Source organism: Triticum aestivum, chromosome 7A, assembly GCF_018294505.1.
Source record: "Triticum aestivum cultivar Chinese Spring chromosome 7A, IWGSC CS RefSeq v2.1, whole genome shotgun sequence".
Lineage (NCBI taxonomy): Eukaryota > Viridiplantae > Streptophyta > Magnoliopsida > Poales > Poaceae > Triticum > Triticum aestivum.
Genome location: NC_057812.1, coordinates 270,745,686 through 270,889,864, shown reverse-complemented (window position 1 = coordinate 270,889,864; position 144,179 = coordinate 270,745,686).

The following is a 144,179-nucleotide window of genomic DNA, read 5'->3' as shown; positions in this document are numbered from 1 at the left end:
CGAGATTCATCTTAAGGGGGGGGGGGGTAGGTTTGTAACATCCCAAATTTCCAATTTGGAATGTTATACATAGATCATTCTTGAATATCATATTTTATTGCATTTAGTCTCGCGATCCTTGAAATCCTAAGCAACTCAAGGACCCTCAGAGAGAGTTGGGGATTTCCCCGGTTTTCAAAATTGATTTTATCAAATTTTGAAACGAGGATTTTGGTTTTAATTATTTTTCTCTCCAAAAATATTTCATATTACAATATATGAGAGGAGATAATATGACTTCTCCAAAATAAATGAAATATTCGAGGAAAAATATTAAAATTAATATTTGTTTTTATTTGGATTTTATTTGCAATTTTGTTTGCATTAGAAAATTGCACGTTTTCAAAATTGCATTTTAGGGCCAAGAAAATGTTCATCTCGTTCTAAATATTTCATTTAGACTGTGAAAATTTGTTTTGGCATTTTTAGATTTTTATTTTATTTTCTAGGTTTTTTTAGTTTCGGCGGAATTATTTTAAAAAAAAGTTCCCGGACCAAGCTGGGCCGAAGTCCAGCCGGCCCGTTCTGCCGCCGTCACCCTCGCGCGCGCCGCCGTGCGCAGCACGGACGCCGAGCGGAGTCCGAGCCGGACTCCTCCCCGGGCGCCCCCTCGCCCCCTTTAAATAGTGCCGCCCCGCCCCGGCTCACCACCACCACCGCCCGCCAGCCCCGCCGCTGCCTCGTGCCGCCACCGCCGAGCCGCCTCGCCGCCGCCGCCTGAGCCCCACCGTCCGCCAGCCCCGCCGAAGCCGCACCCCGCCGGATCCGACAAGGTAACGCGCCGTCGTCGTCGGTTTTTTTAGAAAACCGATTTGGTTTTTTTAGAAAACCCCTAACTCGTTTTTTTCGGTTTTCCAGTTTTTCCCGGTTTTTTCTTTTTAGCGGACGTTCATGCGGACGTTCGTTTTAATGAACGGTTTTCGCTCGTTAGTTACAGATAACGAACGCTAGTTCGTTAGCCTGTTCATCAGTTTTCTTTTATCGGATTTTTCCGCGGTTATTTCTGATTGTGATTTATGATCCAATTTTCGTTCTAGTCTATCTTTTCACTCGTTAGTCGGAATCAGGTGATTCAAGCGCCTAGATCTTCATCTCGAGACCCTATTTCCTCTTAACCAAGTTGCACAAGTTTTTGCTACTGTAAAATTTGACCTAGGTCCAGATTAGTAAATGGATCTTGTTTCTTTCACCGTTTGAGTTTCGTTGCTCCGTTTGGTTTGATTCTTTTTGCAAACCGGAGTTCTTAAGTTAAACTTTCTGGTTAGATCTTCTTATTTGAGTTTTACCTGTGCTTCTTTGCTTGATTGCTTATGTATGCTATTGTTTGTTTGCGATACAATTCATGGAGTGTGAAGCATGTTATTTGGAGTCTCTAGGTTACGCGGATTGTCAGCAAGGAAAGTAACACTTTGATCATATCCCTTCATCACCCAGTTTTTATGCATTACTTCCAATCCTCAAACATTGCATGGTTAGGATGTCATTAACATGTGGGTTGGGAAGTAGTTGATGAGGTAGAACCTATTACCCTGTTACATTCAAACCCTTGGGAGTTACTTCTACACGTTGCTTATATTACTATGCTATGCTCGTAGACGTGGTTTGGGAGAGTGAAATCCATGACAGATGTGAGATTGTTAATTAATGGTTCAACTTAAGGTGGCAACTTAAATACACATCTGGATGGATTGAGGCACCTGGAGTACCTAGTGTTGCCTGTATTTTTTTGGAAATCCCGGAGTACCCGTGTGATCTTCCTATAAACTTCGGTGTGCAGCCACAAGCTAATATGGGCTCTATCATAGTTGAGTAAGTTACGTGAGGCTCTTGAAGAGGTGGATCAGCAGGTAGTGGGATTGTAGGTTTGGTATGGTCTGCTCGGAGTAGAGAGTTAATGTTTCTGAAAGACTGTGTCTCGGTCATCCGTTTCTCAAACATCATGTAGTGCGAGAAATCCAACGGAGGAGATCGAGTCTTGTGGGGAAAAGTGCGCAAACCTCTGCAGAGTGTACAAACTAATCATGGTTAGCCGTGTCCCCGGTTATGGACATCTTGAGTATCTAGTGCTTGGAGTATCTTAAGTATCTCATCACTCTAAATTAATACTGTTGGGTTGTTAATTACCTTAAGTGGGATTGAGTTGGAGGAAGCTTCTCAATGATGTTTCAACTACCATGATAGTTAAATTAAAATCTATTCCTTTGTTGTAGGGAAAAATTGGCTTTTCGCAAAAACTGTAACCATAGAGCTTTCCACCAGCCAAATATGCATGTAGTGATAGCCTTATTCTGTTCTTGCTCTACTGCGTTACTTTGCCAGCATATTCCATGTGCTGACCCATTTTCGAGCTGCAACGTATTATGTTGCAGACTTTTCAGACGAGGAGTAAGGTTCGTTAGGTCGTTGCCGTGCAGCTCAGCTATGCCGTTGGAGTTGATGGACTCACTTTATCTTCCAAGCCTTCCGCTCTTATCGTATTAGGTGGCCTTAAGCCTTATTTATTGTAATAAGTTCTCTTTGGAGACATTCAGTGTAATAAGTGTGTGATCGCTACTCTGTTATAAATCCTCGAGTATCGTGTGTGTCAGCATTACCGATCCAAGGATGACACTGAAGCACAGAGACTTGACCATTCGAGGTCGGGTCGCTACAGTGATTGACCCTTGCAGGAGTAATCCCATGTGTAAAAACTAATGATATCTCAAGAATTTTATCGGAAAAATGGTATCTTTGGAACAATTTTTCTCTCCTACTACTCATTGCAGTGAGCGGCATGGAATGCATGTGTCAGCAGACATGACAGCTTGTCCATGGAAGTTGAATCACGATAACCATCACGTTTCTACCACTGCTACACGTGATTCCCACGACACCGCGCCAACCCATGGCACGACATTCCCCGACGTGCGCCTCATCCCTCTCAGCCCCACCGATCCTTTGCCTTTGTGTGCATGACATGCGGGCCAGCTGAACTGCGATGACCATCAAGTTTCTACCACAACCACAACCGATTGGACGCAGTTTGCCTGCTCCGCTTCTGTGCTCCGGTCCATACTCCCGCACCATCGAATTTTCATCCAGCGGTTGTGACACATTTCGTCCTAGGCATCAATCCTCAGTTGGAGTACTTCTATACTACATGTAGTACCCGCCGGTGTGGCCATCTATGCCCCGACGCCCAGCTATGGCACCCTCGCCACGGCCACGCCACCACCGGTTGGTTCATCTTGAATGAGTGAGTCACGAACATGCCACCACCACGAGAATGACATGTGGGCCAACCGCATTTAAGGTCCACATGTCATCGACTGACAGGCCGATGCACTAAGCCACTGAAGCTCGGTCCCGTGGACCTCGAGAGGGAAATGTAACTCCTGCAGCAGGCCTTGTGGTGCTCCCGCAATATGAACTCGTGCCAAACCCGGAATTTGTTTCTTACTACTACAAATGTGTCGGCCGGTGCATTGCAATGGATCCAAAGTATATCTATTTAGTGGGGTGCACTCTAAACACATTATCTATTTATGTTTCTCTAGCCTTTCCTAGCCATGCAACCAAGCCACATAAGCTTCATGGGTGCCCCCCACATCATATTATTCATACTACGTTGACTGAAAAAAAGAGAAATCACCCAAAACAAGATCTTCCCGCTTTTTGTTCCTACGATGTTGTGTCGTGCACGTACCTAGTTGTATAGTGGTAGTACTAGTTATAGTACAAACTTCGTACTAGTAGGATTAGTAGTACGGAATGCTCCTACTCTATCAAGAGCCCCATTTGACACCAAATTTCTTGGCTTCCGTGCTACAGCTAGATCTTCCCCTCCTTGTTTCTGTTTTCCAACGCAGCCGGCAGGGTGCGGTTTGCCAATAGTCGGTTTGCTCAACTGCGGTCCCACGTGAAAGTGAAAATGCTAGGCAACACGCCTTCCCTAGCTATTTGGCGTGCCGGAAGGGCCATGGAGTACTCCCGATTCCTAGGCGTGTGGGGGTGCGACGTGAATGCGGCAGGCCTTTTCCTTTTACTAGCAATGTGCCCGTGCATTGCGAGCGATCCAGAGTAGTAGAATAGTAGTACTTGTTCACAAGCTTGAAAGAAAACACTTGTGTTTTGATATACATATATACCACTAAAAATATATTACTTTTCACTTAAAATATATTTCTCAGGCTATTTTGATGAGGTGAGGGAGGGATGTGGTTGCTTTCATGATAATAAGGGGTTTTCTACAAATTGGAGCAGAGAAGTGGGCTAGTGTTGCAAAAATGCCATAACTGTTAGGGAACGTAGCAGAAATTCAAAATTTTCTACACATCACCAAGATCAATCTATGGAGTAATCTAGCAACGAGGGGAAGGAGAATGCATCTACATACCCTTGTAGATCGCTAAGCGGAAGCGTTCAAGTGAACGAGGTTGATGGAGTCGTACTCGTCGTGATCCAAATCACCGATGATCCTAGTGTCGAACGGACGGCACCTCCGTGTTCAACACACATACAGCCCGGTGACGTCTCCTACGCCTTGATCCAGCAAGGGGAGAAGGAGAGGTTGGGGAAGACTCCATACATCAGCAGCACGATGGCGTGGTGGTGGTGGAGGAGCGCTGGACTCCAGCAGGGCTTTGCCAAGCACTACGAGAGACGAGGAGGGGGAGAGGTAGGGCTGCGCCAACAGGGAGAGCAAATCACACGTGTTGGGCAGCCCCATACCTCAAGTATATATAGGGGGAGGGGAGGGGCTGCGCCCCCACCTAGGTTTCCACCCCTAGGGGTGGCGGCCAGCCCTAGATCCCATCTAGGGGGGCGGCCAAGGGGGGAGAGGGGGGCGCACCACTAGGTGGGCCTTAGGCCCATCTGAGCCTAGGGTTTCCCCCTTTTCCCTTCTCTCTTCGCCTTGGGCCCTGGTGGGGGGCGCACCAGCCCACCTGGGGCTGGGCCCCTCTCACACTTGGCCCACACAGCCCCCTGGGGCAGGTAGCCCCACCTGGTGGACCCCCGGGACCCTCCCGGTGGTCCCGGTACGTTACTGATAGCACCCGAAACTTTTCCGGTGATCAAAACAGGACTTCCCATATATAAATCTTTACATCCAGACCATTCTGGAACTCCTCGTGATGTCCGGGATCTCATCCGGGACTCCGAACAACATTCGGTAACCGCGTACATACTTTCCCTATGACCCTAGCGTCATCGAACCTTAAGTGTGTAGACCCTACGGCTTCGGGAACCATGCAGACATGACCGAGACACCTCTCCGGCCAATAACCAACAGTGGGATCTGGATACCCATGTTGTCTCCCACATGTTCCACGATGATCTCATCTGATGAACCACGATGTCGAGGATTCAATCAATCCCGTATTCAATTCCCTTTGTCCAGCGGTATTGTACTTGCCCGAGATTCGATCGTCGGTATCCCGATACCTTGTTCAATCTCGTTACCGGCAAGTCTCTTTACTCATTCCGTAACACATCATCCCGTGATCAACTCCTTGGTCACATTGTGCACATTATGATGATGTCCTACCGAGTGGGCCCAGAGATACCTCTCCGTTTACACCGAGTGAAAAATGCCAGTCTCGATTCGTGCCAACCCAACAGACACTTTTGGAGATACCTGTAGTGTACCTTTATAGCCACCCAGTTACGTTGTGACGTTTGGCACACCCAAAGCACTCCTACAGTATCCAGGAGTTGCACAATCTCATGGTCTAAGGAAATGATACTTGACATTAGAAAAGCTTTAGCATACGAACTACACGATCTTGTGCTAGGCTTAGGATTGGGTCTTGTCCATCACATCATTCTCCTAATGATGTGATCCCGTTATCAACGACATCCAATGTCCATGGTCAGGAAACCGTAACCATCTATTGATCAACGAGCTAGTCAACTAGAGGCTTACTAGGGACATGGTGTTGTCTATGTATCCACACATGTATCTGAGTTTCCTATCAATACAATTCTAGCATGGATAATAAACGATTATCATGAACAAGGAAATATAATAATAACCAATTTATTATTGCCTCTAGGGCATATTTCCAACAGTCTCCCACTTGCACTAGAGTCAATAATCTAGTTCACATCGCCATGTGATTAACACTCACAGGTCACATTGCCATGTGACCAACATCCAAGAGTCTACTAGACTCAATGATCTAGTTCACATCACTATGTGATTAACACTCAAAGAGTTCTGGGTTTGATCATGTTATGCTTGTGAGAGAGGTTGTAGTCAACGGGTCTTTCCATATTCAGATCCCTATGTATTTCGCAAAACTTTATGTCATATCATAGATGCTGCTACCACGTTCCACTTGGAGCTATTCCAAATTGTTGCTCCAGTATACGTATTCGGTATCTCTACTCAGAGCTATCCGGATAGGTGTTAAGCTTGCATCGACGTAACTCTTTACGTCGAACTCTTTATCACCTCCATAACCGAGAAACGTTTCCTTATTCCTCTAAGGATAATTTTGACCGCTATCTGGTGATCTACTCCTAGATCACCTTTGTACCCTCTTGCCAGACATGTGGCAAGTCACACATCTGGTGCGGTACTCAGCATGGCATACCGTATAGAGCCTATGACAAAAGCATAGGGGATGACCTTCATCCTTCCTCTTTCTTCTGCCGTGGTCAATCTTCGAGTCTTACTCAACTTCACACCTTACAACTCAGGTGAGAACCCCTTCTTTGACAGATCTATTTTGAACTCTTTCAAAAACATGTCAAGGTGTGCATTCTTTGAAAGTATCATCAGGCGTCTTGATCTATTTCTATAGATCTTGATGCCCAATATGTAAGCAGCTTTATCCAGGTATTCCTTTGAAAATCACTCTTCAAACAACCGTTTATGCTTTCCAGAAATTCTACATTATTTCAGATCAACAATATGTCATCCACATATACTTATCAGAAATATTGTAGTGCTCCCACTCACTTTCTTGTAAATACATGTTTCTAGCAAACATTGTATAAACCTAAAAGCTTTGATCACTCCATCAAAACATATATTCCGATTCCGAGATGCTTGCTCTAGTCCATAGAAGGATTGCTGGAGCCAGCATACCTTTTAGCATCCTTAGGATCGACAAAACCTTTTATTGTATCACATACAACTTTTCTTACGAAAACTGGTAAGAAAACTTGTTTTGACATCCATCTGTAAGATTTCATAATCGAAAAATATAGCTAATGCTATCATGATTCCGACAGACTTAAGCATCGCTACGGGTGAGAAATTCTCATCGTAGTCAACTCCTTGAACTTGTGAAAAGACTCTTTCCCACAAGTCGAGCTTCATGGACGGTAACATTACCGCCACGTCCGTCTTCTTCTTAAAGATCCATTTATCTCAATGGCTTGCCGATCAACAAGCAAGTCCACCAAAGTCCATACTTTGTTCTGATACATGGATCCTATCTCGGATTTCATGGCTTCTAACCATCTGTCGAAATACGGGCCCACCATCGCTTCTCCATAGCTCGTAGGTTCATTGTTGTCCAACAACATGATATCTGAGACAGGATTACCGTACCACTCAGGAGTAGTATATATCCTTGTCGACCTACGAGGTTCGATAGCAACTTGATTCGAAGCTTCATGATCACTATCATTAACTTCCTATTCAACAGACGTAGGCGCCGCAGAAAACATCTTTCTGTGTTGCATCACTCTCTGGTTGAAGTAAAGGTTTGACAACCTCATCAAGTTCTATCTTCCTCCCACTCAATTCTTTTGAGAGAAACTCCTTTTAGAGAAAGGACCCGTTCTTAGCGACAAACAATTTGCCCTCGGATCTGAGATAGAAGGTGTACCCAACTATCACCTTTGGGTATCCTATGAAGATGTGTTTGTCCGCTTTGGGTTCGAGCTTCTCCGGCTGAAGCCTTAAGCATCGCAGCCCCAAACATTAAGAAGTGACAACTTTGGTTTCTTGCCAAACCAATGTTCACACAACGTCGTTTCAACGGACTTAGATGGTGTCCTATCGAAAGTGAATGCAGCTGTCTCTAACGCATAACCTCAAAATGAAAACGGTAGATTGGTAAGAGACATTATAGATCGCACCATATCTCATAGGGTTCGATTACGATGTCCGGACACACCATTACCTTGTGGTGTTCCAGGTGGCTTCAACTGTGAAACAATTCCACAATGTCTTAAGTGATTGCCAAACTCATAACTCAGAAAATCCCCTTTTGATCAGATCGTAGGAACATGATCTTATTGTTATGATGATTCTTAACTTCACTCTGAAATCGCTTGAACTTTTCAAACGTTTCAGACTTGTGCTTCATTAAGTAAATATACCTATATCTACTCAAATCGTTAGTGAAGATGAGAAAATAGCGATATCCACCACACGCTTCAATTCTCATTGGATCACACGCATCAGCATGTATGATTTCCAACAAGTCACTTGCCCGTTTCATTGTACCTGAAAACGGGGTCTTGGTCATCCTGCCCATGAGGCATGGCTCGCATGTGTCAAGCGATTCAAAATCAAGTGACTCCAAACATCCATCGACATGGAGTTTCTTCATGCATCTTACACCAATATGACCTAAGCGGTAGTGCCACAAGAAAGTGGTACTATCTACATCTTTTGGCGTGAACATGTGTATTACCACGACCGAGATTCAATGAACCATTCACATAGGGTGCATGACCATGAAAGGTATTATTCATGTAAACAGAATAACCATTATTCTCTAATTTAAATGAATAACCGTATTGTAATGAACATGATCTAATCATATTCATGCTCAATGTAGACACCTGATATCATTTATCTAGGTTCAATACTAATCCCGAAGGCAGATGGAGCGTGCGATGGTGATCTCATAAACTTTGGAAACACTTCCAACACACATCGTACCTCGCCCTTAGCTAGTCTCTGTTTAGTCCGTAGCTTTTGCTTCATGTCACCAATAATAGCAACTGAACCGGTATCCAATACCCAGGTGCTACTAGGAGTACTAGTGAGGTACACGTTAATAACACGTATATACTTTGTTGAAGTTGCCAGCCTTCTTATCTACCATACATTTAGGGTAATTCCACTACCAGTGACTGTTCCCCTTACAATAGAAGCACTCAGTCTCGGGTTTGGGTTCAACCTTGGGTTCCTTCACTAGAGCGGCAACTGGTTTGCCATCCATGAAGTTTCCCTTCTAGCCCTTCTTGAAACCAGTGGTCTTGTTAAACCATCAACACTTGATGCTCCTTCTTTGATTTCTACCTTTTGCGGTCTTAAGCACCGCGAACAGCTCCGGGATCAACTCCATCCCTTGCATGTCATAGTTCATCACGAAGATCTAGTAGCTTAGTGATAGTGGCTAGAGAACTCTATCAATCACTATCTTATCTGGAAGTTTAACTCCCACTTGATTTAAGTGATTGTAGCACCCAGACATTCTGAGCACATGCTCACTAGCTGAGCTATTCTCCTCCATCTTGTTGGCAAAAGAACTTGTCAGAGGTCTCATACCTCTCAACACGGGCATGAGCCTGAAATCCCAATTTCAGCTCTTGGAACATCTCACATGTCTTATGGCATTCAAAACGTCATTGGAATCCCGATTCTAAGCCGTAAAGTATGGTGCACTAAACTATCAAGTAGTCATCAGGATGTGTCTGTCAGGTGTTCACAACATCCACAGACGACGTTGTAGGGGTTTGCACATCGAGCGGTGCATCAAAGACATAAGCCTTCTGTGTGGCAGTGAGGACACTCCTAGGACTATGGACCTAGTCCGCATCATTGCTTACAATATCTTTCAACTTGGTCTTTCTCTAGGAACGTAATGAAACAGGGAGCTACAACGTGAGCTATTTATATACAACATATTTGCAAAGACAATTTAGACTATGTTTATGATAATTGAGTTCATCTAATCAAATTATTTAATGAACTCCCACTCAGATAGACATCCATCTAGTCATCTAAGTGAAACATGATCCGAGTCAACTAGGCCGTGTCCGATCATCACGTGAGACGGACTAGTCAACATCGGTGAACATCTTCATGTTGATCGTATCTTCTATACGACTCATGCTCGACCTTTCGGTCTTCCGTGTTCCAAGGCCACGTCTGTACATGCTAGGCTCGTCAAGTCAACCTAAGTGTTTTTGCTGTGTAAATCTGGCTTACACCCGTTGTATTCGAATGTTAGAATCTATCACACCCGATCATCATGTGGTGCTTCGAAACAACGAACCTTCGCAACGGTGCACAGTTAGGGGGAACACCTTTCTTGAAATTTTAGTGAGGGATCATCTTATTTAAGCTACCATCGTTCTAAGCAAATAAGATGTAAAACATGATAAACATCACATGCAATCAAATAGTGACATGATATGGCCAATATCATTTTGCTCCTCTCGATCTCCATCGTCGGGGCTCCATGATCATCGTTGTCACCGGCATGACACCATGATCTCCATCATCATGATCTCCATCATCGTGTCTTCTTGAAGTTGTCTCGTCATCTATTACTTCTACTACTATGGCTAACGCTTTAGCAATAAAGTAAAGTAATTACATGACTTTATGTTGACACGCAGGTCATAAATAAATAAAGACAACTCTTATGGCTCCTGCCGGTTGTCATACTCATCGACATGCAAGTCGTGATTCCTATTACAAGAACATGATCAATCTCATACATCACATATATCATTCATCACATCCTTTTGGCCATATCACATCACAAGGCATATGCTGCAAAAACAAGTTAGACGTCCTCTAATTGTTGTTGCAAGTTTTTACGTGGCTGCTATAGGTTTCTAGCAAGAACGTTTCTTACCTACACGAAAACTACAACGTGATATGCCAATTTCTATTAACCCTTCATAAGGACCCTTTTCATCGAATCCGATCCGACTAAAGTGGGAGAGACAGACACCTGCTAGCCACCTTATGCAACTAGTGCATGTCAGTCGGTGGAACCAGTCTCACGTAAGAGTACGTGTAAGGTCGGTCCGGGCCGCTTCATCCCATGATGCCGCCGAATCAAGATAAGACTGGTAATGGCAAGCAAATTGACAAAATCGATGCCCACAACAACTTGTGTTCTACTCGTGCATAGAAACTACGCATAGACCTAGCTCATGATGCAACTGTTGGGGAACGTTGCAGAAATTCAAAATTTTCTACGCATCACCAAGATCAATCTATGGAGTAATCTAGCAACGAGGGGAAGGAGAGTGCATCTACATACCCTTGTAGATCGCTAAGCGGAAGCGTTCAAGTGAACGGGGTTGATGGAGTCGTACTCGTCGTGATCCAAATCACCGATGATCCTAGTGCCGAACGGACGGCACCTCCGTGTTCAACACACGTACAGCCCGGTGACGTCTCCTACGCCTTGATCCAGCAAGGGGAGAAGGAGAGGTTGGGGAAGACTCCATGCAGCAGCAGCACGACGGCGTGTGGTGGTGGAGGAGTGCGGGACTCCAGCAGGGCTTCGCCAAGCACTACGAGAGACGAGGAGGGGGAGAGGTAGGGCTGCGCCAACAGGGAGAGCAAATCACACGTGTTGGGTAGCCCCATACCTCAAGTATATATAGGGGGAGGGGAGGGGCTGCGCCCCCACCTAGGTTTCCACCCCTAGGGGTGGCGGCCAGCCCTAGATCCCATCTAGGGGGGCGGCCAAGGGTGAGAGAGGGGGGCGCACCACTAGGTGGGCCTTAGGCCCATCTGAGCCTAGGGTTTCCCCCTTTTCCCTTCTCTCTTCACCTTGGGCCCTGTTGGGGGGGGCGCACCAGCCCACCTGGGGCTGGTCCCCTCTCACACTTGGCCCACGCAGCCCTCTGGGGCAGGTAGCCCCACCTGGTGGACCCCCGGGACCCTCCCGGTGGTCCCGGTACGTTACCGATAGCACCCGAAACTTTTCCGGTGACCAAAACAGGACTTCCCATATATAAATCTTTACCTCCAGACCATTCCGGAACTCCTCGTGATGTTCGGGATCTCATCCGGGACTCAGAACAACATTCGGTAACCGCGTACATACTTTCCCTATAACCCTAGCGTCATCGAACCTTAAGTGTGTAGACCCTACGGGTTCGGGAACCATGTAGACATGAACGAGACACCTCTCTGGCCAATAACCAACAGCGGGATCTGGATACCCATGTTGGCTCCCACATGTTCCATGATGATCTCATCGGATGAACCATGATGTCGAGGGTTCAATCAATCCCGTATTCAATTCCCTTTGTCGAGCGGTATTGTACTTGCCCGAGATTCAATCGTTGGTATCCCGATACCTTGTTCAATCTCGTTATCGGCAAGTCTCTTTACTTGTTCCGTAACACATCATCCCGTGATCAACTCCTTGGTCACATTGTGCACATTATGATGATGTCCTACCGAGTGGGCCAGGAGATACCTCTTCGTTTACACGGAGTGACAAATCCCAGTCTCGATTCGTGCCAACCCAATAGACACTTTCGGAGATACCTGTAGTGTACCTTTATAGCCACCCAGTTACGTTGTGACGTTTGGCACACCCAAAGCACTCCTACGGTATCCGGGAGTTGCACAATCTCATGGTCTAAGGAAATGATACTTGACATTAGAAAAGCTTTAGCATACGAACTACACGATCTTGTGCTAGGCTTAGGATTGGGTCTTGTCCATCACATCATTCTCCTAATGATGTGATCCCGTTATCAACGACATCCAGTGTCCATGGTCAGGAAACCGTAACCATTTATTGATCAACGAGCTAGTCAACTAGAGGCTTACTAGGGACATGGTGTTGTCTATGCATCCACACATGTATCTGAGTTTCCTATCAATACAATTCTAGCATGGATAATAAACGATTATCATGAACAAGGAAATATAATAATAACCAATTTATTATTGCCTCTAGGGCATATTTCCAACAATAACTTACCTCAGAGACGTTAGATGCAGATCTAATGCTGAGAAACGACAGATGGCAGACACACCACCATCACCAACTTAGTCTTTTATAGGAGTAGGGGTAGAGAAACATGTATAAATTGTAACATTTGGTTCTGCTCCATGGCACGATCGATAGATAGAAATAAAGATTGGAAATGCTAGGGCGGGGCTTTTCCACCAGATAAGCAGGGTAGTAGCTAGGTTGGCGCATCTTCGATTTGGTCACATGCGGTCCGACATGTTCTAATGTTTCTAGAAATATGCCCATGCGTTGCACGAAGTTGATGGAAAAGGTAACCACAACTTATAAATTGACGGATGGAGTACTGATATGTCTCCAACATATCTATAATTTTTGATTGTTCCATGCTATTATATTATCAATCCTGGATGTTTTATAATCATTTTATAGTCATTTTATACCATTTTTTGGTACTAACATATTGACATAGTGCCAGTTGCTGTTTTTCCATGTTTTTTACATCGCGGAAAATCAATATCAAACGGAGTCCAAACGCCACGAAACTTTACGAAGATTTTTTATGGAGCATAAGGAACATAATGGGCCCTGGCTATGCCTAGGGGTGCTCCGAGGAGAGCACAACCCACCAGGGCGAGCCAGGAGGCCCAGGCGAGCCCTGGTGGGTTGCGCCCACCTCGGGTGCCCCCGGACCACCTCCTTGCTCTATAAATACCCCAATATTCCCAAAACTTTAGGGGAATTGACGAAATATTGATCCAGCCGCCGCAGAGTCGAGAACCACCAGATCCAATAGACACCATCTCGGATGGGGTTCACCACCTCCATTGGTGCCTCTTCGATGATGCGTGAGTTGTTCTTTGTAGACCTTCCGGTCTGTAGTTAGTAGCTAGATGGCTTCCTCTCTCTCTCTCTCTCTCTCTCTCTCTCTCTCTCTCTCTCTCTCTTGATTCTCAATACAATGGTCTCTTGGAGATCCATATGATGTAACTCTTTTGTGGTGTGTTTGTTGGGATCTGATGAACTTTGAGTTTATGATCAGATCTATCTTTTTATATCCATGAAAGTATTTGAGTTTCTTTGATCTCTTTTATGCATGATTGCTTATAACCTCGTATTTATTCATCGATAATTGGGTTTTGTTTGTCCAACTTGATCTATTTATCGTGCAACCGGAAGAGGTGCTTTGTAGTGGGTTTGATCTTATGGTGCTTGATCCCAGTGACAGAAGGTGAACCGACATGTATGTATCGTTGCTACTAAGGATAAAACGATGGGGTCTATCTCTACATAGATAGATCTTGTCTACATCATGTCATCGTTCTTATTGCATTACTCAATTTCTCCATGAACTTAATACACTAGATGCGTGCTGGATAGCGGTTGATGTGTGGAGTAATAGTAGTAGACGCAGGCAGGGGTCGGTCTACTAATCTTGGACATGATGCCTATGTAATGATCATTGCCTGGATATCGTCATGATTATTTGAAGCCACTAGTGAAACCTATGGCCCCCGGGTCTCTTTCTCATATTATTTACCTTTGCGATATACTTTTCCTTTGCATTTATTTTCAGATCTACTAAACCAAAAATACCTTGCTGCAATTTATTCTTATTCATTTTATTTGGCGTTCGATCTATCAATCTACTACAAATTTACCTCACATCCATTTGCCTATCTTGAGGCGCCGCCCCGGAAGGGATTGACAACCCCTTTAACACATCGGGTTGCGAGAAGTTGTTATTTGTGTGCAGGTGTTGTTTACGTTGTGTTGCTTGGTTCTCCTACTGTTTCGATAACCTTGGTTTCATATCTGAGGGAAATACCTACCACCGTTGTGCTGCATCATCCCTTCCTCTTTGGGAAATACCGACATAGCTTCAAGCGACAACAAAAGGAATTTCTGGCGACGTTGCTGGGGAGGATCTTCAACATATACAAGGTTCCTAATCACAAATCTCATCTCCTCACAATTTACATTATTTTCCATTTGCCTCTCATTTTCCTCTCCACCACTTCACAAAAAATTGCCATTTTATTCGCCTCTCTTTTTCGTTCGCCGATTTCTTGTTGGATCTGTTTTTGTGTGCGTTCTTGTTTGCGTAGTCATGATGCCTCAAAGAAAATATTATGATGTTCCTTACCCCAATATTTTGCTTGAAATTGAGAAAAGTACTAAGGAATACATGACTACACAATTTGAGAATAATAAGTATTTTACCGAAGAACTTAAGGAACACTCCATTGTGCTTGATGCTATAACAAAACAACTTGATGGTATTAGTAGAGAAGTTTGCAATCTCCAACTAAGTATGCTTTTGCTGAAAGTTTGCTATGAAAAATATCCGATGCACAAGCTACTCTAGTTAATCAAATGGCCGCTAAACCAATCTCACTAGAGGATAAAAGTGATGAAGATCGTAAAATTATTTGTGTTTCTTCTATGGATTCCTTGTTTAGTAAAGTTAAGATTGATGAAAAAGGGACTGGAGAAGAGTCAGCTTAAGGTATAAGGCGTCCCAATGATTCGGAGGGTGAAAATCTTGTTGAGAAAATTGAGAAAAGTGGGTTTGGAGAGGTCAAAACTTTAGCTAGTGATGTGCCCACTCTTTTGGATTACAAAGACTTTAATTATGATAGTTGCTCTTTGATTGATTGTATTTATTTGTTGCAATACATGATAAATTCAACCCATGCTTATGAACAAAATAAAGCTTTTACTAAACATATTGTTGATGCTATGATGAAAGCTTTTGAAGAAAAATTGGAATTAGAAGTTTCAATTCCTAGAAAATTGCATGATGAATGGGAACCTACTATCAAAGTCAAGATTAAAAATTATGAGTGTTTTGCTTTGTGTGATTTGGGTGCTACTGTTTCTACTATTCTGAAATCTTTATGTGATGTGCTTGGTCTTACCGATCTTGAAGAATGTTCTTTAAATTTGCACTTGGCGGATTCTAATACTAAAAAAACCTATGGGAAGAATTACTGATGTTCTTATTCTTGCAAATAGGAATTATGTGCCCATAGATTTTATTGTTCTTGATATTGATTGCAATCAGTCTTGTCCTATTATTCTCGGTAGACCGTTTTTATGCACTATTGGTGCCGTGATTGATATGAAAGAAGGAAATATCAAGTTCCAATTTCCTTTGTGGAACGGTATGGAACACTTTCCTAGAACAATAATTAGTCCATCATATGAATTAATCAAGAGGGCATCTTATGGATCTCGAACCAAAGATGACAAAATTTAGATCCTTGCTTTATGCCTAGCTAAGGGCGTAAAACTATAGCTCTTGTTGGGAGGCAACCCACTGAATAAAATTTATTTTTTATTTTTTCTTCCGGTTTTTGAGTGTTAGCACAATTATTCTACTGTTATGATTGTGTTTTTTATGTTTTAATTAGTGTTTGTGCCAAGTAAAGCCTTTAGGATCTTCTTGGGTGATAGTAGTTTGATCTTGCTGAAAAAACAGAAACTTTTTTGCTCGCGAAAATAATTCTCGTTTTTAACCTAAGAGTGATAAAATACCCATTCCACTTGCAGTAGATCAATATACAAATTTCTAAGGTCGTCCTAATTTTTGAGAGTTTTTGGAGTTACATAAGTATTCGAAATAGTCAGATTGCTACAAACTGTTATGTTTTGACAGATTCTGTTTTCTTTGCGATGTGTGCTTATTTTGATGACTCTATGGTTTTCTTTGATGAGTTTTTGCCATAGAAAAGTTGGAATACAGTAGACATAATGCAAGAACAAAATATGAATTGGTTTGATACAGCACTTATAGTAGTGATTTATTTTCTTATACTAACAGATCTCATGAAGGTTTTGTTGAGTTTTGTGTGATTGAAGTTTTCAAGTTTTGGGTTATCTTACGATGGATGAAGGAATAAGGCGTAGAAGAGCCTAAGCTTGGGGATGCCCCGACATCCCAAGCTATTATCCAAAAATGAGCAACCAACTAAGCTTGGGGATGCGCCCGAGTGGCATCCCCTCTTTCTTCTAACGACCGTCGGTATTTTACTGGAAGCTATATTTTTATTCGTCACATACTATGTGTTTTGCTTGGAGCGTCTTGTATGGTATGAGTCTTTACTTGTTTTATCTTATGTTTTAAGTCTTGATCCTTTTCTGGACACACCTATTTGAGAGAGCCAAAATTATGTCATGACTTGTTAGAATTTCTCTCTATGCTTCACTTAAATTTTTATGAGCTATGGACTTGCTCTAGTGCTCCACTTATATCTTTTTGAGCATGGTGTGCTTTAGTATTTTTGAAGAAATACTCTCTTGCTTCACTTAGATTTATTTGAGAGTTAGTAAAATTTTCAAGAAATTCTCTCTTGCTTCACTTAAATTAATTTGAGAGAAAGAAAGAAATATTATGCTCATGATCTTCACTTATATTTGTTTGAGCTTATGAAAAGCAACACATGAAAATTAGTCCCAAAGTGATAGGTATCCAAGAAGGATATAGTAAAAACTTTCATGAAGATCATTGGACAAAATAAACTTGATTCTTAGTAATAGTTTTGAGATATGATGATGTGATATGTGAGTCATCTTGATGAGTAATTATGCTTTAGTAAGAATATTGGTGTTAAGGTTTGTGATTCCCTATGCAAGCACGAAAGTCAATAGTCATGCAATGAAACTATATCCTACTTATGGTGCATTATTCGGTGTTAACTATGCTTAATGCTTGCTTATGAGATTATTTGTTTCTTGGTTGGTCGCTTCTCAATCTTTTGCTAGCCTTCATTTTGCACTAAGTATGATCTCTACTTGTGCATCCAAAAACCTTTATACCAGTTTTGCCACATGAGTCCAATATATCTACCTATATGCGGTATTCTTTTTCCATTCTAAGCAAATTTGCATGTGCCATCTCTAATTTTCAAACTAAACTTCTCTTTTGTGTGTTTGTTTCGCTCGTGGAGCAGTGAGGGGTGGCTAATATTTTCCATGTTAGATGTGTTATTCTCATGATGAGTGTTTATTCACTTGTCATTGCACGAGAGTAAGGCAAAGGTATTTGGGATGCCCAGTCCAGAAATAAAAAATGAATTTACTTTATGTTGTCAAATAATAAATTCCTTGGAAAGTGTTGGTATGGAGGGCAACCGTGGATACGCCTAGCCATGGAAAGTGAAAGTATGGTGGAAAAAGGAATAAACTTTATTTTCTGTTTGGGAACCGCCTATGATATATCTAAGCATGGAAAGTATTGGGAACTCTAAGTTGTTTTCGTTGGTGGGAAGGACACACCTCCCAAAATGTTTTTTCTCTAAGTTTTTCGCTTTGAGCTCTGGCACCTCTACAAATCCCTACTTCCCTCTGCGTAGGGCCTTTCTTTTACTTTATGCAAATTTTTATTTTTGAATTTGAGTCTCCATCCTCTCTTATAAAAGCACCAGCTAGGAGGCAATATGATCGTACTTGAGTATTGAATGTAGCTAATATGTGACTGTGTTTCATGAATGGATCAATGATTGAGCATGATGGGCTAGGGATGACTTATTTTAGCATTGATATTTTGAAAGACATGTTTGCTTGTTGATATGCTTGAGTATTTAAATTATCATGTCAAAACTAGACTATTTCTTTGAACAATATAAAAGTCCAAATGTCCATGCTATAAAGAAAAGAATATGATATGACATGTTAGGCAACTTTCCACATCAAAAATTCTATTTTTATCACTTCCCTACTCGAGGACGAGTAGGAGTTAAGCTTGGGGATGTTGATACGTCTCCAACCTACTATAATTTTTTATTGTTCCATGTTGTTATATTATCAATCTTGGATGTTTTATAACCATTTTATAGTCATTTTATATCTTTTTTTGGGTACTAACATATTGACATAGTGCCAAGTGCGAGTTGTTGTTTTTTCCATGTTTTTTCCATCGTAGAAAATCAATATCAAATGGAGTCCAAATGCCATGAAACTTTACGGAGATTTATTATGGACCAGAAGGAAAATAATGGGCCCTGGCTGCCCCTAGGGGGTGCTCCGAGGAGAGCACAACCCACCAGGGCGCGCCAGGAGGCCCAAGCGCGCCCTAGTGGGTTGTGCCCACCTTGGGTGCCCTCCCGGACCGCCTCTTTGCTCTATAAATGCCCCAATATTCCCAAAACCCTAGGGGAATCAACAAAATATTGATCCAGCTGCCGCAAAGTCCAGAACCACCAGATCCAATCTAGACACCATCTCGGATGGGGTTCACCACCTCCATTGGTGCCTCTCCGATGATGCGTGAGTAGTTCTTTGTTGACCTTCCGGTCCGTAGTTAGTTGCTAGATGGCTTCCTCTCTCTCTCTCTCTCTTGATTCTCAATACAATGGTCTCTTGGAGATCCATATGATGTAACTCTTTTGTGGTGTGTTTGTTGGGATCCGATGAACTTTGAGTTTATGATCATATCTATCTTTTTATATCCATGAAAGTATTTGAGTTTCTTTGATCTCTTTTATGCATGATTACTTATAGCCTCATATTTCTTCTCCGACATTTAGGTTTTGTTTGGCCAACTTGATCTATTTATCTTGCAATCGGAAGAGGTGCTTTGTAGTGGGTTCGATCTTATGGTGCTTGATCCCAATGACAGAAGGGGAACCGACACATACGTATAGTTTCTACTAAGGATAAAATGATGGGGTCTATCTCTACATAGATAGATCTTGTCTACATCATGTCATCATTCTTATTGCATTACTCCATTTCTCCATGAACTTAATACACTAGATGCATGCTGGATAGCAGTCGATGTGTGGAGTAATAGTAGTAGATGCAGGCAGGAGTTGGTCTACTAATCTTGGACGCGATGCCTGTGTAAGGATCATTACCTGGATATATTCATGAGTATTTGAAGTTCTATCAATTGCCCAATAGTAATTTGTTCACCCACCGTTTGCTATTTTTCTCGAGAGAAGCCACTAGTGAAACCTACGGCCTCCGGGTCTCTTTCTCATATTATTTGCCTTTGCGATCTACTTTTCCTTTGCATTTATTTTCAGATCTACTAAACCAAAAATACAAAAATACCTTGCTTCAATTTATTCTTATTTATTTTATTTGGCATTCGATCTATCAATGTACTACAAATTTACCTCACGTCCGTTTGCCTATCTTGAGGCGTCGTACCCCGAAAGGGATTGACAACCCCTTTAACACGTCGGGTTGCGAGAAGTTGTTATTTGTGTGCAAGTGCTATTTACGTTGTGTTGCTTGGTTCTCCTACTGGTTCGATAACCTTGGTTTCATATCTGAGGGAAATACCTATCGCCGCTATGCTGCATCATCCCTTCCTCTTTGGGGAAATACCGGCATTGCTTCAAGTGACATCAAGTACTAGTTAAAGTGATGCATAATTGCATATAATTAAGCAAAGGGATCGCACATGTGTGTATTGACTGGAACAAGAATGCAATAGCACAATAAGACTTAAGGCCACAATGATGCGATCGCAGTGGTGGTTATAGGAGGCAAGAAGAAAGATGCATCCATCAACGTACGACCTCCTCCTCCTCAACTCAGTGCGCCGGGCCACCAACCGGCGGCTAAGGACCGGCGGCTTTTGTGCCGAGGTCAAGGTGATTCTCAACAAAGGCATCCAAAGCTTCCAGCCGGTTGAGGAAGTCCAACATTGTATCCTCATCATTGGCCTTGTAGATACCTATGTACACGATTTGCTCGTACACGTGGATGTGTAGGTCGACGAATTCTTGTAGGGCAAGGCGCCTCGCGGCGAGCGCGACCTCCAGGTGGACATTCTTCGTGGCATCGGTGGGCAGTCGCGCGGCCACCAGTGCTTGAAAGAGGTTCCGACCATGGAGGCCGATTAGGGTGGCAGGCAACGAGGAGCCCGGACATGCGGGCTGGAGGAGTACGGCGATGTCGTCCGCGAACTTCTTAACAATGGTGAACTTGTTGGTGGTGGCAACGACCATCTGGTCCAACTGGGAGTCGTAGTTGGCATCGACGATGGCCATCCACCAGCCGGTCACCAACACCGTCTGGAGACGATTCTCGGCACCATGCCACAGGCCGACGTCGTGGACCATCTGGCACAGCCGCTCGCGTGCATCGCTACTATGGGTTTGGAGTGAGCACTTCTACGCTTAGTGTAGGTGCTTAGGCAAATGCTTAGGTGCATACGATGTGGTAGATGCATTGGAATGGAGGGGTGCCTTTATATGAGTGCAAAATACGTTGCATTCACATCGTGCTACCTCTTTTTTCGGTCCTCTTCCCATTACTTCCCTCATGCATTCACGATGCTAATTGAAGGAGGGTGCATCATTGGCCGTTCAACATTTCGGGAACCGCTACCCTCTCCGTCGTCTGCATTAAAGCCGTATAGAGAACTACGCTGCCTGCTGTCAAATCGAATAGTACTGCGCCGCCTGTTGCATGCCCGGCTGAACACGCCTCCTCGCCTCCATCAAACGCCTCCGTTAAAACCGCATGCAAATCGAGAAACCTACTCCGGCCACACGTCCGTTCATGAGCGGACCGGAATTAAATGCAATGCCAGCCGACCTCCTCCCGTCCGCCCCCAGTTTAAACGAGGCCAGACGCCAGCCAAGCACCTACCATCTGCCCTCTATTTAAACGAGGCCAGACAGACATTGGGCAAGAATCGCACCCCTCCGCCGCTCCCCCATCTCCTCCTTCACCATTTTCTCCACTCTTTTGATGGCTTCCGAGGAGCCATTCTCTGGCATACTACCCGACTGGGTGGCCCGCCGAGCGCTCCGGATATGGGCGAGGCTGCTCGGTGCTTCACCAACCTCGCTTGGCCCAACAGAGCCAGTTGCTGTCCCAAGCTGGCACGTGGTTCAGCAACTCGCTGCTCCAGTTCAGCTCGATGAGGAGTGGCAAGTTGCTCCACACCGGCACGGCGACACGGGCGTCGTCGTTGCCGCGTCGTACCACGCCACCAGTGTCTGCGGTGACTGCGCCTCCCGTGTCTGTGGGCGCACCTCCCGTGCCGGCGGCAGTGCCATGCAGCCAGAGACAAAAGCCGAGTGCATGGAGAGCGACGAGTCGGTGGCCAGCTTCTCCATGTCCGCTGCCATCATCGAGGAGAAGTAGAACATGGGAGACCGCCACCACTTGGGTCCCATGAAGGCCACCGTTGTCAGATTTCAGGTTCCGGCTAACCCTTGAGGTTCGAACTCTAGGGTGCGCACGAAGAACACTCTCTCACTAGCTCGCTCGCTTAACGATCTCATGGACTAGCTCGACGAACCCAAGGAACAAGAGACACAAGGGTTTATACTGGTTTGGGCCACCTTGCGGTGTAATACCTTACTCCAATGTGATGTTGGCGGATTGCCTCACGGGCTAAGGATGAACTAGTACAAAGGGTGAATAGCCTTAGGAGGATAGGTATTCTTGAGCTCGGCGAGCTGGTGGATGTGAGGATGGAATGGATCCGATCCTAGATGAGTTGATCCGAAGATGAGCCTCCCTAGATCCGTCCCCTTTCCTATGGTTGTGGCTAGTCCTATTTATAGAGGCCCTGGTCCTCTTCCCAAGTGTTAGGTGGGAAGGCATCCCATAACGGGCAAGTTTGAAGGGAGACAACTAGTACAAGCTGCCCTGACAAAGGTGGTCTTCACCTGCCAAAGGCTCTGGTGGTGACGCTGTTGTGGGCTCTGTGGTGACCTCCGTCCTGCCGTCCTGCTGGTCTTCATCTTGTTGCACCGATACGGAAACCTTTTCCTGCTGCCTCGGGACTCCTCGCCTGTGCCTGCCTCTTTAGCATGAAAGAGGAAACTGGTACACTGCGCCCGTTGGCGCCCGCCTGGCCTTGGTCGTCATGGCTCACGTCACGTGAACCTCGCGAGGTGCCCCTTGCATAGAGATCTCCGCTCCTCGGGAGCCAGCCTAGCAAGGCCGCCTCCATGGAGGTCTTGGTGTCGTCCACCTCGCGAGCCTTGGCCCCTCGTGAGTGTCTTGCGTGGTTGCTGCTGGAGATAGGCCGTACCAGGCCGTTGGTGGAGCCACGCACAAGCCCGCAGGCAGGCAAGTCTGGGCACCCCCGGGCCCAGAACACGGATAGTAGCCCTGGGGCCCAAGGCGCGCTCGGACTTGGCTTCGAGACAAAGCCAAAGTAAGTGCGGAGTGCTGCATGCCCCAACCGCCTGCGGCCTTGATTGACGCGTGGCAATCGAGGGTACGTGGGTGCCTCCACTCCCCCACGCTACCTTGATATCTGCTAGGCCAGGCGGCCTCCATTGCCTACACTCGTTCGCCCCCATTGCTGGCAGCGTGGGTTCACAACTCCTCCATCTCCCAGAAATTGCAGTTTCTTCCCCTAGCCTGACCTAGCTCCAATCCCCTCTGCTGCCATGGCACTGAGCCAGAAGAAGAAGGGGAAGAAGAAGACCCATACCTCGGCGCAGGCGCCAACGGTCTTCTAGCCTGCCATCGAGCGGTCGGTGGTGCTTAACATGGAAGTGATGGGCAAGGTTCTCCCCGCGCTTGCTTCAGATTTTAATGAATGGAAGGCGATGGTGGCCTGGCCTGCTTCCCGCGCCACGATTGACAGGACAGCCACCGAGATTCCCATTCATCTTCACGCCCTTTGGGATGTCTTGATTCCTCCCTTCTCCGATTTCTTCAATGTTGTGCTCTCACATTACCGAGTTAATGCGTTGCACCTGGATCCTGAGTCCATCCTCCTCCTTGTCGACTTCGCCTTCGTCTACGAGGCCATGGTGGGCATTGCCCCTTCTATGGCCTTGCTTTGCCATTTCTTCTCGTTGCATCTGACCGACGCTCGCCAGCGCTCGGGGTGCATGACCTTCCAAGTCATTGCGGCTACGGCCGGCTCGGGGATCGACTTCGAGCTATCACCAGTTGTGGACGTATTACGGAAGCGATGGGTATTCGTGGATGCCGGCATGCTCAGGCCCTTGCTCCCACGAGCTGCAGCTATCCCTAGTTCCGGCTGGGGGCACGTGAAGCTTGTCGATTGGCGGCTCGCCCACATCTGGCATCGTCTATCCAGGCTGAAGGACCTCGGCGTGACGGCTCCTATGGTGGTGAAGGAGTTCATTCGGTGCCGCACTGCTCGGCTTCAATGTCACCCCAGCCGATGTGGGCCTTCTCCGGCCACGGGGACCCCATGAGGCTTCATGCATCTGCTCTTCCTCCCGAGGCGCGACATACAGTCCTTGAGCTTCTGATAGGCGACCAGGAGCCAGCCAATCTGCCGGAGGAGAGCTGCCTCTTGTATTGCTGCTCGAACTAGGTGGAGTTCATGAGGAAGATGCCCCCTTGTGATGAATGGGGATTGCGCCCGGTCGACCTTGAAGGGCCCCGCGAAAGCCCCGTCTTCGTGCTCCCCCTGTCTGCGGCCACCTCGACGCTCACCCCGTAAGTTGGCGCAGGGGGACGAGCATCATGGAATGCCAGTGAAGCGGCTGCCGAGGAAGTGGCATCGGTCGTGGTCTCCGAGGTGGCGGCTCCTGGGGCTCAGGTGAGCCACCCCGAGGCGGTGGCCGTGGGGCCGGTGCGGTCCGAGGCTTCTGGGTTGGAAGCCCCTGAGGCTCAGGCGAGCTGTCCTAAGGCGGAGACCGAGGGGTCGATGCAGCCTGACGGTCCCGAGGTCGTCCCCTCAAGAGCTCCGCTAACTGCCCCAGGCGGCAGAGATCCCGCCCAAGGCTTCGGTCAGCTATGCCTGAATTTCGGAGCACTATGCAAGAGGGAGGTGCTCCCAAGCAGCGATGGTGGTGCCTACCGGCCATTAAAGCAGATCAAATAATTGCCAAAGATGAGTAAGTGATACGTCTCCGTCGTATCTACTTTTCGAAACTCTTTTGCCCTTGTTTTGGACTCTAACTTGCATGATTTGAATGGAGCTAACCCGGACTGGCGTTGTATTCAGCAGAATTGGTGTTATTTTTGTGCAGAAATAAAAGTTTTTGGAATGACCTGAAAATCAATGGAGATTATTTTTGGAATATATAAAAAATACTGGCGAAAGAATCAAGGCCAGGGGGCCCACACCCTGTCCATGAGGGTGGGGGCGCGCCCCCTGCCTTGTGGGCCCCCTGGTGCTCCACCGACCTCAACTCCAACTCCATATATTCGTGTTCGGGGAAAAAATGACGGAGAAGGATTCATCGCGTTTTACAATACGGAGCCACCGCCAAGCCCTATACTCTCTCGGGAGGGATGATCTGGAGTCTGTTCGGGGCTCCGAAGAGGGGAATCCGTCGCCATCATCATCATCAACCTTCCTCCATCACCAATTTCATGATGCTCACCGCCGTGTGTGAGTAATTACATCGTAGGCTTGCTGGAAGGTGATGAGTTGTATGAGATTTATCAATTAATCGAGTTAGTTTTGTTAGGGTTTGATCCCTAGTATCCACTATGTTCTGAGATTGACGTTGCTATGACTTTGCTATGCTTAATGCTTGTCACTAGGGCCCGAGTGCCATGATTTCAAATCTGAACCTATTATGTTTTCATGAATATATGTGAGTCCTTGATCCTATCTTGCAAGTCTATAGTCACCTATTATGTGTTATGATCCACTAACCCCGAAGTGACAATAATCGATACTTACCGGTGATGACCGTAGTTTGAGGAGTTCATGTATTCACTGCATATTAATGCTTTGGTCTTGTACTCTATTAAAAGGATGCCTTAATATCCCTTAGTTTCCAATAGGACCTCACTGCCACGGGAGGGAGGACAAAAGTTGTCATGCAAGTTCTTTTCCATAAGCACGTATGACTATATTCGGAATACATGCCTACATTACATTGATGAACTGGAGTTAGTTATGTGTCACCCTATGTTATAACTGTTGCATGATTGATCGCATCCGACATAATTATCCATCACTGATCCATTGCCTACGAGCTTTTCATATATTGTTATTCGCTTATTTACTTTTCCGTTGCTACTATTACAATCACTATAAAACCAAAAATATTACTTTTGCTACCGTTACCACTACTATCATATTACTTTGCTACTAAATACTTTGCTGCAGGTATTAAGTTATCCATGTGTGGTTGAATTGACAACTTAGCTGCTAATACTTGAGAATATTCTTTGGCTCCCCTTGTGTCGAATCAATAAATTTGGGTTGAATACTCTACCCTCAAAAACTATTGCGATCCCCTATACTTGTGGGTTATCAAGACTATTTTTTGGTACCATTGCCGGGGAGCATAGCTTTATTCTTTGAGTCACTTGGGATTTATATCTGCTGATCACTATGAAGAACTTGAAAGATAAAAGAACCAGGATTTTTCCATCAACTACGAGGGGAGGTAAGGAACTGCCATCTAGCTCTGCACTTGATTCACCTTCTGTTTTGAGTAAACTTGCGACACCTACTCCTGCTATTCATTCTGATATGTCGCATGTTATTGATGATGCCACTTCTGCTATGCATGATGCTTATGATGAAACTACTTCTATGCTTGATACTACTGTGCCACTAGGTGAATTTCTTGATGAACAACTTGCTAGGGCTAGAGAGAATGAAATTATTGAAACTGATAATATTGATCAAAGTGATGATGAAGATTCTCCCCTAGATATGAATTGCCTGTTGTTCCTGAGGGTTATTTATGGATGAAGAAACTGCTAGAGACTTCTTAGCTTGCAATGATAGATCTGATCTTAAGAAATTATTAGTTAAGCTTAAAGAAAAGTCTTTGAATGCTAGAATGAAATATGACCCTGCTTTTGCTACTTCACCTATCTTTATTACTGATAAGGATCATGATTTCTCTGTCGATGCTGAGTTAATTACTTTGGATGAATCCGACCCTTTTTATAGCTATGAATCCGAAACTATTGTGGCACATCTTACTAAATTAAATGATATAGCCACCCTATTTACTCATGACAAGAAAAATCTATATTACTTTATCCTCAAGTTGTTTCCATTCTCATTAAAGGGTGATGCTAAAACATGGTTTAATTCTCTTGATCCTGGTTGTGTGTGTAGTCCCCAGGATATGATTTATTACTTCTATGCTAAATATTTCCCCGCTCATAAGAAACAAGCTGCCTTAAGGGAAATATATAATTTTGTGCAAATTGAAGAAGAGAGTCTCCCACAAGCTTGGGGGAGGCTTCTCTGATTACTTAATGCTTTGCCTGATCATTCTCTCAAGAAAAATGAAATACTTGATATCTTTTATAATGGACTAACCGATGCTTCCAGAGACTACCTGGATAGTTGTGTTGGTTGTGTTTTCAGGGAAAGAACTATTGATCAAGCTGAATTGCTATTGAATAATATGTTGACTAATGAAAATAATTGGACACTTCCTGAACCAACTCCTAAGCCAACTCCGAAGAAAAGGGGTATTCTATTTCTCAGTCCTGAAGATATGCAAGAGGCAAAGAAATCTATGAAAGAAAAAGGTATTAAAGCTGAAGATGTTAAGAATTTACCACCTATTGAAGAAATACATGGTCTTGATAACCCGACACAGGTAGTAAAGGTAAATTCTCTCTATAGATTCGATAAATGCGAAATCCCGTTTACTAAGTTTGCTAGCCAATGCTTGGATGAGTTTGATGACTTTATGGTTAAGCAAGAAAACTTCAATGCTTATGTTGGTAAACAATTGAAACACAATGCCGATATGCTTGAACACTTGAGTGATTATATGTCTAGAGTTAAAGGTGAACTTAAACTTATTAGTAAACATGCTTCTATGGTTACCACTCAAGTAGAACAAGTGCTTAAAGCTTAGAATGATTTGATCAATGAATTAAATAATAATAAGAATGATAATGTTGTTAGAGTTATGACTAGAGGGGGTAAAATGACTCAGGAACCTTTGTATCCCGAGGGCCACCCTAAGAGAATTGAGCAAGATTCTCAGAGAACTAATGTTGATGCACCTAGTTCTTCTAAGAAGAAGAAAAAGAAAAATGATAGGACTTTGCATGCTTCTAGTGAACCTGTTGTTGACACACCTGAGAATCCCAATGATATTTCTATTTCTGATGCTGAAACACAATCTAGTAAGGAACATGAACCTAGTGATAATGTTAATGATGATGTTCATTTTGATGCTCAACCTAGAAATGACAATGATGTAGAGATTGAACCTGTTGTTGATCTTGATAACCCACAATCAAAGAATCAATGTTATGATAAGAGAGACTTTGTTGCTAGGACGCACCGTAAAGAAAGAGAACCATGGGTTCAAAAACCCATGCCTTTTCCTCCTAAACCATCCAAGAAAAAAGATGATGATGATTTTGAGCACTTTGCTGAAATGATTAGACCTATCTTTTTGCGTATGCGTTAGACTGATATTCTTAAAATGAACCCTTATGCTAAATACATGAAGGATATTGTTACAAATAAAAGAAAGATACCGGAGGCTGAAATTTCCACCATGCTTGCTAATTATACTTTTAAGGGTGGAATACCAAAGAAACTAGGAGATCTCGGAGTACCAACTATACCATGATGCATTAAAAGAAACTATGTTAAAACTGCTTTATGTGATCTTGGAGCCGGTGTTAGTGTTATGCCTCTCTCTTTATATCGTAGACTCGATTTAAATAAGTTGACACCTACTGAAATATCTTTGCAAATGGCCAATAAATCAACTGCTATACCTGTCGGTATTTGCGAGGATGTGCCTGTTGTGGTTGCAAATGTTACTATTTTAACGGACTTTGTTATTCTTGATATTCCCGAGGACGATGGTATGTCGATTATCCTTGGTAGACCCTTTTTGAATACTGCAGGGGCTGTTATTGATTGCAACAAATGCAATGTCACTTTTCATGTTAATGGTAATGAGCATACGGTACACTCTCCGAGGAAACAACCTCAAGTCCACAGTATCAATTCTATTGGAAAATTTTCAACGATTATTATTGGAGGTTTTGAATTTCCTCTTCCTACTTTCAAGAAGAAATATGATATTCTTATTGTTGGGGATGTTCATATCCCCATTGAGGTAACCTAGTGTTATTCGAAAATTCTCCGGTTTTATGTTATTCAAAATGAGTTTGTTAACAAGACCTGATCAACCTTGTTAGTGGATTCCTTTTGATGAGCATGAGATGGATGAATTTAGAAAGCACAACTTTCTGTACCCTCCTTTTACTTTCAGTTATTTATACTAAATAAAGTGAAAATAGTATTTTTTTTGTCTGTTTTCGGAATTATCCATGCAATAAAAAATACCCCAAAAATAAAAGTTCTCCAAATGCCCTGAAAATTTAATACGATTTTTTCTAGAATATTTGAGAATATTTGGCACTGAGAACACACCAGGGGGGCCCACCACATTCCCATGAGGGTGGACGGCGCGCCCACCCCCCTGGGCGCGCCCCCTACCTCATGGACCCCACATGGGTCCCCTCCACTTATTCCTGCACCCACACACTTCGTCTTACTCCAGAAAAAAATCACCCACCAGCTCAAACTCGTGTTCTAGCTCATCTTGCTGCCATTTTCGATCTCCTTGCTCAAAGCTCATCTCACAAACTGCTTTGGGTGATTGTTCTTTGGTATGTGACTCCTCTAATGGTCCAATTAGTTTTTTTCTAGTGCTTTATTTATTGCAAATTTTTGCTGCTTAGGTGACCCTGTTCTTGAGCTTGCATGTCAAATTTATGTGCTTAAAAGTAGTTTTAATGCATGATATAGCCTCTAGGCACTTGTAGGAGTAGTTCCTATCAATCTTGTTGAGTTTGGTTCACTTTTATTTTAAGTTACTAAAAATTTCAGAAATTTTCAGAAAAAGATGAAGATATTTTTGAGGGGCTCATCGAGCCGAAGCTCGAAGGATAAGCAAAGTGAAGAGAACAAGAAGCCCAAGTATAATCTCCCTAGTACTGCGGATGTTCGGCCCTGTGAATGGCCTTGTGATGAGTTCTTGAGAGAAGCTGAGATTTATGAGGATTTTTATCATTTGGCTGAGAATGCAGGCCTCACCGCCGTCCTCCACGACCAGCGTGAACAGTATCTCTTACTCACCAATATCTTTGTGCAAAATTTTCATTTCCTTGCTAGGAGATCACCACCTTCGGTGGATATATGATGAGCATAAGGAGATGTCACTTTATGATTTTTGTCAGGTCTCTTTGATACCCTTTGCGGGCAGCGTAGAGGAACCGCATTGTAACGACATGGAATGGTTTATTGATACGATTGTTGTAGGGGAAAATAGAAAGGTTTCCGATGCAAGAATCACTAGCATACATTTTCCTGTTCGGCGTTACTTCGCAATATTTGCTAGTAGATGTTTAATTGGTTGTGGGAACTGCGGAAACCTTATTGCCCCCCGATATTGTTATTTTGTGCCATGCCATGTTTCGTGATACTACTTTCACTTTAGGCGCTATTATTGCTAAACGGTTAAATTTGAACCGTACAAAGGGCCCCGTCCTCGGAGGTATCTTTGCCTCGCGCCTTGCTGCACACTTTAACATACCTATTAGGCATTATAAGAAAGAGGAAAAGTTGTTGCCTCCTATTGTTCTAGATTATAAGAGCATGGTAGCACATGAGTTTATTGCTAAGGATAAGAATAGGATACTTAAGTACAAATTAATATTTGGTAAAAATTATTGTGAGATTATTACCTTGCCTGCGCCCTCATTTTTAACATATTTTCAGGCACGCACCTCATTTTGCCTGATGCCATTCATGCGTACCGGGGCCAGATGTCAGCTGTAGAGCCTGAGCCGGAGCCACCACTTGATCCTCACCGTCAGTCTGTTTACCAGTGGAATCCAGAGGAGATCGCCAACTAGTGGCAACCTGAGGACCCTTCTCAATACGACTCCAGCTACAACTTTTAACATATTACATTCATGTTCACACACTCATGCCAATTGTCCATGCTCATACTTTTTCATTGTATCATCCATGCTAGTTTATTTTATTTTTTGTGCGCTTGGAAAACCTTAAGAAAAACCAAAAAATTAGTTGTAGATTTTAGCTAGTTTATTTTCCATGCCTGTAGTAGTAGTAATTAAAAATAAAACCCAAAAAGATTTCTTGTTCTTCTTTTGTTTGTTGGGAGCTTTCCCATGTAAATAGTTTTGTTTCTTTTCTTTCCTTTGAGGTCGAGAGGAGAAGACCATAATGAAAATGTTAAGTGGCTCTCATATGCATTATTGTTGATCTAACAGAGAGCCCATATTACCTTGTCTTCTCCCTTGAATTGAATGCTTGTAGATTCCAGCTTAATCCAATGCACGTGCACTATTATTATTATCCACACCGTTCGGCCGTGCAAGTGAAAAGCAATAATGATGATATATGATGAACTGATTGAGATGAGAAAAGCTGGTATGAACTCGGCCTCTCTTGTTTTTGTACATATGATTAGTTCATCGTTCCTGATTCAGCCTATTATGAATGAAACATGTTTGCAATGACAATTAGAGATTATAGTTGCTTATGCCATGCTTAATTTGCTAGGAGTTTATAATGGTTTGCCTTGCGTGCCAACATGCTATTAAAATGGTGGTGATGTGGTATGATAGGGTGGTATCCTGCTTTGAACAATTCGAGTGGCTTGACTTGGCACATGTTCACGCATGTAGTTGAAACAAAATCAACATAGCCGCTACGATATTTATGTTCATGGTGAATTATATCCTACTCATGCTTGCATTCGGTGTTGATTAATTTTAATGCATGTTCGTGATTGTTGTCTCTCTCTAGCTGGTCGCTTCCCAGTCTCTTTCTAGCCTTCACTTGTACTAAGAGGGAATACTGCTTGTGCATCCAATTCCATAAACCCCAAAGTTATTCCATATGATTCCACCATACCTTCCTATATACGGTATCTACCTGCCATTCCAAGTAAATTTGTATGTGCCAAACTCCAAACCTTCAAATAAACATTCTGTTTTGTATGCTCAAATAGCTCATGTATCAACTAGGGATGTCTGTATCTTCCATGCTAGGCGGGTTATTCTCAAGAGGAGTGGACTCTGCTCCTCACTCCCGAGAAAATGGCTGGTCACCGGGATGCCCAGTCCCATGCTCAAATCAAATCAAAATAATTGCAAACAAAACTCCCCCTGGATTGTTGTTAGTTGGAGGCACTCGTTGTTTCGGGAAAGCCATGGATTGATGCTTGTTGGTGGTGCGGGAGTATAAACTTTACCATTCTGCTTGGGAACAGCCTATAATGTGTGTAGCATGGAAGATATCGAGATCTCTCAGTTGTTATCTTGATAATGAAAGTATACCGCTCAAAATATTATTCATCTCTATTTCAAAATCGAGCTCTGGCACCTCTACAAATCCCCGCTTCCCTCTGCGAAGGGCCTATCTATTTACTTTTATGTTGAGTCAACATCCTCTTATTAAAAAGCACCAGTTGGAGAGCACCATTGTCATTTGCATGTATTATCGTTAGTTTACATTGAGTATGACTTGATTGGATCTCTTTTACCATGAATTACAATGTCTAGTCAGTTTACAATGTCTAGTCAGTCCTTGATCTTTAAAGGTGCTCTGCATTTATGTTTTGCGGTCTCAGCAAGGGCTAGCGAGATACCATCGTGTTACATCATATTATGATTGTTTTGAGAAAGTGTAGTCATCTGAGATTTATTATTATTGCTCGCTAGTTGATTATGCCATTGATATGAGTAAACATGAGACCTAAATGTTATTGTGAATATGGTTAGTTCATAATCTTTGCTGAAAACTTGAATGCTAGCTTTACATATTTACAACAACAAGAGCAAACCGAGTTTGTAAAAGTTTTTCTTTATCACTTTCAGTTTATCAACTGAATTGCTTGAGGACAAGCAAATGTTTAAGCTTGGGGGAGTTGATATGTCTCCGTCGTATCTACTTTTCCAAACACTTTTGCCCTTGTTTTGGACTCTAACTTGCATGATTCGAATAGAAATACCCGGACTGACGTTGTTTTTAGCAGAATTGCCATGGTGTTATTTTTGTGCAGAAATAAAAGGTCTTGGAATGACCTGAAATTCAACAGAGATTATTTTTGGAATATATAAAAAATACTGGCGAAAGAATCAAGGCTAGGAGGCCCACACCCTGTCCACGAGGGTGGGGGCGCGCCTACCCCCCGAGGCGCGCCCCCTGCCTCGTGGTCCCCTTGGTGCTCCACCGACCTCAACTCCAACTCGATATATTTGTGTTCCGGGAGAAAAAAATGAGGGAGAAGGATTCATCACGTTTTACGATATGGAGCCGCCGCCAAGCCCTAAACTCTCTCGGGAGGGCCGATCTGGAGTCCGTTCGGGGCTCCAGAGAGGGGAATCCGTTGCCATCATCATCAACAACCTTCCTCCATCACCAATTTCACGATGCTCACCGCCGTGCGTGAGTAATTACATCATAGGCTTGTGATGTCTACTACACAAACTTTTTCTTGTAGACGTTGTTGGGCCTCCAAGTGCAGAGGTTTGTAGGACAGTAGCAACCCTCAAGTGAATGACCTAAGGTTTATCAATCCGTAGGAGGCGTAGGATGAAGATGGTCTCTCTCAAGCAATCCTGCAACCAAATAACAAAGAGTCTCTTGTGTCCCCAACACACCCAATACAATGGTAAATTGTATAGGTGCACTAGTTCGGTGAAGAGATGGTGATACAAGTGCAATATGGATGGTATATAAAGGTATTTTTAATCTGAAATTATAAAAACAGCAAGGTAACTAATGATAAAAGTGAGCATAAACGGTATTGTAATGCTAGGAAACAAGGCCTAGGGTTCTTACTTTCGCTAGTGTAAATTCCCTCAACAATGATAACATAATTGGATCACATAACTATCCCTCAACATGCAACAAAGAGTCACTCCAAAGTCACTAATAGCAGAGAACAAACGAAGAGATTATGGTAGGGTACAAAACCACCTCAAAGTTATTCCTTCCAATCAACCCGTTGGGCTATTACTATAAGTGTCACAAACAGCCCTAGAGTTCATACTAGAATAACACCTTAAGACACAAATCTACCAAAACCCTAATGTCACCTAGATACTCCAATGTCACCTCAAGTATCCGTGGGTATGATTATATGATATGCATCACACAATCTCAGATTCATCTATTCAACCAACACATAGAACCTCAAAGAGTGCCCCAAAGTTTCTACCGGAGAATCACGATGAAAATGTGTGCCAACCCCTATGCATAGGTTCATGGGCGGAACCCGCAAGTTGATCACCAAAACATACATCAAGTGAATCACGTGATATCCCATTGTCACCATAGATATCCACGGCAAGACATACATCAAGTGTTCTCAAATCTTTAAAGACTCAATCCGATAAGATAACTTCAAAGGGGAAACTCAATCCATTACAAGAGAGTAGAGGGGGGAGAAACATCATAGGATCCAAATATAATAGCAAAGCTCGTGATACATCAAGATCGTGCCAAATCAAGAACACGAGAGAGAGAGAGATCAAACACATAGCTACTGGTACATACCCTCGGCTCGAGGGAGAACTACTCCCTCCTTGTCATGGAGAGCACCGGGATGATGAAGATGGCCACCGGAGAAGGATTGCCCCCTCCGGCAGGGTGCCAGAATGGGTCTAGATTGGTTTTCGGTGTCTACAGAGGCTTTTGGTGGTGGAACTCCCGATCTAATCTCCGTTCTGGAAGTTTTATGATACGTAGGTATATATGGGTACAAGGGGTACGTCGGTGGACCGAAGGGGGCGACGAGGCAGGGGCGCACCCCAGGGGGGTGGGTGCGCCCCCTACCCTCGTGAGCACCTCCTTCATCTTCTGATGTAGGGTCCAAGTCTATCCGGTAGGTTTCCTTCCAAAAATAACTTCTCTAGTTGATTTCATTCCGTTTTGACTCCGTTTGATATTCCTTTTCCTCGAAACACTGAAATAGGCATAAAATAGCAAATCTGGGCTGGGCCTCCGGTTAATAGGTTAGTCCCAAAAATAATATAAAAGTGGAAAATAAAGCCCAATATTGCCCAAAACAGTAGATAATATAGCATGGAGCAATCAAAAATTATAGATACATTGGAGACGTATCAAGCATCCCCAAGCTTAATTCCTGCTCGTCCTCGAGTAGGTAAATGATAAAAACAGAATTTTTGATGCGGAGTGCTACTTGGCATAATTTCATTGTAATTCTTCTTAATTGTGGTATGAATATTCAGATCCATAAGATTCAAGACAAAAGTTCATATTGACATAAAAATGATAATACTTCAAGCATACTAACTAAGTAATCATGTCTTCTCAAAATAACATGGCCAAAGAAAGCTATCCCTACAAAATCATATAGTCTGGCTATGCTCCATCTTCACCACACAAAATATTTAAATCATGAACAACCCCGATGACAAGCCAAGCAATTATTTCATACTTTTAATGTTCTCAAACCTTTTCAATCTTCAGGCAATACATGGGCGTGAGCCATGGACATAGCACTGTAGGTGGAATAGAATGGTGGTTGTGGAGAAGACAAAAAGGGACAAGATAGTCTCACATCAACTAGGCGTATCAATGGGCTATGGAGATGCCCATCGATTGATGTTAATGCGAGGAGTAGGGATTGCCATGCAACGGATGCACTAGAGCTATAAGTGTATGAAAGCTCAACAAAAGAAACTAGTGGGTGTGCATCCAACTTGCTTGCTCACAAAGACCTAGGGCTTTTGAGGAAGCCCATCATTGGAATATACAAGCCAAGTTCTATAATGAAAGGTTCCCACTAGTATATGACAGTGACAACATAGGAGACTCTCTATCATGAATATCATGGTGCTACTTTGAAGCATAAGTGTGGTAAAAGGATAGTAGCATCGCCCCTTCTCTGTTTTTCTCTCATTTTTTATTTTTTTATTCGGGCCTTTTCTCTTTTTTATGGCCTCTTTTCTCTTTTTTTTATTTGGGCTTCTTTGGCCTCTTTTATTTATTTTCGTCCGGAGTCTCATCCCAACTTATGGGGGAATCATAGTCTCCATCATCCTTTCCTCACTGGGACAATGCTCTAATAATGATGATCATCACACTTTTATTTACTTACAACTCGATACTTAGAACAAGATATTACTCTACATGAATGCCTCCGGCGGTGTACCGGGATGTGCAATGACTCATGAGTGACATGTATGAAAGAATTATGAATGGTGGCTTTGCAACAAATACGATGTCAACTACATGATCATGCTAAGCAATATGACAATGATGGAGTGTGTATAATAAACGGAACGGTGGAAAGTTGCATGGCAATATATCTCGGAATGGCTATGGAAATGCCATAATAGGTAGGTATGGTGGCTGTTTTGAGGGAGGTATATGGTGGGTGTATGATACCGGCGAAAGTTGCGCGGTACTAGAGAGGCTAGCAAAGGGGGAAGGGTGAGAGTGCGTATAATCCATGGACTCAACATTAGTCATAAAGAACTCACATACTTATTGCAAAAATCTATTAGTTATCGAAACAAAGTACTACACGCATGCTCCTAGGGGGGTAGATTGGTAGGAAAAGACCATCGCTCGTCCCCGACCGCCACTCATAAGGAGGACAATCAAAAAATAAATCATGCTCCGACTTCATCACATAATGGTTCACCATACGTGCATGCTACGGGAATCACAAACTTCAACACAAGTATTTCTCAAATTCACAACTACTCAACTAGCATGACTCTAATATCACCATCTCCATATCTCAAAACAATTACCAAGTATCAAACTTCTCATAGTATTCAACACACTCATAAGAAAGTTTTATTATTAATCTTGTATACCAAGCATATTAGGATTTTAAGCAAATTACCATGCTATTTAAGACTCTCAAAATAATCTAAGTGAAGCATGAGAGTTCATCTATTTCTATAAAATAAAACCACCACCGTGCTCTAAAAGGATATAAGTGAAGCACTAGAGCAAAATGACAAACTACTCCGAAAGATATAAGTGAAGATCAATGAGTAGTCGAATAATTATGCAACTATGTGAAGACTCTCTAACATTTAATAATTTCAGATCTTGGTAATTTATTCAAACATCAAGCAAAGCAAAATAAAATGACATCTATGAATAGCAAACATCATGTGAAGAAACAAAAACTTAGGATCAACCGATACTAACCGATAGTTGTTGAAGAAGAAAGGTGGGATGCCAACCGGGGCATCCCCAAGCTTAGATGCTTGAGACTTCTTGAAATATTATCTTGGGGTGCCTTGGGCATCCCCAAGCTTGAGATTTTGTGTCTCCTTAATTCCTCTCATATGATGGTCTCCCTAAATCTCAAAAGCTTCATCCACACAAAACTCAACAAGGACTCGTGAGATAAGTTAGTATAAACCATTGCAAAAACCTTATCATGCTCTACTGTAGCAAATCACTAAAATTATTATTCAACATTGCATACTAAATGCCTCTGCATATTTAATAGTTCTATCCTCAAATAGAATCATTAAATAAGCAAACACATGCAAACAATGCAAACATAACAGCAATCTGCCTAAACAGGATGGTCTGTAAAGAATGCTGCAACATCCATACTTCCCTAGCTCCAAGAATTATGAAAGAAAATTCCCACTGTAGTAAATTCATCAGAGCTTAATATGCAAAAGGTTTCAACATTTTATCACATTCTGACTTCTCTAGGGAATTATTGCAACAGCGGTAAACTTTCTGTTTTCAAACAGCAACATGTGGACTTCTAAAATAGGCATAGTAAAGGCTATCAATGCCACTTTTATTGAAATAAAAGATGCAAAACATTGTTCTAACAGCAAGCAAATCCTAGCAAAATAAATTGACGCTCCAAGCAAAACACATATTATGTGGCGAATAAAAATATAGCTCCAAGTAATGTTACCGATGAACGAAGACGAAAGAGGGGATGCCTTCCGGGGCATCCCCAAGCTTAGGCTCTTGGTTGTCCTTGAATATTTCCTTGGGGTGCCTTGGGCATCCTCAAGATTAGGCTCTTGCCACTCCTTATTCCATAGTCCATCGAATCCTTACCCAAAACTTGAAAACTTCACAACACAAAACTTAACAGAAAACTCGTAAGCTCCGTTAGTATAAGAAAATAAATCACCACTTCAAGGTACTATAATGAACTAATTCTCTATTTATATTGGTGTTAAACCTACTTTATTCCAACTTCTCTATGGTTAATAAACTCTTTTACTAGCCATAGATTCATCAAAATAAGTAAACAACACACGAAAAACAGAATCTGTCAAAAACAGAACAGTCTGTAGTAATCTGGATCAAACGTATACTTCTGGAACTCATAAAATTCTCAAATAAATTTATAGACCTGAGGAATTTATCAATTAATCATCTTCAAAAATAGTTAAATAAATAGCACTCTTCAAGTAAAAATGGCAGCAAGTCTCGTGAGCGCTAAAGTTTCTGTTTTTACAGCGTGATCAACAAGACTCTCCCCAAGTCTTCCCAAAGGTTCTACTTGGCACAAACACTAATTAAAGACATAAAACCACATCTAAACAGAGGCTAGATGAATTATTTATTACTAAACAGTAGCAAAAAGCAAGGAACAAAAATAAAGTTGGGTTGCCTCCCAACAAGCGCTATCGTTTAACGCCCCTAGCTAGGCATGATGATTTCAATGATGCTCACATAAAGGATAAGAATTGAAACATAAAGAGAGCATCATGAAGAATATGACTATCACATTTAAGTCTAACATGCTTCCTATGCATAGGGATTTTGTGAGCAAACAACTTGTGGGAACAAGAATCAACTTGCATAGGAAGGTAAAACAAGCATAGCTTTAAAACTTTAAGCACATAGAGAGGAAACTTGATATTATTGCAACCTACAAGCATATGTTCCTCCCTCATAATAATTTTCAGTAGCATCATGAATGAATTCAACAATATAACCAGCACCTAAAGCATTCTTTTCATGATCTACGAGCATAGAAATATTATTACTCTCCACATAAGCAAACTTCTTCTCATGAATAGTAGTGGGAGCAAACTCAACAAAATAATTAGCATGTGAGGCATAATCCAATTGAAAAATAAAATCATGATGACAAGTTTCATGGATATCATTATTCTTTATAGGATACAAGTCATCACAATAATCATCATAGATAGCAACTTTGTTCTCATAATCAATTGGAACCTCTTCCGAAATAGTGGATTCATCACAAAATAAAGTCATGACCTCTCCAAATCCACTTTCATCAATATAATCATCATAAATAGGAGGCATGCTTTCATCATAATAAATTTGCTCATCAAAGCTTGGGGGACAAAAATATCATCTTCATCAAACATAGCTTCCCCAAGCTTGTGGCTTTGCATATCATTAGCATCATGGATATTCAAGGAATTCATACTAACAACATTGCAATCATGCTCATCATTCAAATATTTAGTGCCAAACATTTTGTAGATTTCTTCTTCTAGCCCTTGAGCACAATTATCATTTCCATCATACTCATGACAGATATTAAAAAGGTGAAGTGTATGAGACAAACTCAATTCCATTTTTTACAGTTTTCTTATATAAACTAAACTAGTGATAAGACAAGAAACTAAAAGACTCGATTGCAAGATCTAAAGATATACCTTCAAGCACTCACCTCCCTGGCAACGTCGACAGAAAAGAGCTTGATGTCTACTACACAACCTTCTTCTTGTAGACGTTGTTGGGCCTCCAAGTGCAGAGGTTTGTAGGGCAGTAGCAAATTTCCCTCAAGTGGATGACCTAAGGTTTATCAATCCGTAGGAGGCGTAGGATGAAGATGGTCTCTCTCAAGCAAACCTGCAACCAAATAACAAAGAGTCTCTTGTGTCCCCAACACACCCAATACAATGGTAAATTGTATAGGTGCACTAGTTCGGTGAAGAGATGGTGATACAAGTGCAATATGGACGGTAGATAAAGGTATTTGTAATCTGAAATTATAAAAACAGCAAGGTAACTAATAATAAAAGTGAGCGTAAACGGTATTGCAATGCTAGGAAACAAGGCCTAGGGTTCATACTTTTGCTAGTGTAAATTCCCTCAACAATCATAACATAACTGGATCACATAACTATCCCTCAACATGCAACAAAGAGTCACTCCAAAGTCACTAATAGTGGAGAACAAACGAAGAGATTATGGTAGGGTATGAAACCACCTCAAAGTTATTCTTTCCAATCAATCCGTTGGGCTATTCCTATAAGTGTCACAAATAGCCCTAGAGTTCATACTAGAATAACACCTTAAGACACAAATCAACCAAAACCCTAATGTCACCTAGATACTCCAATGTCACCTCAAGTATCCGTGGGTATGATTATACGATATGCATCACACAATCTCAGATTCATCTATTCAACCAACACATAGAACCTCAAAGAGTGCCCCAAAGTTTCTACTAGAGAATCACGACGAAAACGTGTGCCAACCCCTATGCATAGGTTCATGGGCGGAACCCGCAAGTTGATCACCAAAACATACATCAAGTGAATCATGTGATATCCAATTGTCACCACAGATATCCACGGCAAGACATACATCAAGTGTTCACAAATCTTTAAAGAGTCAATCGGATAAGATAACTTCAAAGGGGAAACTCAATCCATTACAAGAGAGTAGAGGGGGGGACATCATAGGATCCAAATATAATAGCAAAGCTCGCGATACATCAAGATCGTGCCAAATCAAGAACACGAGAGAGAGAGAGAGATCAAACACATAGCTACTGGTACATACCCTCATCCCCGAGGGAGAACTACTCCCTCCTCGTCATGGAGAGCACCGGGATGATGAAGATGGCCACCGGAGAAGGATTCCCCCTCCGGCAGGGTGTTGGAACGGGTCTAGATTGGTTTTCGATGTCTACGGAGGCTTCTGGCGGCGGAACTCCCGATTTAATCTCCGTTTTGGATGTTTTATGATACGTAGGTATATATGGGTACAAGGGGTACGTCGGTGGACCGAAGGGGGGCCACGAGGCAGGGGGCGCGCCCCAGGGGGGTGGGCGCGCCCTACCCTCATGAGAACCTCCTTCATCTTCTGACGTAGGGTCCAAGTCTATCCGGTAGGTTTCTTTCCAAAAATAACTTCTCTAGTTGATTTCGTTCCGTTTTGACTCCGTTTGATATTCCTTTTCCTCGAAACACTGAAATAGGCATAAAACACTAAATCTGGGTTGGGCCTCCGGTTAATAGGTTAGTCCCAAAAATAATATAAAAGTGGAAAATAAAGCACATTATTGCCCAAAACAGTAGATAATATAGCATGGAGCAATCAAAAATTATAGATACGTTGGAGACGTATTAGCTTGCTGGACGGTGATGGGTTGGATGAGATTTGTCATGTAATCGAGTTAGTTTTGTTAGGGTTTGATCCCTAGTATCCACTATGTTCTGAGATTGATGTTGCTATGACTTTGCTATGCTTAATTCTTGTCACTAGGGCCTGAGTGCCATGATTTTAGATCTCAACCTATTATGTTTTCATGAATATATGTGAGTTCTTGATCCTATCTTGCAAGTCTATAGTCACCTATTATGTGTTATGATCTGCTTACCCCGAAGTGACAATAATCGGGATACTTACCGATGATGACCGTAGTTTGAGGAGTTCATGTATTCACTATGTGTTAATGCTTTGGTCTGGTACTCTATTAAAAAGAGGCCTTAATATCCCTTAGTTTCCAATAGGACCTCACTGCCACGGGAGGGTAGGACAAAATATGTCATGCAAGTTCTTTTCCATAAGCATGTATGACTATATTCGGAATACATGCCTACATTACATTGATGAACTGGAGCTAGTTCTGTGTCACCCTATGTTATAATTGTTGCATGATTGATTGCATCCGACATAATTATCCATAACTGATCCATTGCCTACGAGATTTTCATATATTGTTCTTCGCTTATTTACTAGTCCGTTGCTACTGTTACAAGCACTATAAAACCAAAAATATTACTTTTGCTACCGGTACCACTACTATCATATTACTTTGCTACTAAATACTTTGTTGCAGATATTAAGTTATACAGGTGTGGTTGAATTGACAACTCGGCCGCTAATACTTGAGAATATTCTTTGGCTCCCCTTGTGTCAAATCAATAAATTTGGGTTGAATACTCTACCCTCGAAAACTGTTGTGATCCCCTATACTTGTGGGTTATCAGTAAGTACCTCATTTGCGTGATTTCCTGAATGTTGCATCCTCTTCTGACCAAGGCTCTTCAGGGTCCCCTCGGCTGGAGCGGCGAGATCTCCTGAGACACGGATCTCAAAGGCCAATGGCTCGGCATTGACCCTGTGCTCCGCTGACCGGACCACTGCGCACGGCCTGAGGCCCGCTCTAGAGGCGGATGCGCCAACCTAGGGCCTTGATCCGGTTTTACTGGCGTCACTTCTTCGTGCTCTGGCCTGGGGCGCAGCTGGCATGCCGAGGAATCCCCCGTTGGTTATTACACGCGGGTGGGCTACCCTGGCTCCAGTCTAGTCTTCAGGTGCTGAAGCCGCGTCGCCCAGCAGCTTTACCAAGGACTACGATGCGGCAGAGAAGGCGCTGGCCTTGAGCTCCCTACCGGGAGCAAGCAGGCTAGCTTGAACCTCCGCAGCAACCCTGGACACGGAGGACGGACTCGGCCACGCCCTGGAGCTTGTGCGTTGATACGTCTCCATTGTATCTACTTTTCCAAACACTTTTGCCCTTGTTTTGGACTCTAACTTGCATGATTTGAATGGAACTAACTCGGACTGACATTGTTTTCAGCAGAATTGCCATGGTGTTATTTATGTGCAGAAACAGAAGTTCTCGGAATGACCTGAAACTCCACAGAGCGTATTTTTGGAAATAATAAAAAAAATACTGGCAAAAGATCAAGGTCAGGGGCCCACACCCTAGCCACGAGGGTGGGGGCGCGCCTGCCCCTCTAGGTGCGCCCCCTACCTCGTGGGCCCCCTGGAGCTCCTCCGACCTCAACTCCAACTCTATATATTCACTTTCGGGGAGAAAAAAATCAGAGAGAAGGATTCATCGCGTTTTACAATACGGAGCCGCCGCCAAGCCCTAAAACCTCTCGGGAGGGCTGATCTGGAGTCCGTTCGGGGCTCCGGAGAGGGGAATCCGTCGCCGTCGTCATCATCAACCATCCTCCATCACCAATTTCATGATTCTCACTGCCGTGCGTGAGTAATTCCATCATAGGCTTGCTGGAGGGTGATGGGTTGGATGAGATTTATCATGTAATCGAGTTAGTTTTGTTAGGGTTTGATCCCTAGTATCCACTATGTTTTGAGATTGATGTTGCTATGACTTTGCTATGCTTAATGCTTGTCACTTGGGCCTGAGTTCCATGATTTCAGATCTGAACCTATTATGTTTTCATGAATATATGTGAGTTCTTGATCCTATCTTGCAAGTCTGTAGTCACCTACTATGTGTTATGATCCGGCAACCCCGAAGTGACAATAATTGGGACCACTCCTGGTGATGACCGTAGTTTGAGGAGTTCATGTATTCACTATGTGTTAATGCTTTGGTCCGGTACTCTATTAAAAGGAGGCCATAATATCCCTTAGTTTCCGCTAGGACCTCGCTGCCATAGGAGGGTAGGACAAAAGATGTCATGCAAGTTCTTTTCCATAAGCACGTATGACTATATTCGGAATACATGCCTACATTACATTGATGAATTGGAGCTAGTTCTGTGTCACCCTAGGTTATGATTGTTACATGATGAACCGCATCCGGCATAATTCTCTATTACCGATCCATTCCCTATGAGCTTTCCATATATTGTTCCTCGCTTATTTACTTTTCCGTTGCTATTGTTACCATCACTACAAAATACCAAAAACATTACTTTTGTTATCATTACCTTTTGCTACTATTACCATTACTATCATATTACTTTGCTACTAAGTACTTTGCTGCAGATATTAAGTTTTCAGTTGTGGTTGAATTGACAACTCAGCTGCTAATACTTGAGAATATCCATTGGCTCCCCTTGTGTCGAATCAATAAATATGGGTTGAATACTCTACCCTCGAAAACTGTTGCGATCCCCTATACTTGTGGGTTATCAAGACTATTTTCTGGCGCCGTTGACGGGGAGCATAGCTCTATTCTTTGAATCACTTGGGATTTATATCTGCTTATCATTATGAAGAACTTGAAAGATCCAAGAACCAAGATTTATCCCTCAACTACGAGGGGAGGTAAGGAACTGCCATCTAGCTCTACACTTGATTCACCTACTGTTTTGAGTAAGCTTGCGACACCTAAACCTGCTTCTGCTATTCATTCTGATATGTCGCATGTTATTGATGATGCCACTTCTGTTATGCATGATACTTATGATGAAACTACTTCTATGCTTGATACTACTGTGCCACTTGGTGAATTTCTTGATGAACAACTTGCTAGGGTTAGAGAGAATGAAATTATTGAAACTGATAATATTGATGAAAATGATGATGAAAACTCTCCCCCTAATAAATATGAATTGCCTATTGTTCCTGAGGGTTATGTTATGGATGAAGAAGCTACTAGAGCTATTTTAGCTTGCAATGATAGATATGATCTAAAGAGGTTGTTAGCTAAATGGAAGCAGCAATCCCTTAATGCTAGAATGAAACCTGAACCTGCTTTTGCTACTTCACCTACCTGTGTTACTGGTAAGGATTATGAATTCTCTATTGATCCTGATATAATTACTTTGGTTGAATCTGATCCTTTTTATGGCTATGAATCTGAAACCGTTGTGGCACATCTTACTAAATTAAATGATATAGCCACCCTGTTCACTAATGATGAGAGAACTCGCTACTTTTACATTCTTAAAATATTTCTGTTCTCATTAAAGGGTGATGCTAAGATATGGTTTAATTCTCTTGATCCTGGTTGTGTGCGTAGTCCCAAGGATATGATTTATTACTTCTCTGCTAAATATTTCCCTGCTCATAAGAAACAAGCTGCCTTAAGGGATATATATAATTTTGTGCAAAATGAAGAAGAGAGTATCCCACAAGCTTGGGGGAGGCTTCTCCAATTACTTAATGCTTTGCCTAATCACCCTCTTAAGAAAAATGAAATACTTGATATCTTTTATAATGGACTAACCGATGCTTCCAGAGATTACCTGGATAGTTGTGCTAGTTCTGTTTTCAAGGAGAGAACACCAGATGAAGCTGAAATTCTATTGAATATTATGTTGACAAATGAAAATAATTGGACACTTCCTGAGCCAACTCCTGAGCCTATTCCTAAACCAACTCCGAAGAAAAGGGGTGTTCTATTTCTCAGTCCTGAAGATATGCTAGAGGCAAAGAAATCTATGAAAGAAAAGGGTATTAAAGTTGAAGATGTTAAGAATTTACCTCCTATTGAAGAAATACATGGTCTTAATTTACCGCCGGTTGAAGAAATATATGGTTTTAATCCATCACCTATTGAAGAAACACATGGTCTTGATAACCCGACACAGGTAGTAAAGGTAAATTCTCTCTATAGATATGATAAAGTTGAAATCCCATTTACTAAGTTTGCTAGCCCATGCTTAGATGAGTTCGATAAATTTATGGTTAAGCAAGAAGACTTCAATGCTTATTTTGGTAGAGAATTAAAACGCAGTGCTGATATGCTTGAACACTTGGGTGATTATATGGCTAATGTTAAAGGTGAACTTAAACTTATTAGTAAACATGATTTTATGGTTACCACTCAAGTAGAACGAGTACTTAAAGCTCAAAATGATTTGCTTAATGAATTGAATAGTAAGAATAATGACTATGCAGTTAGAGTGGCTACTAGAATTGGTAAAATGACTCAGGAACCTTTGTATCCTGAAGGCCACCCTAAGAGAATTGAGCAAGATTCTGAGAGAAAATATTGATGCGCCTAGTCCTTCTAAAAGGAAGAAAAAGAAGAATGATAGGACTTTGCATGCTTCTAGTGAACCTATTACTGAAACACCCGAGAATCCAAATGATATTTCAATTTCTGATGCTGAAACACAATCTGGTAAAGAACATGAAACTAGTGATAATGTAAATGATAATGTTCATGTTGATGCTCAACCTAGTAATGATAATGATATAGAAACTGAACCTGCTGTTGATCTTGATAACCCACAATCAAAGAATCAACATTATGATAAGAAAGACTTTGTTGCTAGGAAACATGGTAAAGAAAGAGAACCATGGGTTCAAAAAAAACCCATGCCCTTTCCTCCCAAACCATTCAAGAAAAAGGATGATGAGGATTTTGAGCGCTTTGCTAAAATGATTAGACCTATCTTTTTGCGTATGCGATTAACTGATATGCTTAAAATGAATCCTTATGCTAAGTACATGAAAGAAATTGTCACTAATAAAAGAAAGATACCAGAAGTTGAGATTTCCACCATGCTTACTAATTACACTTTTAAAGGTGAATACCAAAGAAACTTGGAGATCCAGGAATACCCACTATGTCATGCTCTATTAAAAGAAACTATGTTAAAACTACTTTATGTGATCTTGGAGCCGGTGTTAGTGTTATGCCTCTCTCTTTATATCGTAGACTTGATTTGAATAAGTTGACACCTACTGAAATATCTTTACAAATGGCTGATAAATCAACTGCTATACCTGTCGGTATTTGTGTGGATGTGCCTGTTGTGGTTGGATGTTACTATTTTAACGAACTTTGTTATTCTTGATATTCCCGAGGATGATAGTATGTCTATTATTCTTGGAAGACCCTTTTTAAATACTGCAGGGGCTGTTATTGATTGCAATAAAGGCAATGTCACTTTTCATGTTATTGGTAACGAGCATACGGTACACTTCCCGAGGAAACAACCTCAAGTTCATAGTATCAATTCTATTGGAAAAATTCCATCGATTATTTTTGGAGGTTTTGAATTTCCTCTTCCTACTATCAAGAAGAAATATGATATTCTTATTGTTGGGGATGTGCATATTCCCGTTGAGGTAACCTAGTGTTATTAGAAAATTCTCCGGTTCCATGCTATTCGGAATGAGTTTGTTAACAAGACTTGATCAACCTTGTTAATAGATTCCTTTTGATGATCATGAGATGGATGAATTTAGAAAACACAACTCTCTGTACCCTCTTTCCACTTTCTGTTATTTATATTAAATAAAATAAAAATAGTATTTTCTGTCTGTTATCTGAATTATCCGTGCAATATAAAAATACCCCGAAAATAAATGTTCTCCAAATACCCTGAAATTTAAATATGATTTTTCTGGAATATTTGAGAATATATGGCACTGAGAACACAGCAAGGGGGGCATCCACCTGGCCACGAGGGTGGAGGGCTCGCCCTACCCCCTCGGCGCGCCCCCCTGCCTCGTGGGCCCACGGTGGCCCTCCTCCACTTATTCCTGCACCCACACACTCCTTCTTCCTTCCACAAACACCATTATCCAGCTCAAGCACGAGTTCTAGCTCATTTTGCTGCAATTTTCGATCTCCTTGCTCAAAGCACCTCTCACAAAACTACTTTGGGGGATTGTTCCTTGGTATGTGACTCCTCCATTGGTCCAATTAGTTTTTGTTCTAGTGCTTTATTCATTGCAAATTTGTGCTGCCTAGGTGACCATGTTCTTGAGATTGCATGTCAAATTTATGTGGTTCCAAGTAGTTTGATGCATGATAGAGGCTCTAGGCACTTGTAGGAGTAGTTGCTATCAATTTTGTTGAGTTTGGTTCACTTTTATTTGAAGTTACTAAAAATTTCAGAAATTTTTCAGCGGAAGAAATATGTTTAGGAAAATGTACCAAGGTGGTTCTTCAAGGAAACAAGGACCCAGGCTTGCAATGCGTGAAGCTGATGATGAGCCACCAAGGGACGCTCTAGTGCGGCCTTGTGAATGGCCTTCAGAGGACTTCATGGATCGAGCGAGAATTAAGGAAGAATTTAATGCATATTTGCGTAATGCTGATCTTGTGAGCTCCGAGGCAGAAAAATGCCGCAAAAGGGAGATATTTTATAACCAGAGAGGAGGTGGAAGAGTATAAGAGGAGAGCTGAGATAGCTCGCCTCCAAGCTGCAGCCCACGATGCAATGACTGCTGCATCTCATTACGACCCCAACTACAACTTTGAATATCTGCTAGGCCATCCGTGGCATTAGACCAACTTAGGCCAAAAGCCTAAGCTTGGGGGAGTACATATTTCCCACCGACATTACATTCATGTTCACACACTCATTGCTAGATGTCGGTGCTCATACTTTTTCACTGTATTATCCATGCTAGTTTATTTCCTTTTTATTGCTTTCTTCTTGTGTGTTTGATAAACCTTAAGAAAAAACAAAAAATTAGTTGTAGCTTTTAGCTAGCTTTAATTTCTATGCTTGTAGTAGTAATTAAAAAGAAAACCCAAAAAGATTTCCTGTTCTTCTTTTGCTTGTTGGGAGCTTTCCCATGTAAATAGTTTTATTTCTTTTCTTTTCTTTGGGGGTCGATAGGAGAAGATCATGATTAAATTGTTGAAGTGGCTCTTATATGCATTATTGTTGGTCTGACAAAAGAGCCCATATTGCCTTGTCTTCTCCTGTTTATTGAATGCTTGCAGATTCCAGCATAGTCCAATGCACGTGCACTATTATTATTATTATCCACATCGTTCGGTCGTGCAAGTGAAAGGCAATAATGATGATTATATGATGAACTTATTGAGATGAGAAAAGCTGGTATGAACTCGACCTCTCTAGTTTTTGTAAATATGATTAGTTCATCATTCCTGATTCAACCTATTATGAATAAACATGTTTGCAATGATAATTAGAGATCATAGTTTCTTATGCCATGCTTAATCAGCTAGGAGCTTATAATGGTTTACCTTGTGTGCCAACATGCTATTAAAATGGTTGTGATGTGGTATGATAGGGTGGTATCCTGCTTTGAACAATTCGAGTGGCTTGACTTGGCACATGTTCACGCATGTAGTTGAAACAAAATCAACATAGCCTCTATGATATTTATGTTCATGGTGCATTATATCCTACTCATCTTGCATTCAGTGTTGATTAATTTTAATGCATGTTCATTACTGTTGTCGCTCTCTAGCTGGTCGCTTCCCAGTCTTTTTCCAGCCTTCACCTGTACTAAGCGGGAATACTTCTTGTGCATCCAATCCCATAAACCCCAAAGTTGTTCGATATGAGTCCACCATACCTACCTATATACAGTATCTACCCGGCGTTCCAAGTAAATTTGTATGTGCCAAACTCTAAACCTTCAAATAAATATCCCATTTGGTATGCTCGAATAGCTCATGTATCAACTAGGGCTGTCCGTATCTTCCATGTTAGGTGGGTTATTCTCAAGAGGAGTGGACTCCGCTACTCACTCATGAGAAAATGGCTGGTCACCGGGATGCCCAGTCCCATGCTTTATGCAAACTAAATCAAAATAATTGCAAACAAAACTCCCCCTGGGACTCTTGTTAGTTGGAGGCACTCGGTGTTTCGAGCAAGCCATGGATTGATGCTTGTTGGTGGAGGGGGAGTATAAACTTTACCATTCTGTTTGGGAACCGCCTATAATGTGCGTAGCATGGAAGATATCGCCATCTCTTGGTTGTTATGTTGACAATGAAAGTATACAACTCAAAATATTATTCATCTCTATTTCAAAACCGAGCTCTGGCACCTCTACAAATCCCTGCTTCCCTCCGCGAAGGGCCTATCTATTTACTTTTATGTTGAGTCATCATCCTCTTATTAAAAAGCACCAGTTGGAGAGCACCTCTGTCATTTGCATTCACTACTGTTAGTTTACATTGAGAATGAATTGACTGGATCTCTTTTACCTTGAATTACAATGTCTAGTCAGTCCTTGATCTTTAAAGGTTCTCTGCATTTATGTTTTGCGGCCTCAGAAAGGGCTAGCGAGATACCATCTTGTTATATCATATTATGATTGTTTTGAGAAAGTGTTGTCATCCGAGATATATTATTATTGCTCGCTAGTTGATTATGCCATTGATATGAGTAAACATGAGACCAAAGCGTTATTGTGAATATGGTTAGTTTATAATCTTTGCTGGGAACTTGTATGTTGGCTTTACATATTTACAACAACATGAGCAAACAGAGTTTGTAAAAGTTTTTCTTTATCACTTTCAGTTTGTCAACTGAATTGCTTGAGGACAAGCAAAGGTTTAAGCTTGGGGGAGTTGATACGTCTTTGTCGTATCTACTTTTCCAAACACTTTTGCCCTTGTTTTGGACTCTAACTTGCATGATTTGAATGGAACTAACCCGGACTGACGCTGTTTTCAGCAGAATTGCCATGGTGTTATTTATGTGCAGAAACAAAAGTTCTCAGAATGACTTGAAACTCCACGGAGCATATTTTTGGAAATAATAAAAAAACTGGCAAAAGATTAAGGCCAGGGGGCCCACACCCTAGCCACTAGGGTGGGGGGCGCGCCTGCCCCCCTGGGTGTGCCCCCTACCTCATGGGCCCCTTGGAGCTCCTCCAACCTCAACTCCAACTCTATGTATTCACTTTCGGGGAGAAAAAATCAGGGAGAAGGATTCATCGCGTTTACGATATGGAGCCGCCACCAAGCCCTAAAACCTCTCAGGAGGGCTGATCTGGAGTCCGTTCGGGGCTCCGGAGAGGGGAATCCATCGCCGTCGTCATCATCAACCATCCTCCATCACCAATTTCATGATGCTCACCGCCGTGCATGAGTAATTCCATCATAGGCTTGCGGGACGGTGATGGGTTGGATGAGATTTATCATGTAATCGAGTTAGTTTTGTTAGGGTTTGATCACTAGTATCCACTATGTTCTGAGATTAATGTTGCTATGACTTTGCTATGCTTAATGCTTGTCACTAGGGCCCGAGTGCCATGATTGCAGATCTGAACCTATTATGTTTTCATGAATATATGTGAGTTCTTGATCCTATCTTGCAAGTCTATAGTCACCTACTATGTGTTATGATCCGGGAACCCCGAAGTGACAATAATCGGGACCACTCCCGGTGATGACCGTAGTTTGAGGAGTTCATGTATTCACTATGTGTTAATGCTTTGGTCTGGTACTCTATTAAAAGGAGGCTTTAATATCCCTTAGTTTCCGCTAGGACCCCGCTGCCACAGGAGGGTAGGACAAAAGTTGTCATGCAAGTTCTTTTCCATAAGCACATATGATTATATTTGGAATACATGCCTACATTACATTGATGAATTGGAGCTAGTTCTGTGTCACCCTAGGTTATGACTGTTACATGGTGAACCGCATCCGGCATAATTCTCTATCACCTATCCATTGCCTACTAGCTTTCCATATATTGTTCTTCGCTTATTTACTTTTCCGTTGCTATTGTTACCATCACTACAAAATACCAAAAACATTACTTTTGTTATCATTACTTTTTGCTACCATTACCACTACTATCATATTACTTTGCTACTAAATACTTTGCTGCAGATATTCAGTTTTCAGGTGTGGTTGAATTGACAACTTAGCTGCTAATACTTGAGAATATTCTTTGGCTCCCCTTGTGTCGAATCAATAAATTTGGGTTGAATACTCTACCCTCGAAAACTGTTGCGATCCCCTATACTTGTGGGTTATGACACGCGGACGTGGTGCCGTGCGCCATGAGGTCTTGCAGGAACCGATGGTTGTGCTGAGCCGCCTTGGAGGGGAACTCCTGGCGGTCGACACTCGCCTCGAGACGGAGGACCTTTGCCTGGCTCGTGAGTGGCACCAGCTGAAAGTCGCCATCAACCTCAGGCAGCTTCAGCACGAGCGCGACAAGGCAAAGTCCACAATGGAACTTGCGGCCTCCCACGAAGCCAGCGCTTGGGCCTTGGAGGAGGCGAAGGAGGCCGACCGCCGTCGTGAGGGCGCCGAGAAGCGGGAACGCGAGCTCCTGGCTTTGAACGCTGCCTTGGAGCATGTCACATCCCTAGTTCTGGTATGCTCAAGGCTAGCTAGTCATGTGGGCATCATGTTCAAATTCCATTTAAATTTGAAATGGGGATTTGTGAAACCCTCAGAATCATTTCTGGAAATGACCCAGATAAAAATTGCTCCAAAAAGGTCCAAGAAAATGTTCATGTTGCTCTCTGAAAATATTGGACAGAGATAAAAATCAAACCAATATTTTCATGAGCTCATAAATATTTATTTTGGCCATTTGGAATTAATGCAATAATTATTTGCATTGGATATATATATGATATATTTATTTATATATGTCCAATAATTCTGATTTTTATGTGAGGGGCTCTGGAATATTTCAACTAGCTCCTACAATAAATTTCAGAAGAAAATAAATTGATTTAGTATTTTACTAAATCAGAAAAGAAATTACAGAAATAGAAAAGAAAAACAAAAAGGAGGAACTACCTAGACTTACCTGGGCCACTTGCTGGCCTGGCACTATGCAGCCAACCGGCCCAGCTGGCCCAGCTGGCCTAGCTCGCCTCCTCCTCTGTCTTCTTTGTCGCACCTACTGGCACTGTGCGTGTCGCGCGCGCACTCACCCGCAGCCACGTCTCCCGCCACCTCCTGCTTCTCCCTCTCGTCACCCTGGATGCCCTGGATGTCGCATCGACACCTCGCACCTCTCTCCCTCTCTCTCGTTTCTCCCCCCTTCCCTGGTCTCTCTCCCACGCACGGCCGAACGCTGCCGTCGCCGCCACTCGCCATTGCCGTAGCCACCGCCTCCCCCTTGCCTCTCCGACACACGCAGGAGCTCCGCCTCCTCGCTCTAAGCTCTCCGCCGAGCCACGCAAGCCGGAGCGCCCCGTGGAGCCGTCGCCGTCGCCATCTTCGCCTCCGGCCGCCGTGGATCCCCATCGCTGCCTCGCCGACTCCAGCCTCCCCCGAGCTCTCCGACGACGTCCCCGAGCCTGCCGTGAGCCCCTGCATCGGTCTCCCCTTCTCCCCTGCCTCCCCGCGCTCTGTAGCCATGCGTCGCTCGAGCCGAGCTCTGGCGAGCTCCGCCGCCCCCGCAGCCTCCCGTCTGCTCCCCTGGATGCGCGCGAGCACCAGCTCCTCGGGGATGGTCTCCGCGGCCCATTTGGTCGCCGAAGACGCAATCCCGAGCCCCTCCACCGCGTTCGGCCTCGCCGGCGGCTAAACGCTGGTGGGGTTTGACCCTTTGACATCACCGGCCCGTCAGGTGGGCCCCATGGGTCAAGTGATTAGCTTAAGGCTAATCTCCATTTAACTAAACCTGACACTGACAGTGGGCCCCAGCGCCACTAACCCTATAATCAGGATAAACTAACCCCCTGCTTAACCTGTTACACTGACGCGTGGAGCCCACACGTCAGGTTTGACCCCAGCCAGCGTTGTTGACTTGCTGACGCAAGCATGACGCAGTGCTGACGCAATTATTTCTTCTCTGGTTTTAAATTAAATCAGGAAATTCCAGAAAAGGCAATAAACTTCAAAAATTCATAGAAATTCAATAGTAGCTCAGATTGAAATAATTTATATATGAAAAATTATCAGAAAAATGCAATCTATCCATCTGTACCATTTTCATGCATGACAAACCAACCTATACATTCTGTATATATGAAAACACATATATGGCATTTATAAGAGCTTATTTTGGAGATGCATTTGAATCTTGGTTCAAATGGACTTCAACCAAATGAATTCTAGTTGCGTTAGTATAAACAACATCACATCTACATGCCATGTTCATGCATCATATTGGTGCATATGATGGTGTATTGATTGTCGACATCATTCCTTCTCGATAGGTCTTGCTCCGGAGAGTGCTCCAGAGTACCTGTCTGATGAGCAGTGCCCCCTGTTGATCTACCAGCAAACCCCCTTGTTTATTTCGATACAATCCTACCCTCTCGCTCCTACTCTCTTTTATTGCATTAGGACAACAATGATTCAACTGCTACTTTATGTTGCGGTAGTTGAACCCATTCCTCTGCATGACCTGTCATTGCCATAGTAAATAGTTAAAACCCACTAGCATGTGTAGGAGTTGATTGAGCCATGTTGTGATTCCTACCATGCCATGCCTACTATTGCTTAGAGTTGTGTCAGGTCTGATTCATCGAGAATGAATTGGAGTGTTATGATATGTTCTGGTGCTAAGAATTAAGCATGTGAACACGATTTGGTAAAGGTAGCGGTGAGAGGCCATGTAGGAGTACATGGTGGGTTGTCTCATTGGGACCATCCTTAAGAACTGAGTTCTGTGTAAGTTGTCCAATGACTAGTTACTACCACACATTGGGCTCCGGGCGCTCCAAGCTCTCTCGACTTATTAGCCAACTTGATCTCTGTCTAGGAGTTGCAAATAGTTTCTGGTGTTTGTAGGTAGTGTTAGTAGTCTAACAAGTGGCACCCGGCCAGGTGGGCTTGGGACAGACTAGGCACAGTGGCACGATGTACCAAGTGGCACCCGGATGGTGGGCTTGGGAACCCTGCTCACATCGTTTGGGGCCGTGAGCGACACCCCGGCCGGATCTCCTTGCGGATGGAACCCGAATAGGCGATAAACCTGGATGATAGACTTGCATGGTTAGTCAGGTCATGGCCGACACCCTCGCTGGGCTTCCACTTGAAGGTTGCCGAGTACACGTCGTGTAAACGGCGATAAGTGGTGAGAGCATGTGTGAAGAAGTACACCCCTGCAGGGTTATCATGATCTATTCGAATAGCCGTGTCCTCGGTTATGGACTTCTTGGATGCTTACGTGGTACATAGACAACTTGAAATGGATACTCTAAAATGCTCAAGACAAGTGTGAGTGCTATGGATGGCCTTCTCGTAGGGAGACGGGAATGAATCCATAGTAGTGTATTGATGTGGTGATTAGTGGACTCGTGTGTGCTGCCTCACCTCAAAGAAGTTTCTCGTAGTCATAGAATAGGATAGCCACTAAGTCAAAGTTGGCTTGCTGCAACTAAACCCCACATTACCTTCTTGATACAAATGCATGTATGATAGGATCTGATGTAAGTCTTGCTGAGTACCTTTGTACTCACGTTTGCTTTATTTATGTTTTGCAGGTGAGACATCTGTCTCACTAGTAGTACCACTTGGACTTTGACGAGTAGCTTGTTACCTCAGCTACGATCTTGTACCCTGGGAAGGGATTTGTAGTTAGTCAGGCTTCTCAGCCTTTTCCTTTTGTAGTTGTCTGTACTCAGACATGTAATGCTTTCGTTGCTTGTATGCTCTGAATGATGGGTCATGTGACCCCTATTTGTATTTAATGCTATGTGGCTCTTTTGGGCCTTTATCTATATGAGTTCGCGTTATGTTGTGATGCCATGTTGTACATCACATACTTGCATGTTATGCGTACGTGTAACGTGTATTGCTATGTGTGGGATCCGACAATCTAGTTGTCTATCCTTGGTAGCCTCTCTTATGGGGAAATGTAGTCTAGTGCTTCCACCGAGCCATGGTAGTCTGCTACAGCCCGGTTTACCGGAGTCCTGCTAGCCCAGCACTACTGCTCCGGAACACTTTGACTGGCGGACATGTGATTCACTTTGTTGCTGTGTCTGTCCCTTCGGGGAAATGTCACGCGGTGACATCTGGAGTCCTGCCTAGCCTGCTACAGCCCGGGTTCCCGGAGTCCTGTTATCCCAGTTGCTACAGCCCGGATTCACATGCTGCTGACCGACATGCTCGATGTTGTTTCATGTATGCCTACCCCTGTAAGTTAGTGCCACTTTGGGTTCACGACTAGTCATGTCGGCTCGGGTTCTCTGTCATATGGATGCTAGCGATACTATCATATACGTGAGCCAAAAGGCGCAAACGGTCCCGGGCCATGGTAAGGCGACACCCGTGGGAATGCCGTGCGTGAGGCCGCAAAGTGATATGAGGTGTTACATGCTAGATCGGTGTGACTTAGAATTGGGGTCCCGACAGAGCAGCAAATCGAGGCGCGTTGGGCCGCCTTGGCGTCGATGAAGGGAGTGTCTGCCGAAGAGGAGGAGGTCTTGATGTGAGAGGAGGCACTGCTGTTGGTGGCCTCGGAGCGCAGCCTCGAGCTCGAACAGTTGGAGATGAGGGAGCGCCAGGTGGCCCTGGCTGAGGACGCCATCACCGTGCGCCAAGCCAGGATCCAGGAGGAGGTCGACCGTAGGGTGGCGAAGGCTCATGCAGATCTTGCCAATGAGCACGACCTGAAGTTGATGATCCTGGAGGCCAAAGCTGATGGCCGGACCACCGACCTCATGTCAAGGCTCGACAAGGCGAAGCAGAGCGAGAGGATAGCGGCGGCGGCCCTGACCTCTACCCAGGCAGACCTGGCCTCTGCTCGTGCTGAAGTGCTCTCGCTTCAGTAGCAGGTTGAAGCCACCGCGTCCCTCGCGCAGCGGAATAGGGAAGAGGCGTGTCATCGGCAGACGTTGCAGCATGAGCACGGTCCCATGCTCCAGGCCCTCAGGGTGAGGCCCTCATCCCCACGCGGAAGATTATGCCAGCCATCTCCGCTTCTTCACCGAAGTTGTGATGTTCCTGGAGGGCCAGGCCACCAGGGCTCGTGAGCTCATTAAGGAAAGGAGCCGAAGTCTCCTCGGGCGCGCATTCTCCCGTGTCTTTAGTCATCTCCAGAACCTCGACCCCAACTTCACTTTTGATGCTGCTATCGCCCCTGTGCCCGGGGTTATTCAAGACAACCTGGCGCGCTGGGTGGACGATAACGTGGATGCCCTAGTTAGGGCATTCGCCTCCGAGGATGACCCAGTGGTGGTCGTGGTGGACGAAGACGGCGCGGTTGATGATGGTAAAGGCGGCGCCAGCGACAACGTCAGTACTACATATGAGAGCGACCAGGACGGCGCTGTGAGCGACATGTCCAATTAAGCCCGCGTCCTTCGCTTGATTCTACGTGCAAAGACTTGGGTACGGCCACGCAGGGTGTAAGAGCATTTTGGAGGGGGAACTCTGCTACCTCTTGAGCACTGCGTTGGATTTCCTTGAAGAGGAAAGGATGATGCAGCAAAGTAACATAAGTATTTCCCTCAGTTTTTTAGAACCAAGGTATCAATCCAGTAGGAGGCTACGCGCGAGTCCCTCGTACCTGCACAAAACAAATAACTCCTGGCAACCAATGCGATAAGGAGTTGTCAATCCCTTCACGGTCACTTACGATAGTGAGATCTGATAGATATGATAGGATAATATTTTTTGGTATTTTTGTGATAAAGATGCAAAGTAAAATAAAAGCAAAGTAAAAACAAAGGAAATAACTAGGTATTGGAAGATTAATATGATGAAGGTAGACCCGGGGGCCATATGTTTCACTAGTGGCTTCTCTCAAGAGCATAAGTATTTTTACGGTGGGTGAACGAATTACTGTTGAGCAATTGACAGAATTGAGCATAGTTATGACAATATCTAGGTACGATCATGTATATAGGCATCACATCCGAGACAAGTAGACCGACTCCTGCCTACATCTACTACTATTACTCCACTCATCGACCGCTATCCACCATGCATCTAGAGTATTAAGTTCATAAAACAGAGTAACGCCTTAAGCAAGATGACATGATGTAGAGGGATAAATTCATGCAATATGATAAAAAAACCATCTTGTTATCCTCGATGGCAAAAATACAATACGTGCCTTGCTGCCCCTACTGTCACTAGGAAAGGACACCACAAGCTTGGACCCAAAGCAAAGCACTTCTCCCATTGCAAGAAAGATCAATCTAGTAGGCCAAACCAAACTAATAATTCGTAGAGACTTGCAAAGATAACCAATCATACATAAAATAATTCAGAGAAGATTCAAATATTGTTCATAGATAATCTTGATCATAAACCCACAATTCATCGGTCTCAACAAACACACCGCAAAAAGAAGATTACATCGACTAGATCTCCACAAGAGAGGGGGAGAACATTGTATTGAGATCCAAAAAGAGAGAAGAAGACATCTAGATAATAACTATGGACCCGAAGGTCTGAGGTAAACTACTCACACTTCATCGGAGATGCTATGGTGTTGATGTAGAAGCCCTCCGTGATGGATGCCCCCTCCGGCGGAGCTCCGAAACAGGCCCCAAGATGGGATCTCATGGATACAGAAAGTTACAGCGGTGGAATTAGGGTTTTGGCTCCGTCTTTGATCATTTGGGGGTACATAGATATATATAGGAGGAAGGAGTACGTCGGTGGAGCAACAGGGGGCCCACGAGGGTGGAGGGCGTGCTTGGGGAGGGGTAGGCGCGCCCCCTACCTCGTGGCCTCCCTGTTGGTTGCTTGACGTAGGGTCCAAGTCTCTTGGGTCTTGTTCGTTCCAAAAATCACGTTCCCGAAGGTTTCATTCCATTTGGACTCCGTTTGATATTCCTTTTCTTCGAAACCCTAAAATGGGCAAAAAAACAACAATTCTGGGCTGGGCCTCCTGTTAATAGGTTAGTCCCAAAAATAATATAAAAGTGGATAATAAAGCCCAATAATGTCCAAAACAGTAGATAATATAGCATGGAGCAATCAAAAATTATAGATACGTTGGAGATGTTTCAAGCATCCCCAAGCTTAATTCTTGCTCGTCCTCGAGTAGGTAAATGATAAAAAAAGACAATTTTTGATGTGAAGTGCTACTTGGCATAATTTCAATGTAATTCTTTTAATTGTGGTATGAATATTCAGATCCGAAAGATTCAAGACAAAAGTTTAATATTGACTTAAAAATAATAATACTTCAAGCATACTAACAAAGCAATCATGTCTTCTCAAAATAACATGGCCAAAGAAAGTTATCCCTACAAAATCATATAGTCTGGCTATGCTCTATTTCACCACACAAAGTATTTAAATCATGCACAACCCTGATGACAAGCCAAGCAATTGTTTCATACTTTTGACATTCTCAAACTTTTTCAATCTTCACGCAATACATGAGTGTGAGCCATGGATATAGCACTATATGTGGAATAGAGTGGTGGTTGTGGAGAAGACAAAAAGGGAGAAGATAGTCTCACATCAACTAGGCGTATCAACAGGCTATGGAGATGCCCATAAATAGATATCAATGTGCGTGAGTAGGGATTGCCATGTGAAAGTGCAACTATTCCTGGGTGGTTTTGGTAATTCCTAACAACATATAGCTCATTGAGCTAACATTATTCCAAGATTAATATTTCAGGAAAAGCTCAATGAATGGCATGGCATGGATGAGGAAAGTGGATCCCTCAAAATTCTAAGGACAAAAAGTTTGGCTCAAGCTTGAAGCTCAAGACTCTACATTTTATATTTTAGTGATCCAAGATCACATTGAGTCTATAGGAAAAGCCAATACTATCAAGGAGGGATGAGGTGTTGCTTAATGGCTTGCTTGCTCAAAATGCTTAGTGATATGCTCCAAAATCCTCAACTACCTTCCCACATCCACATATGACCTAAACCAAAAGTCAAACTCGGCCCCACCGATTCTTTCTATCCGGCGCCACCGAGTTTCAAATGTCATAGCCACTGCCACAAACCCTAGGCAAATCGGTCTCACCGATAGGGATCTCGGTCTCACCGAGATGGGATTGTAATCTCTCTGTTTCCCTTCGTAACGTTTCGGTCTTACCGAGATGAGCGATCGGTCCCACCGAGATTGCAATGTAAACTCTCTGTTTCCCTTTTGTAACATTTCGGTCTCACCGAGATGAGCGAATCGGTCCCACGAGTTTACCTGACCAACTCTCTGGTTAGCTTATTACCAAAATCGGTCCCACCGAGTTTGTGTAATCGGTCACACCGAGATTACGTTATGCCCTAACCCTAACCATATCGGTCCTACCGAGTTGCATCTCAGTCCCACCGAAAATCCTAACGGTCACTAGGTTTGCTGAATCGGTCCGACCGAGTTTAACCATTCGGTCCCACCGAGTTTGGCAAATTGTGTGTAACGGTTAGATTTTGTGTGGAGGCTATATATACCCCTCCACCCACTCTTCATTCGTGGAGAGAGCCATCAGAACATACCTACACTTCCAATACACATTTTCTGAGAGAGAACCACCTACACTTGTGTTGAGGTCAAGATATTCCATTCCAACCATATGAATCTTGATCTCTAGCCTTCCCCAAGTTGCTTTCCACTCAAATCTTCTTTCCACCAAATCCAAATCCTGTGAGAGAGAGTTGAGTGTTGGGGAGACTATCATTTGAAGCACAAGAGCAAGGAGTTCATCATCAACACACCATTTGTTACTTCTTGGAGAGTGGTGTCTCCTAGATTGGCTAGGTGTCACTTGGGAGCCTCCGACAAGATTGTGGAGTTGAACCAAGGAGTTTGTAAGGGCAAGGAGATCGCCTACTTCATGAAGATCTACCGCTAGTGAGGCAAGTCCTTCGTGGGCGACGGCCGTGATGGAATAGACAAGGTTGCTTCTTCGTGGACCCTTCGTGGGTGGAGCCCTCCGTGGACTCGCGCAACCGTTACCCTCCGTGGGTTGAAGTCTCCATCAACGTGGATGTACGATAGCACCACCTATCGGAACCACGACAAAAACATCCGTGTCTCCAATTGCGTTTGAATCCTCCAAACCCTTCCCTTTACATTCTTGCAAGTTGCATGCTTTACTTTCCGCTGCTCATGTACTCTTTTGCATGCTTGCTTGAATTTTGTGGAGATTGCTTGACTTGTGCTAAGATAGCTAAAATCTGCCAAGAACTAAAATTGGGAAAAGGCTAGATTTTTATTTGGTCAAGTAGTCTAATCACCCCCCCTCTAGACATACTTTCGATCCTACAAGTGGTATCAGAGCTTTGGTCTCCATTTGCTTTGATTTCCATAGCTTTTGGCGGTCATAGCCTTGGTTTCACAACCTAGGAGAGTATGGCATCTAGCGAGGGAAATTATCACCGTAGAGGTCCTTACTTTGATGGCACTAATTTTGCTAGTTGGAAGCATAAGATGAAAATGCATATTCTTGGACATAACCCCGCCGTTTGGGCTATTGTGTGTATTGGCTTGCAAGGTGAATTCTTTGACGGGAAAGAACCGAACCGTGAAGCCACCGCGGAAGAGTTGAAAATGCTGCAATACAATGCTCAAGCTTGTGATATCCTCTTCAACGGATTGTGCCCCGAAGAATTCAACAAAATCAGCCGTCTTGAGAATGCAAAGGAAATTTGGGATACTTTGATTGATATGCACGAAGGTACCGACTCCGTCAAGGAATCCAAATTGGATGTGCTTCAAAGTCAACTTGACAAGTTCAAAATGAAGGATGGTGAAGGTGTTGCTGAAATGTACTCTAGGCTTGCTCTTATCACAAATGAGATTGCCGGCTTAGGGAGTGAAGAGATGACCGATAGATTCATCATCAAGAAGATCCTAAGAGCCTTGGATGGAAAATATGATACCGTGTGCACATTGATCCAAATGATGCCAAATTACAAAGATCTCAAGCCAACGGAAGTCATCGGAAGAATTGTTGCTCATGAGATGTCACTCAAGGATAAAGAGGAACTTCACAACAAATCAAGTGGTGCTTACAAAGCCTCATGTGAAGCCCCCACATCATCGAGTGAGAAACAAACCTTCAATGAAGAATTGAGCTTAATGGTGAAGAACTTCAACAAGTTCTACAAGAGTAGAAGCAAAGAGAGAAGCTCCAAGTCAAGGTCCTACAATGACAAAAGATCTTCTAGTCGAGAGCGAAACTGCTACAATTGTGGAAGGCCCGGACACTATTCCAATGAGTGTACGCCCCCTACAAGAGAAGAGAAGATTCTCCCAAGAGAAGAAGTAGAAGAGAAGAATCACCATCTAGAGAAAGAAGGAGTAGAGATGATCGTTATGAACGAAGACCCTCACGGAGAAGCAAGGATTCGGAAAGAAAGGACAAGTCATCAAGGAGCTACACAAAACGAAGACATCAAGCTCATGTTGGTGAATGGGTATCCGGCTCCGACTCCGACAACCACTCCGAGAGAAGCTATCACTCCGACTCCGAATATACTCAAGATGAAGGTGTTGCCGGTCTAGCACTTGTGACAACCAACTCCTACGACATATTTGACTCACCAAATGAAGGAGTTGGAACATGCTTCATGGCTAAAGGCCCAAAGGTATCACACCCCGAGTATGTTGATTTCAATAGTGATGAAGATGACTTGTTAGGTGATGATGATTTACTTGTTGACAACTCTAGTGATGAATACTGTGATGAAACGTCAATTAATCATGCTAATCAAGATAAAACGAATGACAATGATAAGGAGAAGATTGAGTCTCTAACTAAAGAACTAAACACTCTTAAGTTAGCTCATGAAACTATCTTAGGAGATCATCGAGAACTTTTAAGGACTCATGAGAAATTACGCTTTGAAAAGCTCAACCTTGAGCAAGAGCATGAGTTCTTAAAAGCAATCAATGATGATCTTCGTAAGAAAAGTTCTTCTTACATTGCCAAGCGTTTACTCTTATCCACTTACATGCCTCAAGTCAAGTCTAGTAACAAGAACAAGAAAGATTCTTCCTCTAGTAGTAACAATAATCATGCTAAATCCAATATTGTTGCTTCTAGTAGTTCTCTTGATTCCACTAATGATTCTCTTAGCCAAGTTACACTTGAGCAAGAAAATAGCTTATTGAAGGGAATTATAGAGAAAGGTGTTTACAAGAGCCTTGCCGGAAGTAAGCAATTCGAGGAAATTGTACGCAAGCAAGGAAGGCACCGGAAGAATCAAGGTGTTGGTTTTGAACGAAAGTTCAATGCCAATGGAGTTGAGTGGGAAGAAGATCAATACCCCAAGACGAAGTTTGTTCCTCAACAAGAGAAGTATGATCCTACTTCTTTCAAAGGGACACAAGCTCAAGATGATCTTCCACCACAAGACCACAAGCAAAAAGGCAAGGACAAGCTTCAAGAGGAAATTGATGCATTTGAAGAAGCTCCTAAGGCCTTGGTCAAGTGGGTTCCCAAGACTACTTCAAGTTCCACTTCATCAAGTACAACTACAACACCGAGGATTCCCATCAAGATGGTGTGGATCCCGAAGAAGAAGAACTAGAGAGTTCTTGAGGGTGACTCCGCCAACATACTTCACTCTTATCATCTTGGCAAGAACAAGTGCAATCAACTTCCACATCTTGCACTAGTTCAAGGAGTCACAAACCCTCTTGTTGGTAAGACAAGGGACAAGGTAACCTAAAAGCTTTCATAGACATCATCTTGTGTGTGCATCACTTTATGTCTATGGATATCCTTGTTTGTTCCTTGTGGGACTAACCCGTGTAGGTATTGAAAGTGCAACTCACTCCAATGGATAGCTTCAAATGATCTACATCAACATTGAGCATCCACATCTTCAACATCTACATGAAGTCATCATCGACAAAACCCAAGGTTAGTTCATCCCTCTTAGGGGGGATCTCACATCTAGGGGGAGCTTTACTCTAAGAATTGAGCTAAAGCAACTCTAATGGTGTGAACACAACAATGCTTTATGTAAAAGTGGTAACCCCACTTGTGCTTAAACGATGAGTATGACCTATGATCAAATGTTCTCATTTGACTCCTAAGTCAATATACTCATATATAGATGACCTAGTCATCGCAAATTGTTTGATAGATGCTAGAATTGGTTGTGCATGCTTTGCCACATATTTCAATTGCCATTTTATTGTGTGAGCATGTTGATTGCATATTTTACTCATTCGAGGACATCCACTTGTTGTTTTGATTGATTGGTTTTCTTTTCTTTTGCCAAGTGGATGGACAAGAATGCCTAAGAACCCTCTCTAGCTATCTATGCTTTTCTCGTCTCAAACTCTATTCATGCTACATCACAAAATTTGATCAAGTCAGATTCGAACCACTCTGTGTGAGGAGCACTCGGAGTCCCCGATTCGTCATAGACTTAAACTTCCAAAACTTCTTTGTGCGTTTCGGTCTGACCGATTCATCCATTTCGGTCATACCGAGATCACTAAGTCGATCTAGGTTTTCAATCTCGGTGCAACCGATTTGAACCTTTCGGTCACACCGAGTTTCAGTAACTGATTGCAGTTATGAATCTCGGTGCCACCGAGTTGTTCCACTCGGTCACACCGACAGGGTCGGGCTATATATACCCATGGGTCAAATTTTGGAAAACTTTCCGAACCTCCTCGACCCGCGCTTAGCCCGCTCTGCCTCTAGGGTCTCCGGATCGTCTTCCTCGTCGCCAGCCGCCTCCTGCCGCTGGTCTCCGCCGCCGTCAACGGGAATCATCCCCGTCGTTGCCGCCGTAGCGAGTTCATCGCCGAACTAGGGTATGAACTCGATCACTGTGCTATCCCTATCTGATTCCTAGCACATTGTGTTCGCCATGTATCTTGCCACGATTGAGATCATTCTTATCCAGTCAAAACACTCCGTAGTTTAGTCGTGAATTGAAAATTTAGGGTTAGGTTTCCGCCGAAACCATCTCGGACCCACCGAGTTGTGGAACTCGGTACCACCGATTTGGCTCAGGCCATTGCACATGTAATTTTCGGTCTGACCGAGAATTGCAAATCGGTGTGACCGAGTTCAGGACTTTGTGAAACCCTAGCAGTCTCGGTGCCACCGAACTGTGACTCGGTCTGACCGAGTTCACTAGTTTAGGTTCCAACAGCTGCTTCGGTATCACCGAGTTTACAAATCGGTTGATCCGAAATGCTTTCTGTGGAAAACTAAAACTAAGTTTTTGACTCATTCTTTTGCAAAAACCTCTGCATTTTGTGATGCTCATCCACTCTATCTCATCTATATCTATTCACAGGGTCTGCTGTCAGTGTTTGCAATATGTCTGATCAGAGTGACAGCCAGAACAGGTCAGAGGAGCAGGTTCACCTGAGTGAGGGCACTAGTCCCTCTAGCAGTTCAGATGATGGTAGCAGGAGCACCCCAAGCAACTTACCCAAAGCTGCCACCAGGGCCAGAAAGAAGAAGACCTCTGAATCTGAGGATGAAGACTATGTGGCAATTGAGGATGAGGCCACTTCCAAGAAGAAAGTGGTTAAGAAGGAATATAGCACTGCTGCTTCCACCAAGCCAGGCATGAAGCAAAAGGTTCTTGCAAAGAGAATTCCAGTGTCTAAGGCGAGAGCATCTACTCAAGTCCCTTTGGGATCTGAACCCAAAGAGGCTGCTGTAGAAGGGAAGAAGAGGAAGGAGAGGATCAAAAAGACCACTGCTAGAGTGCTTGGGAGATCCTCAATCATGAGAGATTCTGAAGAGGAAGAGGAAGAAGAGGTTGCTACACCAGCACCCAAGGCACAAAAGCTGATGGGTGATGCTATAAAGTCAAGGGCTGCAACATCAAAGCCCAAAGAAGCACCCAAAGCAGTCTCCAAGCCCAAGAGTGCACCTGAGAGGAGTACCAGGAGTATACCAGCTGCTGAAAAAACAAGGCCCCAGTGCCTGAAGCTGAAATGGAAGAAGAAGATGATGAGTCACATGTATTGAGGAAGCTGAAGCCAAAAATCCCAGATCACAATGATGCTCATCCAGTAGCTGAGAACATGAAGATAAGGAAGGACTCAGGTCTGAGGCTATGGAGAGAGTCAGATCCATATGCCACCAGGAGAAGGACTGCTATTGATTACAGGTTCCACACAAAGGAACGGTAGGACTTCTATGAGACAGTGTTGCTTGACAAGAAGCCCATAGTGTGTGACATGAGATGGGTCGACTGGGACTACATCAAGGAGAATGAGGATCACTATCCAGGTGTACATGATAGTTTCAAGGCTTGTGGAGTCGATGAGTTTGTGGCTCAGAAGCTCACAAAATGGAATGATGAGCTCATCATGCAGTTCTACTCCACAGCTCATTTCTACCCAGATGGAAGGATTGTCTGGATGTCTGAAGGTGTGAGGTACCAGTCCATGGTTGCTGAATGGGCGAAGTTGATCAATGCCCCAAAAGAGAGTGAAGATGACTTGGATGTCTATGCCAACAGGAAGAAGGATCACAACACAACGGCACACATGTACAAGGAGATCCCAGATGCTGCTCTTGAGACACATAAGTTTGGATCTGTACATTACCTTCTGTCAGGCTTGCCAACCATCAACCGGATCCTCAGGCACACTCTCTTGCCAAAGTCAGATGATCACAAGATGATCAGAGGCCATGCAATTAACTTGCTTCACATCTTTGATGTCCCACAGAAGTTCAAAGTCACGAGCCTAATAGTTGAAACTATTAAGAGGACTGCTGCAGATCAGAACAGGAGTTGTGGCTATGCTCCATAGATCCAGGAGCTGATCAACTCCAAGATGGGCACTGGTACATATCTGCTGGACAAGGAGCACATGCCTATCTATCCAGACTTCGAGGACAACATTGTGGTTATGAATGAGGATGAACCATCTTCTGTGCACGCACAAGCCAAGAAGGAGAAGGAAAAAGCTGAAAAGGCTGCAAGGATGCCAACTACTGAAGAAGCATCTCAGTATCTCCTGAAGAGTAAGCAAGATCAGCTTGGCTACCTGATTGCATCCATTCTGAGGATTGAGAAGGGACTGGCCACCCTGACTCAAAACCAGGAGAGCTTGGAAAGAATCATGGAGCAAAAATTCTATGACATGGATGTGAAGGTAACTGAGATTCAGTCTGTTGTGGAGCAACTTCAAGATGATATGCAGGAGAGGAAGGGCAAGACAACCACTGATGCATTTGCCAGAGTGCCTAGAGCTCAGAGGTCTGCTGCAGTGCCTGTTCCAGACACCAGAGCCACGTCATCTGCACCAGCTACAGCTTCAGCGCAACCAGCTCCAGCACCAACTCCTTCAGCTCCATCCACATCAACTAAAGTCTTCGTCCAAGGAGCCATCTCTACGCCACCACCTGAAGACCAAGCTTGAGAGACGTTTTAGTGCTATGCATTTTCTATGAACTTTTTGGTAACTTGTTGCCAAAGGGGGAGAAACATGTATAGATCATAGGCTTCGAGAGAGAGCGTTGCTTTTTATTCTCTCTTGCTTTGATGGTTGAACTTTGTTTGTCTTTTGATTGCTTGAGATACTATGCTATTATCTGTGAGACATTGATGATCATGTGGTTGATCATAAGCTACACTTATGCTTGTTAGATGATATTATCTTACTTATCCTTATATGATCATTCACTTTGCTTGGTGATGAGTGCATGTATTCAATCTTTATTATTTTGAGCGCTCCACCAAGATGTATGTGACATGGAAGAGTAACCCATGATCCTAACTCATTGTGCATTTGCAGTCCAAAGCAAATCTTAAGATATGCACAAATTTAGGGGGAGCTCTTGCTTTTCACATACTTCTCAAAGCGACAATATCTTTCACTCTTATTATCATTTGTCGAAGCTTTGATCTATATGTTGTCATCAATTACCAAAAAGGGGGAGATTGAAAGTGCAACTATCCCTGGGTGGTTTTGGTAATTCCTAACAACATATAGCTCATTGAGCTAACATTATTCCAAGATTAATATTTCAGGAAAAGCTCAATGAATGGCATGGCATGGATGAGGAAAGTGGATCCCTCAAAATTCTAAGGACAAAAAGTTTGGCTCAAGCTTGAAGCTCAAGACTCTACATTTTATATTTTAGTGATCCAAGATCACATTGAGTCTATAGGAAAAGCCAATACTATCAAGGAGGGATGAGGTGTTGCTTAATGGCTTGCTTGCTCAAAATGCTTAGTGATATGCTCCAAAATCCTCAACTACCTTCCCACATCCACATATGACCTAAACCAAAAGTCAAACTCGGCCCCACCGATTCTTTCTATCCGGCGCCACCGAGTTTCAAATGTCATAGCCACTGCCACAAACCCTAGGCAAATCGGTCTCACCGATAGGGATCTCGGTCTCACCGAGATGGGATTGTAATCTCTCTGTTTCCCTTCGTAACGTTTCGGTCTTACCGAGATGAGCGATCGGTCCCACCGAGATTGCAATGTAAACTCTCTGTTTCCCTTTTGTAACATTTCGGTCTCACCGAGATGAGCGAATCGGTCCCACCGAGTTTACCTGACCAACTCTCTGGTTAGCTTATTACCAAAATCGGTCCCACCGAGTTTGTGTAATCGGTCACACCGAGATTACGTTATGCCCTAACCCTAACCATATCGGTCCTACCGAGTTGCATCTCAGTCCCACCGAAAATCCTAACGGTCACTAGGTTTGCTGAATCGGTCCGACCGAGTTTAACCATTCGGTCCCACCGAGTTTGGCAAATTGTGTGTAACGGTTAGATTTTGTGTGGAGGCTATATATACCCCTCCACCCACTCTTCATTCGTGGAGAGAGCCATCAGAACATACCTACACTTCCAATACACATTTTCTGAGAGAGAACCACCTACACTTGTGTTGAGGTCAAGATATTCCATTCCAACCATATAAATCTTGATCTCTAGCCTTCCCCAAGTTGCTTTCCACTCAAAGCTTCTTTCCACCAAATCCAAATCCTATGAGAGAGAGTTGAGTGTTGGGGAGACTATCAGTTGAAGCACAAGAGCAAGGAGTTCATCATCAACACACCATTTGTTACTTCTTGGAGAGTGGTGTCTCCTAGATTGGCTAGGTGTCACTTGGGAGCCTCCGACAAGATTGTGGAGTTGAACCAAGGAGTTTGTAAGGGCAAGGAGATCTCCTACTTTGTGAAGATCTACCGCTAGTGAGGTATGTCCTTCGTGGGCGACGGCCGTGATGAAATAGACAAGGTTGCTTCTTCGTGGACCCTTCGTGGCTGGAGCCCTCCGTGGACTCGCGCAACCGTTACCCTCCGTGGGTTGAAGTCTCCATCAACGTGGATGTACGATAGCACCACCTATCGGAACCACGACAAAACATCCGTGTCTCCAATTGCGTTTGAATCCTCCAAACCCTTCCCTTTACATTCTTTCAAGTTGCACGCTTTACTTTCCGCTGCTCATATACTCTTTTGCATGCTTGCTTGAATTGTGTGGAGATTGCTTGACTTGTGCTAAGATAGCTAAAATCTGCCAAGAACTAAAATTGGGAAAAGGCTAGATTTTTATTTGGTCAAGTAGTCTAATCACCCCCCTCTAGACATACTTTCGATCCAACACCATGCAATGGATGCACTAGAGCTATAAGTATATGAAAGCTCAACAAAAGAAACTAAGTGGGTGTGCATCCAACGTGCTTGCTCATGAAGACCTAGGGCATTTTGAGGAATCCCATCATTGGAATATACATGCCAAGTTCTATGATGAAAAATTCCCACTAGTATATGAAAGTGATGAAATGAGAGACTCTCCATCATGAATATCATGGTGCTACTTTGAAGCACAAGTGTGGTAAAGGATAGTAACATTGTCCCTTCTCTCTTTTTCTCTCATTTTTTTATTTGGGCCTTTTCTCTTTTTTTATGGCCTCTTTTCTTTCCTTTTTTTATTTTTTGTCCGGAGTCTCATCCTGACTTGTGGGGGAATCATAGTCTCCATCATCCTTTCCTCACTAGGACAATGCTCTAACAATGATGATCATCACTCTTTTATTTTCTTACAACTCAACAATTACAACTCGATACTTGGAACAAAATATGACTATATATGAATGCCTCCGGCGGTGTACCGGGATATGCAATGAATCAAGAGTGACATGTATGAAAGAATTATGAATGGTGGCTTTGCCACAAATACGATGTCAATTACATGATCATGCTAAGCAATATGACAATGATGGAGTGTATCATAATAAACGGAACGGTGGAAAGTTGCATGGCAATATATCTCGGAATGGCTATGGAAATGCCATAATAGGTAGGTATGGTGGCTGTTTTGAGGAATGTATATGGTGGATGTATGATACCGGCGAAAGGTGCGCGTTATTAGAGAGGCTAGCAATGGTGGAAGGAAGAAAAGTGCGTATAATCCATGGACTCAACATTAGTCATAAAGAACTCATATACTTATTGCAAAAATCTACAAGTTATCAAAGCAAAGTATTACATGCATTCTCCTAGGGGGATAAATTGGTAGGAAAATACCATCGCTCATCCCCGACCGCCACTCATAAGGAAGACAATCAAAAAATAGATCATGCTCCGACTTCATCACATAACGGTTCACCATACGTGCATGCTACGGGAATCACAAACTTTAACACAAGTATTTCTCAAATTCACAACTACTCAACTAGCATAACTTTAATATCACCATCTTCATATCTCAAAACAATTATCAACCATCAAACTTCTCATAGCATTCAACACACTCATAAGAAAGTTTTTACTATTCTTGAATACCAAGCATATTAGGATTATTTAAGAAAATTACCATGCTATTTAAGACTCTCAAAATAATCTAAGTGAAGCATGAGAGATCAATAGTTTCTATAAAACAATTCCACCACCGTGCTCTAAAAAATATAAGTGAAGTACTAGAGCAAAACTATATAACTCAAATGATATAAGCATAGCACATAGAGTATTCTAACAAATTCCAAATTATGTATGGCTCTCTCAAAAGGTGTGTACAGCAAGGATGATTGTGGTAAACTAAAACAAAGACTCAAATCATACAAGACGCTCCAAGCAAAACACATATCATGTGGTGAATAAAAATATAGCTCCAAGTAAAGTTACCTATAGAAGTAGACGAAAGAGGGGATGCCTTCTGGGGCATCCCCAAGCTTTGGCTTTGAGGTGTCCTTAGATTATCTTGGGGGTGCCATGGGCATCCCCAAGCTTAGGCTCTTGCCACTCCTTGTTCCATAATCCATCAAATCTTTACCCAAAACTTGAAAACTTCACAACACAAAACTTAAATTAGAAAATCTCGTGAGCTCCGTTAGAGAAAGAAAACAAAAGACCACTTCAAGGTACTGTAATGAACTCATTCTTATTTATATTGGTGTTAAACCTAATGTATTCCAACTTCTCTATGGTTTATAAACTATTTTACTAGCCATAGATTCATCAAAATAAGCAAACAACTCACGAAAAACAGAATCTATCAAAAACATAACAGTCTGCAGTAATCTGTAGCTAGCGCAAGATCTGGAACCCAAATAATTATAAAATAAATTGATGTACGTGAGTAATTTATCCGTTAATCATCTGCAAAAAGAATTAACTAAATAGCACTTTCCAAATGGTGTTGATGTTGATGTAGAAGCCCTCCGTGATGGATGCCCCCTTCGGCGGAGCTCCAGAACAGGCCCCAAGATGGGATCTCGTGGATACAGAAAGTTACGACGGTGGAATTATGGTTTTGGCTCCGTATTTGATCATTTAGGGGTACATAGATATATATAGGAGGAAGGAGTACGTCGGTGGAGCAACATGGGGCCCACGAGGGTGGAGGGCGCGCCTAGGGGGGTAGGCGCGCCCCCCTACCTCGTGGCCTCCCTGTTGGTTGCTTGATGTAGGGTCCAAGTCTCCTGGGTCTTGTTCGTTCCAAAAATCACGTTCTCGAAGGTTTCATTCCGTTCGGAGTCCATTTGATATTCCTTTTCTTCGAAATCGTAAAATAGGCAAAAAACAGCAATTCTGGGCTGGGCCTTCGGTTAATAGGTTAGTCCCAAAAATAATATAAAAGTGGATAATAAAGACCAATAATGTCCAAAACAATAGCTAATATAGCATGGAGCAATCAAAAATTATAGATACGTTGGAGACGTATCAAACTCCTCGTGTATGTGAATTACCGTTCTATCCTTCTTGTTTTTTAGAGTCGAACCTGGAATGCATCCTCGCGGGCTCGCAAGCCCTTGGGTAGGGTCATCGCCGTGACTTGTCTCGGTTTCAGCTGGCCTTGAGTGGGTCGTGAGGTTGTTGGCACGCCCTTCTCTTGAGGCAAGCCCCTAGGGGTCGCGGGTCCTGGGCCTCCTGAGGATCCTGCAGATTTGTCCGAGAGAGCCACGCCAGGAGCGTCCTACAAACCGCGACAGGATGCGTATGCGGCAATCTTGCGGCACGTACACTCTTGCCCGGAGGGGGTCCTGCCGAGGTTGCCCGGACATGCCTAGAATGACCGGCCATTTGGCTCCCGAGCCGGAGGGTCGGGGGTACGAGCCTCAAAAACTGGGCACACAACCAAAATACGATAAAACTGGCAGAGACCAAAGAAAACTCCGCCCATTCTTGGCAACCAAAAGGACTTCAAGTTCAATCCAAAAAAGGACGGTGAATCGAGTTACAAAAAAGCGGAGGAAAGCAAATGGCCGTGTCCGGCACCTAGCTAGTCTTCTTGTCTTCCACCAGTGCGGAGCTAAGAGCTTTCACTGGTTGTGAGGATAGTCATCGGGGGACAGTGTCGACAGCCAGCGCGGAGCATGGTGCTTCCACTAGGACGTGGGCGGGAGCCCCCGAGGCCCGAGGGCGGCACTCTGGAGACTCCAGGGCTTGTACAACCCCACTCATTATTACGTGAGAGTGTCACAAGCGGAGACCTTCACAGGCGTGAGCCTTGGTTCATATCGCCAGACGAGGGCCCCGCCCTGCGCCACCCTCGACCACCGTTGGGGCATCTGGAAACCAGGACGATGCCAAGGGGAAAAGGGGACGCTGGCGGCGCCCTCGGCGACCACGGGCCCTCCGTCGGGGGAAGGGCTCGTCGGTGCCTCCCCTGACAGAGGACCTACCTCCGTCCAACGCCTTGCTCCGCGCGGCGCGGGGGAGGCCCTTACTCGAGGCCCCTCCCATGCAGCCTCCAGTGCGCCACCCCTATTGGGGGCGGTGCCACCACCTTGGGGTCTGCGGCCGCGGCCTGGTTCACCTGCAGCTCATGGTTAGCGTAAACTTGCTCCTAAGATATTGGCTGCACCTCGCCGTCGTCATCGCAGAAGGGGTCGGCGAAGCCTCTGGGCGACCCATGGAAGGCCCCGGTCTCGTGCACTCCGCCTTCCCATCCTGGTTCAGGTAATGAGTTGGGGCCTTCTCCTGGTGCGTACTCCAGGTTCTTCATGCGGTGGAGGCACGTGTCCTCGGTCGCCTCGCCAGGGTCATTGCCTGGATGCCCCGCTCCTTGAGCCACAAGCCGGGGCACCCAACCCTGGTGGCCACTGGGTGGCATCCTAACGCGTCCTCATGGCGGACTGCCAGCACTTGTCCCTCCTGGTGGTGGCGCTGTCGAGGCTGGACGGCCTGCGCCAAGGCCTGAGTTGGTGTCGCCGGGTCCCCCTGGCGCCCTAGAGGGCGCGCGATCTTGCCAGGATATTGTGCATGCTTCCGCCACAACCTGAGGCGTGGTCAAGGAGCAGAAGGGCGGCATACCTCTACAGGCAGCGTCTAATAGTTCGGCGACGCATTCGAGCAGTGCATCACGGCCGCTCTCTACCAGCCTGCATCGCAGCAGCTCCTGCCATGATGAGCGCGGCTCGCATGTTCGTCTACTCCCGTCGGGTGTGCGGTGCTGTTGCTGCAGCGTAGCCCAAAGATCGCGCGGCGGCACGCGTGCGCCGCGGCGCGAGTGCGGAGGGCACCGGTCCGCGTCGCCCGCATCCGGTGGTGTTCGGCGGTGTGCGGGCTGCCCGGAGTGCGGAGTTGAGATCTTCTTGGGTGGTTGGCGGTGCCCAGGCAGGCCAGGCAGCCTAGCGGTCGGCGTCGACGTGGGTTCTTAGATCATCAGACATCGTAGCCACAGGTGATGGGAGGTCGACCAATGGAAGAGGAAACTCCGGCGCACCCCCTACCTGGCGCGCCAAATGTCGGATTGTGGGTTCTGGCTAACCCTTGAGGTTCTAACTCTAGGGTGCGCACGAAGAACACTCTCTTCTAGCTCGCTCGCTTAACGATCTCACGGCCTAGCTCGACGAACCCAAGGAACAAGAGACACAAGGGTTTATGCTGGTTCGGGCCACCTTGCGGTGTAATACCCGACTCCAGTGTGGTGTTGGTGGATTGCCTCACGGGCTAAGGATGAACTAGTACAAAGGGTGAACAGCCTCAGGAGGATAGGTGTTCTTGAGCTCGGTGAGCTGGTGGATGTGAGGATGGAATGGATCCGATCCCAGATGAGTCGATCCCAAGATGAGTCTCCCTAGATCCGTCCCCTTTCCTATGGTGGTGGATAGTCCTATTTATAGAAGCCCTAGTCCTCTTCCCAAATGTTAGGCGGGAAGGGATCCCACAACGGCCAAGTTTGAAGGGAGACAACTAGTACAAGCTGCCCTAACAAAGGTGGTCTTCGCCTGCCAAAGGCTCTGGTGGTGATGCTGTTGTGGGCTCCACGGTGACCTCCATCCTGCCGTCCTGCTGGTCTTGGTCTTGTTTCGCCGATATGGAAACCTTTGCATGATGCCTCGGGACTCCTCGCCTGAGCCTGCCTCTTTATCACGAAAGAGGAAACTGGCACACTGCGCCCACTTGTGCCCGCCTAGCCTTGGTCGTCATGGCTCACGTCATGTGAACCTCGCGAGGTGCCTCTTGCATAGAGATCTCCGCTCCTCGGGAGCCAGCCTAGCGAGGCCGCCCCTAGGGAGGTATTGGTGTCGTCCGCCTCGTGAGGCTTGGCCCCTCACGAGGGTCTTAAGTGGTTGCTGCTGGAGATGGGCCGTACCAGGCCGTTGGTGGAGCCACGCACAAGCCCACAGGCAGGCAAGTCTGGACACCCCAAGGCCCAGAACACCGACAACCACCGAGGTGACGAATGCGTATTCAGGTGGTTTCTTTGCTGCTTTGTCTCTTTCGAGGACCTTCGTCGACACCGCTAGTGTCTGTCGGACATGAGGAAGACAAAGGGATCTTCGGGCGGCCATTTAGATTAGGTACTGTATTAATTAGACCACGAGAGCTGGATTAGCACCGCTTAGTTCATGTAAATGTAATGAAATCCATCATGTTTATATGAAGATCTGGCTTTTTTATACGAAATCCTTCATGCTTATATGAAATCGGTCCATGTTTGCACAAATTTCCTCTGGTTGGTTAGAGTTGTGAAAATGTATGCCGCTGGCATTTTTATTATATCCCTCTTGGATGCATATCATATTAGGACTAACTTCATAACCTAAGCAAATTACCATGCTGTTTAGAGACTCTCAAAATGATATAAGTGAAGCACGAGAGTTCAATAATTTCTTCAAAATAAAACTACCGACGTGCTATAAAAAGATATAAGAGAAGCACTAGAGCAAATGACAAACTACTCCAGAAAATATAAGTGAAGATCAATGAGTAGTCGAATAATTATGTAACTATGTGAAGACTCCTCATAAATAAAATTTCAGATCTTAATTACTTTATTCAAACAGCAAGCAAAACAAAAAAAAATGACATGACGCTCCAAGCAAAACACATATCATGTGGTGAATAAAAATATAGCTCCAAGTAAGGTTACCGATGGATTGAAGACGAAAGAGGGGATGCCATCTGGGGCATCCCCAAGCTTAGATGCTTGGTTGTCCTTCAATATTACCTTGGGGTGCGTTGGGAATCCCCAAGCTTGTGCTCTTTCCATTCCTTATTCCGTAGTCCATCAAAACTTTACCAAAACTTGAAAACTTCACAACACAAAATTTAACAGAAAACTCGTAAGCTCCATTAGTATAATAAATAAAATCACCACCTACGTACTGTCAAGACAAGATTCGTAATTTTCTCACATTATGCCTACTGTACCCTATCATTTCTACAATTTATATTAAGCAATATAAGCCATAGAAACTAGAAAACAAGCAAACTATGCATCGAAAACAGAATCTGTCAAAAACAGGACAGTCTGTAGTAATCTGTAACTCTCGAATACTTATGTAACTCCAAAAATCCTGATAAATTAGGAAGTCCTAGGAAATTTGTTTATTAATCCTCTACAAAAATAATTAGTATTTTATCACTCCTCTGTTAAAAATGAGAATTGTTTTCCTGAGCGCAAAAGTTTCTGTTTTCAGCAAGATCAAATCAACCATCACCATAGATCATTCCAAAGGTCTTACTTGGAACTTTATTGTAACAAAAGCTATAAAACATGATTAATACAGTAGCATAATCATGTGAGCACACAGAACAGTAGGGGTAAATATTGGGTTGTGTCCCAACAAGCACTTTTCTTTAATGCCTTTTAGCTAGGCATGATGATTTCAAAGATGCTCACATAAAAAGTAAGAATTGAAACATAATGGGAGCATCATGAAGAATATGACAAGCACATTTAAGTCTAAACCACTTCCTATGCATAGGGATTTTGTGAGCAAACAACTTACGGGAATAAGAATCAACTTGCATAGGAAGGTAAAGCAAGCAAAACTTCAAGATTTTCAACACATGGAGAGGAAACTTGATATTATTGAGATATGTAAAAGCATATGTTCCTCTCTCATAATAATTTTCAGTAGCATCATGAATGAATTCAACAATATAACCATCACATAAAGCATTATTTTCATGATGCACAAGCATAGAAATTTTACTACACTACAAAAAATACACTTCCGTGATGATACATGTTTATCATAGTAGGTCGTGTTTTCTGTCATGCATGTACATCGATGATGATTTTATCACAGAAACAAGATAGGCATACATGTGCTGTCATAGAAGTGTTCCATGAAATTACCAAAATTATCATCACAGAAGTGTTCACTTCCATGACGATAAAAGCCGCGTCATGGAAGTGTTTTCATCAAGGGTGACCGACACGTGGCATCCACTGTAACGGGTCGTCGTTAAGCTATAGGGTCCGGTTTTGGATCCGATAACCCGCCAACTGCCACGACCAATCCCGATTTTCTACGTATAAAATTCTCATTGGCCGACGGAACCACGTGTCAGCTCCGCGTTGGCACAGGTGTCACTCATCCAATGGGTGAGATATGCCTATGATATGTTGACACGTGGACCGCCCAACAGTGGCCCATTCAGGTTAAAAGGTCGGGCCTGTCAAAATAAGTGGGCCGACCCATTAGCGTTCTGCTTTAGTCAGGCCCATTTACAAGCACGGCCCATACAAGTTACACAGAATCGGCCCATCAAAGGCCCATTCTAGATTTGACAATTTATAGCCCATCGTCAGTTTTAGCCCGTTAACGGCCCACTGCGTCTTTGGGCCCAATTGTGGCCTGAGCTTCTTTCGGCCTGTTAGCAGCCCATCGTCAGTTCCACCCCGTTAATGGCCCGGAACATCTTTCGGCCTTTTCTAGGCCCATTCTGCAGTTGGGCCAATTCTGGCCCGCTGTGACTTTAGGCCTGTCCTCGGCCCATTCGATAAATGGGCCAACTCCTAGCCCACTTTGTCTCTCGGCCTGTTAACGGCCCGCACAATAGTTGGGCCTTTGACTTTAGGTCCATTAGGGTCCCATGTTCGCAGGGCATCATTTCAGCCCAACGCGACTTTCGGCATGTTAAAAGCCTAGTTTGCAAATTGGGCCTCCCTCTGGCCCATAACACTTTCAGCCTCTTACTGACACGTAAAGTAAAAGGGCCGAGACAAAATTGACATGTATTTTGGCCTGCTAGAGGCCCGCATGCCATTTCCATTTATACAGTCCTATCAAGCTTTTGGCCTGTTAACGGCCTGCTAAGAGCCGTTGTTACGGGGGGCCACATCATTTGGGATCCATTTAATATTATTTTGACCAGCCCAATTAAGGCTCGCTTTGACTATACATGTTTGTTCGTTTGTATGGCATCCAGGAAATGTTTGGGTATGTTGGCCCCCGTTTCAACGATATAGCATATTCAAGAATTATCATACTCTATACTATCGCCTCTAAAAAACATACACTATACAATAAAAAGACTAAGGCATAGAAACATAGAATAATCCTACACTATACAATAAACAAATTACAGCCGAATATACCCACTGGCATTATAGTTCGGCACCAGTGATAATAAAGCATACACAAACAACAAATTACATACACTAGACAAATAAAGCTCATATATCATGGACACACATCAACAGAACTTACCATTTGAACTATAATCTCTTCAAAAAATAGGATTGACCGGATTCAGATAGCACAAATTTCAGTCTGCAAAATCTCCAATTCCTTCATGGTTACCTCAATGTCTTGTTTCATTTTTTTACTCCTGCATCTAATACCTGCATGTCTAGTCTCAACTTGTTGATTGTACATTGAGAATCATGTACATGTTGTCTTGCCACCTCTAGTTGATGCTCGAGAACATCAGCACATTCCAATCCCAATCCATAATCATTCGGTAACGGCCATGCTGCACTGCTCGCAGATCTTTGTGTTGATGTCACTTCATCCTGAAATGTTTCTATAAGTACACATGACTAGGGAAAAATATAGTTACAACAATGAAGCGATCAAGAAGAATATTTTGTACATGGCAAAACAGGACTAACAATAATGTTACATGTCATGAAGCATAAGCAGGTGATATTTTAAAAATTATAAAATGGTAGTCTATGCAGCCTGCATACAGAAATATCTCTTAGCTCACTAGAGGAGCATGATGTTGGGGCCAAATCCAAAACACAGATAAGTTACAAATTTAGACAACATGTTGTGTACAAGTAAGCAAGCAGTTGGCCATTATGTAGCTCAATTAAAATCTTAGGGAGCATAATGAACAGCAGAGGGATTCATACAAACCTACTACAGCAAGCAAAAGTATGCAATCATTAGCCTACTATAAGCTAGATTGTGAGCCTCATGCAGTAATAGTTGGTTAATAGACTTCAAAGCTTCAGGCACACTTCACGAGAGTAATTAAATGATAAGGCCTTTAATTATGTCAACTAATAGTTATACAAGTACCCAACATGAGGCACCATTGTTTGGGAATCTCATTAACTGAGGACAAATAAAGCAATTGAAAAGAGCAAATTAACTATGCCTGAAACAAACAAGGAATTGAACTATTGAGTTGGATACAGTGACTTACCTTAACTGGTTAAACAAGCTCATCGTTGCTCCTACTTCTCTTGCAAGGCTCCTTCCTAACATCTTGTACTTGGAAATCGTCAATCTTATCTTCATTGCACCCCCTATGCAAGGTGATGACACAAACTAGTTACTCGTCTCCTTGGAAGATAAATATGCATACTTTCCAGTCTATGAACAACACAAAAGGATGATATTATAACAAAACAACACCACATAATGAAACATGCCACATCTCTTGCACTTGCACACAATGAAATGACCATTCACTATGGGCGCACTATGTCACCTACGAGTTAGAAAAGCCCCCACTACAGCAGACCTTAGTGTTTAAATCGTTGACAAGCTCTGTTAGAGTGTTAGGTCAAGAACAACAAGTAATAAAAGCAAATAGTCCTGGTATGGCCGGCTAATGCAAACAAGCAATTGAACATATGTGTGAGCAAATCTTACATACTCCCTCCTTCCATCTATATAGGGCCTAATCATTTTTCGAGGCTAACTTTGACCAAGTGTTAGAGCAATAATATATGACATGCAAGTTACACAAAGCATACCGTCAAATTCATACGTGAAGGAGCTTCCAATGATATAATTTTCACATTGTACATCTCATGTATTATTAGTCTTATCAATAGTCAAAGGCGGTCTTGAAAAACACATTAGGCCCTATATAGATGGAAGGAGGGAGTATCAAGAAAATAAGCAAAGAAGGAGGCTTAAAGACCATCACTTGACTGACCAAATTTAAGGGGCATTTAAACATCATGTGCAACATATGAACTAACATAAACATTGCATATTCCAGATTCTACAATGGAATGCACATGTATTAGGTTATGCCATGTATGATGATGCCTAAATGTACACTATAGCAGGCAGGAGTGATTCATCATTGCACGCACAATTGAATTGCAGGTTAAGGGCCAGTTTTATTCCACCTTTTCAGATCTTATTGTCAAAATAAGCCATAAAAGATGTAAAGAAGTCATTTTTGAGTTATCGGGTTGGGCTTAACTTATTTCGCTTTGGAGGGGGGTGTTTCGGGTAGAAGCTCATTAAAAATTGAAGGGAAGGGGAATAGTGAAATGACTCTGTTGTCTGCCTATATTACACTCAAAATGCAACTGCTCACGCCCGCGTCACAACTGACCCTCAAGTAAAAACAAACACACAAGCATTCATTGCCCTGCCCGCTTGCATCTCCTATCCCCTTTCCCTCTACCTCGATCCCCTGCCTGCAGCGCTAGGGTTCTTCCAGCGAGCCGTTGCCACTGGTCCCATTTGCCTGGTCCTCGATGATGCTCTGTCCAGCTAGGCTACATGATCGGCGGGTAGGGCCAAATCTCCCCGGCTGCTACTCCCTCTGGCGCCGCCTCTCATTCTCATGGTCTCCCAGGCCATGGCCTTGAGGTGCTATTGAAGGATGGGCTCATCCAACAAAGTGAGGATCTCCTCTGATTTTTTGCCAAATTTTCATTCTGATCCACTATATGATGAATTGCTATGAGCTACTTCTGCTGCTGCTATATAATGCATTTCTATGAGCTGCTCCTACTGCTGCTATATGATGAATTGCTATGAGCTGCTGCTATATGATGAATTGCTATGAGCTGCTGCTGCTATATGATGAGTTGCTATAAGCTGCTCCTGCTGCTGCTATATGATGAGTTGCTATAAGTTGCTCCTGCTGCTTCTATATGATGAATTGCTATGAGCTGCTCCTGCTACTGCTATATGATGAATTGCTATGAGCTAATCTTGCTGCTTCTATATGATGAATTGCTATTAGCTGCTGGTGGTATATGATGAATTGCACACTACTGCTGTTGTATGATGAGTTGTTATGAGCTACTGCTGCTGCTATATGATGCTTTCAGGTGGTGCTGCTATATGATAATAACCAACCACTTGGACCATCAAATTTCAATAAATAATTGTTCTTCATTTAAATGTGGGTCATGCATTCTTCGTTTAAATTAGGAAATGGGATCTCTATGGAAGACATTGACCAAAGTAGATTGTGCCAAGTAGACGGTATCTTTGTATTCGCATTTTGAACAAATAGTGATGGTCTATTTTCCTATCATATTAATTACTGCACTGGATTCAATTTGTGATGTTTGCAAGTCAAATTAATTTTCATATGGGCAGCAAAATGACAAAATATAATGCAATCTAGACTTTTCACTGATCATACCAAAGATAAGCTGAAAATGAAGGCAATGAAAAGAACTGGTTGGCTTATTACCTGGAGCTTATGTTCACATGTGCTTATTTTCTTAGGATAACTCATAATAACTGTCCCTAAGAAACTTGGCCAATAGAACTGACATACAAATAACATGTCACAATGATTGAAATGGAGGAGTGACCTACCATGCACACTGTATAGGCTCACCGCTGCCTCTCCTTTTTTGCGATGTTCCATGAAATTGCCAGATACATCTTGTACTTTTTCATTGTGTAACCTGATATGTCTCCAACATATCTATAATTTTTGATTGTTCCATGCTATTATATTATCTGTTTTGGATGTTTAATGGGCTTTAATATGCACTTTTATAATATTTTTGGGACAAACCTATTAACCGGAGGCCCAGTGCCAGTTTCTTTTTTTTTGCCTATTTTAGTTCTTTGCAGAAAAGGAATATCAAACAGAATCCAAATGGAACGAAACCTTCGCAAGGATCTTTGTTGGAACAAACACAAACCAGGAGACTTGGAGTTGAAGTTTGGAACTCCGCGAAGCTTCCACGAGGCAGGAGGGCGCGCCCCCACCCTCGTGGGCCCCATGGAGCTCCACCGACGCACTTCTTTCGCCTATATATACTCTTATACCCTAAAATCATCAAGGGGAGCCACAAAACCACTTTTCCACCGCCGCAACCTTTTGTACCCGTGAGATCCCATCTGGGGCCTTTTCCGGCGATCTGCCAAAGGGGGATTCGATCACGGAGGGCTTCTACATCAACACCATAACCTCTCCGATGATGTGTGAGTAGCTTACCACAGACCTTCAGTGCCATAGTTATTAGCTAGATGGCTTCTTCTCTCTCTTTGGTTCTCAATACAAAGTTCTCCTCGATGTTCTTGGAGATCTACTCGATGTAATACTTTTTGCCATGTGTTTGCTGAGATCCGATGAATTGAGGATTTATGCTAAAGTTTATCTATGAACAATATTTGGTTCTTCTCTGAATTCTTATATGCATGATTTGATATCTTTGCAAGTATCTTCGAATTATCGGTTTAGTTTGGCCTACTAGATTGATCTTTCTTGCAATGGGACAAGTGATTAGCTTTGGGTTCAATCTTGTGGTGTCCTTTCCCAGTGACAGTAGGGGCAGCAAGGCACGTATTGTATTGTTGTCATCGAGGATAAAAAGATGGGGTTTATATCATATTGCTTGAGTTTATCTGTCTACATCATGTCATCTTGCCTAAAGCATTACTCTCTTCTTATGAACTTAATACTCTAAATGCATGTTGGATAGCGGTCGATGTGTGGAGTAATAGTAGTAGATCCAGAATCATTTCGGTCTACTTAACACGGACATGATGCCTATGTTCATAATCATTGCCTAGATATTCTCATAACTATGCGCTCTTGTATCAATTGCTCGGCAGTAATTTGTTCACCCACCGTAATACATGCTATCATGAGAGAAGCCACTAGTGAAACCTATGCCCCCCGGGTCTCTTTCTTATTATATTGCATCTCTTTTATTATCGCATCTCGTTTAATATTTTGCAATCTTTATTTTCCAATCTATACAACAAAAATACCAAAAATATTTATCTTATTATCTTTATCAGATCTCATTTTCGCAAGTGACCGTGAAGGGATTGGCAACCCCTTTATCGCGTTGGTTGCGAGGTTCTTGATTGTTTGTGCAGGTACTAGGTGACTTGAGTGTTATCTCCTACTGGATTGATACCTTGATTCTCAAAAACCGAAGGAAATACTTACGTTACTTTGCTACATCACCCTTTCCTCTTCAAGGGAAAACCAACGCATGCTCAAGAGGTAGCAAGAAGGATTTCTGGCGCCGTTGCCGGGGAGATCTACGCTCAAGTCAATACATACCAAGTACCCATCATAAACTCTTCTCCCCCGCGTTCCATTATTTGCCATTCGCCTCTAGTTTTCCTCTCCCCACTTCACAAAAATTTGCCATTTTTTCACCTTCCTTTTCATTTGCCTTTTTCTCGCCAGATCTATTGTTTGCTTGTGTTACCATGTGCCTTTTATATGCTTGCATCTTCGCTTGCTAAAAATCATTTGATATGGATCCTCATCCTCTTGCTAATCTTTTTAAAAGATCCAATTATGATGAACCAATTGCTAGTGAGTTGAGTGCACTAGATTATCTTTATGAGGTTTTGCTTGAAAATCGTGAATCTGAAAATTGTGAGGAAATTTATGAAGTGATTCACGATAGTTCCTTCAATGAAAAGCATGATTGCAATGATGTTATTATAAATTCTGTTAATGTGAATTGTGTTATTGATATGCAAAACCCTAAGCTTGGGGATACTAGTTTTGCTATGTCCACTACTTGTTGCAATGATCATGATTGGGGTGATTCTTCTTACGATCTTGAAAATTTATTTAAGCCCCATGATGAATATGAGATTGATAATAATGTTTGCAATAATACTGAAAGTGGGTTTGGAACAGTGTCAACTTTAGATCCCACATATTTGGATAATGTATGATCTTATGAAGTTTTTGATAAAAGTGGGTTTGGAGAGGTCATGACTTTAGTTAATGACATTCCCACTATTTTGGAAGATGAAAGTGCTTTATATCGACTAGAGGGGGGTAAATAGGCGATTTTTATGAAATTCTTCACTGAGGAATTTGCCGGTGAGGAAATTCCTGAGCGAAGAACTACTAGCTGTGGAATGACTATTCAAAAGTAAACATAACAGAATACAAGCACAGTCATCATGATGAAATGAGGACAGGCACAAAGTACAGGAAGCGTAATCACATGATAACACAGGATGAAGACAAACAGACTGAAGAAATTGAACTGAGGAAATTTGAGAAAGTCTTCAGTCAAAGTCTTCAAACACAGATATGAACAAACACACAACACAGTTATGAGGAAATGAAAGAGTTGAGGAAATAGAACCAGTAAGCTTGGTGAAGACAAAGATTTGGTAGACCAGTTCCAACTGCTGTCTCAGTTGTACGTCTGGTTGGAGCGGCTGAGTATTTAAACTCAAGGACACACAGTCCCGGACACCCAGTCCTGAACACGCAGCTCAGGACACCTAGTCCTCACCGTATTCTCCTTGAACTAAGGTCACACAGACCTCATCCAATCACTTGTGGTAATTCTTCAGGCAACTTCCAAACCTTCACAAACTTGGTCACTCGGCGATCCACAATTCCTCTTGGATGCCCTAGACCATGACGCCTAACCGTCTGGAAGAAGCACAGTCTTCAAAGGTAACAAGCGTCGGATCCACTCAGGATCAATCTCTTCAGTGATGCTCAATCACTTGGGGTTTGTAGGTGTTTGGGTTTTGGGTTTTTGGTTTTTCCTCACTTGATGATTTTTGCTCAAAGTTCTCAGAGGATGGGTTGCTCTCAAATGACAAGTGTCAGTTTCTCTCGAAGCAGCCAACCAGCTAGTGGTTGTAGGGGGCGGCTATTTATAGCCTAGGGAGCAGCCCGACATGATAAGACATAAAGCCCTTCAATGATATGACCATTAGGTGGATAGATATTTTGGGACAGCTGGCGCATAGCACAGCAATGGTCGGAATTTTGAATAGCAAAATCCTCAGGGCTATCATGTTCCTCACTGTGTAGGCAATCCGCATTGGCGAATTCCTAACTCCTCAGTTAGGACAAATTCCTCAGAGACCAGAAGAACTTCGTCTCTGTCACTGAAGAAATTGACTAAACTGTATGAGATTTCCAATTGCTTCACTCGAAGGGATTGGTAGATGTAGGATTTTGAGTTGAGCATCACATGGAAATTTTTCCTTAGTATTTCCTCGACCACCTTTAACAGTATGGTGTTTCGTATGACTCAAGAAAGAGAAAAACAAAACTATGAAAACGAAAGTCTTCAAGCTTCATATTCCTCGCATGAATATCAAGTCTTCACGGACACACCAATTTCTTCACTTTCAAAGTCTTCATGAAAGTCTTCAGAAATACCAAAATCTTCAGTCGAAGATATTCATTTTTAGGGGTCGACTTTTCCTGTAAATATCAAACTCCTCATAGACTTATAGACCTGTGTACACTCACAAACGCATTAGTCCCTTAACCTATAAGTCTTCAATACACCAAAATCACTAAGGGGCACTAGATGCACTTACAATCTCCCCCTTTTTTGGTGATTGATGACAATATAGGTTAAGTTTTCAACGGGGATAAACATATGAAATGTAACTACTGATATTGAGGAATTTGATTGCAAGATATAGAAGAACTCCCCCTGAAGATGTGCATAGTGAGGAATTTGCCTTTGAAGGAATGCACACTTGAAGAGTTGAATCATGGAGATCTCCCCCTATATCTTGTAATTCATACATGCATTTAACATATAATACGAAGAATTTGAAATGCATGATGAAATATGGTGCCTGATGAAATTCAGCATGCATGCAATAATATTAACGAGGAATAAGCATGCAGAATAGTGCATCAAAAGTATCAGAGCATAGTGCATCAAAAGTATCAGAGCACCATCGGGTTTAAGATTACAACTCAATCCAATAAAGTTTCAGAAGAACGAGAGTTGTAACTTAGCAAATAAAAAGTGCCCATATAGTAGACCCGCTTGAAGACTAACTCATATTTCTCCCCCTTTGTCATCGAATGACCAAAAGGATCGAAAATGAGGACTAACGCCCCTGAAGATAATCATGTTGATGAAGGAGCGCCAGCATTGTTGGGGTCGTTTGTTGATGTAGGGCCTGCCGCAGTGTCGTCCAAATCTTCATGTTCATCAGTGTCGTGCGATAAAGAATATGAGCTGGCCACCAGAGAAGGAACCTGGACCTTCTTGAATTTCTTCGGTGGAGGTGCAGACCAGTCAAAATCTTCTTTGAGACCCATGTTCTTCAGATCTTCTTCACCATACAGATGTGACAAGATTGCCCAGGTGCGACCGAAGACTTGATGGAGGTAGTAGTGGTTTTTCTTCACTACATTGTGTGTGGCAGTCATGTTGTGAAGAAGTGAACCAAACTGACGCTTAACCCATTTGTGATTTCGATCCACCTTCTGGTGAAGACTAAGCAGAAGTTCACGGTCAGTCATCACGCGCGGAGCAGTGGCTTGAGGAGTGGACTTAGGTGCATTGGCAGAGTCATGTGTGGCAGAGTCATCATTGGTGGAATAAGATGCAGCTTTGCGAAACTGACCATCCAATGGACGAATGCCTTCATCTATTACAGCTGGTGCTTTGCCCTTTCCATCAACTGAGGAATATGTCTGCTTGAGGACTTCAATTGGGGGCAAGTAGCTGAGATGATTCTGGAAATCAGCTTTGTAGTTGAGTGAAGACCTTGTTCTGAGGAATCTCATAATCCAAGGTGCATAAGGCTTCAGCTCAAACGGTGACAGTGCAACATTTTCCATAGTCCTCATGAAGAAATCATGATAATTGACAGGAATGCCATGACCGATGTTGAATACCAGATTCTTCATGATGCCAACAATTTCCTCATCAGATGAGTCATGGCCTTTGATGGGACTGATTGTCCTCGTAAGAATACGATAGATAGTTCTGGGCATGTACATCAATTCCTTCACGAGGAATTTGGTTCTTGGTGCTTGACCTGACTTCAAAGGTTTCATCAGCACCTGCATGTAATGATGTGTGAGCTCAGGTTCACTGTAGATGCAGTGAGCTTCTTCAAGGGGAGGACTGAGTGGTAGAGCTCGAAGCAATTCAGAGGCTGGTGCAGTGTAGTGAGTGTTTTCAGACATCCAGTCCAGCACCCATGAATTTACATCTTCAGCATCTCCGGTGATGTGCAGCGTAGCATAGAATTGAAGAATTAGTTCTTCATTCCAATCGTAGATGTCAGAGCAAAAGTTTAGCAGTCCAGCATCGTGAAGAACACTGAGGACTGGTGCGAAGCATGACAGAGATTCCATATCCACATGAGGAATATGCTCATGGTAGAAGATTTTTCTCCTTGTTGAACAGCACTGAGGAATAGAAATTTGCTTGACTGATAGTCTAGAAACGCCTCTTCCTAATGCGAGCAGAGTCATATGGGTTGTAATCTTCGAAGAATACGTGCTCGCCGAAGAAATCATCAGCCTTGAACTTTTGCTTGCATGAGAAAGGATCCTTTGGCTTCGGCAGAGGAGTGTCAGTGAGTTGCATCACGACCTCAGGAATCTCAATCGCAGGTTCTTTAGGCTGAGGAATTTCTGGTTCCTCCTCAGTGGCATTCTGTGTCGTTGGTTGTTCAGCAGCAGCAGTTTCTTCAGCGCTAGTGGCTGGAATTTCCTCATGGACAGATGCAGTGGGATGAGTTTCTTCAGAGCCCATGTGAACAGTTTGTGTGGGGGACTGAGGAATTTGCTATAGAGGGGTGAACATTGGAGAATTTGGATGCTGACCTTCCTAGAATTCATCACTGATTACGGGTGTGGAGCAGCCAATGTCCACATCTTCATCTTCCATTTCTTCAACGCCAGCCTCTTCAACTGTGAACTGAGGCATAGGCGAGGAGATGATAGGTGTTGAAGGGATCGCATCCACTTCAATTTCTTCATCCAATGGTTTAGACGAAGCAGCAGAAGGAGTTTCTTCATCAGATCCGCTGGGGATCACATATTCTCCATCAAAAGGAACAAGGTCCTTTGATGGCTTGTTTGAGATGGGAACAACATCGATCGGATTTGCAAATGAACTTGTCATAGGCTTCATTTTCTTCGGAGCTGAAGAATCTGAAGCAGCTAATGCTTTCCTTTTCTTCACTGCAGCATGCTCTGCAGCCTTGGTCTTCTTCACATCTGATGCAGATGGAAGGATTGGAGTTGAAGTTGGCGCAGGATCAGTTGAGGAATCTGGTTGATTTTCTTCAGGCACAACTGATGCATTTGCCCTGAGTTCTTCAATTTCTTCAGGCACACCACTAGTGGGTGCCCTGGAAATTTTTTCAGTGGCTGGAATGCAGTCATCAGCCCTGGAACTCATATTTTCTTCAGCAGCCTGATTGTCACCAGCAGTGCTGGCATTTTCTTCACTAGGCTGAGCAGATGCTTCAGCCTGAGGAATTTCCTGTTGCGTTGGGGCTGCAACATTGGAAGTTAAGTTATCTACAAGTTCTACAAAACGAAGCTTGGCTCCAAGCCAATCAGCGCGATATGCGTCAAAGTCATCACTGAGTTTCTTAATCTCAGTCTGAATAGTGACAAGTTCTTTAGTTGTCATAGAGACAACGTTTTTCTTCAGATAGTGCTCTTTCTTGTACTGTGCTTTCTTGATTTGCCTGGCCTTCTCAAATTTCCACTTTTCTTCTTGAATGAAGTGGGTCAGCATGTGACTCTGGCCAGGAGTCAGCTTGAAGTCAGGCAAGGGAGTGTTGGGGTCCTTGTGCCATTCATCAATGTAGTCGAGGATCAGCTTGGGATCCAAAAGCAGTGGCACCTCTGATCCCTTGGCTCTAGCGGCCCTGACTTGCCTGTCTCTGATGATTTCTGAAAGTTCATCATCATCAGCTTCGTCTTCATCAAACGACACCTGGAAAGCGACTTGCTTCTTTTGAGGACTTGGGTGAGGACCTCGTCCAGCAGTGGCCTTTGTCTTCAGTAGTGAGGGGCCAACTAAGGAACTTGGTGCAGCTGAGGAACTAGCTGAGACACCTGAGGCAATGGAGATGCCGGCAGTCCTTTGGCATGAGGCAAGATGCACAGGTGCTAAGGATTTGGTCGGAATAGCTGAAGGCTTTGGCGGAGGAGCTGAGGACTTTGGAGGAATAGGAGCAGCATGAGGAATTTACCGTGAGGGCTTTGATGATTCTGGCCGTGAGGGCATTGTTGAGGAGCTTGGCCTTGAGGGCATTGTTGGTGAAGCACTTGGCTAGCGCGCAGGCTTCTTAGACATAGCCTTCTTTGGCTTGACAGCAGAGGCCTCAGCAGAGGCAGCAGCAGCAGAGTCTTCATTGAATTTCCTCACTGCTTCTTTGGCTTGCTTAGCCAGCTTGGCTTGCCGCTTGGCCCATTCATCAGGATAGTCCTCACCGTGCTTGAGGCTGGTGGGATCTGCTATTTGGCCAGGTGCCAATGGAGCTCTTGGGCATGGAGGATTGAGTGCGAATTTCTTCATGTACTTAGGAGTGACATATTTGTACTCCCTCCATTCTCTTGCCCATCTCCGCTCTATCCTCTGTTTGCGCACTTTGCGCTCATTCTTGGTTTCCTCAGTAGGTGTGCAGTACCCAGCATATATGTCATCAGGGATCTCAAACGCTATATTTACCTCAGTCCTCTTTCCTCCTTTCTGTGGCCTTTTACCATTAGCCATTTCTTCAGTTGAGGAATTTGAACAATCCAATTCTCTGAAGAAGTATGCAACTTTTCTTCGAGGAACGCTGCAAATGAGTTAAGTTGATGAGAACCTAGTGATTCAACAGCTGACATGTGTACCTGTGAACAGAGTATAGTTGTGAGGAATTTGGAGAGGTCATATGCGTTCTCAGAAGGTTTTTCAAAAAGAACAAGTTTGAGGAATTTGACCAGACGAGTCTTGAATATTTTCACTAAGCATTCTTTGTCTTAGGTTCCAGAGTTGTATAGATCGAAGATCCACACAATTGATGAATCTTGAAGAAAAATGATGCTTAGAGAAATGAATCAAGAACAAATGACTTGTGAGGTGTTCAGCGTGTGAAGATATGAAGAAAAACACTTTTGAAGATTTTGTAGATAATCATTCGAATCAACGAGGGCAGTAAAAGTAACTTTTAATTACCCTGGACGAAGAACATGACGAACTGGAGTGAGGAGATGTGAAGTTCGTCTGTGCAGATCTTCCACGCCCTAACTCGGCGGAGGAAGACGGCTACGGCGGCAGCGGAGTGAAGATTTCCGCGGTCGGCGCGAGTACGTCGGCGACGAGGTCGAGGCAGTGAAGCTCTTCCTCACCGGCGGCGATGAAGTAGCGGTGGCGCTAGGGTTTGAGAAGCTCGAGCTGGAGAGAGAGGTCGAGCGGAGTAAAAGAAGTGAGGAAGGGAAGGAGGGGTATTTATAGCCACGGTGAAAAACTGCTCGCCTGAAGAAATTGGACGAACGTGCCCCTGACCCTTCTCATTCGCATGACATGTGTCACCCACGTAGTGAGAGGTGGAGATCGTGTTAGATCGTGGCTGAGTGGATAAGTGTATCGTGGGATGCGGAACAGTTTGAGCGGCAAAGCCGAAAATTTAGATAAGATAGGTTTTAAAGTTCCATTCGCAATTTCTTCAGCTGACAAGGACACAGTGAAGATTTTGAACGAGTTTCAAATAGAACGCACATGAAAAATTTGTGAACAGATTGGGTTGAGTATAGCATAGAGGGTGAAGGGTCCGATCACATTCACTTAGCAGAAAACCAACTTGAAGAAATAGCAATAAGTGAATGCTATAGAGGACATAAACTCATATATACATATACATAGCGAATGAAGAAAAACGACGGAACCAGTGAAGACTATGCAAAGTTGAAGAATATGAATAATTTGAGGAATTTCAACTTTTGGTGGTGGCGTGACCCACCGTATAAGAATGATGATTTCATACACCGCGTACAATTATCGTAGGGTTCTGAGAATCAAATTCTTCATTAATTTCTTCACACTAAGAGTGTCATTCTTCATTGATTGAAGAAAAACGTTTCTTCATGTGTTGCACATCTAAGTCATCAATTTTGCATAAGTGTTAGGATGAGTATCCTTTTCAAAGAACATTCGAAGATTATAGGATATTTAGCTCACACCGCAACTTGCTAAATCTCTTCTCATCCAAGGGCTTTGTGAAGATATCGGCTAGCTGTTCTTCAGTATTCACATGCTCAATAGAAATGTCGCCCTTCAACACATGATCACGAAGAAAATGATGACGAATCTGAATGTGCTTTGTCTTTGAGTGCTGAACTGGGTTGTGAGCAATCTTGATGGCGCTCTCATTGTCACAGAGGAGAGGCACATTCTTCATGTTGACGCCGTAGTCCTTGAGAGTTTGCTTCATCCATAGCAATTGGGCACAACAAGAACCAGCGGCAATGTACTCAGCTTCAGCAGTAGATAGTGATACGCAGTTCTGTTTCTTCGAGGACCAAGAGACCAAAGATCGTCCGAGGAAATGACATGTACCAGATGTTGACTTGCGATCCAGACGATCACCAGCATAGTCAGAGTCAGAATACCCAACAAGATCAAAAGCCGAGCCCTTGGGGTACCATAATCCAAGTGTTGGTGTGTGAGCTAGATATCGAAGAATATGCTTCACAGCCTTATGGTGTGATTCCTTCGGTGCAGCTTGAAATTAGGCACACATGCAAACACTAAGCATTATATCTGGCCTAGATGCACATAAGTACAATAAGGAACCTATCATGGAGCGGTATACCTTATGATCGAAGTCAATACCATTTTCATAAGTGCACAGATGGCCATTTGTGGGCATAGGAATTTTGACGCCTTTGCAATCTTGCATGCCGAATTTCCTAAGTACATCCTTGAGGTATTTCTCCTGAGATATGAATATGCCATTGCGTTGTTGACGAATTTGCAGACCTAAGAAGAATTTCAACTCTCCCATCCTAGACATTTGATATTCTTCACTCATCATATAGGCAAATTCATCACTATAACGTTGGTCAGTACAGCCAAAGATAATATCATCAACATATATTGGCACACAAACAATTCACCATCATAAGATTTAGTGAAAAGAGTAGGGTCGAGTGAACCGGGTTTGAAGCCTTTCTTCATGAGGAGTTCCTTCAAGGTATCATACCAAGCCCGTGGGGCCTGCTTGAGGCCATGGAGGGCCTTGTTGAGTCTAAAGACTTTGTCAGGATTCTTTGGATCTTCAAAACCTGGGGGTTGAGCAACATATACTTCTTCCTCAAGCTTACCATTGAGGAACGCACTTTTCACATCCATTTGATATAAAGTGATATCATGATGGTTAGCATAAGCAAGTAATATGCGAATAGCCTCAAGTCTAGCAACAGGTACAAAAGTTTCATCGAAATCAATTCCTTCCACCTGTGTGTAGCCTTGAGCTACAAGCCGTGCCTTATTCCTCACTACAAGGCCATTTTCATCTTGCTTGTTGCGGTAGATCCACTTTGTGCCGATGATATTGTGCTTGCGAGGATCTGGACGTTTGGCCAGTTCCCATACATTATTGAGCTCAAACTGATGTAATTCTTCTTGCATGGCCTGAATCCACTCAGGCTCCAAAAATGCTTCATCTACCTTAGTGGGCTCTGTAATAGAGACAAAAGCATAGTGCCCACAAAAGTTAGACAAATGTGAAGCTTTTGAGTGTGTGAGAGGACCTGGCGCTTTGATGTCATTGATGATCTTTTCAACTTGCACTTCTTTTGCAATGTGAGGATGAGCTGGTTGCCGTTGAAGAATTTGATCAGCGTTTTCTTCAGCACCATTTTCTTCAGCATTTTCTTCAGGTGCATTAGCTCGACGTTCTTCATGTTCTGGAATGAATTCTTCAGCAGATTCTTCACTAGGAATGACATCCTCAGTAGCCTTGAACTTGATAGTTTCCTCAGGTGTTGGTTCATCTATCACAGTAGGTAGGTGCTCTCTTTGCGAGCCATTAGTTTCATCGAACCGCACATCTACAGTTTCAACAACTTTGTGAAGAACGTTGTTGAAGACTCTGTAGGTGTGCGAGTCCTTTCCGTAACCAAGCATAAAACCTTCCTGCGCTTTCGGTGCAAATTTTGAGTTGTGATGAGGATCTCTAATCCAACATTTAGCACTGAAGACTTTGAAATAACTTACATTGGGTTTCTTATCAGTGAGGAGTTCATAGGCAGTCTTTTTGAAGAATTTGTGAAGATATACTCTGTTGATGATGTGGCATGCAGTATCAATTGCCTCAGTCCAGAAACAATGAGGCGTTTTGTATTCATCAAGCATAGTGCAAGCCATCTCAGCAAGAGTCTTGTTCTTGCGCTCCATGATGCCATTCTGCTAAGGAGTGTAGGGAGCAGATAACTCATGAGTAATACCAAGTTCATCAAGATAGTCATCGAGACCAGAATTCTTGAACTCAGTGCCATTGTCACTTCTGATGTGCTTGATCTTCACACCAAAGTTGGTTGAAGCCCTCGAGGAAAATCGTTTGAAGACTCCCTGCACTTCATGTTTGTAAGTAACAAGGTGTACCCATGTATAGAGAGAATAATCATCAACAATAACAAAGCCATATTGAGATGCTTCATTTGAAATAACAGAATAATGATTAGGACCAAAGAGATCCATGTGAAGCAATTCAAATTGGCGAGTGGTGGTCATGATAGTCTTTGCTGGATGCTTGGCCTTCGTCATCTTTCCAGCTTCACAGGCTCCGCATAGGTGATCCTTGAGGAATTTGACATTCTCGATGCCAATGACATGCTTCTTCTTCGCAAGCGTGTGAAAATTCCTCATGCCTGCATGACCAAGTCGTCGATGCCAGAGCCAGCCTTCTGAAGCTTTTGCAAGTAAGCACATGGCTGGTTGTGGTCCTGTAGAGAAATCAACAATATACAGGTCTCCTCTCCTAAAGCCTTCGAAGACTTTGGAATTGTTAGCTTCCATAACCACAACACAACGGTACTTGCCAAAGACAACAACCATATCAAGATCACAAAGCATTGAGACAGACATAAGGTTGTATCCTAAGGACTCAACAAGCATGACTTTGTCCATGTGTCGATCCTTTGTAATTGCAACCTTACCTAGACCCAATACCTAACTTTTTCCTTTGTCAGCAAAAATGATATGCTTCAGATGCGACGGAGATAATGGAGCATCCATCAATAGATTCTTGTCACCAGTCATGTGGTTTGTACATCCACTATCGAGGACCCACTCAGTGGCTTTAGGTTGATCATCCTGCAGACGAATTAGTGCAGCTTACAAACTCATAGACGTCATCAGTGAAGAATATGACATCAATTCATCAGATCAATTTCATCAAGTAAAAGGATTGATAAAGAAGTATGAGGACGTGAGAAATGAAAGTTCATTTCTTCATGATTAGCCTGCGTCCTATCAGGCATGCTCAGGTCTCCAGCAAATTCTTCAGACGATTACGTGCGTCGGGAGACCTGACCCTGCAGAAGAGATTAGTTATTTTTCTTCACCACCCACATCTGAAGGGGTGGCAAAGAGTTCATCATTCTGCGAGCTCCATACGAGAAGGATGGCATAGAAGCCAGTCCATTTTGTTTCACATAAGAGGGGTTAGAATAAGCACAAGAGTAAGCAGAGAAATTCTTCGAGGACTTATGGACATAATGATTTGAAGAATAATGCATATATCCATAATCCTTAGATCTTCCCTGAGAAACAGACGGGTTAGCACGATGATGTTCATATGAGGACTTTGATCCTTTTGAGGAATTTGGTCCGTATGAAGAATTTGATCTGGGGTTCCTATTCTTCACAGGTGGCGTCATGATGACATTCACCTGAAGATTTTTCAAGGCATCTTTTGGGAACCCAGATTTTCTTCATAGGGGAGCCGTTCCTGCAGTTAGTGCCAACATATCTAGCAAATACCTCACCATTCTGATTTTTGAACAGTTTATAGTTGAAGTCAATTGACTCATCATCAGAATGAGGAGTTTCACATGCAAATCCAGATAAGTTAGATGGATCAACTGGAGGTCCCTTTGCAGCAACCCATGTTGTTTTGGGGTACTGCTCAGGCTTCCAATATGTACCATCAGCATTGAGTTTCCTCTCAAATGCGATACCCTCTTTCCTAGGGTTCCTGTTGAGGATCTGCTTTTTAAGCACATCACAAAGAGCCTGATGCCCTTTGAGGCTTTTGTACATGCCTGTCGTGTACAATTCCTTCAGCCCTGCATCGTCAGTCATACTAGCAATGTCCTCAGATGAGGAATTAGTGATAGCAGAGGCATGTGAAGAATTTGAAACATTAGCAGCATTTGAACATTTAGGTGAAGAATTAGCAGATTCACGTTTAATGCACTTCAAGCATGGAGGAACAAATTCTTCCTGAGATGCGCTGATTTGTTGAGCAAGTAATGAATCGCGCTCCTTCTGAAGATCTTCATAACTCACTCTTAGCTTCTCAAGGTCTTGCTTTCTTTGAAGAAATTCATAAGAAAGCTTCTCATGGTCGGACTGAAGATTGTCAAACCTAGCCTGAAATCTCTGAAGATTTCCAGTCAGGGCTTTTGTCGTGGTTTTGTCACGGCAGATGTCCTAGAGAAAGGACTTAGTCGTGGAGCCATTGCGACAGGTTAGCTTGAAGGGGTTAAAGCGGACACAAGGACGCAAGAGAGTTTATACTAGTTCGGCCCCTTCAATGAAGGTAAAAAGCCTACGTCTAGTTGTGATGGAATTGATGGGTGTTTGGATGACTAGGGAGCAATAAGCTTCGCCTATGTCTCGAGTTGTTGTCTGTCGTCCCTGAACCGCCGCCGGGTCGTCCCCTTATATACATGGGTGACGCCCGTCGGTTTACAGCGTCCCAACACCGACTCATAGATGTGTCCGGTTTGGTCTCTACTTATTCCTAACTTACAATACAAGTTACATATTGACGCCGATTTACGGCTACGGGCTCTCAATTGATTATGGGTCTTGAGCCCTCATCTACCTTCATGGGCTTTAACATGCTTAACTACTGATGAAGCTAATCCGGCCCAGATAGGCCGGTTTACGCCCAGTAGTAATATCCCCAACATTAGGCCCAGATTGATTTGAACAGGTTCATGTCAATCCTTAGCAAAAAACTTCATTTTCAACATATTCTTGTAGTTTGGTGAACCGCCGTGATGTCATCTTCTCTGATTGTTGTAAATCGGCATGACGTCATCTATCATAAAGAAACTATCCGTGATACCTTCTTGTTTAATAGATCCGCGATAATCGAGGCGACCGCTCTATTTCCAAACTCACGGCTCCTTGATTTTCGTGCCTGACCCATGTCCCTTGCTTTATAAATAGGACCGAAGGGTCATTCCTTTTTTTCCCTTCGTGCCCTTCTGCTTCCTCTTCCTCGCGTCGCCCAGTCTTCGGAGCTCCGCCGCCGCTGCCGACCTCTGCACCAACCTTGGCCGCTGCATCACCCTAAACGCACCAGAGCACCGCGGCGACCTTCCGCTTCTTCCTCAGCCCCAGTAAGTCTTCTATCCTTTCCATCATAGATCTGTTCTAGGGTTTCCCTATTCTTCCCGTGTTCATTGCTTGCTTCTTGTTCATATGATAGATCCTTAGACGAGTCTGTGTATATTCGCTCTGTGTAGCGATAGTTTTTATCCTCCGTTTTCACTGTCCGACATACTAAGAGCATAGATCTTATCCATACCTTTGCTTATTGATTCGGTACTGCTCCTTTTGGGCCTTGAATATTTATCTCCTTTATAAACATGTTCCAGATCCAAAGCTGTAGCATAATGTTGTGAAATCTGTTTTTGCGTACTTACTCATCTGCAGTCTTGATTGTTCAATGCTTAGATCTGGCGGTTTAACTTTGTAGAAGAATTTTACAAACCGATATATACCATTAGTCCCCTTGTTGAACCGCCAGATATTGGTTGCTTCATGAAACTCCGGTTCAGATAGTTCTGCCTCCGGTTTAACAGTGCCCATACCAACATACCTTGATCAAATGTATTTTTGAACCGGTATCTTCTACCTTGTAGATTCTGTCATGGCCAAGCAAGTATATGAGTGAAATTGGGTCCCTTCCCGCAGCACAGAGGATCAACTAGAGGATTTTGTCCTTATTGGCGCCTTGGGCATCAAAGACACCCTCCATTGGAGGGCTCCTGGCAAAGAATGCCCCCCCAAACCTCGAGAAGGAGAGGTTGTTGTTTTCATAGACCACTTAGCCCCAGGCTTTAAACCGCCCGGTTCTAAATTTTACCGGGATGTTCTGGCTGATTTTCAACTCCATCCGCAAGACACTGGCCCCAACTCTGTTACAAATATGTGCCACTTCCAAGTGCTCTGTGAGGTGTTCTTTCAAGAGGAGCCCACAGTACAATTATTCAGAGATCTTTTCCATCTAAACCGCCGTACTGAGTTTACTGATGGCTCTAATACGGAATTGGGTGGCATGGCAATTCAAAAAAGGAAAGAGGTCACATACCCTCACGCCAAGCTGCACAGTCACCCCAAGGAGTGGAATCAGACATGGTTCTACTGCAAAGACACCTCCCCTGCTGGTGAGAATCCCTTGCCTGGGTTTCGTCCGGAGCGGCTCAGCAATACCCATCCTTTTCCTCAAAGATTGACTGCTCAGGAGAGAAGCAAATATGCTCCCCAGCTGTCAAAGCTTAGAGCCTTTATGGCCAATGGTTTAACAGGGGTTGACCTTGCTCGCTGTTGGATATCATGGAGCATACTGCCCCTTAGTCAGCGCTCCGGTTTGATGTGCGAATATACTGATAGTGTGGACGACCCACTGCGACATTCAAGACTTCAGCTCTTCGGTGAAGAAATCACAGAGGCTGTGCGTAAGATACTGAATGAACCAGAACACATCTGCGCTAGAACCAGCCTGCTTCCCTTCTGTGCCACCAACAAACCGCCAGCTGTAAGACTTTGATTTTTCTCTTTGCTGAACCTGTTATTGATATGTCTGGTCATTGTTTTTAATATCAGTGTCTGCATAATCAGGGCGATGATCCGTTTTGGAGTAAAAAGCTGCCACAGGAGAAACTAGAGAAAACAGATAAACCGGAAAGAGCAACCCGGCAAAAAACTAAAGCTGTGAAGAAGACTGCCCACCGGAAAAGAACCACTGCATCTTCTAATCCGGCCCCTGATGAGGAGGTGGATAATCTGGACCTTGAGCTAGAGCTTGACTCACTTGGTTTATTTTTCATGCATCTTATTGATGATGATATTTGTCAGGATGATGCCGAAGCCAGCCATGCAGATGTTGCAGAGGTAATTATTCTCTCTTCTGATTCAGAAACTTTGCCTTCACAAAAAATCCTTCAGGCAAAACAGAAAGTTAAATTTTCTCATCCTCTTGCTTATTTGGATCCTAAATTTCTTATGAAGACTCAACAACACGAAGCTCGCCGCACCACCCGGCACAACGGCCAGGTAGTTACCTCCGCCGGTTTACCGAACAGTCCAGTTCGGAAACGTCATTCCGAGGTCTCTAATTCGCTTGTCAGTGCTTGTCCTAAAGCGGGCTGTTTTCGTCAACCTCTTAATCCGTCTGACTCCGATTATCAGGTTGTTTCCCACTCATCTTCTGGCGAGTCATCGGCTACTCAGCTCCCACCGCTCAAAACGGTGCTTGGGTAAGCTATATTTATCGTGATGTTTGCAGTATATTGCCTTAGAACATATGCTGTATTTAATTTTGTTATTCTTTTCAGGGCCAAACCTAGGCCGAGCAAGAAGGCCCGCCTGGATAAAGCGGCCGAAGAAGTTGTCATTCTTGAATCAGGCACGACACCCGATCTTGAAGCGGCTGTCCCTGAAGATATTCCCAACGATCCACCACAGCCAGATGATGATCTTATCGCTGAAGAGAGACCTACTGATACCTCAGGTCCTATCCATCAGCCCACAGGTTCCCTCCGGATTGAAATCTCCACCGGTCCAGCAAAATCTACTGATCAGCCAACAGCTCCAGCGCAAACCGGCGGTACCAAGGATGATGAAGTTGTCATTACTGGCACTGGTCATACTGAGCCAAGCAATCCTGTGGCTTTATCCAAACATTCTGCCAAGGAAGAATTTGCTACTTTTGGCAAAGGCAAGTGGAACACTGATCTGACGCCTTACGCTGCTCTGAATGCCCAAGATATCCATTCCGGCTATCTAAACCGGCTGTATACCAGCCGTGACTACGAAGCCGGTCTGGTTAATATGATGAAAGATAAATATGAGGTAACTTCCATATGCTCCTTCCTGCTTGTATGCTTTCATTCTTGCTGACTCTCCTAGCCCCTAAGGGCCGATTTGAAATATTGTTTCAAACCGGGACTTAATAATATGAATCTTGATGCTTTGAAATTTGCTGATGTAGTCCCCAAGGGCCGGTTCCACTTAGCATAGTTAAACCGGTACTTTAAGCAATTGAAACTGCCGCATCAGAATACATATGATCAAATAGCCATTAGCCCCCAAGTGCCAATTTGAATACTTGTATTGAGCTTGGGACTTTGTAAACAATTGAAAAGATGAAGATCGAATATGCATTAGCCCCCAAGTGCTAAGCACATAACTTGTTATGTGGTTGGCACTTGAATCCTTCTACCGACTTGTTGAAACATATATCTGTATGCCTGCAGGCGGAGTTGAAGGCGAAAGAAAACCAAGTCATCGATCTTCAAGAAAACTTGAAAACCCAACAGGCTGAAACCTCCAAAGCAAAAGAGGAATTGACCAGTGCCTTAAGCGCCATGGAACAACTTAAGGAGAACTTCAAGAAGAAACGGGCGGATTGGGCCACTGAAAAGTCCGCTTTGACCAAACGAGCAGAGGATGCCGAGGCTGCATTAAAACCAGTGATAGATGAACTGACGAGCATAAAGCGGCACATTCTTGCCATGACCACTGCTATCTTTGGTAAGCCAGCTTGCCTTCTAAATTGGTTCTGCCTTCTTACAGAGCCACCGGTTTATTAACCCTTTATGGTATTTCAGGGACACGCATTGGTCACTTGGGGTCAGATGTGCGGAAGAAATTGAAGGCCGCCTATACCTTAGTTGAACAATTGTATACTGGTGCCCAGCGGATCATCTGTACCGCGTCTCTTAACAAACCGGCGCCCTGTTTGATTCAAGATACTCTGATGAAACTGTCAGTGCTTCCTGCCCGGGTTGAAGAGCTGAAGAAATCTGCTGCTCGAACCAGTGCAATCAATGCTTTAAACCGGGCAAAAGCGTGGGTGCCGGATTTTTATCCTATTAAAGCAGCTCAGGGTTATCCCAGCTTGAAGGAAGACGGGTCAGAATTTGGTGAAGCGGATTTGCGAGCCATAAACCGGGAGGTACGTCCGCTAGCTTGTCAATTGGCTGAGGAAGCAGATTTGTCTCATTATCAAGCTCGATATGACAGCCAGAACAAGCGAATAGCTGCACCAATCCATGAATCAGAAAACCAGATCCCTCCAATCCGTAAGCATACTTACGCTCCCGATATTGACCCATCTTCGCTAATCCATGACGAAGCTGTTTTTCAAGCACTAATGGGAATCGACTGGACAACTGTGGATTTCCAGCCACTGGGTAGAGAAACAGAAGCTGAAGCGGCGCAGGATGACCCACAACCATCAGACCAGGCTGGTGGCCAATCTTAAACCGGAAGCCGGAAACCGGAAGCCAATGTTATTATGGGCACCATGTTGCCTTGTAATAGGCTAGCTGATACCTTTGATGTTGATATGCCTTCGTGCATAACTTGTTCTTCCTATGGTAATGAACTTTCCAAAATACTTTCTGCCACCGTTGAGTGTGAAGTTGGCTTGGCCAACCTTGAAGCGGAGTTTTGCAAACCCACACTGTTGGAGGAAATAACGACTCCTGTATATATGTATAATCAAATATGAAATATATCATACCTGTGACATTGAATCACATTGTTGGTTTTACCAACTTTTTGTAGTAAGGGTGATAACCCAAATTTTGAGTACTGATAACTCCTTCTATATTGTGCCGGTTTATAATAAAACCGTGCCGGGTTGTGATAAACACCGTGTTACTCCATAAGAGGATGTTAACAACAAGGATCAAACCGGGCAAATAGTCTCTGGATTGACGTGAACTGTGTTCCGTCAATTGATTGGTTAAATTTTTTTGTCGGTTTAAAAACACAATGAAAAGCAAAAAAACCCTTCAAAGAAAAGTATGAAACACGACCAAAAAAGATTTATTTAAGCTGATCAAATGGTGTAACCATGGCCAAACACGACCAAGCTCCCGTTAGGTGTAACTATGGTTCTAGTTAGCCAGGTCCCCAAGTGATTCTTGTGGCATTTATGCTGACCAAATGGCGTGGTCATGGTTCGGGTTCGACCAAGCCCCCAAGTGATTCTGTGGCCTTAGGCCGATCAAGAGGCATGACTGGTTCAGACATGACCAAGTCCCCAAGTGATCTGGTGGCTTTCGCCTATCAAGAGGCATGGTATTGGTTCGGACACGACCAATCCTCCAAGTGATATAAGACGATGCTTTTAGCAAAGCGAACTCAAGGGGTAAACCGGAGGCCGCTTTAGAGCAACTCCGTGTAACCTCACATGATGTAAAAGAACAGATACCCCGTTTTAGCTGAGGTTCCGGTTTATTAAAATATATACATTGTCGTAATATGTACATAAGTATAGCCAATGGCTCAGGTATAGTAAGGCCGAAGATGAGCTATATTCCACGGCCTGTTAGTCTCCTCCTCTGATGTACGTGAGTCCTTATGCTCTCGAATATCAATCAGATAGTACGACCCGTTGTGCAGATTCTTGCTGACCACGAAAGGCCCCTCCCAAGGTGGGGATAGCTTATGCATATCAGTCTGATCTTGGATGAGCCGAAGCACCAAATCTCCTTCCTGAAAGGTTCTGGTTCTGACTCGACGACTGTGATAACGACGAAGATCCTGCTGGTAAATCGCCGATCGGGCTACTGCGATATCACGCTCTTCATCCAACTGGTCCAAAGCATCTTGCCGTGCTGTTTCGTTGTCCGCTTCAATATAAGCCGTGACACGAGGTGAATCATGACGGATGTCACTGGGGAGAACCGCCTCCGCTCCATAAACCATGAAGAACGGTGTGTATCTTGTTGATCTGTTGGGTGTTGTATCGATGCTCCATAACACAAATGGTAATTCTTCTACCCAACAACCCGGCGTTCTCTGCAAAGGAACCATGAGCCGGGGCTTGATGCCTCTCAAGATTTCTTGATTAGTTCTTTCTGCTTGACCATTGGACTGTGGATGTGCCATTGATGAAACGTCGAGCCGGATGTGCTCCCGTTCGCAGAACTCCTTCATAGCACCTTTGGACAAATTGGTACCGTTATCTGTGATAATACTATGCGGAAAGCCAAACCGGAAAATCACCCTTTTGATGAACTGAACCGCCGTGGCTGCATCACACTTGCTAACAGGTTCTGCCTCCACCCACTTTGTAAACTTGTCCACCGCCACCAGGAGGTGGGTCTTCTTATCTTTGGACCTTTTGAAAGGCCCAACCATATCCAGCCCCCAAGTCGCAAACGGCCAAGTAATTGGAATCATCCTCAATTCTTGAGCCGGTACATGAGCACGTCTTGAAAATCTTTGGCGACCATCACATCGTCTGACCAGATCCTTCGCATCAGCATGAGCAGTTAACCAATAGAAACCATGGCGAAACGCTTTAGCCACCAGAGACTTTGAACTGGCATGGTGACCACAATCTCCTTCGTAGATCTCACGCAAAATTTCACGGCCTTCTTCAGGAGACACGCAACGTTGAAAAGCTCCTGATACACTGCAATGATGCAACTCACCGTTGATGACAGCCATGGACTTGGATCGCTGGATTATCTGCCGGGCCAGAATCTCATCTTCTGGCAACTCGCCCCGGTTCTTGTACGCCAGGTAAGGAAGCGTCTAATCCGGAATAACATGAAGAACTGCCACCAATTGAGCCTCCGGATCAGGAATGGCCAAATCCTCTTCACCAGGGATCTTCACCGACGGGTTGTGCAGCACATCCAGAAAAACATTGGGTGGGACCGGTTTGCGCTGAGAGCCCAGCCGGCTTAAAGCGTCCGCCACTTCATTTTTCTGCCGGTCCACATGGTCCACCTGATAGCCTCTGAAATAACCTGCAACAATATCCACCTCACAACGATATGCTGCCATGAGTGGGTCCTTGGAGTCCCAAGTGCCAGACACTTGCTGAGCCACAAGGTCCGAATCACCGAAGCACTTAACTCGACTTAGATTCATCTCTTTAGCCATCCGAAGACCATGGAGCAAGGCTTCATACTCAGCTGCATTGTTAGTACAAGGGAACATTAAACGGAGAACATAACAAAACTTATCACCTCGTGGGGAAGTTAATACAACTCCAGCCCCCGAGCCTTCCAACTGCCTGGATCCGTCAAAATGGATGGTCCAATACGTATGATCCGGCTTTTCTTCAGGTGCTTGCATTTCCGTCCAATCATTGATGAAATCAACAAGTGCTTGAGACTTAACCGCTGTCCGAGGCACATATTTCAAACTGTACGGCCCCGGCTCTATAGCCCACTTTGCAATCCAGCCAGTTGCTTCCCGGTTCTGGATGATATCTCCCAAAGGAGTAGAACTGACCACCATAATTGGGTGCCCTTGGAAGTATTGCTTAAGCTTCCGGCTTGCCATAAAAACTCCGTACACCAGCTTCTGCCAATGCGGATACCTTTGCTTGGACTCAATGAGTACCTCGCTGATATAATAGACCGGACGTTGAACCGGATGCTCCTTACCTGCCTCCTTTCGTTCCACCACAATAGCCACGCTGACCGCACGAGCATTAGCAGCAACATCTAGCAGTAACGGCTCCTTGTCAATGGGAGCGGCGAGCACAGGGGGATTGGCCAATTGCCGCTTTAAGTCCTCAAATGCTTCATCAGCAGCAGAGCTCCAGACGAACTGATCCGTCTTCTTTAACATCTGATACAAAGGGATCGCCTTCTCACCAAGGCGGCTGATAAACCGGCTTAACGCGGCAATCCGGCTGCCAGGCGTTGAACATCATTGATACACTTCGGTTTAGCCAGGGAGGTCATGGCTGTGATCTTCTCCGGATTAGCCTCAATTTTCCTGTTGGACACCAGAAAACCCAATAACTTGCCCGCCGGTACACCAAAGACACACTTGTCCGGATTAAGCATCATCTTGTACATCCTTAGGTTATCAAAGGTTTCCTTCAAATCATCAACCAGAGTCTCCTTCTCCCTGGATTTAACCACGATATCATCCACGTAAGCATGTACATTACGGCCAATCTGCTTGTGAAGACAATTTTGTACACACCGTTGATAAGTTGCCTGGGCACTTTTGAGCCCAAAGGGCATAGACACATAGCAGAAGGCTCCAAAGGGAGTTATGAATGCCGTCTTCTCCTGGTCCTTAACTGCCATTTTGATCTGATGATAGCCAGAATATGCATCCAAAAAACTTAAACACTCACAACCCGCCGTAGCATCAATGATTTGATCAATACGGGGGAGGGCAAAAGGATCTGCTGGACAAGCCTTATTAAGATCTGTGTAATCCACACACATATGCCAGGTGCCGTTCTTCTTAAGGACTAGCACCGGATTGGCAAGCCACTCAGGGTGAAAAACTTCAACAATAAAACCAGCTGCTAAGAGCCTGGCTACCTCTTCTCCAATCGCCTTGCGTCTTTCTTCGTTAAGCCGGCGGAGGAACTGTTTCACCGGTTTGTATTTAGGATCCACATTAAGTGTGTGCTCAGCGAGTTGCCTCGGTACACCTGGCATGTCAGAGGGTTTCCATGCAAAAATGTCCCGATTCTCATGGATGAACTCGATGAGTGCGCTTTCCTATTTCGGATCCAAGTTGGCACTAATGCTGAACTGCTTGGACAAATCGCCAGGTACGAAGTCAACAAGCTTAGTTTCTGCTGCCGATTTGAACTTCAGGGCCGGATCATGCTCCGTAGTTGGCTTCTTCAACGGAGTCATGTCCGCCGGATCAACATTGTCTTTATAGTACTTCAACTCCTCGGTGGCACAAACCGACTCTGCATAAGCCGCATCTCCTTCCTCGCATTCCAAAGCGATTTTGCGGCTTCCGTGAACCGTTATTGTCCCCTTGTGACCCGACATCTTGAGCTGCAAATACACATAACAGGGCCGAGCCATAAACTTGGCGTATGCCGGACGCCCAAACAGGGCATGATATGGACTTTGGATTTTCACCACTTCAAACGTTAATGTCTCCAACCTGGAATCATGATCATCCCCAAAGGCCACTTCAAGAGCTATCTTACCAACGGGATATGCTGATCTGCCAGGCACTACACCGTGGAATACTATATTGGACGGTTTGAGATTCTTATCTGTTAGTCCCATACGACGGAAGGTCTCATAGTATAGGATGTTAATGCTGCTCCCTCCATCCATGAGCACCTTGGTGATCTTATAACCTCCCACCTGAGGCACCACCACCAGAGCCAACTGACCCGGATTATTGATCTGGAGTGGGTGATCCTCTCTGCTCCATATGATTGGCTGTTCAGACCAACGTAGATAACGGGGTGTGGCCGGTTCAACCGAGTTGACTACCCGCCTCTGAACCTTCCGGTCTCGCTTGTCCAAGCTAGTGGTAAAGACATGGTACTTCCCACTACTCAACTACTTTGGGTTGCTTTGGTAACCTGGCTGTTGCTGCTGTTGGTTGTAACCACCCTGGTTGTTCTGACTATTTGACCATTATGTCCGCCCGGATTACCATTAAATCCTGAACCGGAACTTCCTCCGCCGTAACCCGGCCTGGACCCTGAGTCACCGCCAGATCCGTGATGATACCGGAAATTATTAGAATTCTTGAACTCCTGCATAATAAAGCAATCCTTCCAAAGGTGGTTTGCTGGCTCCTCCTTCGTCCCATGTTTTGGACAGGGCTGGCTTAGCAGATAGTTTAGGCGGTCTGGGTTGGGGTTGGGTGCTCCACTATGATTTTTCGGCCTACCCTTGCGCTGCTGGCCATTGTCTTGTACGTTGGTATTAGCCACAAAATCCATGTTGCCATCCGCTTTACGCTTGCCTCCTCCGCCATTGCCTACCCAGTGATGCTGCTGACCTTTGGAGCTGTTGTTCTTCTTCCCCTTCCCTGTCTTGTCATCATCAGATTCGGGATCCTTGGTACTATCAGAGTCAGCATATTTTACCAAAGCGGCCATGAGGGTCCCCATGTCGGTGCAATGACGCTTCATCCGTCCCAATTTCAACTTCAGGGGCCCAAACCGGCAGTTGCCTTCTAGGGTTAATACTGCGGTGTCAGCGTTGATGCGGTCTGAGGAGTGCAACACTTGTGAAACCCGGCGCACCCAATGAGTCGTTGACTCTCCTTCCTCCTGGACGCATGTAGCTAAGTCCACTATCAACATAGGCTGTTTACAGGTATCCTTGAAATTGTTGATAAACCGAGATCGTAATTGGGCCCATGAGCTGATAGAATTAGCGGGCAAGCTTTTTAACCAACTACGGGCCGTTCCTTCAAGCATCATGGTGAAGTATTTCGCACACGCCGTGTCATCCACATCAAGCATCTCCATGGCCATCTCATAGCTCTCTACCCATGTCTCTGGTGGTTGATCCACCGTATAATTTGGTACCTTGCGTGGGCCTTTGAAGTCCTTGGGCAGGCGCACATTGCGTAAAGCGGGGACGAGGCAAGGCACCCCCAAAGAACTAGAAGTAACACCAGGTTCGATCGAAAAGGTTGGACGAACCGGCGTGAGCTGCCGAGCCTGATCCTGTGCGGCTAACTCGGCCTCCCTGCGCGCTCGGGCTCGGTTCACCACTTCCTGAGCGTCATCAGCTCCATCCGTCTGGTTGTTACCACGGGGTGCTCCACGTCGTTCATTACTCGACACTGCTGGTTCATCCATATGTCTGCTATAACTCCGGCTTGGACGGGGGGTCGAGTGGATCCGGTCGCGGCTGTACGAGTATGCTTCCTGTCGGGCCAAAGCTGTCCTCAGAAGTTCCTTGACCCGTTGCGTCTCTACTGCCTGCGGTGAGTCACCCTCAACCGGAATGGCCTCTAGTCGTGCAGCAGTGGCAACAAGATTGTCCATCGGGTTGGAGTAGTGACCCGGAGGTGTTAAAGCATCCTGAGGTATAACGGTGTTTTGACGAGGCGGGTCCATCTGACGGGGCTGAACCGGTGCACCGGTCCCAGGGGCTTCTGCCTGGTTCCCCTCCAGTGGATTGCTAGTTCTTGGTCCTGGAGTGTTGAAAAGGTCTCTGGCCTCGAAAACCGGAGGTAAGCGGGACCGGTGCTTCCTCCTCATGACTTCATGCGACGCACTCTGGTCCAACCTAAGCCTGTAGGACTGTGCGTCTAAAGCGGCCCGCTCTGTGGCCATCCTGGTGTCCTCAGCCGCCAGATCCATTTTGGCCTGGGAGATTTGTTCCTTTATCTTTGCAATCTCCGTGTTGTGAGCATCCTGATCTGGCGGATTAACTTCTGCCATAAGCACAGCCAACGCATCAAATAGTTCTGATAGAACCTGAGCCGGCGGGCGCACGGGGCCTCCTGCCCCGGCAGCCGTTGCCACTGCTGAACCGGAGATCGTTGCCGCGGCTGTTGAAGAGTGAAGCGTTGCTTGTGTTCCGGTCATGAATATTCCAACCCGGTTAGGCGGATCAGAGGGGTCCGGAATACTGTCACCATCGGAACAACTCTCAATCCGGCCATCTTGTAGTTGATAAAGAGATTCGGTTTCTCCGGTCGAAAAGTCGTCACCGAAACAAACGGTAGTTGCCCCGCGAAGCTCCGATCCATCCTCATAACTCCCTCCATGGATCATTCCCACGAAGGCATGCTTCATGGCCGGTTTAATCCGGGTGGATCACGCACGCTGAGCCGTCTCGACGAGGTCGGTGCAGATGTCCGGCTCAGGGCTCGGTTCACCAATCTTGCCAATGAAAACGTGAATGCTACCAAAGGGGACCCGGTACCAGTACTCAATTGAGCCGGCCTCGGGGCCCCAGCCCGCGTCGTCGATGTAGAGTTTGCCGCGAAGACTCTTAGTCATCCGGCCTACAGCATAGCCCTTGAGTCCTTCAAAGCGGCCCTCCAAGAACCGGAAACCATCGTGCGATAGCCCCACGGTGGGCGCCAACTATCATGGTTTTGTCACGGCAGATGTCCTAGAGAAAGGACTTAGTCATGGAGCCATCGCGACGGGTTAGCTTGAAGGGGTTAAAGCGGACACAAGGACGCAAGAGAGTTTATACTAGTTCAGCCCCTTCAATGAAGGTAAAAGCCTACGTCTAGTTGTGATGGAATTGATGGGTGTTTCGATGACTAGGGAGCAATAAGCTTCGCCTATGTCTCGAGTTGTTGTCTGTCGTCCCTGAACCGCCGCCGGGTCGTCCCCTTATATACATGGGTGACGCCCGTCGGTTTACAGCATCCCAACACGGCTCATAGATGTGTCCGATTTGGTCTCTACTTATTCCTAACTTACAATACAAGTTACATATTGACGCCGGTTTACGGCTACGGGCTCTCAACCGATTATGGGTCTTGAGCCCTCATCTACCTTCATGGGCTTTAACATGCTTAACTACTGATGAAGCTAATCTGGCCCAGATAGGCCAGTTTACGCCCAGTAGTAATATCCCCAACAGCTTTAGTGCGATCCATTTCTTCACCCAACATATCATCACTTTTGTCTAGCATGTTTTGAACCTTTTATAAAGCCCTTTGTTGTTTTACAGCAATCTTAGCAAGTTTAGAATAGCTGGGCTTAAGATTTTCATCAGATTCATTCTCACTTGATTCAGATGAGGTATATTTGAGTACCTTGGCACCCTTTGCCATGAAGCAGTAGGTGGGAGCATAGTCATCATCCCCTTCATCAGCTTTGTTGGTGAGGTTATTTTCTTCAGTGTTGAAGATAGACTTGCTGACGAATGAAGTAGCGAGAGCTAGGCTCGCCACTCCGGATTCGGACTCCTCGGATGACCCCTCTTCCTCATTTTCTTCAGATTCAGCCTCAGAGTCCATTTCCTTGCCAATGAATGCCCTGGCCTTCTTGGAGCTGCTCTTCTTGTGATGTGAAGGCTTTGAGCATTTTGATGATGAAGATTTTGAGGATTTGTTCTTTTTCTTCGCATCATCAGAACTGTAATCCTTGTATTTCTTCTTCTTTGATTCCTCTTCCCATTGAGGACAGTCTTGAATGTAATGACCAGGCTTCTTGCATTTGTGGCAGAGCCTCCTCTTGTAGTCACTTGATGAGGAATCATTGCTCCTTGAGGGTCTTCCAAGGCGACCACGTGTTGAGAACTTTTGGAACTTCTTCACAAGCAGAGCCAGATCATGGCTCAGTTCTTTAGGATCACCAAGGCTGCTATCAGAGTCTTTATCTTCGGACTCAGATACTGCCTTGGCCTTTAGTGCACGTGATCTTCCATAGCTTGAACCATAGATCTCTCTCTTTTCAGCAAGTTGGAACTCATGAGTATTTAGCCTCTCGAGAATATCAGCGGGATCAAGTGACTTGTAATTAGCACGTTCTTGTATCATCAATGCTAGAGTGTCAAATGAGGAATCAAGCGATCTCAGCAATTTCTTCACCACCTCATGGTCGGTGATGTCAGTGGCACCAAGTGCTTGAAGCTCATTTGAGATGTCAGTGAGGCAATCGAAGGTTTGTTGAACATTTTCATTGTCGAGTCTTTTGAAGCGGTTGAAGAGATTGTGAAGAACATCAACTCGAGAGTCACGCTGAGTTGAGACTCCTTCATTCACTTTGGACAACCTGTCCCAGATAAGCTTTGCTGTCTCCAAAGCACTCACTCTACCATATTGTCCTTTGCTCAGATGGCCACATATGATATTCTTCGCTTGAGAGTCGAATTGCTTGAATCTCTTCACATCAGTAGCATTCAGAGAAGGTGTGACTGAGGGAACACCATTTTCCACAACATACTAGAGATCGTTATCAATTGCTTCAAGATGCATTTGCATCTTATTCTTCCAATAGGGGTAGTCCGTCCCATCGAAGGTAGGACACCCAGAAGAGACCTTGATCATACCTGCGGTCGACATAACTAAAACTCCAGGCGGTTAAACCAAAATCACACAGAACAGGGGAGTACCTTGCTCTGATACCAATTGAAAGTGCGTTATATCGACTAGAGGGGGTGAATAGGCGATTTTTATGAAATTCTTCACTGAGGAATTTGCCAGTGAGGAAATTCCTTAGCGAAGAACTACTAGCAGCGGAATGAGTACTCAAAAGTAAACATAACAGAATACAAGCATATTCATCATGATGAAATGAAGACATGCACAAAGTACAGGAAGCGTAATGACAGGTTAACACAGGATGAAGACAAACAGACTGAAGAAATTGAACTGAGGAAATTTGAGAAAGTCTTCAGTCAAAGTCTTCAAACACATATATGAACAAACACACAACACAGTTATGAGGAAATGAAAGAGTTGAGGAAATAGAACCAGTAAGCTTGGTGAAGACAAAGATTTGGTAGACCAGTTCCAACTGCTGTCTCAGTTGTACGTCTGGTTGGAGCGGCTGAGTATTTAAACTCGAGGACACACAGTCCCGGACACCCAGTCCTGAGCACGTAGCTCAGGAGACCCAGTCCTCACCGTATTCTCCTTGAACTAAGGTCACACAGACCTCGTCCAATCACTCGTGGTAAGTCTTCAGGCGACTTCCAAACCTTCACAAACTTGGTCACTCAGCGATCCACAATTCCTCTTGGATGCCCTAGACCATGACGCCTAACCGTCTGGAAGAAGCACAGTCTTCAAAGGTAACAAGCGTCGGATCCACTTAGGATCAATCTCTTCAGTGATGCTCAATCACTTGGGGTTTGTAGGTGTTTAGGTTTTGGGTTTTTGGTTTTTCCTCACTTGATGATTTTTGCTCAAAGTTCTCAGAGGATGGGTTGCTCTCAAATGACAAGTGTCAGTTTCTCTCGGAGCAGCCAACCAGCTAGTGGTTGTAGGGGGAGGCTATTTATAGCCTAGGGAGAAGCCCGACATGATAAGACATAAATGCCCTTCAATGATATGACCCTTAGGTGGATAGATATTTTGGGACAGCTGGCGAATAGCACAGCAACAGTCGGAATTTTGAGTAGCAAAATCCTGAGTGCTATCATGTTCCTCACTGTGTAGGCAATCCGCACTGGCGAATTCATAACTCCTCAGTCAGGACAAATTCCTCAGAGACCAGAAGAACTTCGTCTCTGTCACTGAAGAAATTGACTGAATTATATGAGATTTCCAATGGCTTCACTCGAAGGGATTGGTAGATGTAGGATTTTGAGTTGAGCATCACATGGAAATTTTTCCTAAGTATTTCCTCAACCCCCTTTAACAGTACGGTGTTTCCTATGACTCAAGAAAGAGAAAAACAAAACTATGAAAACGAAAGTCTTCAAGCTTCATATTCCTCGCATGAATATCAAGTCTTCATGGACACACCAATTTCTTCACTTTCAAAGTCTTCATGAAAGTCTTTAGAAATACCAAAATCTTCAGTCGAAGATATTCATTTTTAGGGGTCGACTTTTCCTGTAAATATCAAACTCCTCATAGAGTTATAGACCTGTGTACACTCACAAACTCATTAGTCCCTTAACCTATAAGTCTTCAATACACCAAAATCACTAAGGGGCACTAGATGCACTTACAGAAGAGTGTCAACTTTGCATGCATGTGGATCATGTAGAGAAAATTTTATGTGAGAGATATATTGTTGAATTTGAATATGATCCCACATGTAATTATTATGAGAGAGGAAAATATGGTTGTAGAAATTTTCATGTTACTAAATTACCTCTTGTTATGTTGAGATTGTTATTGTTTCTCACTTCTTTCTTGCATATGCTAGTGTTTGATTGTCTTCATAATTTATTGGCCTATAGGATGCCTATGCATAGGAAGTATGTTAGACTTAGATGTGTGTTTTCATATGCTATATGATGCTCTATTTGTGCTTCAATTCTTGTCTTTCATGTGAGCATCATCGAAATTATTAATGCCTAGTTAGGGGCATTAAACGATAGCGCTTGTTGGGAGGCAACCCAATTTTATTTTTGTTATTTGCTTTTTACTCCTGTTTAGTAATAAATAATTTATCTATCCTCTGTTATGATTGTGTTTTTTATGTTTAATTTAGTGTTTGTGCCAAGTAAATCATTTAGTATCTTCTTGGGTGATTGTTGTTTGATCTTGCTGAAAAAACAGAAAGTATGCGCTCACGAGAATAATTTTCATTTTTTACCAAAGAGCGATAAAACACTAATACCAACTGCAGTAGATCGATATACAAATTATTTAGGTCGTCCTAATTTTTCAGAAATTTTGGAGTTATAGAAGTATTCGAAACCTCCAGATTGCTACAGACTGTTCTATTTTGACAGATTCTGTTTTTCGTGTGTTGTTTGCTTATTTTGATGAATCTATGGCTAGTATCGGGGTTATGTGTTGTTTGCTTATTTTGATGAATCTATGGCTAGTATCGGGGGTATGAACCATAGAGAAGTTGGAATATAGTAGGTTTAACACCAATATAAATAAAGAATGAGTTAATTACAGTACATTAAAGTGGTGGTCTTTTTTCTTATACTAACGGAGCTCATAAGATTTTTTGTTAAGTTTTGTGTTGTGAAGTTTTCAAGTTTTTTGGTAAAGATTTGATGGATTTAGGAACAAGGAGTGGCAAGAGACTAAGCTTGGGGATGCCCAAGGCACCCCAAGGTAAAATTCAAGGAGAACCAAAAGACTAAGCTTGGGGATTCCCCGGAAGGCATCTTCTCTTTCGTCTTCGTCTATCGGCAACTTACTTGAGGCTATATTTTTATTCACCAGATGATATGTGTTTTGCTTGGAGCGTCTTGTATGATTGAGTATTTTCTTTTTAGTTTACCACAATCATCCTTGATGTACACACCTTTTGAGAGAGACACACATGAATCAGAATTTATTAGAATACTCTATGTGCTTCACTTATATCTTTTGAGCTAGATAATTTTGCTCTAGTGCTTCACTTATATCTTTTTAGAGCACGGTGGTGATTTTATTTTATAGAAATTATTGATCTCTCATGCTTCACTTATATTATCTTGAGAGTCTTTTAGAACAGCATGGTAATTTGCTTTGGTTATAAAATTAGTCCTAATATGATGGGCATTCAAGATGGGTATAATAAAAACTTTCATATAGAGTGCATTGAATAGTTTAATACTTGATAATTGTTTTGAGATATAAAGATGGTAATATTAGAGTCGTGCTAGTTGAGTAATTGAGAAATTGAGAAATACTTGTGTTGATGTTTGCAAGTCCCGTAGCATGCATGTATGGTAACCATTGTGTGACAAATTTGAAGCATGAGGTGTTCTTTGAGTGCCTTCCTTATGATTGGCAGTCGGGGATGAGCGATGGTCTTTTCCTACCAATCTATCCCTCTAGGAGCATGCGCGTAGTGCTTGGTTTTGATGACCTGTAGATTTTTGCAATATGTATGTGAGTTCTTTATGACTAATGGTGAGTCCATGGATTATACGCACTCGTAACCCTTCCACCATTGCTAGCCTCTCCTGTGTCGCGCAACTTTCGCCGGTACCATAAAGCCATCATTTACCTTCCTCAAAACAGCCACCATACCTACTGAAGGAAATATGCCCTAGAGGCAATAATAAATTTATTATTTATTTCCTTATATCATGATAAATGTTTATTATTCACGCTAGAATTGTATTAACCGGAAACATAATACATGTGTTAATACATAGACAAACAGAGTGTCACTAGTATGCCTCTACTTGACTAGCTCGTTGATCGAAGATGGTTATGTTTCCTAACCATAGACATGAGTTATCATTTGATTAACGAGATCACATCATTAGGAGAATGATGTGATTGACTTGACCCATTCCGTTAGCTTAGCACTTGATCGTTTAGTTTGTTGCTATTGCTTTCTTCATAACTTATACATGTTCCTATGACTATGAGATTATGCAACTCCCATTTACCAGAGGAACACTTTGTGTGCTACCAAACATCACAACATAACTGGATGATTATAAAGGTGCTCTACAGGCGTCTCCGAAGGTACTTGTTGGGTTGGCGTATTTTGAGATTAGGATTTGTCACTCCGATTGTCGGAGAGGTATCTCTGGGCCCACTTGGTAATGCACATCACTTAAGACTTGCAAGCATTGCAACTAATGAGTTAGTTGCAGAATGATGTATTACGGAACAAGTAAAGAGACTTGCCGGTAACGAGATTGAACTAGGTATTGGAATACCGACGATCGAATCTCGGGCAAGCAACATACCGATGACAAAGGGAACAACGTATATTGTTATGCGGTTTGACCGATAAAGATCTTCGTAGAATATGTAGGAACCAATATGAGCATCCAGGTTCCGCTATTGGTTATTGACCGGAGACGTGTCTCGGTCATGTCTACATAGTTCTCGAACCCGTAGGGTCTGCACGCTTAAAATTCGGTGACGATCGTAATTAGGGTTTTTGTGTTTTGATGTACCGAAGGTTGTTCGGAGTCCCGGATGTGATCACGGACATGACGAGGCATCTCGAAATGGTCGAGAGATAAAGATTGATATATTGGAAGCCTATATTTGGATATCGGAATCGTTCCGGGTGAAATCAGGATTTTACCGGAGTACCGGGGGGTTACCGGAACCCCCCCGGGCGTTAATGGGCCTACATGGGCCCTAAGGGAGAAGAGGAGGGCCGGCCAGGGCAGGCCACGCCCCCTCCCCCTAGTTCGAATAGGACAAGGAAGGGGGGGGCGCCCCCCTTTCCTCTTTCCCCCTTCCCCTTTCCTTCTCCAACAAGGCAAGAGGGGGGAGTCCTACTCCTGGTGGGAGTAGGACTCCTCCAGGCACACCCCTAGGGGCCGGCCGCACCTCCCCCACCCTCCTTTATATACGGGGGCAGGTGGCACCCCACGACACACAAGTTGATCTTCGTGATCGTTCCTTAGCCGTGTGCGGTGCCCCCTTCCACCATATTCCACCTCGATCATATCATAGCGGTGCTTAGGCGAAGCCCTACGTCGGTAGAACATCATCACCGTCATCACGCCGTCATGCTGACGAAACTCTCCCTCAACACTCGGCTGGATCGGAGCTCGAGGGACGTCACCGAGTTGAACGTGTGCAGAACTCGGAGGTTCCGTACGTTCGGTACTTGGATCAGTCGGATCGGGAAGACGTACGACTACTTCCTCTAGTTGTGTCAACGCTTCTGTTGCCGGTCTATGAGGGTACGTAGACAACACTCTCCCCTCTCGTTGCTATGCATCACCATGATCTTGTGTGTGCGTAGGAATATTTTTGAAATTACTATGTTCCCCAACATTGGCATCCGAGCCAGGTTTTATGCATTGATGTTATGCACGAGTAGAACACAAGTGAGTTGTGGGCGATATAAGTCATACTGCTTACCAGCATGTCATACTTTGGTTCGGCGGTATTGTTGGATGAAGTGGCCCGGACCGACATTACGCGTACGCTTACGCGAGACTGGTTTCACCGCCGTGCTTTGCACACAGGTGGATGGCGGGTGTCAGTTTCTCCAACTTTAGTTGAACCGAGTGTGGCTACGCCCAGTCCTTGCGAAGGTTAAAACAGCACCAAATTGACAAACTATCGTTGTGGTTTTGATGCGTAGGTAAGAACGGTTCTTGCTAAGCCCGTAGCAGCCACGTAAAACTTGCAACAACAAAGTAGAGGACGTCTAACTTGTTTTTGCAGGGCATGTTGTGATGTGATATGGTTAAGACATGATGCTATATTTTATTGTATGAGATGATCATGTTTTGTAACCGAGTTATCGGCAACTGGCAGGAGCCATATGGTTGTCGCTTTATTGTATGCAATGCAATCGCCCTGTAATGCTTTACTTTATCACTAAGCGGTAGCGATAGTCGTTGAAGCATAAGATTGGCGAGACGACAACGATGCTATGATGGAGATCAAGGTGTCGCACCGGTGACGATGGTGATCATGACGGTACTTTGGAGATGGAGATCACAAGTACAAGATGATGATGGCCATATCATATCACTTATATTGATTGCATGTGATGTTTATCTTTTATGCATCTTATCTTGCTTTGAGTGACAGTAGCATTATAAGATGATCTCTCACTAAATTTCAAGATAAAAGTGTTCTCCCCGAGTATGCACCATTGCCAAAGTTCATCGTGCCCAGACACCACGTGATGATCGGGTGTGATAAGCTCTACGTCCATCTACAACGGGTGCAAGCCAGTTTTGCACACACAGAATACTCAAGTTAAACTAGACGAGCCTAGCATATGCAGATATGGCCTCGGAACACTGAGACCGAAAGGTCGAGCGTGAATCATATAGTAGATATGATCAACATATTGATGTTCACCATTGAAAGCTACTCCATTTCACGTGATGATCGGTTATGGTTTAGTTGATTTGGATCACATGATCACTTAGAAGATTAGAGGGATGTCTTTCTAAGTGGGAGTTCTTAAGTAATATGATTAATTGAACTTAAATTTATCATGAACTTAGTACCTGATAGTATCTTGCTTGTCTATGTTGATTGTAGATAGATGGCCCATGCTGTTGTTCCGTTGAATTTTAATGCGTTCCTTGAGAAAGCAAAGTTGAAAGATGATGGTAGCAATTACACGGACTGGGTCCGTAACTTGAGGATTATCCTCATTGCTGCACAGAAGAATTACGTCCTGGAAGCACCGCTGGGTGCCAGGCCTGCTGCTGGAGCAACACCAGATGTTATGAACGTCTGGCAGAGCAAAGCTGATGACTACTCGATAGTTCAGTGTGCCATGCTTTACGGCTTAGAATCGGGACTTCAACGACGTTTTGAACGTCATGGAGCATATGAGATGTTCCAGGAGTTGAAGTTAATATTTCAAGCAAATGCCCAGATTGAGAGATATGAAGTCTCCAATAAGTTATATAGCTGCAAGATGGAGGAGAATAGTTCTGTCAATGAACATATACTCAAAATGTCTGGGTATCATAATCACTTGACTCAACTGGGAGTTAATCTTCCTATTGATAGTGTCATTGACAGAGTTCTTCAATCACTACCACCAAGCTACAAGAGCTTCGTGATGAACTATAACATGCAAAGGATGGATAAGACGATTCCCGAGCTCTTCGCAATGCTAAAGGCTGCGAAGGAAGAAATCAAGAAGGAGCATCAAGTGTTGATGGTCAACAAGACCGCCAGTTTCAAGAAAAAGGGCAAAGGGAAGAAGAAGGGGTACTTCAAGAAGAACAGCAAGCAAGTTGCTGCTCAGGAGAAGAAACCCAAATCTGGACCTAAGCCTGAAACTGAGTGCTTCTACTGCAAGCAGACTGGACACTGGAAGCGGAGCTGCCCCAAGTATTTGGCGGATAAGAAGGATGGCAAGGTGAACAAAGGTATATGTGATATACATGTTATTGATGTGTACCTTACTAGAGCTCGCAGTAGCACCTGGGTATTTGATATTGGTTCTGTTGCTAATATTTGCAACTCGAAACAGGGACTACAGATTAAGCGAACACTGGCGAAGGACGAGGTGACGATGCGTGTGGGAAATGGTTCCAAGTCGGCACGCTACCTCTACATCTACCTTCGGGATTAGTATTAGACCTAAATAATTGTTATTTGGTGCCAGCGTTGAGCATGAACATTATATCTGGATCTTGTTTGATGCGAGACGGTTATTCATTTAAATCAGAGAATAATGGTTGTTCTATTTATATGAGTAATATCTTTTATGGTCATGCACCCTTGAAGAGTGGTCTATTTTTGATGAATCTTGATAGTAGTGATACACATATTTATAATGTTGAAGCCAAAAGATGCAGAGTTGATAATGATAGTGCAACTTATTTGTGGCACTGCCGTTTAGGTCATATCGGTGTAAAGCGCATGAAGAAACTCCATACTGATGGACTTTTGGAATCACTTGATTATGAATCACTTGGTACTTGCGAACCGTGCCTCATGGGCAATATGACTAAAACGCCGTTCTCCGGTACTATGGAGAGAGCAACAGATTTATTGGAAATCATACATACAGATGTATGTGGTCCGATGAATGTTGAGGCTCGTGGCGGATATCGTTATTTTCTCACCTTCACAGATGATTTAAGCAGATATGGGTATATCTACTTAATGAAGCATAAGTCTGAAACATTTGAAAAGTTCAAAGAATTTCAGAGTGAAGTTGAAAATCATCGTAACAAGAAAATAAAGTTTCTACGATCTGATCGTGGAGGAGAATATTTGAGTTACGAGTTTGGTCTACATTTGAAACAATGCGGAATAGTTTCGCAACTCACGCCACCCGAAACACCACAACATAATGGTGTGTCCAAACGTCATAATCATACTTTATTAGATATGGTGCGATCTATGATGTCTCTTACTGATTTACCGCTATCATTTTGGGGTTATGCTTTAGAGACGGCTGCATTCACGTTAAATAGGGCACCATCGAAATCCGTTGAAATGACGCCTTATGAACTGTGGTTTGGCAAGAAATCAAAGTTGTCGTTTCTAAAAGTTTGGGGCTGCGATGCTTATGTGAAAAAGCTTCAACCTGATAAGCTCGAACCCAAATCAGAGAAATGTGTCTTCATAGGATACCCAAAGGAGACTGTTGGGTACACCTTCTATCACAGATCCGAAGGCAAGGCATTCGTTGCTAAGAATGGATCCTTTCTAGAGAAGGAGTTTCTCTCGAAAGAAGTGAGTGGGAGGAAAGTAGAACTTGATGAGGTAACTGTACCTGCTCCCTTATTGGAAAGTAGTACATCACAGAAAGCGGTTTTTGTGACACCTATACCAATTAGTGAGGAAGCTAATGATAATTATCATGAAACTTCAGATCAAGTTACTACCAAACCTCGTAGATCAACCTGAGTAAGATCCGCACCAGAGTGGTACGGTAATCCTATTCTGGAAGTCATGCTACTAGATAATGATGAACCTACGAACTATGAAGAAGCGATGGTGAGCCCAGATTCCGCAAAATGGCTAGAAGCCATGAAATCTGAGATGGGATCCATGTATGAGAACAAAGTGTGGACTTTGGTTGACTTGCCCGTTGATCGGCAAGCAATTGAGAATAAATGGATCTTCAAGAAGAAGACTGACGCTGACGGTAATGTTACTGTCTACAAAGCTCGACTTGTTGCGAAAGGTTTTCGACAAGTTCAAGGGATTGACTACGATGAGACCTTCTCACCCGTAGCGATGCTTAAGTCTGTCCGAATCATGTTAGCGATTGCCGCATTTTATGATTATGAAATTTGGCAGATGGATGTCAAAACTGCATTCCTGAATGGATTTCTGGAAGAAGAGTTGTATATGATGCAACCAGAAGGTTTTGTCGATCCAAAGGGAGCTAACAAAGTGTGCAAGCTCCAGCGATCCATTTATGGACTGGTGCAAGCCTCTCGGAGTTGGAATAAACGCTTTGATAGTGTGATCAAAGCATTTGGTTTTGTACAGACTTTTGGAGAAGCCTGTATTTACAAGAAAGTGAGTGGGAGCTCTGTAGCATTTCTGATATTATATGTGGATGACATATTACTGATTGGAAATGATATAGAATTTCTGGATAGCATAAAGGGATACTTGAATAAGAGTTTTTCAATGAAAGACCTCGGTGAAGCTGCTTACATATTGGGCATTAAGATCTATAGAGATAGATCAAGACGCTTAATTGGACTTTCACAAAGCACATACCTTGACAAAGTTTTGAAGAAGTTCAAAATGGATCAAGCAAAGAAAGGGTTCTTGCCTGTGTTACAAGGTGTGAAGTTGAGTAAGACTCAATGTCCGACCACCGCAGAAGATAGAGAGAAAATGAAAGATGTTCCCTATGCTTCAGCCATAGGCTCTATCATGTATGCAATGTTGTGTACCAGACCTGATGTGTGCCTTGCTATAAGTCTAGCAGGGAGGTACCAAAGTAATCCAGGAGTGGATCACTGGACAGCGGTCAAGAACATCCTGAAGTACCTGAAAAGGACTAAGGATATGTTTCTCGTATATGGAGGTGACAAAGAGCTCATCGTAAATGGTTACGTTGATGCAAGCTTTGACACTGATCCGGACGATTCTAAATCGCAAACCGGATACATGTTTATACTGAACGGTGGAGCTGTCAGTTGGTACAATTCTAAACAAAGCGTCGTGGCGGGATCTACATGTGAAGCAGAGTACATAGCTGCTTCGGAAGCAGCAAATGAAGGAGTTTGGATGAAGGAGTTCATATCCGATCTAGGTGTCATACCTAGTGCATCGGGTCTAATGAAAATCTTTTGTGACAATACCGGTGCAATTGCCTTGGCGAAGGAATCCAGATTTCACAAGAGAACCAAGCACATCAAGAGATGCTTCAATTCCATTCGGGATTTAGTCCAAGTGGGAGACATAGAAATTTGCAAGATACATACGGATCTGAATGTTGCAGACCCGCTGACTAAGCCTCTTCCACGAGCAAAACATGATCAACACCAAGGCTCCATGGGTGTTAGAATCATTACTGTGTAATCTAGATTATTGACTCTAGTGCAAGTGGGAGACTGAAGGAAATATGCCCTAGACGCAATAATAAAGTTATTATTTATTTCCTTATATCATGATAAATGTTTATTATTCATGCTAGAATTGTATTAACCGGAAACATAATACATGTGTGAATACATAGACAAACAGAGTGTCACTAGTATGCCTCTACTTGACTAGCTTGTTGATCGAAGATGGTTATGTTTCCTAACCATAGACATGAGTTGTCATTTGATTAACGGGATCACATCATTAGGAGAATGATGTGATTGACTTGACCCATTCCGTTAGCTTAGCAGTTGATCGTTTAGTTTGTTGCTATTGCTTTCTTCATAACTTATACATGTTCCTATGACTATGAGATTATGCAACTCCCGTTTACCGGAGGAACACTTTGTGTGCTACCAAACGTCACAACGCAACTGGGTGATTATAAAGGTGCTCTACAGGTGTCTCCGAAGGTACTTGTTGGGTTGGCGTATTTCGAGATTAGGATTTGTCACTCTGATTGTCGGAGAGGTATCTCTGGGCTCACTCGGTAATGCACATCACTTAAGCCTTGCAAGCATTGCAACTAATGAGTTAGTTGCGGAATGATGTATTACGGAACGAGTAAAGAGACTTGACGGTAACGAGATTGAACTAGGTATTGGAATACCGACGATCGAATCTCGGGCAAGTAACATACCAATGACAAAGGGAACAACGTATGTTGTTATGCGGTTTGACCGATAAAGAGCTTCGTAGAATATGTAGGAACCAATATGAGCATCCAGGTTCCGCTATTGGTTATTGACCGGAGACATGTCTCAGTCATGTCTACATAGTTCTCGAACCCGTAGGGTCCGCACGCTTAAAGTTCGGTGACGATCGTAATTAGGGTTTTTGTGTTTTGATGTACCAAAGGTTGTTCGGAGTCCCGGATGTGATCACGGACATGACGAGGAGTCGGGGGCGGCGCCCCTTTCCTCTTTCCCCCTTCCTTCCTTTATATACGGGGGCAGGGGGGCACCCCATGACACACAAGTTGATCTTCGTGATCGTTCCTTAGCCGTGTGCGGTGCCCCCTTCCACCATATTCCACCTCGATCATATCGTAGCGGTGCTTAGGCGAAGCCCTGCGTCGATAGAACATCATCACCGTCATCATGCCGTCGTGCTGACGAAACTCTCCCTCAACACTCGGCTGGATCGGAGCTCGAGGGACGTCACCGAGTTGAACGTGTGCAGAACTCGGAGGTGCCGTACGTTCGGTACTTGGATCGGTCGGATCGGGAAGACGTACGACTACTTCCTCTACGTTGTGTCAACGCTTCCGTTGCCAGTCTACGAGGGTACGTAGACAACACTCTCCCCTCTCGTTGCTATGCATCACCATGATCTTGCGTGTGCGTAGGATTTTTTTTGAAATTACTACATTCCCCAACACCTACCTATTATGGCATTTCCATAGCCATTCCGAGATATATTGCCATGCAACTTTCCACCGTTCCGTTTATTATGACATGCTTCATCATAGTCATATTGCTTTGCATGATCATGTAGTTGACATCGTATTTGTGGCGTGGCCACCATTCATAATTGTTTTATACATGTCACTCTTGATTCATTGCACATCCCGGTACACCGCCAAAGGCATTCACATAGAGTCATATTTTGTTCTAAGTATCGAGTTGTATGTAAATAAAAGTGTGATGATCTTCATTATTAGAGCATTGTCCCATGTGAGGAAAGGATGATGGAGACTATGATTCCCCCACAAGTCGGGATGAGACTCCGGACAAAAAAAGAGGCCATAAAAAGAAGGCCCAAAGAAAAAAAGAAAAGAAAAAAATGAGAGAAAAAGAGAGAAGGGGCAATGTTACTATCCCTTTTCCACACTTGTGCTTCAAAGTAGCACCATGATCTTCATGATAGAGAGTCTCTTATGTTGTCACTTTCATATACTATTGGGAATTTTTCATTATAGAACTTGGCTTGTATATTCCAATGATGGGCTTCCTCAAATTGCCCTAGGTCTTCGTGAGCAAGAAAGTTGGATGCACACCCACTTACTTTTGTTGAGCTCTAGTGCATCCGTTGCATGGCAATCCCTACTCACTCACATTGATATCTATCGATGGGCATCTCCATAGCCCATTGATACGCCTAGTTGATGTGAGACTATCTTCCTCCTTTTTGTCTTCTCCACAACCACCATTCTATTCTACCCATAGTGCTATGTCCATGGCTCACGCTCATATATTGCGTAAAAGTTGAAAACGTTTAAAAAGGCTAAGTATGAAACAATTGCTTGGCTTGTCATCGGGGTTGTGCATGATGGGAGCATTTTGTGTGACGGAGATGAAGCATGGCCAAACTATATGATTTTGTAGGGATGAGCTTTCTTTGGCTATGTTATTTTGAGAAGACATAATTGCTTGGTTAGTATGCTTGAAGTATTATTATTTTTATATCAATACTAAACTTTTGTCTTGAATCTTTTGCATCTGAACATTCATGCCACAATAAAGGAAATTACATTTAAAATTATGTTTGGTAGCATTCCACATCAAAAATTCTGTTTTTATCATTTACCTACTCGAGGACGAGCATGAATTAAGCTTGGGGTTGCTTGATACGTATCCAACATATCTATAATTTTTTATTGTTCCATGCTATTATATTATCTGTTTTGGATGTTTAATGGGCTTTAATATGCGCTTTTATATTATTTTTGGGACTAACCTATTAACCGGAGGCCCAGTGCCAGTTTCTGTTTTTTTTGCCTATTTTAGTGTTTCGTAGAAAAGGAATATCAAACGGAATCCAAACGGAACAAAACCTTCGCGAGGATCTTTCTTGAAACAAATGCAAACTAGGAGACTTGGAGTTGAAGTCTGGAACTCCACGAAGCTTCCACGAGGGGGTAGGCGCTCCCCCACCCTCGTGGGCCCCATGGAGCTCCACCGACGTACTTCTTTTGCGTATATATACTCTTATACCCTAAAAACATCAAGGGGAGCCATAAAACCACTTTTCCGCCGCCGCAATCTTCTATACCCGTGAGATCCCATCTAGGGCCTTTTTCGGCGATCTGCCGGAGGGGGATTCGATCACGGAGGGCTTCTACATCAACACCATAGCCTCTTCGATGATGTGTGAGTAGTTTACCATAGACCTTCGGGTCCATAGTTATTAGGTAGATGGCTTCTTTTCTCTCTTTGGTTCTCAATACAAAGTTCTCCTCGATGTTCTTGCAGATCTATTCGATGTAATACTTTTTGCGGTGTGTTTGCCGAGATCCGATGAATTGTGGATTTATGATCAAGTTTATCTATGAACAATATTTGGTTCTTCTCTGAATTCTAATATGCATGATTTGATATCTATGCAAGTATCTTCGAATTATTGGTTTAGTTTGGCCTACTAGATTGATCTTTCTTGCAATGGGAGAAGTGCTTAGCTTTGGGTTCAATCTTGCGGTGTCCTTTCCTAGTGATAGTAGGGGCAGCAAGGAACGTATTGTATTGTTTCCATCAAGGATAAAAGGGGGGGGGGTTATATCATATTGCTTGAGTTTATCCGTCTACATCATGTCATCTTGCCTAAAGCATTACTCTATTCTTATGAACTTAATGCTCTAGATGCATGCTGGATAGCAGTCGATGTGTGGAGTAATAGTAGTAGATGCAGAATCATTTCGGTGTACTTAACACGGACTTGATGCCTATGTTTATAATCATTGCCTAGATATTCTCATAACTATGTGCTCTTCTATCAATTGCTCGACAGTAATTTGTTCACCCACCGTAATACATGCTATCATGAGAGAAGCCACTAGTGAAACCTATGGCCCCCAGGTCTCTTTCTTATTATATTGCATCTCTTTTATTATCGCATCTCGTTTACTATTTTGCAATCTTTATTTTCCAATCTATACAACAAAAATACCAAAAATATTTATCTTATTATCTTTATCAGATCTCACTTTCACAAGTGACCGTGAAGAGATTGACAACCGCTTTATCGCGTTGGTTGCGAGGTTCTTGATTGTTTGTGCAGGTACTAGGTGACTTGCGTGTTATCTCCTACTGGATTGATACCTTGGTTCTCAAAAACTGAGGGAAATACTTACGTTACTTTTCTGCATCACCCTTTTCTCTTCAAGGGAAAACCAACGCATGCTCAAGAGGTAGCATAACCCTATCTGCAAGTTGACATGGCTAATTTCAGACATCTCTGCATGATAATACATTGCATATCCCTTGCGCATATTTAAATCACCAATTAACAATTGTGTGAGTAGCATAAACTAGACATGACTCTGTGTGCTGGACTAGCAGACACTCTAAGGGAGCCTAATGTAGTGCACTGGAATTCCTACATGCCACCTACGATTTCGTTTAATTTACTACCTCTGTTCCTAAATATATGTCTTTGTAGAGATTCCAGTATGGACCACATACAGATGTATATAGATGCATTTTTGAGTGTAGATTCACTCATTTTGCTCTGTATGTAGCCTATAGTGGAATTTCTAGAAAGACTTATATTTAGGAACGGAGGTACAAGGTAGTATCATGTATGACATCTACATATCTAATTTAGCAGCCAGTAGTAGAAATCATTGTCTGCACAAAACGGATTACTGGTCAAAATCCTAGCAAAGCACACTGGCTGGCACACAACAATACAAGAGAGAGAGACGCACTTACAAGATCATTGCAATGCCTCAGTCCAGGATCTTGGTTGGCCAAGTTGTTAGATCCATAAGAAACATCATCCTTGTAGTTTTTGCCAGCTGCGTAACAGGTAATAGCGGCCTGTTAGTATATTTGAAGTACATCGGGTAGGTGATGCTGGACGGGTTTAAAGGTGACAAGTACCTAGGCCGTGGCGGGTGCTTGGCATCTTGCCAGACGATGGGAATCAGGTTAGAAACGTCAAGGGTGATGACGCTACGCTGGCTGTCGGGGTCCGGTAAGGAGATCTAGAACCGTCGAGTAGGGTGTTTGTGGAGCGACTCTGGTAGGGTGGACTACGGTGTGGGCGAAGCGGATCTGTGGCCATGGACAAGGGCATCGGTGAAGCTGCTCCGATGGTTGGGTTAAGGATGGTGTCAACGCTGTGGATCTGCGGCCGTGGACGGGGCATCAGAAGCTGCTCCGGTAGGTTGGATGAGGGTGCGTCGAAGCGGATCTGAGGCCATGGACTTGTGGGTTGGCAAAGTGGTCCTGGTAGGGTTGAGAATGGTATAGGCGAAGCTAGTCTGGTAGGGTTGACGATGGTGTCGGTGAGGCGGCTCCGGTAGGGTTGAGGAAGGTGTAGGCGAAGAGGATCAGAGGTTGTCGATGGGGGCGTCGGTGGCGCGGCTCTGGGGGGGGTGGATGAAGCGTCTCCGGTGGGGAGTACGAATGAGCCGCTGTAGATGCGTTGCGGTTGATGAGAGTACCGGTGAAGCAGATCCGGCGCCGTGGACAAGGCCGGCACTGAATGGGCTGTGGTACAGTGGTGGATGAGCAGTCTACTTGTTTCTAGGGGAGGTGGGAGGGGTAGATGCGGCCGCAGAAGCGGATCCAGCGAGCTGGACGCCACTGGAAGTGAATGGGCTCTGGTACACCGGTGGATGACCAGTATAGGGTTTCGAGAGGGGAGGGGTAGAAAGTCCAATGAAGTACGGACGGCGTGATGTAAGATGCTCTGGTGTTGTGGATTTAGTCATTTTTGCGTGAGGGGGAGAGGAAATGGGGGTGCCGTGTGGTGGGGGAACCGGAAGTTACCAAAGCAGCCCCGACCTATTATGTAGATGAGGGCGGTATTGTAACTATTGTTCTCCATGCACCAAGGACAAAAGGAGAATTTCACATACTAAAGACTAGGTGGCGGAAATTTTAGAAGGAGGCGGGAGATTTTGCCGCCCGCGGGATCGTTCGTATCTAGTTTCAACTAATTTTGGACCATCCTAGCGGGAAGGTCATGCGAGACTGTTTACACGGGGCACGCATCAGCAGTTAATAACTAGTGTGAAGTCCACCCCAGAAAAAAGACAATAACTCGGGATGATGCACCGATAACTTGAACGTTCACACGGGGGCGGCCAATCATACGGGTGTAGAGGTGCGTTCACAAAAAAAGGATCAAACGCTCAGCCTATGTATTTCTCGTGTAAATAGATAATTTAGTGCCATTGGTTATTTACTTTAAACATAATGCATTGATGTGTTAGTGTAGAGGCACACAAAAATAAATGGATACTGTAGTCCCACAAAAGAAATGGATATTGTAGTCCGCTACTTAAAAGTGTTACATCATATGATTACATAGCCTCCATTTCATAAATTGCATACCTATTGAATTCATATATGAATATTACATATATTACTTCATAATAGAACCTTAAATCATCCAAGACTAATGAATTTGAATGCAAGAGTAACAATGGTGCATCTACATGATAGCTACATTGGTTGTTTGAAGAAACATCACTGTAACTTTGGCATGCACAATTGAAAATGTTTATTTAGATAGAAAAAATGTGATATGTGAGTGTCCAATCTTTATATCATTGAATCGATATTGTACCTTTGGCCACGATACGAAGTAGATATTGATTTATGTTCAAGCGATGCACGCCCACGATCGCTACATAGTGATAGGTGAAATGAATTGTGCAATCTCTCACACACACATACATATCTCATTTCCCGTGGGCATCGGAATCACACACGCGCACTTTGTGTATTTCTCTCCCCGTCAAGGTTAGAATTCATCTTTCTACCCCGTCCTACAAGTCTCTCACACAGAAACACACACGCTCTCTCTGTCGAACACGTCTACCCCTTTAATTCCGCCCACCCACAACCACTAATGTCTCAAAGTATAATTATGTATCTCACACGTATGTCTAAGGTTAACTCAAGTTCCGGAACCATATGAATACATACAATTGGATTCCAGCAGAGCACCTTTTGTTTTGAGATTTTGCTCTCTCTCTCTCTCACACACACACACGCACGCACGCATGCACGCGCGTAGACATTGTTTCTCGCTTCAGTTTTTCCGCCACTTGCACGCACACTGTTTGTTTATCTCCGTAATGCTTTAAGTATGCCTTGCACACATGCTAGCTACCTATCCCTTAATATAGATATGTGTCACACAAACTACTTCTCCCTACTAGCAAGATGCCCATGCGTTGCACGGAACATCAAGATGCATTTGTATGAGTAGTTTATCTTGTGGGAGAAAAGGATGAACGAGGGAATGCCTTATTTGCAAATGTGGAGAGGGGTGTGGGTATCTTTTTGCAAAATTGCCATATTTTCCTTCCTATCTGTCGGATATAAATCGGATGGTCTATATTCCAGGATGGCTGGAACACCATCATCACCAACTCTGTTTTTATAAGAGTATAGATATGTAAGTGTCACTGCCCCCCCCACACCCACACACACACACTTCCCGACACCGAAGGAGTAGGGTGACACCTCGATCTTGATACTAATCTATGGATTGGCTTCACTCTCAAACACACACACACATGCACTACCCGACACCGAAGGAGTAGGGTGGCACCTCGATCTTGATAGTAATCTATCTACTCCTCTTTCAAACACACACACATACACACACACTCGCTAGTTGTGCCTCCGTGCCTACCGCGCACACTCTCGATACGTCTTTCTCTCCCTCCCCTCCCCACCCCCACCCCAACAATGACAACAGAAGGGTGACAACTCGATCTGATCTTAATTTGTCAATTGGTTTCTCTCTCAAACATTGTGTTTATGTGCCTTTCTCAGACACACTCGATACGTCTGTTTCTTCATAGCCCCCTCGATATGTAGACTTCTCGCGTGCGCATAGCTGTAGTGACGATGACGCTGAACCCAGTGTGCCTGGTTTTTACCGGCCTCATGTGATAGTTTTCACCCTGTTTTCTGTTAATTAACAAGGCAACCTTTTCTTTGTTACTACTAGTGAATGTGAAATCATTCGGGGAAGACATAAAATATATCACTTCAACCCAATTATGCAGTAACTATTTTAAAAGAAACTAGCTAGATGCCCGTGCGTTGCGCGGAACATCAAGATGCATTTGTATGAGTAGTTTATCTTGTGAGAGAAAAGGATGAACGAGGGAAGGCCTTATTTGCAAACGTAGAGAGGGTGTGGGTATATTTTTGCAAAATTGACATAGTTTCCTTCCTATCCGTTAGATATAAATACGACGACCTATATTGCAGGATGGCACGCACACCATCATCACCAACTCTGTTTTCTACTCCCTCTGTTCCTAAATATTTGTCTTTTTAGAGATTTCAACAACTGACTACATACGGAGCAAAATGAGTGAATCTACACTCTAAAATATGTCTGCATACACATCCGTATGTGGTAGTCCATTTGAAATCTGAAAAAGACAAATATTTAGGAACGGATGGAGTATAAGAGTAGGCATGGAAATATATCTCTAGCATGGTCTACAAAATATACTAGACTGGTTAGCACCGGATGCTCGCAACGCGATGACCTGAGTTCGAATTCTGTCTTTAACTTTATATTTTTATATTACATATTACTTATTTAATATATACTTCTTTCGCTACTGTACTAACAGTGGAACCCACAGAGTACTTAGAATACAAGATTAAGGATGGACTTGTTTCTTTTTAACTTTCTGTACGAAGCTATAGCCACCCTGCAAGTCCCGTGTACACTATACATGCAATTAACTTTTTATAGAGGGAGAATCATACACGCAATTAACTCAAATGGATTGGATGTGACTCTATTATTTCCAGCATAAGAGCATCTCCAATGGCAGCCGACAAATTTCCTCCCGCTTCCTTCCGCGGAGGACGACATCAAAAGCCAATGGCATACATTTTCACAACTCTAACCAACCAGATGAAATTCGTGCAAACACGGACTGATCTCATATAAGCATGAAGGATTTCGTATAAAAAAGCTGGATCTTCATATCAACATGATGGATTTCATTACATTTACATGAACTAAGCGGTGCTAATTCGGCTCTCTTGGTATAATTAATACTCCCTCCGCCCGGAAATACTTATCCTAGAGATGGATGTATCTAGACTAATTTTGGTTATAGATACATCCAATTTATCCATTCTTAGAACAAATATTTCCCGCCAGCACGAGAGGGAGTACCTAATATAAATGGCCTCCCATGGATCCCTTTGTCTTTCTCATGTCCGACAGACACTTGCGGGGTCGATGAAGGTCCTCAGAAGAGATGAAGTAGCAAAGAAACCACCTGAATGCACAGTCGTCGCCACGGCGGTGGCCTTCATGGGACCCAAGTGGCGGCGGCCTCCTGTGTTCTACTTCTCCTCGATGATGGCGGCGGACACGGAGAAGCTGGCAACCAACTCATCGCTCTCCACGCACCTGGCTTCTATCTCTGCCTGCATGGCGCTGCCGCAGGCATGAGAGGCGCGCCCACAGACACGGGAGGCGTGGCCATCGCAGACACTGGTGGCGCGGTATGACACGGCAGCGGTGAAGCCCGTATCGGCGTGCTCGCCGCCGTGCCAGCGTGGAGCAACTCGCCACTCCTCATCGAGCTAAACTGGAGCAGAGAGTTGCTGAACCACACACTGGCTTGGGGCGGCAACTAGCTCTGTCGGTCCAAGTGAGGTTGGTGAAGCACCGAGCGGCCTCACCCGTATTCGGAGGGCTCGGCGGGCCACCCAGCCGAGTATTATGCCAGAGAACGGCTCCTCGAAAGCCATCGGAAGAGTGGAGAAAATGGTGACGAAGGAGATAGGGAGAGGAGGAGGGGTGCGATTCTTGCCCGCTCTCTATCTGGCCTCGTTTAAATAGAGGGCGGACGGTAGGAGCTTGGCCGGCGTCTGACCTCATTTAAACTGAGGGCGGACGAGAGGAGCTCAGCCGGTGTTGCGTTTAATTCCGGTCCGCTCATGAACGGACGTGTGGACGGAGTAGGTTTCTCGGTTTGCATGCAGGTTTAACGGAGGGGTTTGCTGGAGGCGAGGAGGCATGTTCAGCCGGGCATGCAGCGGGAGGCGCAGTACTATTTTATTTGATAGCGGGTGACACAGTTCCTGATAAGGCTTTAATGCAAACGAGGGAGGGGGTAGTGGTTCCCGAAATGTTGAATGGCCAATGATGCATCCTCCTTCAATTAGCATCATGAATGCATGAGGGGAGTAATGGGAGGAGGGCCGGGTAAAGAGGCTGCAAAATGTGAATGCAACACAGTTTGCACTCATATAAAGGCGCCCCTCCATTCCAATGCATCTTCCACATCGTAAACACCTAAGCATTTGCCTAAGCACCTACACTAAGCGCAAAAGTTCTCACTCCAGACCCATGGCGGCGATGCACGTGAGCAGCCAGTGGCTGTACCAGATGGCCCACGACGCCAGCCTGCAGCATGGCCAAGGATCGTCTCTAGGTGGTGTTGGCGACCGACTGGTGAATGGCCACCGTCGACGCCAACAACGACTCTCAGTTGGACCAGATGATCGTTGCCACCACCAACAAGTTCACCGTCCTCAAGAAGCTCGCGGTCGACATCACCGTACTCCTCCAGCCCATGCGCCTGGGCTCCTCATTGCCTGCCACCTTAATCGTCCTCCATGGTCGGAACCTCTTTCAAGCACCGGTGGCCCTGCGACTGCCCGCCGACGCCACGAAGAATGTCCACCTAGAGGTCACACTCGCCGCGAGGCGCCTCGCCCTACAAGAATTCGTCGACCTACACATCCACGTGTATAAGCAAATCATGTACATAGGTATCTACAAGGCCAATGAGGACGCTACAACGTTGGCCTTCCTCAACCGATTGGAAGCCTTGTATGCCTTTGCTGAGAAGCACCTTGACCTAGCCGCAAAAGTCGCCGCTCCTTAGCTGCCGGTCGGTGGCCCGGCGCACTAAGTTGAGGAGGAGGAGGTCGTACGTTGATGAATGCATCTTTATTCTTGCCTCCTGTAACCACCACTGCGATGCATCATCATAGCCTTAATTCTTATTGTGCTATTGCATTCTCGTTCCAGTCAATACCGACATGTGCGATCCCTTTGCTTAATTATATGCATCACTGTAACTAGAACTCCATCCGTCAATTTATAAGTTGTGCTTACCTTTTCCATCAACTTCGTGCAACGCACGGGCATCTTGCTAGAAACACTTGAACATGTCGGACCGCATGTGACCAAACCAACGATGCTTTAACCTAGCTACTACGTACCCTGCTTATCTGGTGGAAATAGCCCCGCCCTAGCGTTTCCAATCGTTATTTCTATCTATCGATCGTGCCAAGGAGCAGAACCAAATGTTACAATTTATACATGTTTCTCTCCTCTTACTCCTATAAAAGACTCAGTTGGTGATGGTGGTGTGTCTACCATCCATCGTTTCTGACCATTAGATCTGCATCTAACGGTTGTGAGGTAAGTTGTGGCATTTTTGCAACAATAGCCCACTTCTCTGCTCCAATTTGCAAAAAAAAACCTTATTATCTTAAAAGAAACCACATCCCTCCCTCACCTCATCAAAACAGCCTGAGAAATATATTTCAAAATAGCCTGAGAAATATATTTTGAGTGAAAAGTAATATATTAGGAGTATATCAAAACAAGAGTGATTTCTTTCAAGTTTGTGAACAAGTACTACTATTCTACTACTTTGGATCCGTCGCAACACATGGGCACATTGCTAGTAAATGGAAAAGGCCTGCCGGGGAATCGGGAGTACTCCACGGCCCGTCTGGCACGCCACATAGCTAGGGAAGGTGTGTTGCCTAGCATTTTCACTTTCATGTGGGACCGCCTTTGAGCAAACTGACTATTGGCAAACCGCACCCTGCCCGCCGCCGGGTTGGAAAACAGAAACGAGGGGAAGATCTTGCTGTAGCACGGAAGCCAAAAAATTTCGTGTCATATGGGGCTCGTTGATAGAGTAGGAGCATTCCATACTACTACTCCTACTAGTACGAAGTTTGTACTACAACTAGTACTACCACTATACAACTAGGTACGTGCACGACACAACATCCTAGGAACAAAAAACGGGAAGATCTTGTTTTGGGTGATTTTTCTTTTTTTCCAGTCAACGTAGTATGAATAATATGATGTGGGGGACACCCATGAAGCTTATGTGGCTTGGTTGCATGGCTACAAAAGGTCAGAGAAAAATAAATAGATAATGTGTTTAGAGTGCACTCCACTAAATAGATATACTTTGGATCCATTGCAACGCACGGGCCGACACATCTATACCCCTATATAGTGTGTGAATAACTTTGAAAGTTGGTCGTTTGATGAAGCCAATCTGACAGTACAAAGATGGCAAATCCAAGCACTACTAGCCGTTGGATATCATCTACATTCCACCAGATTCTTCCACATGTGGAATCTAGAAGACTCCATGGTTGAACTTAAGCATAATGCACAAACCTCAAAACACAAGCACTTCTCCTTTGTTCTAGAATCTTCCATATCTTAATTGCCCAAACTTCTTTTTTCAAAATGAATTGTCACTATTTGTTTTTTACTTTATGCTTTACAATGCACAATTCCATGAATCTTAAAATAGATTTTTTTTATAAAACTAATTGATTTTGAACTAGATTAACTATAAGAATTAAACGAACATTTACATAATGCATATATGACTCGAAGCTTACATGCTATAGTGTGTTATTTATTCATAATTTGGTTACCAAATCTCATGTGTGCAATGCACGTGTACCTTACTAGTTGGTAGTAGTAAGAAACAAATTCCGGGTTTGGCACGAGCACGTACTGCGGGAGCACCACAAGGCCTGTCACAGGAGTTACATTTCCCTCTCGAGGCCCACGGGACAGAGCTTCAGTGGCTTAGTGCATCGGCCTATGAGTCAATGACATGCGGACCTTAAATGCAGCTGGCCCACATGTCATTCTCATGGTGGTGGTGTGGTTCACGACTCACTCATTCGAGATGAACCGGCCGGTGGTGGCGTGGCCATGGCGAGGGTGCCACAAATAGGCGTCGGGGCATTACGAGGCGTAGATGGCCACACCAGCAGGTACTACCTGTAGTACAGAAGTACTCCAGCTAAGGATTGATGCCCGGTGCCCGGGACGAAATGTGTCATAGCCGCTGGATAAAAATTCGATGGTGCGGGAGTACGGATCGGAGCACAGGAGCAGAGCAGGCAAATCGTGTCCAATCAGGTGTGGCTGTGGTAGAAAGTAGATGGTCGCTGCAGTTCAGCTGGCCCGCATGTCATGCACACAAAGGTAGAGGAGCGGTGTGGCCGAGAGGGATGAGGCGCACGTCGGGGGACGTCGTGCTGTGGCTTGTAGCGGCATCGTGGGAATCGCGTGCGGGTGTGGTAGTTGTAGAAACAAGAAACGTGATGGTCATCGTGGTTCAACTTTCATCGACAAGCTGTCATGTGTGCTGACACATGCCTTGCATACCGCTCACTAGAAGGAGCAGTAGTAGAGAAAACTTGTTCCAAAGATACCATTTTTCTAATAAAATTCTCGAGATATCATTAGTTTTTACACATGAGATTACTCCTGCAAGGGTCAATCACAACATGTGTTTTGTAAAAAAATGCATCTTGATGTTCCCTATAATGCACGAGCATCTTGCTAGTTATTGAAGAAGCCCACACGGGCATCTTTCTAGTTATAGAAGAAGCTCACACGGGCATCTTGCCGCAGGGTGTGCCACCGACCCAACGTCAATTTTTTTCAGACGGTTAGTGATAACCCACAAGTATATGGGATCGCAATAGTTTTCGATAAGTAAGAGTGTCGAACCCAACGAGGAGCTAAAGGTAGAACAAATATTCCCTCAAGTTCTATCGACCACCGATACAACTCTACGCATGCTTGATGTTCGCTTTACCCAGAACAATTATGAAACTAGAAGTACTTTGTAGGTGTTGTTGGATAGGTTTGTAAGATAATAAAGATTACATAAATAAAAATTAGGTGCTGTTTAGGTAAAGACACAACTAAATTAGTTTTAGTAAAGAGCTTTTTGGTACAAGAAAGTTATTTGTCCCTAGGCAATCTATAACTAGACCGGTAATCATTATTGCAATTTTATTTGAGGGAGATGCATAAGCTAACATACTTTCTCTACTTGGATCATATGCACTTATTATTGGAACTCTAGCAAGCATCCCCAACTACTAAAGATCATTAAGGTAAAACCCAACCATAGCATTGAAGTATCAAGTCCACTTTATCCCATACGCAAACAACCTACTTACTCGGCTATATGCTTCTGTCACTCATGCCACCCACCATAAGCAAATCATGAACATATTGCAAACCCTACAGCGAGGATCCCTCACGCTTGCACGACACGGAGAGCACCATAGGACAACACCAATAATAAAACATGCAACTCAAACCAATCACGATCATCAAATAACCCATAGGACAAAACGGATCTACTCAAACATCATAAGATAGCCATACATCATTAGGGAATAATATATAGCATTCAGCACCATGTTTAAGTAGAGATTACAGCGAGTAAGAGAGAGGTTACACCGCTGCATAGAGGGGGGAAGAGTTGGTGATGATGGCGGTGAAGTTGCTGGTGAAGATTGAGGTGATGATGATGGCCCCCGGTGGCACTCCGGTGCCACCGGAAGTGAGGGGGAGAGATCCCCCCTCATTATTATTCCTCCTTGACCTTCTCCCTAGATGAGAGAAGGGCTTCCCCTCTGGTCCATGGCCTCCATGGCCTCCCGAGATTGGATCTGTCTCTCTGTCTCTCTCTATTTCTGCGTTCTCTGATTCTACCCTTTCACCGTTTCTTATATTCCCGGAGATCCGTAACTATGATTCGGCCGAAATTTTAACACGATCTCTATCTGGATATTAGCTTTCTTGCAGCAAAAGAAGGGCATCAACCGCCTTACGGGGTGGCCACGAGGGTCAGGGGCGCGCCTCCCCCTGCCTCATGACCCCCTTGGGCATCGTCTCGCATGGATTTTTCTTCCCAAAAATCACATTTATTCCAAAAAAAAATCTCCGTTAGTTTTTATCCCGTTTGGACTCCGTTTGATATGGATTTACTGCGAAACAAAAAACATGCAACAAACAGGAACTGGCACTGGGCACTGGATCAATATGTTAGTCCCAAAGATAGTATAAAAAGTTGCCAAAAGTATATGAAAGTTGTAGAATATTGGCATGGAACAATAAAAAATTATAGATACGACGGAGATGTATCAGCATCCCCAAGCTTAATTCATGTTCGTCCTCGAGTAGGTAAATGATAAAAAAGATAATTTTTGATGTGGAATGCTACCTAGCATAATCTTGATCACATATCTAATCATGGCATGAATATTAAGATACGAGTGATTCAAAGCAATAGTCTATCATTTGACATAAAAACAATAATACTTCGAGCCTACTAATAAAGCAATCATGTCTTTTCAAAATAACATGGCCAAAGAAAGTTATCCCTACAAAATCATATAGTCTGGCTATGCTCCATCTTCACCACACAAAATATTCACGTCATGCACAACCCCGATGACAAGCCAAGCAATTGTTTCATACTTTTGACGTTCTCAAACCTTTTCAACTTTCACGCAATACATGAACGTGAGCCATGGACATAGCACTATAGGTGGAATATAATGGTGGTTGTGGAGAAGACAAAAAGGAGAAGATAGTCTCACATCAACTAGGCGTATCAACGGGCTATGGAGATGCCCATCAATAGATATCAATGTGAGTGAGTAGGGATTGCGATGCAATGGATGCACTAAGAGCTATAAGTGTATGAAAGCTCAGACTGAAAACTAAGTGGGTGTGCATCCAACTTGCTTGCTCATGAAGACCTCAGGCATTTGAGGAAGCCCATCATTGGAATATACGAGCCAAGTTCTATAATGAAAATTCCCACTAGTATATGAAAGTGATAACTCAAGAGACTCTCTATATGAAGAACATGGTGCTACTTTGAAGCACAAGTGTGGTAAAAGGATAGTAACATTGCCCCTTCTCTCTTTTTCTCTCATTTTTTTGTTTTTGTTTTTGTTTTTTTGTTTTTGTTTTGTTTTTGTTTTTTTGGTGGGCCTCTTTGGCCTCTTTTATTTATTTTTAAAGTCTGGAGTCTCATCCCGACTTGTGGGGGAATTATAGTCTCCATCATCCTTTCCTCACTGGGGCAATGCTCTAATAATAATGATCATCACACTTTTGTTTACTTACAACTCGATACTAGAACAGAAATATGACTCTATATGAATGCCTCCGGCGGTGTCCCGGGATGTGCGATGATCTACCATAGCAATGACATCAAAAAAGGACATGCCATGAAAATATCATGCTAGCTATCTTACGATCATGCAAAACAATATGACAATGAATGCTCAAGTCATGTATATGATGATGATGGAAGTTGCATGGCAATATATCTCGGAATGGCTATGGAAATGCCATGATAGGTAGGTATGGTGGCTGTTTTGAGGAAGGTACATGCTGGGTTTATGGTACCGGCGAAAGTTGCGCGGTACTAGAGAGGCTAGCAATGGTGGAAGGGTGAGAGTGCGTACAATCCATGGACTCAACATTAGTCATAAAGAACTCACATACTTAATGCAAAAATCTATTAGTCATCGAAACAAAGTACTACGTGCATGCTCCTAGGGAGATAGATTGGTAGGAAAAGACCATCGCTCGTCCCCGACCGCCACTCATAAGTAAGACAATCAATAAATACCTCATGCTCTGACTTCATCACATAACGGTTCACCATACGTGCATGCTACGGGAACCACAATCTTCAACACAAGTATTTCTACAATTCACAACTACCCACTAGCATGACTCTCATATCACCATCTTTATATCACAAAACTATTGCAAGGAATCAAACATATCATATTTAGTGATCTACAAGTTTTATGTAGGATTTCATGACTAACCATGTGAATGACCAATTCTTGTCATCTCTCTAAATAGATATAAGTGAAGCAAGAGAGTTTAATTATTTCTACAAAAGATATGCCCACTCTCTAACAAATATAAGTGAAGCAAAAGAGCATTCTACAAATGGCGGTTTTCTATGTAAAGAGAAACAGGCAATCCAAACTTCAAATGATATAAGTGAAGCACATGAAGCCTTCTATATACCCATACACAAAAGATATAAGTGAAGTGCATAGAGCATTCTATAAATCAACCAAGGACTATCTCATACCATCATGGTGCATCAAAGAAAAATGAAAACTAAATGCAAAAGACGCTCCAAGATTGCACATATCGCATGAACGAAACGAATCCGAAAACATACCGATACTCGTTGAAGAAAGAGGGGATGCCTTCCGGGGCATCCCCAAGCTTAGACGCTTGAGTCTCCTTGAATATTTACTTGGTGTGCCTCGGGCATCCCTATGCTTGACTTCTTGCCTCTCTTCCTTCTTCTCATATCGAGACCTTCTCGATCATCAAACACTTCATCCACACAAAACTTCAACGAAAAACTCAGTAAGATCCTTAGGTATAATAAAGCAAATCACTATTCTAAGTACTATTGCAAACCAATTCATATTTTGTTTTTTCATTGTGTCTACTGTAATATAACTTTTCCATGGCTTAATCCACTGATATAAATTGATAGTTTCATCAAAACAAGCAAACTATGCATCAAAAACAGAATCTGTCAAAAACAGAACAGTCTGTAGCAATATGAACATTCACCATACTTATGGTACTTGAAAAATTCTACCAAAATTATGAAAAATATAAAATTTGTATAGAAAGACGGTGCCAAAAGAATCAGAACCATTTGACGTTCCAGTAAAAAATGTAAAATCGCACACTACAGCCAAAGTTTCTATCCTGCACCGTACAAACCAACAAGCAAAGTAAACATCCTAAAGGCAAACCTTGGCATATTATTTTTATAATACAATGGAATTGTACAAGAGGATAATTATTTTTGTTGAAAAGTTTCTGTAATTAAGATTCACAAAGTTTCCATGGGCATGAACAAAGTTCAAGGACGTCCCTCACTTTCACAATGCTCGTCTATCTCACTTTCACTTTTCTTTTTGAAAAGTTTTGGGTTCCCCTCTTTATGTTTTTGTTTTTAAACTATATAAAAGCACACAAAAGAAATAAATGACTCTCTAAAACTTCCGGGTTGTCTCTCTGGCAGCGCTTTCTTTAAAGCCATTAAGCTAGGCATATAGTGCTTAAGTAATAGATCCACCCGGATCCCAAGGTATATCAAAGCCAATTTTAATAAAAATGATTTGTAATTTAGTAGTGAGCACAAAGTAACATATATCATGCACCAACGAAGTCTAACTCTCTTCCTATGCATCAGCATGTCATAAAAGAACAATTCATGCACACATAGTAAAGGCCAATGCATAGTATAAACAGTTTCTTGCAATTTTATCATGTGGGAAACATAGAGAGGTGGAGATATAGTTCCTCTCTCATAATAATTGCAATAGGAGCATCAAGCACATGCATATTATATTCATCAAAATCATCATGTGTAATAGTAAAATGCAACCCATCAATATAATCCTTAATAAGTGTAAACTTCTCCAATATAGTGTAGTCGGGAGAATTCAAAGGGATAATAGGACTATCATGCGTGGGTGCAATAGAAACAATTCCATGTTTAACATAAGGAACTATAGCAAGTTCATCTCCATGAGCATAATTTACATTGGCATCTTGGCCACAAGCATAGCAAGCATCATCAAAAAGGGATATTTCAAGAGAATCAATGGGATCATAACAATCATCATAGCAATCATCATTCGGTAAGCACGAAGGGAAATTAAACAATGTATGAGTTGAAGAGTTACTCTCATTAGAAGGTGGGCATGGGTAGCTAATCCGCTCTTCCTCCTTTTGTTCTTCGCTCTCCTCATCATCTTTTTCATCCAATGAGCTCACAGTTTCATCAATTTCTTCTTCCATAGACTCCTGCAAAATATTAGTCTCTTCTTGGATAGCGGAGACTTTCTCAATAAATGCATCAATATCGACATTGAATTCATAATTCTCATAGCAATATTTAAGGATAGCTAAATTTTCAGGTCTATAAAATGAATCATCAAAATTTTCACTCTTTAAACAAAGATTCAATTTCATAAGCACCCATAAAAGCAACAAATTCTTCTATTTCTTCCACATCATAGTAATCATATATACCATTAGCATAAGAAGCCAAGGTTTTATCATCATTAAATTTGCATGAAAAGGGAAGGTGTGGAGCCTTCATCCTAGAGAAACAAGTATAGTCATATCTCAAGCAAAGTTGCCGAGCATACCAATGCAACATATGAATTTGATCCCATAATAGTTTCCCTTTTTGTGTCAAGCGATAATCCCTAAAGTATTCACATTGATCCAACGTGTCTCCCATTATACAATGGGACAATTGCATTTTTACCCCTAGTTGGTTCCTACCCATGGGTTTTGCCCTTACTTTTCGAGCTTGCTCAGTTTTGCCCTTACTTTTTCCGTCCAGGTCCCTCGAATGCCCTTTGACCGTTTGACCAAAACTTTGAAAATTCATAACTAATTCATATGAACTCAGAAAAATGCAAATAAGATATCAAAATGTTCAGATAAACATTACCCTTATGTGCATATCATTTGCATTTAGGACAAAAGCACCCTTTAAACTACCTGAGGTGATTAATGTTATTAACATTATTAAAAATAAAAAGGTATAAACAATATTTTTTTCATGAATAAAAATTACATGCAAATGTAGGTGATGTTTTCTGAACATCCAACTATCTTATTTGCATTTTTTTGAGTTCGTATCATCTTTTTAAGAATGTTCTAACGACTTTAAACATTATTTGGAAACTTCATAACAAGTTGATATAAACTCAGAAAAATGCAAATAAGATATCAGGATGTTCAAAAAACATCACCTACAGTTGCATGTAATTTTTATTCACGAAAAAAATATTGTTTATACCTTTTTATTTTTAATAATGTTAATAACATTAATTACCTCACGTAGTTTAAAGGGTGATTTTTTCCTGAATGCAAATGATATGCACATAAATGTAATGTTTATCTGAACATTTTGATATCTTATTTGCATTTTTCTGAGTTCATATGAATTGAATTAGTTATGAATTTTCAAAGTTTTGGTCAAACGGTCAAAGGGCATTCGAGGGACCTCGACGAAAAAAGAAAGGGCAAAACTAAGCAAACTTGAAAAGTAAGGGCAAAACCCGTGGCTAGGAACCAACTAGGGGTAAAAATGCAATTGTCCCTTATATAATTGAATGGGGTTTTCTCAGGATTATTAAAGTAGTACATGGTATCTTTCACATAATCAGCATCGAGGGTTTTAGGAGGTTCCCCATCTCCATGAGTAGCAGGTACACCTAATTTTTTTGGTATTTCATGTTACATATCCATAACTAAAGATAGTGAACAACTTATAACAGCAAATAAAAATTACTTAGTGATAAAGCAAACAAGCACACACGAGAATATTCACCCACGCTATTGCTCCCCGGCAACGGCGCCAGAAAATGGTCTTGATACCCACAAGTATAGGGGATCGCAACAGTTTTTGATAAGTAAGAGTGTCGAACCCAATGAGGAGCTAAAGGCAGAACAAATATTCCCTCAAGTTCTATCGACCACCGATACAACTCTATGCATGCTTGATGTTCGCTTTACCAAGAACAAGTATGAAACTAGAAGTACTTTGTAGGTGTTGTTGGATAGGTTTGCAAGATAATAAAGATTATGTAAATAAAAAGTTGGGGCTGTTTAGGTAAAGACACAACTAAATTAGTTTTAGTAAAGAGCTTTTTGTTACAAGAAAGTTATTTATCCCTAGGCAATCGATAACTAGACCGGTAATCATTATTGCAATTTTATTTGAGGGAGAGGCATAAGCTAACATACTTTATCTACTTGGATCATATGCACTTATGATTGGAACTCTAGCAAGCATCGGCAAATACTAAAGATCATTAAGGTAAAACCCAACAATAGCATTAAAGTATCAAGTCCTCTTTATCCCATAGGCAAACAACCTACTTACTCGGGTATATGCTTCTTTCACTCACGCCACCCACCATAAGCAAATCATGAACATATTGCAAACCCTACAGCGGGGATCCCTCACGCTTGCATGACACGGAGAGCACCATAGGACAACACCAATAATAAAACATGCAACTCAAACCAATCACGATCATCAAATAACCCGTAGGACAAAACGGATCTACTCAAACATCATAGGATAGCCATACATCATTGGGGAATAATATATAGCGTTGAGCACCATGTTTAAGTAGAGATTACAGCGAGTAAGAGAGAGGTTACACCGCTGCATAGAGGGGGGAAGAGTTGGTGATGATGGCGGTGAAGTTGTTGGTGAAGATTGCGGTGATGATGGTGGCCCCCGGTGGCACTCTGGTGCCACCGGAAGCGAGGGGGGGGGAGAGCCCCCATCCTTCTTCCTCCTCCTTGACCTTCTCCCTAGATGGGAGAAGGGTTTCCCCTCTGGTCCATGGCCTCCATGGCGTGGGAGGGGCGAGAGACCCTCCGAGATTGGATATGTCTCTTTGTCTCTCTCTGTTTCTGCGTTCTCTGATTCTACCCTTTCACCGTTTCTTATATTCCCGGAGATCCGTAACTCCGATTGGGCTGAAATTTTAACACGATCTCTATCCGGATATTATCTTTCTTGCAGCGAAAGAAGGGCATCAACCGCCTTACGGGGTGGCCACGAGGGACAGGGGCGTGCCTGCCCCCCTGGGGCGCGCCCCCCTGCCTCGTGGCCCCCTCGGGTATCGTCTCGCGTGGATTTTTCTTCCCAAAAATCACATATATTCCAGAAAAAACCTCCGTCGGTTTTTATCCCGTTTGGACTCCGTTTGATATGGATTTACTATAAAACAAAAAACATGCAACAAACAGGAACTGACACTGGGCACTGGATCAATATGTTAGTCCCAAAAATAGTATAAAAAGTTGCCAAAAGTATATGAAAGTTGTAGAATATTGGCATGTAACAATAAAAAAATTACAGATACGACGGAGACATATCAGTTAAGTGCACTGGATGCTGTGCGATGCTACAAAATGTAAAAAACATCTCCAATTTTTTTAAACCTGTTATCTACAAACCTGCCACACCCGTCCCTCACCTCATCAAAATAGCTCGAGGAATATATTTTGAGTGAAGCATGATTTATTTTTACTGATATATTTATATCAAAACTAGAGTGTTTATATTTCAAGCCCATGAACAAGTATTATTCTACTACTTTGGATCCATTGCAACGCACGGGCCAGCACATTGGTAGTACTAGTCTCTATCTCTATCTCTACTCTACTCTTATAAAAACCAGAGTTGTTGATGATGGTGTGCCTGCCATCCTGCAGTATAGGCTATCCGATTTATATCTGATGGATAGGAAGGGAAGTATGGCAATTTTGCAAAAAAAATACCCACACCCCTCTCCATATTTGCAAATAAGGCCTTCCCTCGTTCATCCTTTTATCCCACAAGATAAACTACTCATACAAATGCAGCGAGATGCATGTGCGTTGCACGGAACATCAAGATGCATTTGTATGAGTAGTTTATCTTGTGGGAGAAAAGGATGAACGAGGGAAGGCCTTATTTGCAAATGTAGAGAGGGGTGTGGGTATCTTTTTGCAAAATGGCCATAGTTTCCTTCCTATCCATCGGATATAAATCGGATGGCGTATATTGCAGGATGGCAGGCACACCATCATCACCAACTCTGCTTTTTATAAGAGTAGATAGTCCGATCTATATCTAACGGATAGGAAGGAAACTATGATAATTTACCCGCACTCCTCTCCACATTTGCAGATAAGGCCTTCCCTCGTTCATCCTTTTCTCCCACAAGATCTTGATGTTTCGTGCAACGCACGGGCATCTTCCTAGTCTCTACTCTTATTAAAAAATCGAGTTTGTGATGATGGTGTGCCTGCCATCTTAAAATGTTGACCGTCCAATCTATATCTGACGGATAGAAAGCAAACTATGGCAATTTTGCAAAAGGATACCCGCACCTCTCTCCACATTTGTAGATAAGCCCTTCCCTCGTTCATCCTTATCTCCCACAATTGTTGAGAAATTAAAAAAGGAAGCATCTGGAACAATCTGACATGATGACCACTGCCAGCATTGTCCATCCCCATGCCTCTGGTCAGTCCGACCACCAATCACCACCACGCCCCACTCATCCTCACCTTATCTCTCCTCTTTCTTAAGATATCACAACAGGTGTTTTGTAAAAAAATGCATCTTGATGTTCCGTGCAATGCACGTGCATCTTGCTAGTCTTATAAAAACAGAGTTGGTGATGATGGTGTGCCTGCCATCCTGCAATATAGGCCGTTCGATTTATATCTGACGGATAGGAAGAAAACTATGGCAATTTTGCAAAAAGATACCTACACCCCTCTCCACATTTGCAATTAAGGCCTTCCCTCATTCATCCTTTTCTCTCACAAGATAAACTACTCATACAAATGCATCCTGATGTTCCGTGCAACACATGAGGATGTTTCCTTGGGGGTCTCTCCAGTGCGGCGTGGCCGTAGTTGCAAGTTGACGCCCCTTGAGATGCCGACGTTGAGGGGCACTCGGATTTTGTCCGATGAGCAGGTAAGATGAGTTTGATCATGTAGTAAATGCATTCTAAAGACTACTTCCGTGTCCATTTCCTAATTCTCCCCCTGCCCACTGTTTCATAGGTTAGGCATGGTGCGAGTGGAGATTGGCTTGCATATGTATGGGAGGGTACCAACATCAATTTGCACAACATTTATAACTATGACACTGTTCCCATAGAACCTTTGTCCAACATTGGGATCAGCCATGCAATGGGCCACCGCCTGAATTGGTACGATGGAACCACGGTGGGATTGAAGAAGATATCACGAACCTTGCACATGGCGGTCAAAGGTGG